The 144,179-nt window shown below is 42.5% G+C and overlaps 1 long non-coding RNA gene, 1 other non-coding gene and 1 pseudogene across 2 annotated transcripts; all 3 read left to right on the forward strand.

The window, feature by feature from the left end:
* Positions 1-20,158: 20,158 nt before the first annotated feature.
* LOC114699454 lies at positions 20,159-20,318 on the forward strand. Its single transcript, XR_003735534.1, has one exon. It is a non-coding gene; the product is annotated as a U1 spliceosomal RNA (small nuclear RNA).
* A 31,333-nt stretch (positions 20,319-51,651) lies between these two features.
* Positions 51,652-111,308, forward strand: LOC114699442 (annotated as a pseudogene).
* Positions 111,309-132,108: 20,800 nt separating this feature from the next.
* On the forward strand, positions 132,109-141,480 carry LOC114699430. The gene is made up of 6 exons (XR_005090663.1): positions 132,109-132,124; positions 133,260-133,316; positions 134,855-134,902; positions 135,319-135,351; positions 140,514-140,552; positions 141,445-141,480. It is a non-coding gene; the product is annotated as an uncharacterized LOC114699430 (long non-coding RNA).
* Positions 141,481-144,179: the final 2,699 nt, after the last annotated feature.

Consider the following 144,179-nt stretch of genomic DNA (forward strand, 5'->3'; position numbering starts at 1 on the left):
TTGCTCTGTCCATTGTATTTATCTTGAAATTAGTATTTGTGAATCCTCCCACTGCTATGTCTTCTGACATCTTCCAAGCTGAGCCTTCAAGATCTAGAAAAACAACTGCTTGCTGCAATGAGTCATGTTCCAGACTGTTGCTTTTGACAGAACCAACTTAAGTTAGCAAGTCTGTGGCAATGGTTGACAGAGGATCTTTTTTTATTTTTTTTCTTTTATGAAAAAATCAATATTTTTTTTTCCTCTGTACATTCTGACTATGGTTTCCCCTCCCTCTACTCCTCTCAGGTCCTCCTCACCTCCCTCCCATTCAGGTCCACCCCATTTCTGTGTCTCATTAGAAAACAAATGGCTTCTTAGAGATAATAAAAAATAAGATAAATCAAAAAACTAACACATCTGAATTGGACAAACAAAACAAAACAACAAACAAAGAGAAAGAAAAGAGCCAAGGAAAGGCACGAAACAGACACTGAGACCCACTCATTCTCACACTTGAATCTCATGAAAACACTGAACTGGAACCATACTACATACACAATGGACTTACGTTAAAAAGACAGAAGAAATATTTTTTAATGGTGCATGCCTTTAATTCCAGCACTCAGGAGGCAGAGGCAGGCAGATCTCTGTGAGTTCGAGACCATCGTGGTCTACAGAGCAAGTTCCAGACAGGCCCCAAAGCTACAAAGAGAAACCCTGTCTTGAAAAACAAAACAAAAACAAAAAAATGTGAGATAAAATAAAAATTTAAATTTTTTTTAAAAAGTCCCTGAGAAGACAATATGAGACAAGGACCCTCAAAGTGATGCTGAATTCCTTTTTTCTGCTGGCCATCTTCTTCTGAGCATGCAGCAGTTTGATTTCTCTTAAGAGACGCCCTGGGAGAAAACTAAGTTTTCATTTGTAAATGGTTGTTCAGATGGAGTAAGTGCCTGGATTAGGGGTGGGGCACATGTCCACTTCTTTCAGCGCTAGGATCCCATGTGTTGCAGACCTGTGCAGACCTGTGCATGCTGCTCAGTTCTGTGAGTTCACACATGCATGGATCTTGTTGATTTAGGGTGCCTTGGTGTCCTCCATTCCTCTGGCTCTTACACTTTCTGCCTTCTGTTCCCCAGGGTACCCTAAGACCTGAGAGAGGGATCAGACAGAGACATGCATTTAGGAATAAGTGCTCAAAGGTCTTTCCCTGTCTGCATATTGTCTGACTGTGGGTCTCTGCATGTGCTCCATCTGCTGCCAGAGGAAGCTTCTCTGTGATGGCTGAGCAAGACATGTTACATGTTACATGTCTACAGAAGGTTTCATTAGGAATCATTTATTGCTATGTTCTTTATTAGAACAGTAGTATTTGGTTTTCCCACAGGTCCCTGGGCTAACTAACTAGGCTCAGGTTTATGGTCACCCAATAGTGTCAGATATGAAGTCCATCTCATGAGTGGGCTTGATGAACTCCATCTCATGGAGTGGGCCTTGATGAGCTCCATCTCTGGAGTGGCTTTAAGTCAAATCAGACATTGGTTGGTCACTCCACAAGCTTTGTGCCACCATCGCACTAGCAAGTCTTTCAGTAAGGACGCATTAGAGATCAAAGGGTTGATGTTACATTTCTCCTTTGGTAGCATGCAGAGTATCTTCTATACGGAGACACTAGCTCTTGGGGTGAAGGCCCTAGGTAGGCACCAATTCAACTTCTTCATGTTCGTGGATTGTGGTGTTGTTGTCAGTTTATGGAGAACAACCTACAGCCTGGCAATAGCCTGGGTTGTTTGGGTGTCCATGGAACTCTTTTGCCAATGACTCAACTAGATGTTACTCAAATCCAGTATTAGAAGCTTCATTGGTGACAAGAAATAGCCAGTTGAGGCTCTGTCTCTCCAATTATTTGACAATTTTATATTGATAGCCTTTATATATAGCCTATATATGAAGCTTCTTCTGTATTAGGTTTCCATACTACCCCTCAAGTAGCCCTTAATTTTAGCTGTCTCTCCCATATTCCCTCCCTCAACCCTCTGTATCCTCCTCCTCCTACTTGATCCTCCATTCAAGCCCCTCCATCCATCATAACATCCATTGTATTTTTCTATCCTAGGGAGATCTGGCCTCTTCCTAGTCCCTTACTCTATACCTAACCTCTCTGGGTCCAAGATTGCAGCTTTGGTATCATTGACTTAACAGCTAATATCTACACATAAGTGAATACATTTCATATTTGTCTTTCTGGTCTGAGTTATTCACTGAGGATGACTTTTACTAGTTACAGCCATTTACCTGTAAATTTCATCATGTCATTTTCTAATAGTTGGGTAATATTCCATCATATAAATGTACCACATTTTCTTCATCCATTTATCTGTTGAGGATGTCTAGGTTATTTCTAATTTCTGGATATTATAAATAGAGCAGCAACAAACACTGGGTCAGCAAGTGTCTCTGTGGTAAGACGAAGCACACTTCAGACATATGCCAAGAGTGGTATAGCTAGATCTTGAGGTAGATCTATTCCAGCTTCCTGAGGAACCGCCACACATACATACTCACTATGCAAATTTGTACTCCCACCAAAATGGAGGAGTGTTCCTCTTACTCCACATCCTTGCCAGCATGACTGCCACTTGTTTTACTGATCTTAGACATTCTGACAGGTGTAAGATGAATAGTTTTGATTTCATTTTGCTGATGACTAAAGATGTTAAACATGTCTTTAAGTATTTCTCAACCATTTGAGTTTTCTATTGAGAATTTCTCTATTTAGATGTGTACTCCATTTATAAATAGGGTTACTTGTTTTCTTGATATCTAGTTTTTTGAGTTCTTTATATATTTTAGATATTAACCTCTATTGGATGTATATTTGGTAAAAAAAAATCTTTTCCATTCTGTAGGTGGTGAGACTTCTGAAATGCAGAAGCATACCTGCTTTCCTGGCCAGAGTGCCGTTTGCTTGTTTTTGAACATGCATTAAAGGGGTGGAGGTGACTGTGTAGGGAGGTGGAGTAAATCTGAAAGGATAGGGAGAGAAAACATGATCAAAATAATTGATATGAAAAAAGCTTTATATGGAACTCTCAGTAACACATCCTATAAAGCATTATCTGGAATAGGTCATAAATGTATGCCGCAATTAAATGAAATTTAAAAACAGACTAGAAACAGCAAGTTGGTTCAGTCATACAGATGGTGAATCAAGAGTCTGGAATCTGAGAATAGGTAGTGTCCAGCTCTCTGCTGTCACGGCACACACCTGATCGAATCAACTTAAAAGAGGAAGAGCATTCTGACCACAGTTAGAGGTACCAGCCAATGACCACTGCTCCTGTTGCTGTGGACTGGGGTGGCATAGAACATCATGGTGAGAGCGATAGCAGAATGCAGCTATTGGCTTCATAGTGCCTGGGAAATGAAAGAGAGGAAGGGAGACGTAGGATTCCTTTGAGGGCCCATATCCCATGACCTACAGACTTCCTGCTAGCCTAAGCTCCGGAGTGTCTGGGATTACAGGCACGGCTGTCTCAGTAGTCTGTTTAGGCCCTCTTCTCAATACAGCCACTCATTCAAAATTGACACAAACTTTGCTCATTCACAGCTGGATTCTTGCTCTATAGACAACCAAACACTGGCTCCCCAAGTGCTTTAAGTTCTTTCCTGCCGTCATTCCCAGTTCTTCCTCAAGGCAGTCTTCTCACAACTGAAGGAAGATGATGAATTCAGTTGGTGTAAGTAACAGTTTCCTGGAGGTCCTAGGGAATCAGTTGTCAACGACACATGACGTTCTACACCACGCACTGAAGATCCATCCCTTGTTGTGCAGGACCTGGTCCTGTGGTGTCGTGAGTCTTCCACACAGGAGCTTCCACTCTGAGGTGAACGCATCTCTGCTTACAGCCTGCTTGCTTTGCTGAGTTTACTTCAAGCCTTTATTTGTCTCCTATGACTAAGGAGTCTTCTCCATCTGACCAATCTTGAAAATTATTCCCAGATTTAGCACCTCCACTGTGTCTTCCACAGGAGGAAAGCTGGATCGAGGCAGGCCCAGGACTCATTCTTTAAATCGCTATAGCAGTTGGTAATTCACATCACACCAAGGAGGTTCTTTATTCAAACCTTCATTTAGGGAGCTGTTTAAAAACTCATTAGAACTTTTTGCCACCTTGTCCTTGAATTTCTGGGAAATGTTTGATTTTGCTTCCTCTGTGTGTGTACATCAGTTTGTGTGAGAGAGGGTATGCAAGTGTGAGTACACACATGGGTAAATTACAGAGGATCTTGCCTTCCTGTGGCTATTCTAACCCTGGCAGGCAGAAAGGCACTTAGATTTTTACATATTTTTTCTCTGATCTTATTATCATGTGAAAAATGTTGGCCCAGTATTTAGCTAAGCCAGGCTTTGTCTATAGCTTCCTATGATGTAAGTTTGAGGTTGGCTGGGTGACTCAGAGAGTCTGGCAACCAGAGTTTGATCCCAGCAGCCACACAGAGGTGGGTGGAAAGGCTGACTTCATGGGCTGTTTTGTGCTCTGGCTGCTGCACACGTGCCGTGGCATGCACATCCACACGGTCGCCATAAACACATCCACACAAGAATACAAAAATAAATAATAAATAAATTTTAAAGTTTGAAAATCATTCTATATTCGTTTTACATATCTGAACTGTTATTCTATATACAAATAATATAAGGTTGAAACATATGCTTTAGATTAATTATTGTGAGTGTTTGTTATATGACAAAATCACATGACCTCAGTGTGCTAACAAACTTATCAGTTCTAAATATTTAATTAGCTCTAAGTCCTTAGGACTAACAATTTGCTAAGCTTACTAATAAATGTTACACATAAATGTGAACTGTGTGTTCTGTCACTGGCCTCTGCACACTACTCTTTTAGTTGTTTTATTGAGAGTTTCATGCATATGTATGACATTTGTATAAAACATACCACCATTCCCTCTCCTTCAGTCTTCCCTTAACCCCACCCCCACATTTCCTTCTCAACTTCCTGTGTCCCTGCCACTGAGTCCCCTTTCTGTTGCCTGTGTTTGTGCAGGTGAGGGTCCACCTACTGCATTATGGGTACACTCACTACTTTGTCTTCACTTGCTCCAATGGTAATTCTCAGAGGTTAGGTAGAAGAGATTACCCTGGCAGATTGGTGGGGCGGCAATTCTGGCAAACATTTCAAAAACACACCCTTTAGGAAAAGTCTAATTGTTTCCATGAGGCATTGCTAGCATACTTTTTTAAGCTATGAGAAATTTGGAAATTACATCTGAGTACTTGTTGCAGTGTGTGTGTGTGTGTGTGTGTGTGTGTGTGTGTGTGTATCTGAATTCATTTATTTAGTTGGGTATAAAAGTACCATGGACTAGGTGGCTTAAACAACAGAAATTAATTTTCTTATGGTTTTGAAGGCTGGAAACCTAAGCAGGGCAAAGTGCTGAAGAGTGCAGAGCTTTGCTAGGCCTACACCTCCTTCCTGGTCTATAGATGCCCCTCATGCTGTATCATCATACATGGAAGGGACAAGGAGCTCTCTGCGATCTCTTTTTATAAGAACTGGAAGTCTATGATCTGCATCCTTGTGATCTAATCATTTTTCTACAGCTGCATTCTAATGCTATCACATGAGGGCAGTGATTTCAGCCCATGAATTTTTGGAGAACACAAACTCTCAATCAGCTAGTAACAACACCTGCCGCATCTCTCCGACAGTCCAGAGAAGGTTTAGCCGGCACATCGTGGGACCCAGTAAGGCCTTTAAAGTTACCTAATCCTGCAGGTATTTCGATGCAGCAGATTAAGACATGGAGGTGGGACCCCAAATCATGTGCCTGAGATTGCCAAACTCTTTAATTACACATTTAGCCCTAAAACTCACATCAGGACTGTACACTTTCCTGAATTCTCCTAGTTGAGGAATGGGAGGTTTTACTGTGCTATGAGGACAATGACATCTGGAGTCTGGTGAACACTGATTGGTTGAAAAGGATGCTTTTGAGGAAAGGAACTAAACCAGACTGAGTGCACTGTCAGTGATGATGTCACACAGAAGTAAGATTTGTTTAGGTGACTGTCACTTTGCTTTTATGTTTTAACATCTATAAACCAATGAAATAAAACAACAATGAAGGCTACTAATTATTAAGTCTTAATTGGATTTTTTTACTCCATTTTAAGTTCCTAGAAGAAATATCATCTGGATAACTTCATTAATATTGCTTACATTAAAATAGAAAAAATTCTAGCAAACTGCATAAAAGTGTTATTTCTGAGAATATATATTATTATTTTTAAGATGGCCATACATGAACATACACATTTCTTTTTGGCAGTTTGTCACATATTTATGCATATTATTTAATTTCAGAATAACTTATAAAACAATTTATGAGATATTAGCTTTGAAATCCTAACAATCACTTCTAGTACTAAATTCTTCTTTTTTGATGAAGAAACAGAATCAGAAGTTACAAGGGAATCAAGAATTACCAACAGATTAATTCTGGATTAATACAGATTAACTCTGCTGTATCTAGGCTATAACTGCTGCCTTTGTCGATTACATCTGAACTCCCCAAACAACTTGTGTTAACTCCACATGATGCTGTATGTGATCTGGTCTTAAACTAAACTATAATACAATAAAATAAAACTGCATGCCATGCCTATGAAGTGACATTGGATCCAGAAGAGGCTGACTCTCTCTGAAGTGTGTGTCAAACACTTGCTGGTGACATTGCCATGGAGAAGAGTCCCCTAGCTGGAGAAGACACAGGACTAGGAAAGTCAGGTCATGGGGACTCCCCAAAGGCATGAAACTTCTTACTGAAGATCCTCTGTTGCCCTCCTGCCATGGAAGCAGGTAGACTAACTGCAGATCTTCACTTCTCTCTCCTCTCCTAACTTCCAATCCCCCATTCTCATTCCAAGCTCTGTCAGACCACCTGCTTCAGCCTCCCCTTTTTCTCTGCCCCCATCTCCAGCAGATCATGTAGGACTTCTCCTTTAACCTTTTTTTCTCCCACTCATTGCTTTATCCTGGCCCCCAACTCCAGCAGGCATTCTCTTGGAACTCTCTGGCCATTCCAACCAAATCCAATGCCCAGTCCCTCCCTCAGCTCTGTAGCAGACCACATGCTGTGCCTACCCTCCTCCCTGCTCCAATTCCAGTGGATGCACAGATCTTACCCTCCAACATTTTTTCCCTGAACTCATTGATTTATCCAGCCCCAAATCCATGAGGTATTTACTAGGAACCCACAGACCACTCCAGTAAGGTAAGAAGGTAGCCTGACTAGGGATCTGTACCTCTCCATCCATTCCTCTAAGTCCACTACCCCTGTCTCATCCCCAGCTCTATATCAGACTTTCTGTTGTTGCCTTTCCTCACTTTCTGCCTCCATTCCCAGGGGACTATGCAGATCCTGGTGGAACATCTTGTTTCAAACTCCCTCCTGTGACCCCCATTCCCCATTCCTAGCCCATTCTCATTTCTACACTACCTGTCAGATCCCAATACCTAGAAACACATTTTACCTGAAACCCCAGTGGCCACACTATCAAGATCCCAGAAGAATTTCCTGCCAGACAACACACAGTCCCCATCTCCTTCTAAGAACCAGAGAAGGCAACATAAACCAAGGAGCAAAATACATACCCAATAAAGACAAGTCATATATCAGCACATAGAATTACAATCTTTATAAAACTAGATGCCTAGATGCCAATGTAAGAATATAATCAATAACATCCAGGACAATTCGTCTCTACTTTAGCCAGAAAACCCTACCACACTAAGCCTGGAATATTCCAACATAGCTGAATCACAAGAAAAAGACCTTAAAATGGACTTTATGGAATAATGTTAGAGAGAGAGATGGATATTAAGAGGAAATTAATATCTCCTTTAAAACCTATGAAAACACAAACAAATAGTACAAGGAAATGAATAAAAGTATTTAAGATCTGATGTGGAACTAGAATTAATAAAGAAATCCCAAACTGAGGGAAATCTGGAAACGAAAATTTTAAGTTCAGGAATAGGAACGACAGAGGAAGCCACAGAATACAAGAGATGAAGAGAGAATGTCAGCATTGAAGACACAATAGAAGAAGTGATTTCCTCATCAAAGAAAATGTGAAATATAAAAACTCCTGGCATAAAAACATCTAAGAAGTCTGAGACACTATGAAAAGACAAAATCTAAGAATAATAGAAATAGAAGAAGAAGAAACTCGGGTCAAAGGGACAGAAAATATTTTCAACAAAATCATAGAAGAAATATCTCTAATCTAAAGAGGAGATGCTTATAAGGCTATAAGAAACATACAAAATACCAGATAAGCTGGACTAGAAAAGAAAGCTCCTTCACCACATAATAATTAAAAGACTAAACATACAGAACAAAGGAAGAATATTAAAGCTGCAAGGAAAAAAGATCAAGTAACATATAAAGGCAGACTGGTTAGAATTACACCTGACTTCTCAATGGAGACTGTAAAAGCCAAAGGCTCTGGGCAGATGTTCTACAGACTCTAAGAGATCACAGGTTCCTTCCCACACTACAGTACCCAGCAAAATTTCAATCGCAAATAGATGGAGCAAATAACACCTTCCATGATTAAACCAAATTTAAGCAATATCTATTTACTTAATCCAGCTTACAAAATGCAGTGGAAGGAAAACTCCAACCTAAAGAGGTCAATCTCACTGAGAAAATGCAAGAATAAAATAATCCCAGGCCAGGAAGTCAAAAGAGGAGAAACACACACACCACACACCACCACCACCACCACCACAACAACAACAACAACAACAAGATAACAGAAATCAACAAACATTGCTCATTAATATTTATCAACATCAGTGGTCTCAATTCTGATAAAGACATACTAACAGAATGGTTATGTAAACAGGATCAGTCATTCTGCTAAGTCAAAGAAACACACCTTAACATCAAGATAGACATCACCTCAGGGTAAAAGGATGGAAAAAATATTACATGCAAATGGATCAAGTACAAGCTGTTGGAGCATTTTTAATATCTGACAAAATAAACTCCAAACCAAACTAATGAGAATAGATGGGGAAGGACATTACATATATCAAAGGAAAAATCAACAAGAGGACCCTGTAATTCTTAACATCTATGCACCAAACACAAGGGCACCTACGTTTATAAAAGAAACACTACTACAGTTTAAATCAACATATTTACCCTCACACACTGATAGTGGGAGACATCAATACCCTACTCTCATCAACACACAGATGATCTAGACAAAAAATAACAGAGAAATGCTGAAGCTAAAATGAAGTTATAAACCAAATGGACCTAACGTGTATTTACAGAACATTTCACCCAACACAAAAGAATATACCTTCTTCTCAACACCTTATGAAACTTTCTCCAAAACTGATCACATACTGGGACACCAAGCAAGTCTCAACAGATACAAGAAAATTGAAATAACATCCTGCATCCTATCAGACACCATGGATTAAAGCTGGATTTCAACAGCAGGAGAAACAACCAAACAACTCACTATTGAGTGAAAAATGGGGTAAGATAGGAATGAAGGACTTTCTAGAATTTAATTTAAAAACACAACGTATTCCAGACTTATGGGATATGACGAAGGTGGTTCTAAGAGGCAAGTTTCATAGCACTAAAAATAAATAGGAGAGATCTTATACTAGTAGCTTAAAATCACACCTGAAAGCTCTAAAACAAAAGGGAGAAATCATACCCAAAATGAGTAGACAGCAAGAAATAAACTCAAGACTAAAATAAATAAAATAGAAACAAAGTATTTACAAAGAATCAATGAAACAAAGAGTTGGGTCTTTTAAGACAACCAATAAGCTTGACAAGCCTGTATCCAAGTTAACTAAAAGAAAGACTCTCTAAATTAACAAAATTAGAAAGGAAAGGTGAGACATAACAACAGACACCAAGGAAACCTAGATAATCAGAAGGACATACTTTAAAAAACCTGTACCCCACCAAATTGGAAAAACAAAAGAAATGGATAATTTTCTTAATAGGTACACTTACCAAAGTTAAATCAGGATTGGATAAGCAATTTAAACAGACCTATAACCCCTAGTGAAATAGAAGCAGTCATTAAAAGTCTTCCAACCCCCCCCCCCAAAAAAATTCCAGGGCCAGATGATTTTAGTTTACAATTCTATCAGACTTTCCAAGAAGAATTAATGCCAATACCCCTTAAATTATTTCACAAAAGGAAACACAAGGGGCATTGCTCAATTAATCTTATGAGGAATAAACCACATAAGGACCCAACAAAGAAAGAGAATTACAGTCCAATCTCCCTTATAAGATAGATGCAAAAATACTCAATAAATACTTGCAAACCAAATCCAAAAACACATCAAAAGATCATCCACCATGATCTAGTAGGCTTCATTCCAAAGGTGCATAGATGGTTCAATATATAAAATAATCAGTTAATGTAATTCACCATACACACACACACACACACACACACACACACACATACACTGGAAGACAAAATCTACATGATGGTCTCCTTAGATGCAGAAAGGACCTTTAAAAAATCCAACACCCCATTCATAATAAAAGTCTGAAGAGATTAGAGATACAAAGGACATATTTCAAAATAATAAAGGCAGTTTACAGCAAACCCAAAGCCAACATCAACTCAAACAGAGAGAAAAATTGTCTACTCCCTCCATACCTCTTCAATACAGTACTTGAACTCTTCATCCTACCACAGGGTCATTTACTCAACAATGTTCATTGCTGTTTTATTCCATAACACCCAGAAATTGGAAACCTAGATGTCCCTCAACAGAAGAATAGATAAAGAAAATGTGGTACATGTACACAATGGAGCATTATTCAGCCATTAAAAAGAATGAAATCATGCCCCTAGAGGTTTCATTTCAAGGACGAATGAGAAACTACATATGTCGCAAAATAGCTGCAGTTAGCTGTTAGTGTCAAATATTAATATGAAAACCCAGTGAGAGTGCAGACAAGAAAAGTTAGAGTTGCTTCTCTTTTGATTCTGAGATTTCTGAATATGCATACTGTGAAAGTCATGATTGTTCAGTTTAAAAAATGCTTCTCCTATAGAATAAAAGCAGATGTCAGCTAATACACCACTGTCATCATTGCAGCAATAGCAATTAATTAAAAGATCTGCAGAGCTCAGCAGCAGGCACACCTTGCTCTTCCACCCAAGAAACAGGCCCATTCTACAGTCTGAAATAACACACAGCACAGCCAAGCCACTCGCCTCAAGCAGTCTGAATGCTCGTTGGCTAGAAGAGTGAGTAAACACCTTCTCCACCAACTGACATGGAAGTCCCTACAACCAATGGGGGACACATACACAGCTATGACGCTTATGATAGAAAAGCTATCTGAGCAGACATAGAGTGCCTACTGTGCAGAGCATGCTTGAAAGCTCTGTGCCTTCTAACTGCTGGTGCTCACTCAGCCCTAGAAGATGGCTTTTATGACTGCACCATTTATAGATAATAAATGAAGGTACTGTGGAGTGACTTGTCACACAGCTAAGTAGATCACAGAGTTTGTGCTTGGATAACTTCAGGAAGCTGATTCAGAGCTGGAGACAGCTCAGCCACCCTCCAGCCAGTGTGTCTCTGTGTTCTGCTGAGGAGGCTGATTTCCTGCCAGACTGTCCCATCCAACAAAAGACCAGGAAGAGGATGGCAGCCAGGTGGTTCTGTTTGTTCTGAATATAAGGCACCATGTTGAAGCAGAGACTTAAATACACAGTAAGGAGCCACAAAGATTTCAAATCAATGCCAGCAGAAAGAATAAGGGACAGGCACTGCCATAATTATACCTGACCATGCTTACTAAGCACCATATGCTCTGTTAAATATAGAGGGGCTGGCGTCAGGCTGGGAGGACAAGGCAAAAGCAAGTATTGGAAAGTTTCTTATCAGCAAGGTGGAAAAGCAAGGACAATACCAAGACTGTCCTCGGGCCTGCATGTGTGCACATGAGGGGTATGTACCCACACCCACATATGAACACACTCACATGAAAATTAAAGAAATAAATAAAAATAGAAAAAAGAAGTTTCCTATCAAGGGAGGTTTCAAAAGATGGAGAGAAACAAGAAGTATAATTTTGACCAAGTGGAGCTAAAAGTGCGAGTTGGGGTGAACAGAGGGGCCGTGCTGGCATGTGGGAAGGTCAGCAGGCTCTTAGCCAAAATCGAGGATTTGGTGGTTTCCTTGAAAAACACAAGGCTCATGTCCACAGCAAAATGAAAGGTATGTCTCAAGAGTTCCTAGAGTTGGTACAATTACTGCTGGAAAGAAGAAAAGCTCAGTGGTCAGAAGATTCGGTCCAAGAGCTTGTCAGCATAGGCTTCAGGGACTGATGTAATAGAGAGAGGAAATGTCATGTGTTGTTGCCTTGTTTGAGATGACTAGATAAAACTGTGAGCTACAAGCTGAGCTCCAGGCTGTTGGCAGCTAGACACCAGGCTTCAGAGCAGGAAGAAATCACCCTGTTCAGAGTGGGGAAGAGGAAATTTGGTACAGGAGTAGAATCAGAGGTAAGGGGGAACACAGAAGAAGCCCTCTGGGCAAGCTAGGAGGAGACATGTGAAAGCTGCAGTCTCTCCTGGGTAGGTGAACTGCTCCTGTACAGAATGCAGTGTCCCCTCCCCATTCCCCAGCTTCAGGAAGCATGTCAGGCTGACACCACCAAGCCTTTTTGGTGTTCCAGTCACAGGGATGTTTTGTGGAGAACATTCTGCAAGAACTCAGAAGTTCTTTCAGTCTTGGTCTTGCTGGAGGCTGCAGCAGCCCTTTCAGCCTGCATATCACCTGTAAGGGCAGGGAATTAATTCATGCCACCAGAGCTAGGAAGTGAATCTCCTGCCATGAGCAATTCCTAGAGGCACTCTGTAGTTTCATGCAAATCCTGCCAGGGCAGGGCTTGCTGCTTTTGGGGGCAGCCTGGATATAATTTATAAAGGTTATATGGCATACATGTAATTTACATATGGTTTTACTGAGACTCAGTGATATAATGACTGTGGGGAGCCTATGCATTAAAGAAACTAATATTTGCTCATATTAAAGGCATTAGGAATATTACCATGAAACCTAATTAGAAGTAGGAACCAACACTAAGGAGATTTTGGCAATGACGCTCTGTCCAACGTACCAGTTTCTATGTGGCATGGACAAATTCTAGCTGAAGCTAATTTTGGACTAGCAAATAGGGACACCTGCCCCAAGCAGCTGTGAAGCCTTATGTTACAGCTTGACTGTGAAAAATCCCCCACAGGCTCATGGACTAGGAGTTTAATTGCTAGTTCGAGGTCTATTGGGACATGGCTGCCTCCTGAGAGATCTGACCTCACCAATAGATCCATCCCCCTCAGATGAAAAGGTAATATTGTGACACTGCTTGGATAAGATGAAAGGTAGGTGATGAATCAGGTCGGAAGAAGTAGGTCACATGGATGGGGTACCATTAGGGACTAAGTCATTAGGGCTGCATTTGCCCATTCTTTATTCCCTTCTCTCAACTTCCTGTCTACCACCATGGAGAGAAGATTCTCTGGCACACAGCGTCACCACCATGATTTTCTGCCCAAACACATAAAGCCAATCCGTCATGGACTGAATCCTCAGCAGGGGTGAGTTAAAACAAATCTCCCTTTGGTTTGAATTGTTGTTCTGTGCGATGTTTGACCACAGCAGCAAAAGCCTAGTACCCTTGGAAATAGCGTAATCACTCTTGGAAGAGGAATGGTGGTGGTTTCTGGCACTTGTAACCATGTTAATGAGTTAACACATTGAAGCATCCTGGCATAAAGCCAGGGTCATGAGCTGTCAGGACCTATTAGTACTGGTGCTGCTCTTATTGTGGCTGCAACTCTGGTTTGGCAGCAAGAGAGTCTGCCTGTGCAATAAGGACTCAAGCTTCTGGATGGCTAATACCTCTCAGAAGCCAAACATCCAAAGGACCTTAAGCTTCCGTTAGCCTTTTTGGTCCCTTTCCTGTTAATGCACCTGTCTCCACTCACTAGCCACAATATGGAGCTGTGCTTTCTTTATTGCACAGATAGTTACTTATCACACAAATAGTATCTTCTTGCTTTTTATTTCCTCAATAAGTTTCAAGTCTTCTAGGTTTCTATGTCCATTCACATCCATTTTCCTCTTCCCTACTCTTCTCCCAGCACTGCCAAAGTCAGATAACTGAACTTCGCCTACAGAGCTTTTGATTGTGAATTGTCTGTGCTGGACCAACAACCTTCCAAACACTCTATTTTTGTCCCACTGAAACTTCTGCTTGTTTCCTCTGAGCTCCCTGCTATTACTAAGAGAACAATCTAATGGCGGATTTAAATTAACCTGCAGAAAAATTCAAAACAAGAAAATCTGACTGTTTCTCAAAACCAATGTCAACCTGGCATTTTCAGACTTGAAGAAGAAACAATATTACCAGTTATATACCTGCTAAGTCTCTAATTACAGAAAACACAGATATTCTAGAGAACATGGAGAGATTAAAACCATTGGTTCCAAGTCAGCATCTGCAACTCTCTACTCTGCAAAAATGGACACTCATGTTCCTTATCATCAGTTGACTTCTGTGTAAAGTGGAGATAACAGTGTAACTGACTATGTGCTTTTGAGAATGTCAAATGCACGCTACATAAGCTGGTCTTTTGAAACAGGAACAACTCATTTTAAGTTTGAATTGCAACTGTTATAAATATTTGAACTTCAGATAGTAACCACACCTTCCTACAAACCTTTGCTTCAGTAGCTATGTGTATAATACAAGGAATTTTGTTCTAAACTATCTTCTGTAATCTGTAGCCCTGGCTTGCCTCATGTGATCTATTTGATCATCATACATAATCAGGAAGATACTAAAGAAGTCCTCATCTTTCCTCTGCAACTCAATATGAACTGACAGACAGAAAACAGTAATTCCTGCATTCTGTGTCCAGTCAAGAATACTCCAGTTTTATCTCCTGACCTGTTCCCTACTATTTTATTGAATCTCTAAAGGAAGAAATGTACCCAATAATTTATCCTTTCTCCCCTCTTTTTTTTCACTCTCCAAATGAAATCAAAATTGTCAACTTTCATGTTTTCTTAAAAATACTGTATAAATCACATTTGGAAAGGGAGAGAAGAAAGGAAATAAGGAGGAAGTGTGAACAGAAGTTTCTGTCCCATCAGCAACTTCCAAATACCCAGCAGCCACTTCCCAAATCACCACACAGAGGCTTATATTAATTGTAAATGTTTCGCCAGAAGTTCAGGCTTATTACTAACTAGCTCTTACACTTAAACTAACCCATAATTCTTATTTATGTTTAGCCACATGGATTGGTATCTTTTCTCAGTATGGCATTCTCATCTTGCTTCCTCTGTGCCTGTCTAGTGACTCTTGACTCTGCCCTTCCTCTTCTCAGAATTCTTAGTTTGGTCACCCCACCTATATTTCCTACCTGGCTACTGGCCAATCAGTGTTTTATTAAACCAATTCAAGTGACAAATCTTTACAGTGTACAAGAGGATTATTCCACAGCAAGGGAGGAATGGAAGGGGAGGGGAGGGAAGGAAGATACCTGTCTCCAAGAAGTAGCTTGTAAGCAGGATACCCAGAGAGTCTGATGCAAGCACACACCTTCAGGAATGGTCATTACTTGCAGTTGATTCAAACTTTAGTGCAGTTAATCATGCTCTCAAAATTCATCCAATTACTGAAATATCAAGTGGTTTCTGAACTGGTCTGATGGAGAAGAAACTTGTAGAGTATTTCTCATGAAACACTTGGAAGTAGTGAGACAGGAGATATTTTCACTTAGGCAGTAAAGGAGGAGTCCACAGTGGATGTGAGCTAGTCACTAGCACATACGAGTCCCTCCCAAGAATGGAGGATTAACTATCTGGTTGGGCTAAAGGAGTCTGCGTAGTGTTACTCATTACTGTCTCAGACATGGAAACATTAAAAGATGACCAATTTCAATGAAGATTACCTTAGTATCTATCCAGTGCCCACCAGAAGTTCCACAAAAGTCAGTTGGGCTGAACAATCAGGTGGTATTCTTTCCTTGGAGTACCTCCCACTCTTGGTGTTCTTTCTCTTCCTTAATAATTCAGTTCACATCTGCTCCCTCCTTGTTCAAATTCCATGATAATTCTTGGAGGTGAAATAGAGAACTCAGAATCCACTGGCTCAGTAGTTTTAGTGGCAATTAATTGTCCAAGCCCCTAGTACTCCAAGTTAAGGTCACCAGGAGCCAGAAAAGCTCTGACACACTCCATTATATACTTACTTATATAGCTGGTGGGGAATAAACTAATATAATCATGATGGAAATAATTTTGGAGCTTCCTCAAAAAAATAAAGAATAGAATGACTAGGACACAGCTATTTCACTCCTGGACATACTCCCAGGGAACCACCTACCCTACCATAGGGACATTTGCACATTCATGTTTACTGCTACTCTACGTACTATAGCAAGGAGCTAGAATTAACAAGAAGTCCACCAACAGACAAATGTCTAAGAAAAATCTGGTACACATATACATCTTATTCAGTGTTACAGAAAAATTAAATCATGAAATTTGTTAGAAAATGGAAGGCCTTAGAATTTATATTAAGTGGTGTCACTTAATCTCAAAAAGAATAAAAAACCTTCTCCCTTATATGCGTATCTTATCTATAATGCTTACATGTAAATATGTAAAGAGCTGTAAGTTTGGGTACAGTATGATGTTGAGAAAGGAGGCCAAGAAATGGTCACATCGGGTGAGGAGGAAGGAAGGTGACCAGGCAAAGGCACAGGAGTCACAAGAGAGGATATAAAGCTAATAGTTTTTCTAGTTTCAACTCTGGTGTGTGTGTGTGTGTGTGTGTGTGTGTGTGTGTGTGTGTGTGTGTGTGTGTGTTTGGTGAGTAAGTTCATGAAACGTACGTTTTATAAAACAGGGGTCCCAAATCTGCCATGATCAGTGAGAGAGACCACCTTAAGGAGGAAACTAACCTGCCAACTGAGTGTTGGACAAGCAGGAAAGGGGGCAGTGGCTTCTCACCATAAGAGAGCTAAAACAGATGGAAGAACTATAGTCTGATGATTGGATGGAGCAAGGCAAAGGAGAGGCCAGGTTTTGAAGAATTGCAAAACCATAGTAAGTAGTCCAGATATTTCTGGAAGTTGATTCATGTGACTAGGCTTTTTCATTTCTTAACATCTAGAGACTACTATTTAGAAGGAGCTAGTTCCTTTTCCTTCCTCCCTCCCTCCCTTCCTTCATTTCTTCTTTCCATATTTTTAAGGTGGTCTTAGTTGCTGCTCTATTGTTATAAACAAACACCACGACCAAGGCAACTCTTATAAAATAAAGCAGTTGGGAGTGTCCTGCTTACAGTTTCAGCAGGTTAGTCAACAATTATCTTGGCAGGAAGCAGACAGCCATGGCACTGAAGCAGTAGCTGAGAGCTTTACATCCTGATCCTCAGGCAGAAAGCAGAGAAAGAGATAATAGGCCTGGCATTGGCTTTTGAAACCTCCAAGTCCACCCTCAAGGACACACTTCTTCCAACAAGGCAAAACCTACTTCAATAAGGTCACACTTACTAAATCTTCCCAAACAAACTGGGAACCAACATTTAAACCTATAAGCCTATGAGACCCATTCTCACTCAACCCACCACATTTTTCCCTGCCCCCATAGGCCTCTATAGCCATATCATAATGGAGATGGAAAATGCATTTAGTCCAATTTCAAAAGTTCCCATAGTCTTTCAGTCTCAAGACAGTTTAAAAGCCCCAAATTCCAAAGTCTCTTCTGAGACTCAAAAGCAACCCCTAAACTAAACCCCCTGTAAATCAAAACAAAAAAAGCAAAGCACATATTTCCAACATACAATGGCACAGAATATACATTACTATTTTAATAGGTAGGAAAGGGGAATAGTGAAGAAATACTAAACCAAAGCAAGATCAAAAAAACAGTTGAGCAAACTTCAGATCCTGTATCTTCACATCCAATGACAAAGGACTTAGATGGCTCTTCCCCTTCAATTTTGCTAATTGCAACATACTTCTTTCTTTGGGGATGGTTCCACACCCTTTACTCACTTCTGCTTGGCTGATATCTCACAACTCCAACACTTATACCATCTTGGGGTCTCCAAAACAGTCCAGGCTTCATTGTCACAGTTCCATGTAATGGCCTCTATGGCCTCCATGCAGGTACTCCCCTGTAACACACCTCACTGCAGCAAATTTCCTTAACCTCAATGGAAGTTCCACAACCCCTTTCCAGTATCTTTCTTGACTCTAAATCCAGAACCATGTGGCCAAAGCTGCCAGGTTCTTTTGCTTCCTGGGACTGGAACCTGAACCTTCCTTGAATCACATTTGCACCAGCTTTCCATTGTTGATGGCTTCCTCTGTGGCTTAGGTTTTCCTTTAATTCTTTTCACAAGTTGGAGGCTTAGCTAGGTTGGGTGTCACCCTGAGGGCACCACTCCTTTTATTCCATTTTGAATCAGGCCTTCTTCAAACTTTTTATCTCCTTCAGCACAAGAAGTGGTTCCAACACAACACTTAGTAGTTCTCTTTTTCTCCTCAAACATTTTGAATTTCTCTTTGCCCTGCTTACTGCTTTTCATTATAGGTCTACACAAGACTAATCACTAATAACCACATAACCCAGTCACCACTAGGCTTGTCTCTGGCAAATATTTATGACAAGGGCAAAAAGCAGCCACACCTTTTGTCAAAATATCACAAGAATGGTCTGTAGACCACTTACTCCACTGCTAATATTCTTCCCTTCTGAAATCCCCTGAGACAGGCCTCCATACTCCCAAATGCCCTTAACCCTACTGTCTTCCATGGTCCTGCTAGGATAACCCATTAAGTTCTTCTTAAAGCTTTCAACCACTTTTCTAGTCCAAATTCCCAAAGTCTTCCATATTCCTCCCAACAAAAGCATGGTCAGGCAGGTCACATCAATTCCCTAATCTTAGCACCAACTTCTGTCTTACTTACTGTTTTATTGATGTGAGAAGACACTATCACAATGGCAACTCTTATAAAAGAAACCATTTAATTGGGGCTTGCTTACAGTTTCAGAGGATTAGTCCATGATTATCATGGTGGGAAGCCAACAGGTATGGTGCTGGAGAAGTATCTGAGAGCTTTACATCCTGATATAAAGGCAGCAGGCAGAGGATGGGGTGAAAAGTGGGGGGAGATTTTGGGGCCTGGCATTGGCCTAGGTAGCACATTTCCTTCAACAAGGTCACACATCCTAATCCTTCCCAAACAGTTCCACTAACTGTGGAGCAAATATTCAAACACATGAGCCTATGGAGGCCATTCTTACTCAAACTAACCACAAGAGTGTTAGGGATTGAAGGTAGGGCCTTATACATGGTGAGAAAATACTCTACCACTGAGCCACATTCCCAGCCCTCTCTTTTCATTAAGAAATAAAGTTTCATTAAATTGCCTAGGCTGCCCTTGAACTCACTCTGTAGCTCCCACAGTCCTTAAACATGTGATCCTCCTGCTTCAGACACCAGACTAGCTGAGATTACAGTCCTGTACCCACCAAGCATATGTGAAATAGCTCTTTCTAGTAACATTCTATGGCAAGATACAGAATTGTGCAAGATTGTGATGGACCTGCTGTTGAATATGTGTATACACACACACACACACACACACACACACACACACACACACACACTCAGTACATTCAGTGCAACAGAATATAGTCAAGCTACATTTCAGAAGTCAGTGTTCAGGGGAAGAAATGGGAGTATTTGAGAAGCTGAATATCAAAAGATACTTTCAAAATCATTGAATATTCTAGAACTGATAGCCAAGGAGATTATATAAATTTGGACTTGAACAAAGAAAGTAAGAGAAGAAGACAAAAGAGAAACAAATTGTTTTTAAGTTATAGCCATAGCCACCTTATTTCAGAATCTGGTATTTGTTTTCTCAGTTGTCTATAAAACTTACCCCAGAAAAATCACACAATCACCTCCATAGATGCAGAAAAGGATTTCTGACAGAATCCAATATCATATAAAAGTGCAGAAGAAATGTACCAGAGGTGTACTTGCCTGGCAGGGAGAGACCATGATCATGAAGGTGGTTTTCCCAGGGTAAGGCTTATCAATTGCACTGCAGATGTGCTGACCCCTGCAATTTCCCCAAATGTGAGAAACTCGACTGCATAATTTGTGATGGGGGACTGCATTCATATTCTCCCCTTTTAAAAAAAAGGAAATCTGGAAAAGAAGGGGCGTATTTAAAGCTGGGGAGGTGGCTTAGTGGTAAGAATGCTCGAAGAGCCCCAGCACCCACGTAAATACCCAAGTATGACCGCTTGTGCACCTGGAACCCCAGCATTGGAGAGGCAGAGAAAAGTGGGTCACTGGGGCTTGCTGGTCACTGGCACGGCCCCCAAATGGTAAACTCTGGGCTCAGTGAGAGATCTTTTTTCAGGAAATAAGGCAGAAAGTGATAGAGGAATACATCTGACACCCTCCTTTGGCCTCCACACATGAACACACAAGCACATGCTTCTACACACACACACACACACACACACACACACACATGCATACACACATGCATACACACAGAGGCAGAGAGAAAGAGAGGCAGAGACAGACAGACAAACACACATATATACAAGCACGTGCATGTGCATGAGAGAGAGAGAGAGACAGAGAGGCAGAGGTGGAGGCAAAGACAGAGAGTAAAGAGGAAGGAACACATTTAAACTTATTAAGCTTGCATTCAAAAAACCTTATGCCATCTTTATAATAAATGGGAGAAAATGCTGAACATTTCCATTACAATCAGGAAGACGATAAGGTGTCCACCTTCTTCCCCACTCTTCTTCAGTGTATGATACAAGAAGTCTTGGCTAAAGTGATAGGATAAGACAAGAAAATAAAAGAGAAACAAACAGGAAAAGGAGAAGTCAAACTTCCTTATCTGTAGATGCTGTGGTTCTCTATATTAAGCCTTGAAGCCTCCAGTACAAAAACTTAGAGCTGATAAACACTGTCAGCAAAGTGGCAAGATATAAAATTAGCATACAATTATGCGGCTCATTCCTAAATGCTAGTTACAAGGCGGTTGAGGAAGAAACCAAAGAAAAATCTCATTTACAGTTGCCTCAATAAAACAAAATAAAAGATAAATCTAGCCAAGTCAGTAAACAACTTTTAGCATGAAAACATTAACTGAAGAAAGAAACGGAAGAAGACAACTACAGATGTAAAAACAACCAGTACCTAGAAATCAGAACAATCAATATTGTGAAAATGTCTCTTTGCCAAAAGCAATCTACAAATTCAATGTAATACCCATCAAAATTCTAATCCTATTCTTCACAGAAATAGAAAAACAATCTTCAAAATTCATTTAGAAGCACTAATGATCTCAGACAGCCAAAGCAATCCTGAGCAAAACGAGTAACGGCAGAGGTGTCAGCACACCTAATTTCGTGTGAGACTACAGAGTCATGTGTTTCATAGCTTGGTTCCTAGGGAGACATAGGCAAATGTCCCTCAGCCCAGACAGGGAACTAGTGAAAGACAGAGTAACAATACCACCAAATCCAAGTTGATGAAGTGCGGGGAGGGGGGGGAAGGGGCGGCTACCCACCACATTTCCCCAGAGTGCTCTTGAGTGGGAACAGCAGGATATATTAGATAGAAGGATTCAGAGTGTGGAGATAAACAGATAGAAAATATAGGATAGCCTGAGAGGGCCTCGAACCTATTCCAATGGGCCTGACAGTCTCTGCCCCAGGGTATTTATAGAAATGCTAAGGGGTGGAGCAAAAGACCTCCCCCCAGCACAGCTAAGTGCATACCATCTCAGATACCTGCACTCAGGCCCATGGTTTAATCATCCTCTCTATGCAGACCTGCTGGGTAAAGCCACTAGGAAACCTGAAAATGGGCTCCCACAATGAACTAGTGAGTTTACTGAAGCTACAGGCAATGCAAATGCAGATACATTACATGCTCTAGCATGAGGAACAGTTCATAAAAGCTGGAACCCTAGAGCTTACTGCTGAGCTTGAAGACAGCTCTCAGAGCAGATGGTCTCCTCTCTTCAGCAGCTTTTACTGTTTCTATAACCTTGCAGAGGGAGCCCTGTGAATCTGGCATGTTTCGGGAATTTCCTGAGGTTTGTGAGTTATTGACTTCCAGAGTCTTAAGGAGCATCCTGAAGGATGGAATGCTTCAACTCTGTAAGAACTTGCTATACAATACCATAGTAACAAACAGCAAGATACAAAAACAAACAATGGGTCATTGGAACAGACTAAAAGATAAAAATATAAACTTACACAGCTACAGCTGCCTGATGAGTGTTTTTACAAAGATGCCAAGAATGCACATCAGAAAAAAAATACAACCTCTTTTAACAAATGGTGCTGGAGAATATATCCTATATATTCCACCTGTAGAAGAAAGTAGGTCCTTATCTCTAACACCGTATAAAAACCCATTCCCAATATACCAAAGACATTACCATTTGAATGATAATGATTCAAATTGAATCTCTAAAGCTGTAAGAGGAAAAGTGGGGAAAACACTATAGATATAAGCACAGGCAAGGACTTTCTGAATGGATCTCCAGTTACTCAAGAAATAGGGTAATAACCAATAAATAAAATCTTATGAAATCAATAATCTTTTGTGCAATAAAGAAAACAGTGAAAAGGTAGCCTATGAAAAAAGACAATCTTTGCTACTTACACATCTAACAAAAGATTAACATCTAGAATTACAACAGGAACTCAAAATCTAAACAGAAAGAAACTTATAAACTGGCTAATAAAGTAAACAGACAATTCATACACAAAAAAATAAGATACACAAAACCAATAAATATATTTGAAAATGTTCAACCTCATCAGTCATGGGAGAAATGCAAGTCAAATCTCCACTGAGATTTGCACTTACTTCAGTGAAAATGTCAGTCATTAAGAAACAGTAACAACCAATGCTGGGAAGGTTGGAACCCAAAGAGAATCCTCATACACTGCTGGTGGGAATGTAAGTTGGCACAGGCTCTGTGGAAAAACTATGGAGCTTCCTCAAAAAACTAGAAATAGACCTCTTACATCAAACAGCTACACTACTTCTGGGCCTTTACCTGGGGGACTCCAAGTCAACATCTTAGGGATACTTGCTCATCAGTGTTTACTGTGACACCATTCACAGTAGCAAAGTAATGGAACCAACACGTGTCCAGCAAATGAAGAAGGGAGAAAAATGTGGCTTACATATTCATGCAAGGGGAAATTTCAGCCATAAAGAAGAATGAAGTTATGTCATTTACAGGAAAATGGGTGAAAAAAAAATCACATGAAGTAAATTAAGTCAATCTCAGAAAGATGAATATCATATGTCTACCCTTGTTTGTGGTTGTCTGTCTTTTTGTTTGTGATTGTCAATAGATTGTATAAAGTCAAATGAAAACATGTATGTCCACAGTGAATGAAAGAGAAAGTTGAAATATCTAGAAGAAAGTAGGGCTGATAGGAGGTGGGAAGAGAGGTGGAGGAAGCGGGGCAGGGGGAACGAGGCAGAGTGGATACACTCAACATTAATAAACACATGTGTATATAAATACTTCACAATTCAGATCCAGTATTTTTTTTTCCATTAAAGTACAGTATTAAGTTTACCACATGGTTGGCGCAGCTAATTCAGGCTGAGGAACTGCACATTTAAAGGTCCCTTTTCTTACATTTGTTTTGCTGCAGCCATCATCATAATAGTAACATTTTAGAAGACCAGTATGTGGTACTGAATCATTTCTTGACACTACAAAAATAGAACCCAGTACAGAGGCAAGAATAGCAGGCCTCCACACTTCATATAAAATGAGACCCTCCTTCTAAAATCTGAGTGGCTGATTTGCATTTCTTTGCTTCTTGAATAGTTGTTGAATTTTCAGATTTAGAACAGATTTTCAGAGCTGTCGCTGTGCCTTTAGCCTGCATATAGTTGTTTAAACTATCCACATTCATTCCTTTCCATTTTAAATAGTACTGTTCCATTTTCCCTTTAATTCAAGAGTTAGAAATAATTATACTCCTAAACAAATTCTTCCTTAAAAACATTGTGTCTGTCCCTGAATCATTTGGGACTCTTTGCTGCAAATGAAGAAAGCCAGCTCATATAGTTTAAGTGAAGAAGGGGGTTGCATTGGCCTCCATATGCATGCACACGCATGGACAAGCGTGCATGAAACTTCCTTTAATAAACTACGGCCTCTGATATCAATTTGTAGTGTTTGAATCTTCTGCTGAAAAGCAAAATAACTAAAGCTAATCACATTGTGTCTGGGACTGTAGAACTAGTGCTCAGCATTTATACCCAGAATGCAGCCAGTGACTAGGGGTGTTAGTTGAACTGAGAAGATGTCTTAGTTAGGGTTTCTGTTGATGCAAAGTCAGCAAGTGGCTGACTTACAGTTTCAGAGTTTTAGTCCATTATCACCATGGTGGGACATGGAGACATCCAAGCAGACATGATGCTGGAAGGTAGCTGAAAGTTCTACATCTTGTTCAGGCAACAGGAAGTAACCTGTCACTGGGCGTGGCTTGAGCATATATGAGACCTCAAAGCCCCCTCCACAGGACACGCTTCCTCCAACAAGAACACACCTACTCCAACAAGGCCACATCTCCTAATAGTGCCACTCCCTCTGGGGGCCATTTTCTTTCAAACCACCACAACAGATATACAGACTTAAAAAGGATTTGCACACAGCAAGAGAAGCATAAGTACCACTATCCTGTCCACAGCCACACCAGACACCTCCCAAACACTCATTTTGGCTCTTTCACTAAGACTGAGCATTTGTTTTGACTAAAGAATAAGGGGTAGTGTAGAAAAAGTTCTGACGATCCAACAGAGCTATGTATTTCTCATCCCTCTTCCTGGATATAAGACAAGGCCTCTAGTCTCAAACCTCTTTGGTTTGAAGTGTAGCCACGTGGCTACGCTCGTACAGATTAAATGCTTGTTGTTTGTACATAGGCTTTGGCCCATGCTCTTGATATTTCCCCTTTCTGTGTACTGGGACCCAGACTAAGCAACCCGCCACTGTGCCAGGAGTGGCAACAGGTTAGGAAAGTGTGAGTTGTGACATGAGGAAGCCTGTGTCACCAGGAAAGGAAGGGATTATTTGGCTGATATATCCGGTTTACAGTCTATCACTGAGGGAAGCAGAGGCAGGAACTGAAGCAGGGCAGGAACCTGGAGGCAGAAACTGAGGCAGAGAGCATAGAGGGACACTGCTTACTTGAATCACTCCTCAAGGTTTGCTTGATCTGCTTTCTCGTACAACTCAAGACCACCTGCCTACGGGTAATCCCTTCCTTTCCAAGTTGCTTTTGGTGTTTATCACAGCAGCAAAAAGCTACGTAGGTGGCTAGATAATTTAACTCTTGGTCTGAATATTCCTACTCCCCACAATCACAGCTCTGGTCGGTCAGTCTGCAACATCTGTGCCACAGGTGTGGTCTCCCAGGGGATTTCAGTTCACAAAGCCGGCTTCTGTAACAGAAAGAGCCTAAGCTAAGGCCTAATTTCATAATTAATTAGAAGTCTCCATGTCATTATTTGGTAACTGGTGGCACAAAGAAATTCCAACTATAGGACACAGCTCTTTCAGAACTAGTTCCTAAAACATAAATTAACCTGTTTGTATTAATCAATGTTCTGCCTCATGGCTCATTACCTCTCCTGCATACTGTATGTCCAACTCTCCTCACCCCTCATGTCTGGCTGCCATATCCTACCTCTCTTCTTCCCAGAGTTCCTGTCTCTTCCCGAAGTTCCACCTGTCCTCTCTTGCCTAGCTATTGACAATTCAGCTCTTTATTGAACCAATCAGAAGGTGCTGAGACAGGCAAAATAAAACAGTGACACATTTTCACCCAGTGTGATCAAACATCCAGCAACAGTATCCTCACAGTATTAGTCATTAATCAAGAAAATGCCCCATAAACCTGCCTTGAGGCCAAGATGATGGAGGCATTTTTTCCCTGAGGTTCCCTCTTGTTGAATGACTCCAGTGTGTGCTAAGGTAACAAAAAAGCTAAGCAGCACATCTGAACTATCTTTCTCCTTTTTGCGTTCTGTTTTCTATATTTGTTTTTTGTATGTGCATATGTGTAGGTCAGAACCTGCATCTGGTCCATTTAATAGCCGCATCTCTATCGTAGCATCCCTTTGACTATCTGGTAAAACTTTTGGTATGTATTAACTTAGCAGACCACTAGCTTCCATCAAATGAAAAACTAAGAGTGTCATCAGATAATATCTGAGACCCTCAGCAGAGACACTGCCCCCCTCCCCATTTTGGCAATATCCTGCCTATCTGATGTCTTCAGCACTGTTTTGGCATATGCCTTGATTTATGACTGTCTTTTGTGCTGTGGATATCACTCTATATAAATAAAACACTGATGGCCAGTGACCAGGCAGGAAGTATAGGCGGGACAAAGAGAGAGGAGAATTGGGGAAACAGGAAGAAGGAAGGAGAGAGACACTGCAGCCACTGCCAGGATAAGCAGCATGTGAAGACACTGGTAAGCCACAAGCGACATGGCAAGGTATAGATTTATAGAAATGGATTAATTTAAGATATAAGAACAGTTAGCAAGAAGCCTGCCACGGCCATACAGTTTATAAGTGATATAAGCGTCTGAGTGATTATTTTATAAGTGGATTGTGGGACTGCGGGGCTTGGGGAACCTGGAGAGAAGTCCTCCAGCAACAAATGGCGCCCAACGGCTTGAGTTTCCACCTTAAACCTGAGAATATTTAATAACCAATTCTAAACAGAGCCAAAACCAGGTTCTTGCTTCTTGTCTCATACAGGCAGCTAGACGCCACAAAACGCAGGTTTGAACACTGGCAGGTTCCTGGTGTGTGCGTTTGACCGGCAGTATGGTAGGAATGAGGCGTCTGCCAGTGGCACATTAAGCTGTGTGGTAGATTTAGTCTTTACTAGTATTTAAAAAAAAAAAAAAAAAAAAAAAAAAAAAAAAGAGGTTTCTGGGCTACAGGCTGCTTTGATAAAAGCTTAGACCCACTATTTCTGAGACTTGATGACTCCCAGAGCTGGCGGAAAATGTACCACCGCCATGTTGGGAAGCTGAAGTGGGCGGAGCCAGCAGCACAGCGCCGTTTCAGGCTTAAAAGGCTACAGTTTAAAGCAATAACTTCGCAATAAGACTGATTCAGATAAAATAGTTTATAATGCATGTAAAAATGTACGTAGGCTTAAATATATATATATATATATATACCGTTATATAAACAAATAGTATCTAAAAATAGAGTGTTTAAAAAAACAGTGACGGTAATAAGCCACGTAAAGATGGCTATCACACATAAAATCTGGATTATGTTGTCTTTGATATTTGTAACTAAAGAAGAACATTTGATTGTAAAAGCTGTTCACTTAAGCCAAAATGTAAATTTTAAAGGTATCTTGACTTCAAAATTTGGATATAAGGATATGTTACTTTGGAAAAGAGGTTCTGCTTTTGTTTCCACAGAAAGCCAGAGGCTATGGATTTGTTCCAGATTAAGATACATCAGGTTTCACCTGCCCAGACCCCCTGAAAGGTCTTCGATGACACCATGGCCCAGATGATCTAACATCCAGAGCGGTTTCAAGGCAACTGGTTCACACAATACAGCCTCACGGACTACCCCATAGGCCTAAAATTTTCTTTGCGTCCCCATAAGATACAGCGCCCCCCTCCAGCAGGAAGTAGTAAGAGATGCTACGCCCAAATTTCCAAATATACCAAGCTGGCTTTAGAGGTGGAATTGGCTCACTCCTCCTCTAAACCCAGACATATTGCTTTAAAAAAATGGTTAAGAGATTCTTGTGTCCCAAATCAGAAGAGCCCTCTGATGTGGGACAGAGAAAAACCAATATTTTTACTTAAAACAGGTTGATTATAAATGTGATCTCTTTCTAAAAAAGAAAAGGGGATATGATATAGATATATAGGAGGATATAGAGATGATAAGATAAAAGGGTAGATTAATGAACCTACTTTTAAAGAACAACTTGTTTAAAATGTTTAACATTGGTATAGATTTTAGTTTATGTTCAAAATGTTTTACATTGGTACAAATTTTAGTTTATTGATACAAACTTGAAGTTAATTTTGTTATACTGTATATATATATATATTTCTATTCTTGTTTGAGGTATTATGTTTATGTAACTCATTTAAAATTGTAATGATAATTAAAAATAGATTAATAATTAGTCATCTATGATAATCATATTTGTAGTCATGTTAGTTAAGTCTTCTAAGTATACATAGATATATTTCAGATAGATAGGTAATCTCCAAACACTTCATAAACCTAGAGAATATGGCATTTAAATAACTTAGAATTCTGTTGACATGAGACACAATTGCTCCTGGCTGCACCAATTTGATCCCGAGAGAATGTTGGGCTTCTAAGACATTTCCATTTGGAAGTTTGTCTTCTTGGCACAAAATGGCCTACTGGGCAAAGAACTGCCCTTGCCTTGATGGCTGACAGTACAAATGCAATGCTGTCCTTTCTGGACAAGTGGGACACAAGGAAAGCGACCACTGTACTCTGCCAACACAGGGTAAGATGGTCTCTCAAAATTCCTGCTTCTAAAAATGGTCTGTCAGATACTCTAGGCCTGTAGCCAATTTAAATGCACCAACAATGCTGAGAAACATTAGGTGACTGTCCAGGCTGCCAGCTGTCTTGGTCTACTTTTGCAAGATTCCCGAAAGTTGCTTGCATCCATCTACCATTTCTCAGGTACCATTATGTTCCTTCTCAGGTCTTTGATGTGGTTGAAAACTAGATAGTTGTAATTTCCTCAGTTATGATAAAAGATAAGTTAGATATAAAACCTTAAACTCACAAATATAAGATAGATAGGACATCTTCTTTAATATTGTAACTATAATTCTTGCTCGGTAATTGTTTTGTTATATGTAATTTTACCATGTTAAAGTTAAAACTTTCCTTTTTAAAAAAAAAGAAAAAAAAGGGGAAGTGCTGTGGATATCACTCTATATAAATAAAACACTGATGGCCAGTGACCAGGCAGGAAGTATAGGCAGGAAAAAGAGAGAGGAGAATTGGGGAAACAGGAAGAAGGAAGGAGAGAGACACTGCAGCCATCGCCAGGATAAGCAGCATGTGAAGACGCTGGTAAGCCACCAGCCACGTGGCAAGGTATAGATTTATAGAAATGGGTTAATTTAAGATATAAGAACAGTTAGCAAGAAGCCTGGGATGTCCTTCAGCTTCAGGAGGCTACATTTCCGAAGGTTAGAGTTGTCTGGAAGACTACATATTGTGCCTAGAGATGTTGATGAATAAAAAAGGCACAGCTGGCCATCAAGATGGCTTAGTAGGTAAAGGCACCCACTACAGAGGCTTAACGACCTGTGGTAGATCCCAGAAACCCACGGTAATGGAAACCCAGCTCCTGGAAGTTGTCCTTGGACCTCCACACACTGGTCATGACATGCACATACCTGCACTCACACACATCATACGTACAAATATACTAATAATAAATGATACTAAAGATCGTAAAGAAGGCATAGCTGCTTCCGTCAGTGCAGCACATCCAGATGGGCCATCGGCTCTTGGGCTCCTACCAGGTAGCTCGGCTGGGTCAGCCCTGAGCCCTCTCCCGACCCAGCTTGCCTTCAACTCCTCTCTCACAGATAGGCTCTCTACTACATACATCTTGCTCCCCAGTTGCTATCCTGACATCTTCTTCAATACACCAAACTACAACGCAACATGACCTCAGAAAGCTGGCATTGTCTTGGTTTGGTGACATTGTGGATCACAGGCTTTATCTACCTTGGTAAAAGGAAGTGAAGCACCATGGCACTGTGTTCAAGAGTCCACAAACAGAGCCCAGAGTGTGGCTTTACTGCCAACAGCAATGCGGAGGCAGAAAAGGTGACGGTCCTAAAGATGCAGGCTGTCCTCCAGGCCTTCCTCTTGGTCACTCCGTGCAGAAATCCACCAACTTTTGCTCTGTTCTTCAAAGAAGCCCCTTTTAGGTTTTGATGCTTGCTGTTGAACCACTGAAGATAACTTACTCTCCATCTTATTAATTCACGCTGTCGTTTTCTTCTGTCCTTTCTCTTGCCTTTGAGTTTATTCTGTTGTTTATGAACTCTTCAAATGTATTACATTTATTTGTTGGTCTCTCTGTGCCACCACAGTGTGTGTGGCATCTGCACATCATTCATGTTGGGGTCAGAGGGCAACTTGGAGTAGCTGGTTCTTTCAGGGTTCCACCGTGTAGGTTCTAGAGGCGGAACTCAGCTCGTCAGCCTTGGGGGCAGAAGCTCTTGCTCACTGGGCTGTCTCACCAGCCCTATTCAACATGGCTACTGGACTTGTTAATTTTGAGGGAACTTCTCTAAAAAAGTATTTAAAACTATGGTTTCTTTCAAAGTGTGAAAGTACAGCATTGTAATTTGCACTTCTCTAAGTGTGAGCTGTGCCAAGTGACTGCCTTTGTCAGAGTACACCATGGAAAAACTGGGGGTGGGCAGTGACTTTACAGGGTAAATGTACTATTCCGGCCAGATGGTTAGATCAACAGTCACAGAGATTTAGACATCACTTTGCCTCTGTGGTCTTCATCCCCCAAAGCCACAAGTCAAATTTAGTCAAGAGAAAATATCAGATAAATTCCAATAATTTGGGCATTCTAAAAACACATGACTAGTAGCCTTCAATATTATCAAATGTCACTATAATCAAAGGAAGTCTGAGAAACTGTCAGAAAGACATGATGATGATATAATATGGTGTTCTGGATGGGATCCTGTAAAAAAAAGATATTAGAGTAAAACATAAGATATTCTGAATAAAGCATGAAAATTAGTTAACAATACGATTTTAATCCATGCTATATGTGGAGTTAAGCATTGGCTGTGACAATGATGTAGCATGCTTGTGTAAGATGTGAGAAGGGAAACTAATGTGGACTGAATTAGGACTCTTTGGACTGCCTTCCCCTGTCTGTCAGGGTAAGCTGATTTAAATGCATAGATGCTTATGAATTTGACTCGAGTATTTTTAGCTCCTTTTGAGACAGGATTTTGCTTTGTAGTCCTAGCTGGCCTTGGCTCATAGCCCTCATCCATGCAACTGTTAGCTCTACCTCTCCAGGTGAGCACCACCAGTGCAGCTGTCAAAGTGCTACCTTTCCAGGTGTGCACCACCAGTGCAGCTGTCAAAGTCCTACCTCTCCAGGTGTTCACCACCAGTGCAGCCTCCAAAGTCCTACCTCTCCAGGTGTGCACCACCAGTGCAGCCTCCAAAGTGCTACCTCTCCAGGTGTGCACCACCAGTGCACCTGTCAAAGTGCTACCTCTCCAAGTGTGCACCACCAGTGCAGCCTCCAAAGTGCTACCTCTGGAGGTGTGCACCACCAGTGCAGCCTCCAAAGTGTGCACATCAACAGGCCATCATGGTTTCAGATATTTTCAGATTCATTGTGATTGCCTCTTTAACTTATGGCTTATTCAGCAGTATAATTTTTTTTCAAGGCAGGGTTTCTCTGTGTAGCCCTGGCTGTCCTGGAACTCACTTTGTAGACTGGGCTGGCCTTGAACTCACAGAGATCTGCCTGTCTTTGACTCCTGAGTATTGGAATTAAAGGTGTGTGCCACCACCACCTGGCCTGCAGTAAAATTTTTTAAAGTTTCAAATATCCGAGAACTTTTATTTATGGTTTTTGCCAATTTTCTCCTGATTTGCACTGTAAACAAGGATCATAGTCATCAGAATATGTTTATACTAGCATTTTTAGGATTTTTTGGTGGCCACATTATTAGTTTTCCACATGGTTCATGTTTACTGGAGAAATGTGCACATCTTACAGCTGTTAGATGGTTGAAAACTCACCAGGTCACATTATTGTTTTTGCAGTTAGGTCTACATTCACTGTTCTGGCTAACTTTATGTCAACTTGACACAAGCTAGAGTCATCTGAAAGGAGGGAAAATCTAGCTGCAGGGCATTTTCATAGTTAGTGGTTGATGGGGGAGGGCCAAACCCATTGTGGGTGGTGCCATCCCTGGGCTGGTTGTCCTGGGTTCTATAAGAAAGCAGGCTGAGCAAGCATGAGGAGCAAGCCAGAAAGCAGCAACCCTCCATGGCCTCTGCATCAGCTCCTGCCTCCAGGTTCCTGCCCTATTTGGTTCCTGTCCTGGCTTCCTTTAATTGTGGATTACAGTGTGTAATCCAAGTAAACTCTTTCCTCCTCAGTTTGCTTTATGGTCATGATGGTTTGTTGCAGCAATAGAAACCTTAACTAGGTCATTTATGCAATTTTTGGCTGCTTCAATAGTGATGAGAATTGGAACCTCCCATTATGATGGCAAATTTCTCAGTGCTACTTTGTCTCTTTTTCTCCCACATATTTTAAAGGTTTTATTTCGTGCTTAGTGATTTGAAACTTTTATTATTATGCAGCTAAGGTAACCATCACTTTGTCTGTTAGAAGCACACCAGCTGTCTGTAGGTTGGTAACTTTTGCCATGTTATTAAGATCCTTTTATTTTTGACCTTCGTATCCCATATGTTTAGGTGTGTCTTTTGTAAATAGCACACTTCTGTCAATATTTGCTTTTCAACAGGCATATTTAGTACTTTCATTTTACTCTGACTGATCAATGCTTCTATTTCCACTGTCTATAATGTGCCATTCCAGTTTGTTTTCCCATTTCCTATGCACTATTTTCAGCACCAAACAGCAAGATTTTACTGTGCACACTCATGCCTGGTCTTTTTCTTTCCCCCAATACCCATCACATTGAGCACTGTAGTCTCTGCCTATGCATCAGCACACAGCATCACCACTGTCCCCCATCACTGGCCAAAGCCAGTACTGAGCATCCACACTTACGCTGTTCTCCTCAATGAGAGGGCTTCTTGGGGTTTCATGGTCTGCAATTTCTGTCTAGTGTCAAAGGGGGGACTGGAACTGGAGCCCTCTCTCTACTTAGCACACTTGAGCACCATCTAACATTTCCTTGGTGGCTGGCAGCTGCTGGTTGAAGAAGACAGGATGCATAGGGAAAGCCCTTAGCAGGGGCTCTGAGGGAGAAGAAGGTTCTCTGTAGTTCTAAGAGCAAACTTCATGTTGCTGTTTAAGCAATGTGTTGAGAACAAGCCTTTGAAAGGATCCGTGTTTGCTCAGTAGAACATTCAAGCTTATCATTGTGCTACACATTTAACTTGTGAGGTGTGCCCTCATATTTCATAAGCAAACTTCACAATCCTTTTAAATACAGATGTTCAGAAAGGCATTTGGCACTACAGCATTGCAACTTTAGGTGCACTTGGTGGTCACCAGGCTAGGTGCAGTAATGGAAGCCATGGAAGACAATGACATAGAGAGAAACTCCAGAGGTTGAGAAGCATCTGTAGGGACAGAAAGAGAAGTGGAAGCAGATTGCTCCAGATCACTGGAGAAGCAAGGCCATCTTTCATGAGCAAAGACTTTCCACAAATGTCTAATACCCTAGTCAGGTCAAGTCCAAACAGGGATGAAACACTCTTAACTTTAGGAACACAATTCAGAGCATGGACTAGACGGCGAAACTGAGGTAGTCATGACAGTTCTGAGGGGAAGTAGCAATGAAGGAGGCAATGAGTGTAGACAGCTGTTCCTGAGAGAATTGCTTAGAGAGTGGAGGAGGTAGGGAGCGGAAAGGGTCCTTGCACACTGAAGAGCAGTGTACATTCAGATGGTGAGTCCACACTGCTTAGCCCTGGCCACAAAGCAGTGCTCTTGGCTTAAATAAGAAATACACATCGCTGAACTCTGATTTAATTGATGCTCTTCTGGGAGCTCCCTGGAGGACTCTAAAACAAACCCTGATTTAGAACTGCTGGTCAGGAGGAAGGACTAGGAGAAAGGGAGCCAAAGGAACACAGAGGGGTGATATTTGTTGGAGTAAAGGTGCTTGTGAGGGGCCAGAGGACAGGGTCTTGACAGGAGAGGCATTTCTTCTCTAGGGCAAGAGGGCAGGGTGGAACCCAGGGGTTCAGAAGAGAGTGGGTTTATGCTGGGATATGGAAGGAAATGAAGGAGTTGGACAACACTGTCCCACTGTGAAGAAGTGACATCTGCCGAGGGCATGTGGAGAAGCCAGAGGGATTAAGGAGGGCAGACTTTGCAATGGTATGCACATCGAGAAGAGATTCTGCCTTTGCTGGGGACCCTGTGAGGCTGGTCAGGACCTGTTTTGTAACATGAGAGCCAGGTCTGAGCAGAATGTCCTTGTTGACTGAGGCAGACATGCTGGCTCAGGATGGGGAGACGAGATGTGGAAAATGACAGTCTGAGTAATTATAGTTGTGGACTTTGCAATTGACAGAGCAGCCCAAACCATTTCCCTAATCATTATCACCGTCTTAACCACCTGAATCTTTTAGGATGACTCAGAAAGTTCAATTAAATCATTGATCCAACTAAGCATCATCGCTCTATAAAAATCATCTTCGTTATCATCTGCACGTAAATTGCCCAGTGAAGAGTGGGAATTTCCCAGGTAACAATCACACTCTACTAGCTACAGTGGGATTCTTTCACACAGTAATCACACCATGCCAAATACATCAGGAACACAATAGCACAAAGCAGGAGAAGGCAGAGCAGAAGCAAGGGGTGTTCTGGAGACAATTCCCCCAGGGCTTCGCCTCTCCAGGGGCACCCGTCATAGCTTTGCTATCTAGTGGCTGTATTCCATGGGTCCACTGCTGACTGCAGCCCCTTGGACATGGCTGTCGGCACCCCTGGTGGTTTTGTTCGAGGTGTTTATCACAGCAACAGAAAGCGAACTAGAACAGGCTGGAGTTTAACTCTTTACACAGCATTGAGTGCTCAGAGGTGAGTAATGGATGATCGGGTCCAGATAAAACCAAGTTTATTCATGGATGATGAGTCAAGGAATAAGAAAAACAGAAAATAAACACCAGAATGTCTGTCTCCTCAAATATTTTAAGTAAGTTTTACTAATATATAGAATTACTAAATCATATATAATGTACATGATATGTATACGAAGAATGCATACAAGTAATGTACAGTTGGATTTGCCTAGTCTTTCCAGCATGATTTTGTAAACATAAAAGGAAGGAAAGAAGAAAAACTCCATATTTTGTATATATGAATAAATAGGTTCAGATGAGAATAAACCAAAATGTTAACAGTGAGGTCATTGAAGGGTTCACAACACGCCCCCACGGTCACATATACCAGGCGGACACTTCCGCCTAGCCAATTCCAGGTCAGGATAGGCATTTCCGGGTCAGGGCGTCTCTCGTAACCAGGATACCTGGCGGACCCGGACACCTCCGCCTAGCAAGTTCCGGGTCAAGGCGTGTCACGTAACCAGGATCCGTGACGTTACATGGTCACGTAAGCGCACAACGTGACCATGTGATCTGTGCACACGCTTGGAGTAGTGACGTGACCTGGCCACGCCCCCAGCCGGTTTTAAAGTGGAGCGCCATGATTCCCAGTTCTTCTTCTCCACGCACGTGTCTCTCCCACAGGCCTGCGCACTCTGTCCCTTTAACTCTAATAAACTCTATAAGCGGATTCTGTCGTGTTTCGTGACATTTCCTTGTAGGGTAAGAACACAACGCAGCTAAATAACTAACAGTCATGGCCAATTTTCCCTTTCCTAACTGGATAAAGATCACACGGTGTGTCTCGAATCATAAGAGGCACTGACTGCAACTGACACATGAAAAGAAAACGGCTTAGCAAAGTGAGCTTTGCTCTTTTAGGATACCTGAGCCTTCGAGGAAGTAATATTCTGAACTACAGAACATATTGCGATGTACTAGTACAGAGTGCTTAATGCAAACATTCATTTTCTTTCTGGCTTATGAGACATCAATCAGGCCTCATTATTTAGAACTTATAAATATTTATTCTCAAGACAGGTTCCTGATGTTGGTGGTCTTGACTTCCTGTATCAAGTTGACACTGATGTACTGCCAGACTTCCTCTCCTTAGGACCATGTATTGCAATGAGTTGACTTCACAGACCAAGAGCAAACAGGCAAGGGAAGCCTGACCCCGCAATTGCAGCCGGCTACTTGTCAAATGAACACATTTACATAGACATTTCCATTCCTCCTTTCAATCTTCTTTGCTCCATAATGTTTTTGAGTGTATTACCTATATATACCACCAGTAGACACGGATTTTTAAAAAATAAATGTGTATGTAACTATTCATGTATCTTTGGTGTATGAATCAGAAATTCTGATTTTCTGGTCTTTGGCATGATGTTGTTACTTTTCAAAGCACCGATGTGATTCTTGTGGAAGTTAATTTTCAATAAAATATAATCAGTTAATTTGAATACAATCATGGCAGCCCTAGGACCAGCCTGGCATCCTCTGGGCTGCTAATAACCCTGTGCTTTGATGTCCAGCCACCTTGAGTTGATGGTCCCTCGGTCTGCAGTTTATCACCAAGTAATAAAACCTTCAGGGCCGGTCCTCAGGGTGTGTCTCTCTCTTCTTTGAGACATGTAACTGACAAACCAGCTAAAACTGAGGAGCACAAAGCCCCAGGTTCCCACCTAAGAGAATTAGATGCTGCGTAGTGATAAGTTTTAGGCCTCCTTAAGGCCTCTCCTCTGTCGAAACAAACTGAATCAGACCAAATTGGAAAGTGCTCCCAGGCCCTGTAAAAGGAGACAGATCAGAAGAACCAAGAGTTTCCTGGGATGCCGCTTATATATCCCCTGTGGGAATGGTCGTGAGCCTCTCTGGGAGAGGAGCTGTGTTTGGCGGGCTTTGAAGGGGCAGGTTTAGGGAACGAGATAGGGGAGAAAGGAATTGAGGTAGATCTTCCACCAGACTCCTTCCAAACATCCCGACTCTTTGGGTGTAGGGATGCCAGGGTGCCAGAGGTTGAGGTGGAACTCCCATACAAACAGGCAGATCGGATCGCTAAGGTTCTTAGAAGGCCGAATGAAGGAAGCAGTTCAGTGAAAATCGATGCTTGTGATAGCTCACAGGGCACTGTTCACAATGCTCAACATGGCCTTGGGGCCACAGCTGGCAGGGGCTTCACAGGGCCTCCTCCAGGGAGTTCCTCCAGGACAGGGAGGCAGCAACCGCAGGGCCTTCGAAAGATGTAATCAACTCAGACCACAGAAGCCTCGCTTTGACATTTCTTTGCCAGCCAACGTTATAGCTTTTCATGATGGATTACATTCCCTAGAACTGTGAACCAAGGCTCAAGTCTTCCTACTTGAGGTGATTTGTCAGCTATTGTCTCAGTGAGACACAAAGCTAATGACTTAAGTACTAGTCGGGTTTTAGGTGACTTTGATTTTGTGTTTTGTTTTGTTTTCGAGACAGGGTTTCTCTGTGTACCTTTGGAGCCTGTCCTGGAACTCACTCTGTAGACCATGCTGGCCTCAAACTCACAGAGATCCCCTGCCCCTGCCTCCAGAGTGCTGGGATTAAAGACATGCACCACCACTGCCCTGCTTTAGGTGACTTTGAAACACTCTTTGATAAATCACTCTTTCTCTCATATGTAAAATGAGAAGGTTGAGCGACATGCTCCTCAAGATTCATTTACCGCTGTGGATTTCTTTGACTCATATGGTGAGTGTGGAACTGTGATGACTGAACCTCTCTGCCCTAGTTCACACCACATTTGTTGGCTTTTGCCAAGGAGGCAGCATGCTGAGCTGTATGTTCATCCTTCTCTCTTCAAAACAACAGGAACTCCTTAAGAACAAAGAACAGTGCTTAGAAGAAGTAGACATATCATTACTGTTTACTGAGCAGACCACAAACTATACTTATCCATTAAAGTTCACAACATTGCCAAGGTAAGACCATTTGGACAGCAGTTTTATAACATAACTTGTGTATTGTGGAATTAAATGACTCCTTACCATGTGCAGTAACTCACAGGGCAGTGTCTAAAACATCAAGGGGTCAAGATTTGTTATAGGTATAATTTGAATATATGGGCATGTTACCATTTAAAATTTAGACAGAAACACTTCCTTGCATTTGGAAAGTGCTTTGATTTTTGGTAGACTTCATCATTCATTTTCTCATTGTTTCATATTGTGTAAAAAGCAGTTCAAATGAGTAGTTTGATCCTGTGCTGGGTCATACTATATTTGTATTTTATGCAATGATTTTAAAGATTGCCTTCACACACTAGTTAGCACTCAAAGTTGCCTTGAATACAAGGAAACTCATTTACCACTTATACTAGTCTGTTTTCCTTTGCAATAATAAGATGCCTTGGGCTGAATATCTGCAGATTGGTAGTGCAAAGAGCATGGTGCAGACTCTAGTGAAGGTCCACTTCCTGACCCCACTGCATCACAGCATGGTAAAGGGCATCATGTGGGTGTGTATAGAAGAGCAGGAGGTACATGCTGAACAGGAAACCAGAACCATCAGAGCAGCTAGTCTGATTCTTTCCTGACAACCCAAGGGCACTGCTGGGGTCCAACAGAACGACTTTAACCCCCTTGAGCAGCAGTGTCCTCAATGACCTACTTACATTACACTGAACTTCACATCTTACAAGTTTCACTATGTCACTGATATGTCTCCCGATATCACCATTGTGGTTTGAATGTCAAATGTCCTTCCTTAGACTCATGTATTTGGATACTTGGCCCCCAACTGGTAGTGATATTTGGGAAAAATATGGAACACTTAGGGGGTGGCACCTCTCTGAAGGAAGTGTGGGCTTTGAGGCTTTATAGCTGGGGCCTATTCAGTCTCTGCTTCCAAATGGTGACCAAAATGTGACTGGCCAGCCTCCTGTGCCTGCCTCCATGCTTTCCTTTCCTGTTGCCTTGTCTTTCCTTCCATGATGTGTCTGTCTTAGCTACTTTTCTTTTGCTGTAAAGACATAGCATTACAGAGAAAACTTGTAGAAGAAAGCATTTATCTGGGGCTCGTGGTTCCAGAGGTAGTAGAGTCTGTGACCATCATGGACAGGAACATGAGAGCAGGGGCAGGCATGACATTGGAACAGTAGTGAGAATTTACATCTCAACCACAGACAAGAGGCAGAGAGAAAGAGAGGGGGAGAGAGAAGGGAGATGGAGAGGGGGGGAGAGAGGGAGAGGGAGAGAGGGGAGGGAGACGGGGAGAAGAAAAGTGAGAAAGGGGAGGAGAGAGGGGGAGGGAGGGAGGGAGGGAGAGAGAGAGAGGGAGAGGGAGAGAGCTGGCAGCACAGTGTGGGGATTTGAAACCTCAAAGCCCCCTCCTCCAGTGACACAGCTCTTCCAACAAGGCTATATCTCCAAATCATTCCCAAATAGTTCACCAGCTAGAAACCAGTTGTCTTAGTTAGGGGTTTGTTACTGTGAAGAGACACCATGACCACAACAGCTCTTACAAAGGAAAACATTTAATGGGGGCTAGTTTACAGTTTCAGAGGTTTAGTTCATTATTGTCATGGCCAGAAGCATAGTAGAATGCAGTCAGACACAGTGCTGGAGAAGGAGCTGAGAGTTCTACATCTTTATCCACAGGCAGCAGAAGGAGACTCTAAGCCACATTGGGTAGAGATTGAGTATATGAGTCCTCAACGCCTGCCTCCACAGTGACACACTTCCTCCAACAAGGCCACACCTAGTCCAACAAGGTCACACCTCCTAATGGTGCCACTCCTTATGGTCTATGAGGGTCATTTTCTTCCAAGCCATCATACCAATCATATATATGAGCCTATTGCCTCCATTATCATTTAAACTATCATAGTATCTCTTTGTAACTATAATCCAAGATAAAACCTTTTTTTTTTTAATCACAGCAATGGAAAAAGACCATTGTGAAGATCAAGTTCATGAAGCCTCAGGAGACATACTCAAATCATACCCAACTATAGATATCAACCCTCAGCCAACCTGGGAACAGATTCAGGAAATTCAAGACACTGTCTCCAGTAACAGAACATCTTAAATGCAAGGAGTAGAAAGGACTTCATGTTTTTGGTGTAAATATTCTTAACCCTGGATACATGAGTCTCTACAATCATCCATGAATAGATAATATCGTGGCTGATAAGATCCTTTCTTGTTACCAGTCTACAGCATATGGAAGGAAGGAGAGGGCTGGAGATATCTTTCTGTGTGCTGTGAATGTGTTGCTCTGATTGATTGAATAAATAAAACACTGATTGGCCAGTAGCCAGGCAGGAAGTATAGTATAGGCAGGATAACCAGAGAGGAAAATTCTGGGAAGTGGAAGGCTCAGAAAGAGACGATGCCATCCACCACCATGAGAAAACAAGATGTAAAGTACCGGTAAGCCACAAGCCATGTGGCAACTTATAGATTAATAGAAACAGGTTAATTTAAGATATAAGAGCTAGATAGCAAGATGCTGCCATGACATACAGTTTATAAGTAATATAAGTCTCTATGTGTTTATTTGGTCTGAGTGACTGCGGGCCAGGCAGGACTGGAGAAAACTCTGGTTACAGGAAGCAACAAAGAAAGAAGGAAGAACAAAAGAACGAAAAACAGAGAAGTAATGCCTGGACAAAACATTATGAGACAAAGAACCTCTTCAAATGCCATTGAGTTCATTTTGTATTGGCCATCTACTGCCAGCCACAGGGCCTACACGTAAGAGTGATTTGTACCCAGTAAGAGTTTTCCTTTGCCAGAGGTTATCAATTGGAGATAGCTTCTGGGTTCAGGGCCGGGGACTTGTGTCTACTCTCCTCTCAGTGCTGGAACTCCATCTGAGCGAAGGATTGTTTTTTCAAACTAAGCAGGGAATAGCTCCATCCATGTGTAAAGTTAAAATATGAGAAAGGATGCCTCATATGCCTTTTTCATATGCCTCCCAAACTTCTCCTGAGGAGGGTGTTAAACTGGGTGAGTTAGCATGGCTTTAATTATTCAATTTCACCCAAAGCACAGCAGATGAGTCATTTCACACAGAGAAAATTGAATAGAGCTGGTAATGGTACATGATTATAGATTAATATGCATATTCCATTTCCTGGTAAATGGTTAGACACAAGATCTTATTTAAGAGTAAAGAAATTGAGGGAAAATTTCATTTGTGACTCAGAACAGCCTTAACCCATATTTTACAGAAGCAGTGGTAAGATTATGAAAAAGCTGATCAATAATTCCGTAAAAACCATTTACACTCTTCTTTCTAGCTCCTTCTCTGCTCAACATCTTTAGAAACAGATCCTCAATATTTCTCCACATAAACATCAGACATGGTAGTGTGCACTGATAATCCCAGCACTGGGAGGGGGAGACAGGCAGATCTCTGGCTTAGTCAGCTTGTTGAGTTCCAAGTCAGAGAGGGGCCCGGTCCCCCTCAGAAATAAAAGTGGATGATGATACTTAAGGACAACACAAGTTGTTCTCTGGTCCTCAATGGACATGTACACACCCATGAGCAAACCTCTTCCTCCAACATGTAGTTCTTATCACACACAAATACAATGAAAAGGAAAAAAAAACCTTCGTTGTACTGGGGTGGAAGGTACTAATGTGAGGACACTGGGGATGGGAGAGAAGAGGGGAAAGGAACATTAGTAGAAACAAATTATGTTGGAAAATGCCTATAATGACTTTAATGCCTTGTGAATTGGTCTAAAGAAGATAAAAAACAGGAAATATGTGCTTACACAGAAAAGCAATATGAGTAGAGCAATTTCATATAAAGAACTATTATAATGTATATACATAATATAATATGATATATAATTCACATATATACAAAATAAAATAACAACTAGCTCTTAAAAGAAAAAGATCATTATACCAAAAGTTAAAACCCTGACAATATCACATTTACCTGGTTGGTAACTATTGCCCAAAATGTCATAAATAACAAGAACATGCAGAAACACACACACACAACACACACACACACACACACACAACACACACAAACACACACACATACTTCTTTGTCAAGTGCCTATTTTTTTACATTAACAATTTAGACCTGAGTAAAAGAGGCTCCAACTTGACCATGTAAACAAAAGCAGTGAAACACATGCTCTGTGGTTTCTAGCAACCACTGAAGCCCTCTAAGTGATGGAGGAAGACCTCTCCCTTCTTCCAAAGTCTCCCAGTGCAGAGAAAAGATGGAGGAGAGAGAGACTTGAGGGTCTGTGATATGAGGAGGTAGAGCTGAGTGAAGTACCATGACCCTGTGGTTCCTGCTTTAAAGGAAGAGTCTGCAGTGTCAGTCACCCAAAGGATCCATAGAGTAAGGCACGAACTTCTGCAACCTTCTCATTAGTTCTTTGAACTACCTTTAGGGTCTCTGTGGGATGAGTTGGCCATTAGGAAGTAAGAGCATGAGAAGAAGGCTAGGAAGTGTCTGAAACGGTGTTGGGCAACTGACCCTTGGTCATAATCACCAGACAGATACCACAGAAGTGTGGGAAATGGCTCTTCCCTTTTTTGATTATTGTCCAGCACCCAGAATATAATGAGTGGGTGTTCAGTGTTCACAGCAGCCGCAGAATGATAGCCTTCAGCCTGAGCAGCACGAGAAGAGACAGCACAAAGGCTTGTTCTTTAGCCCACACTGAACCAAAGACCCACCTATGAAGTGGAGAGGCTGGAGGGAAGATAAAACTGAACTCTCTCCTTAACCACTTAAATCTGCTTACTGCCAGGAAATGTGGTAACTGCCAGAAAAGTGTCTATGCTCCTGCTAGAAAAATAGAGAAGAGGGATGCTCAGGACAGAGGGAGGATTTCCAAGGTGGTTGTTGAGTTTGCACTGTGGAACGCGTGGATGGGTGGTTTGGATGTGCTTGGCCTCATGATCTCATAGACAGTGGCACGATTAGGAGGTGTGGCTTTGTTAGAGTGGGTGTGGCTTTGTTGGAGAAGCGTGTCACTGTGGCACGGGCTTTGAGGTTTCCTATACCAGGATACTGCTGAGTGTCTCAGTTCACTTCCTGTTGCTTGTAAGATGTAGGACTCTCAGCTACTACTTCCAGCACTACATCTGTCTGCACACTGCCATGCTCCCACCATGATGCTAATTGACTGAACTCTGAAATTGTAAGCAAGTCACCCCAATTAAATGTTTTCTTTGTAAGAGTTACTGTGGTCATGGTGTCTCTCCACAGCAACAGAAAACCTAACTGAGACAAATGGGTTTTGGAGTGATGGGAATACAACAAGCCTGCTTGCCTCGAAGGTCTTGCTCTACTACTTATCAGCAAGCTCTTTCCACCGCGGCCTCCCAGGTGTCATTTTTTTTGGCCTGTACCTCTGGCGTGGCCTTACTTACTGCAGAGCCGTTAGTATGTAGGAACTGGAAAATTTTCATGCTCAGCCTCTGTCCTTCCACCCAGCAACTTTGCTCTTTGATTGGTGTAGGATGAAAGAGGGCTTCCTGTTAGCCAGAAGAGTTTTCCCCAAGTTACAGTGCTTCTAACCTGCCTCCCAGATCAACCAGAAAAGCACTGTTAGCTCATAAGGCACTGAGAGCAGGGCAGGAAGAAAAGGGTTAAGGGATGAGGTGGCCAGGAGGTGGCTGTCTTCTGAGTCCTTTTTCTTTGTGCTCCCTAACTAGACTGAAAAATACAGGTTACCTTCAGGAGCTAGGGAGGAGAAATCATTAGAAAGTAGCAGGTGAGCGTGCAGGGTTACCCTTGCATCTGTCCTGGAGGCTTTGTGGCAAAGATGATGGAAGTCTGAGCGCCAGCACTTGGTGATGGGCCTGATGAGTCACGTGACTCCTGTGCTGTGAGGCCTCTTACACAGGACCCGAGGAACCGTAATTCACTGACTATTGTAGCTGATAGTATATACGCCTTCTGAGTAGCATTTTTTTTCTGAGATCTGACTAGTCCTGAAGATAAAGTCCAATGTTTTAATACTTGAAGCAACCCTTTTCCCTGGAATTTTTCTTGGGAATGGCATTTTCCATTCATATAAACTGCTAGTACACAATAACTTATTGACATTTGCTAAGATCTTAATGCAAATACATATGCCCAACCAACTATAAATAATATTGAAAAATAATAATAATATTGAGCACAATACTGGTATTAGACTCATCTTCTAACTTGAAGTGGTTAACAAATAAACAGCAATAACAAAACACCAACCAGGCAAACACCTAACCCGTGGATATGTCTTTTACTCCCTGCTCTCATTTGAAGTTTATGCCACTCATGGATTATCTTCTCTGCTCCCAGCTAGTCTGATTGGGAAGTAACACATCGCTATGAGGCACTCACTCTACTTGTGAAGAATTGGCATTTTAAAGCGGGTCAGAGCTCCTGTTTTAAATATGAATTCATTGAATGCAGCTCCTCTAGTCCCCAAGTGGTTACTGCACAGACTCACACAATGGTTTCATTCTCCTATGCTTGCTTTTTAATTTCTCACCACAGCTTATTCGTGGCTGCCCACAGTTTGGGAATGGAATAAATGATCAGTGGGCTATGCCAACAGTGTTTATGTAAATAATACCTTTCAAGTTGAGGGCTGTTTGCAAAGACCGTTTTTTCCACATGATAACTTTATTCTCCTGGAAAACTGTCAACTATTATTTCTCACATGCAGCTGCCCAGTGTTTTGTGTACAACCATTTCAACCTTTATCTAGAGTGCTCACCATGGATATTACAGCTTGAGGGGTCCTGTGCAGCTTGAGCTAAATACCTGAAGTGATGTGCGGATGTGGGCGCTGCCTGGGGAAAGTCCTCCCCAGCAGAAAGAGGGTAAGTGCAGAGAGCTCAGGAGGGAGCCCTTCCATCATCCCTGCTTCTCTGCTGGACACTGTCTTACCCACCAAGTTTACACATCTCAGCAGACATGGCAACGAGCCTCCCCCGAGGCTGGGGCTGCAATAGAGTGTCCTAATTACTGTTTATAACTGAGATTGTTTTTAGTTAGCCCTGAGCACTGTATCAAGCTATTTGTTTTTGTTTTTTTTTTTAATTTCATTTTTCTCAAATTTTGGGAGGAAAATGGCATTTAAACAATCTCCTAGACACATCTACATAGGGATTTTACACAACTGCTTCTGTATGTATACGTTTTGGTAACTGTGTTCCTCTTTTGTTTATAGCTAGAAAAATTAAGTGCGGTGTGGATACTTAAAGAACCAGAGGGAAAAAAACCTTACATAATTTGTGAGACACCAGTTCAGAGACAATTTCTACTACATTGGCACTAGATAATATACATTCTGGTGCCAGGATAAGAATCTTCAGGGATCGTCTACAATATTGGTGACTGTGTCTAGTTAAAAAAAAAAAAATCTGCCAAGAGAGAAATCTAGGATATTGGTGACTGTCTCTAACTCACAAAAATCTGCCAAGAGAGAAATGAATAGGGAGTATTGGAGTAATTCCACGAAGTACTGAAAAAATATTCAGGATTTTTACTGCACACTTACAATATGAAACTTTGAATGCTGTCCTCCCTAAGGTAAGGAAATATTGCAGTGTTTCATATGGATTAGTAGATATCTTTAGAGTAATGGAGTCTCCTTATGCTACAGGCGGTCGATATCCCTGTTAATTTCATGCTGCCAGGACCTTTGGCAAAGTTCCTTAGGATTTTGTTTTGGTACAAGCTCAATAAACGTTTGTCATGTGCTTATGAAATTGCAGAATAGATTCCAGTCAGGAGGACACCATTGCAAAATACAAGGGTGTAGCATGAATCTTAAAAGTTCTTATTAATAAAATCAAACCCAGAGCCAGGTATTGGGGTGAACTGGAAGATCAGAGAACAAGCCACAGCTCACCTTCAACCTCTCAGCTGTCTTGTTTCCTCAGACTGGAAGCTTCTGTGTCCTCATCGCAGTGGCTCTCAGCTGAACTGCTGCTCGAAAGCCTGAAGCTTAACCAGCCAAATGCTTAACCAGCCAAATGCTTAACCAGCCAAATGCTTAACCAGCCAAATGCCTCTAGCTTCTGGTCCTCACACCTTATATACCTTTCTGCTTTCTACCATCACTCCCTAGGATTAAAGGCTTGCTTCCTGGGAAGCGTGAGTCACCATGCCTGGCTGTTTCCAATGTGGCCTTGAACTCACAGAGATCCCAGATGGATTTCTGTCTCTGGAATGCAAGGATTAAAGGCGTGTGCTATCACTGCCTAACTAGTGGCTTTTCTGTTCTCTGACCCCAGATAAGTTTATTAAGGTACACAATATTTTGGGGAACACAATACCACCACACAAGGGGTGGTTAAGTTAATACGAATGTCATGTAATTATGCATACTTTCCCATGAACTACAAGGATTAAGTCGACTGCAACAACTGTCTTCATTGTAAGGAAAAATCAACTACTTTAAATAGTTAGACTTTATGAACCTGGAAGATCCTTAATGCTCATTTCAGGATACTTCCCTCTGGATCTACCTGTTTCTTAGAGAATGGTGGTTTCATGAAAGACACACACATACTCATGGGGGGTGGGGCTTAGTAGATCCTCAACAACAAAACTGTATTTTTTTAGTAACGTTACCTGGCAAGTTGAATTCTTCAATTTCTCCACATTATTTTCTACATCTCAGTTACTTTTTTAAAACTCCATCTAAATAGGAGAATACTTCTTTTTATACATCTCATATTGCTATGATTAAAATTAACTGTTATTTCCCAACACTTGGATTTTCCCCCATGTGTTAGACTCTATCCAGCTTTAAGTTTAAGACTTAAGAGTAGTATGTTATTCTATCAATTTCCTAGCAATAATAAGTACTTAAATGTTTTCATGAGGAAGTGACTTAGAAGGTTATCTTGTCCGTAGTAACAAGAGTCAAGTTTTTGTTGCAAATGACACTTCACTAACTTGTTGAACTATAACTAATAGGGGAGAAATTGTTTGGGAAGGCTCTGAGTAGAGAAAGCTTTAAAAGTGCTCCTGTGTAGACCCGTATTTAATGCAGCTCACACATCACAGAAGTCTGTGTGGTTAGGACAGAACCAACTGTCAAAGTGCAGAAAAACGAGTATCTATCTGGTGCTCAGCCACACATGAGTATCTATCTCACCCCTCACGGCCAAAGATCAACACAGAAGATGAAGAGGCAGAAGGTTGGGACAATCAAAGGACTTGAGGACTGGAGCAAAAATGACACCTTCTGGACGTAAGACCTCTGCATTCATGAACTCATGGTAGCTATGGTTGCCACACAAGACCTGCACAGGACCAGGATAGTCAACATTCCAGCACAGAAAAGGGGGGCTTATGAGCCCCCAACACTAACTGGGGATAGCCTCATGAGGCCTTTTTGGGGGGAAAAGAGAGTCAATCTTTTAGGCTCCTAGTAAGGTCACGCATATGCTCCATGGAGATCACCTCAACCATGTGGAGATGACCTCACACTCGTGAGCACATGGGTAGCAAATGGACTCAGTGGGCTATGAATGAAACAAAGTAGAATTCATGGAGTTGGGATAAGGTGGGTTTGTAGGGGGTGGATCTGGAAGGAGCCAGGGGAGCAAGAGGTTTGAATATAATCAAAACACATTTTATACATTATAAATCCTCAAGGATTAGTAAAACATTATAGACATTTAAAATAATACTTGTCTTTATGATTATGGCTCAGAGTAACTAACACCTTCCATACCATGATATGAAAATATACAAATGCGTGATGAGCAGTTGAAATTCATTCCCTCATTATAGATCAATTTGCTATATTAAAGAAGATGAAGAATGCTGTGGATATCGTTCTGTATAAATAAAATGCTGATTGGCCAGTAGCCAGGCAGGAAGTATAGGCGGGACAAGCAGAAAGAGAATCCTGGGAAGTGAAGGTTGAGTCAGGGACAGTGCCGGCTGCCGCTATGACCAGCAACATGTAAAGATACTGGTAAGCCACAAGCCATGTGGCAACTTATAGACTAATAGAAATGGGTTAATTTAAGATAGAAGAACTAGATAACAAGAAACCTGCCATGGCCATACAGTTTTTATAAGCAATATAAGTCTCTGTGTGTTTACTCAGATGGATCTGAGTGGCTGCAGGACTAGCAGGTGAGAGAGATTTGTCCTGACTGTGGACCAAGCAGGACCAGGAAAACTCTAGCTACAAAAGAATACTCACCTAGGTTTGTAATAATCATGTTTCCATTAGGCATACTGCACACAAACAAGGGGCATTGTTACTTATGAAAACTGTTTTACCCTTGCCTGCCTAATGCACTTGGGTGGTTTTAATAAAGAGCTTATTGGTCAATAGCTAGGCATGAGAAAGGATAGGCGGGGCTGCCAGGCAGTGAGATAAATTGTAGGTGGAAGTTTCTGTCCTACCAGCAACTCCCAAATATCCAGCAGATGCTCCCCAAATTACCACACAGAAGCTTAATATTACTTATAAATTCTTGGCCAGTAGTTAAGGCTCATTACTAACGAGCTCTACTTTAAACTGCTGCTTAGGAAATGCCCTTGTTTGTGTGCAGTATGCCTAATGGAATCGCAACATAAATACAAGTAACACACCTTTACAGTTAGAGTAATATTCTGCAGCATAAACAAATGTAACACATCTTTGCCTGTTTTAAATAATATTCTACAACATCCTAGCACTGCCCTCTCCTAGACCTAGATGATGCCCCTCATAAATGCACTGTAAAACTTTGTTATTAAGAGAAATTCTTTAGCTTTTAATCCTGTTACAAATTACAGTCTTTGGCCAATGTTAAAAAGAAAGGGAGTGGTTTCTTAGCAACCTCTAGATGTAACTTGAGAGCTACACAAATCTCATATTGAATGAAAAAAGAATAGAAAGGAAAGGATATGATTGACCCTAGGTATGGTGGAGGAGAAGGTTTATTATAGATATGTGGGAGAGCACAGCCAGAGGCAGGGACATCTGGGAGAGCCCAGAGTGGACATGTCTCTGAGCCATGTGAGGAGATGGAGCAAGGGGAAAGGGAAAGAGGGGAACCAGGTACGGAAGCCAGGAGGCCCAAATAGAGTAGACAAAAGGCAGGTAACCAAAATGGCTGGATTTTATAGGGACGGGCAGCTGGGGGGAGGGCAGTCAGTCCTTGGGCTGGAGAAGTTTAGAGTAGGGGGCGGGTATGCCAGCCAGGAAGGCTCTGTAAGAGGTAGCGACTGAGGGATGCCGGAGAACCTGGCTGCCAAGCGTCTGCTTTGGGATATTTAATAGGCACCTCAGCAGTTTGTCCCATTGGAAACCTAATTCATAGACACCATTGTAAAGAAAACAAATTTCATCTGTCTTTTAGAGTGTGGACTTTTCTTATTGGGTGTGCTTTATTTCTCTCTCTCTGTAGCATCTTTCTTTCTAATAAGCCTTCTGCTTAAGATCTACATTAAAACTTTCTTTTAATAAAATCTCTAACTTTGTTCTTATTGGCTCATCCTGAAATTACTTTCTGTAGTGAAGTCAGGAATCCTAGTATGCTTGAATGGAGATCTCTAAAGGAAAGGGGCCCTCCTGGCTCCCGAGGGAAATGGAGTGGAGATGTGACTATGTCCTTATTGCTAGAGACAACACCAGCTTTAGTTTCTGGGAATGTGGGGACAAAGCCTCCCTTTCCGGCCTCTTGGAGACAGCTGCTACAGAAATCTGATTTCCCCAAACTGTGACCTTTGATAAGGGCCCACACTCAGGTTCCAATCTGTCTTTTCAGGGAGGGTGTAGATGATCCCAGAAGCCTTTGCTCCAGGAAGTGGGGAGTCAGGTGAAGTATTCTCTACTGAATGCTGGGCTTGTGTAGGAAGAGTAATTTGAAGGTATTTCTGCATGCAGGAATACCTCTCCATCACCAGCTCTGTAACTTTATTGGATCCGTAACTTTTGCATTGCTGTGAATACCCAAAGGAAATAAACCGAGGGAGAAAAAGGTGACTTTGGCTCACAGTTCCAGAGAAACTTTATTATGGTGAGGGAAGTCATAACAGTAGAAGCAGTGGGAGCCTATGACAGCAGAAGAGCAGAGCCTGGACTAATAAAACGACCTTCTAAGGTCTGCTCCTAGTGACCTATTTGAGCAGGCCCACTCCTGAAGACTCCCCAGTTTCCGCAATCAGCATCATCAGGGGGGAATAAGGGTTTAAAACATTTGTGGGTGATATTTTAGATCTCCCAAAACATAAGTTCTGTAATACTGTTGTGAGAATTAAGAGTTTTATCTTGGGAAACAAGTCTTATTTTTCTACTGTAGTTTAGATTTCAGTATCTTACATTAAGAGATATGAATCAGATTTGTCTCTCAGCTTCTCCCCATCATTATTTCCTGCTGAAATAATGTCCTCTGCGGGCAGTGAGGGGCGCCCAAGAGAGAAGAAAGGAGGCAGAGGGAGGCTGAGAGATAAAGAGATGCAGTGAAGACGGACTGCTGCCCCATCTCATAGCTATATGAAAAGGAGGCCTCCTTTCTGCTGTTCCGCCATGCTGGCCTTGATGGGTTCCACACTTTACTTGGGCAGTCCCCAGCCATTCACAGATGACAAGGCAGAGTTCAGGGACCCAAAACAGTTGGTGGTGGTGGCTGAGGAAACTACAAGCTGCAAAAGGGAAATAAAACTGGGCGTCCCAAAGCTGTGGCTTCTCTGGCTCTACTGCAAGCGGGGTACAAGGTGGTCCAGAACTCGGGGAGTATCTCTGGAAGTTGACAGCGATATATCAGATCACCACATATTCCACAGACACAACGTGAGCAATTGGTGAAACAAAAAATGATGATGGTCCTTAGCTGGTTTGCCTAAATGCTGCCATTAAAAAAAAAAAAAAATTAAAATACCCAGTTCTCCATCTGCAGGTAGCACAGGAGGCGATCCATGGCTGGGCACTTCCAGTAACTCCAGGTATTAGTCTGGCGGGGGTAGATTTCGGGGCAGATATCAGTGTCCTGCCTGGTAAGAAAATGGGGTTTTTGAGTCATATTAACATTTTTTATGTCTTAACTAAGGCTTTCCAAAAACACTCTTGCACAAATGGCATAGACCCTGTTTTGACACCGAAAGGATCAACGACCATGGTGTACTTATGGTACCGTGGCGTCTCCTTTTTGAGGAAAACGCTTGAACTCCTGGTGCGTGCTTAGGCACCGGAACCAAATTCCTAGGAAGAAACCAAGAGGTGGTGCGCTGCTCTCGGGCACCGCCCCCCCCCGCCCCATCCCGTTGGAGCTGGAGCGGCAACGCTCGCGAGAGCCCTGCCGGCTTCCACGTTTGCCACGTTCCAGAGGACCAAAGCAGACTAAAAAGCCACATGCTGCTCCGGCTTTGCAGCCGCTGCGCAGCGCCTGACTTGCTTCGACCTGCGGATGGCTGGGGAGCGTAGGCGGCCCCGCCCCCGGTCAGTGGTTCTCGCGATTGGCTCATATTGCTATCCTTCAGATCTGGTGGGTGGGCCGAGGCTGGCGGGGGCGGGGCCGAGGCCGGGGTAGTTGTGCGCTCTTGTCCACCGAGGGAGTCGCAAGCTGGGCGCACGCGATTTTCGCCGTGCAGCCACACGCTGGTGCAAGTCTTCGAGGCGCGGCGAGCGCGGTGAAGGCGGAGGCGTTGCTGCAGGAGTCGCGGATCTCCGGTGTCCCTAGTGCACTCAGCAAGGCCCCCGTCCTCTGCAGTCCTCTCGAGAAGCTCGCGATGGCCCCGCGCAAGAACGCCAAGGGCGGCGGCGGCCACAGCAGTAGCAGCAGCAGCGGCAGCGGCTCGGGCAGCGGTAGCCGAGCACGGGTAGCAGCGGGAGCAGCAGCAGCTCCGGGGCTCGGAGAGGTCAGAGTCCCCTCAGCAGGGGGCGGGGAGGGAGCAGGGTTGGCGCTGTAGGTCTGGTCTGGTTGCGGGTCCGCCGAGCCTCTCCATCCTCTGCGTTGCTCCGGTGCGCGGGGCGAGGCCGCGCTCACCAGGCGGGGAGGTGGAGAAGTGGGGCTCGGCCAGAGGGGACCCCAGCACCGCCATCGGGTCTCAAGCTGCCCGAGGTCATTGCGCGGTCCTCCTTGTCTTTCCCAGTGGAAGCTGGGCGTGGAGGACCGTTTATCTTCTCCTTGCAGATTTCGGGGCGCTTGACCCTGAGCCAAAGTCAGGGAAAGTAAGTTCCTGCCCCCTCAGCAGCGTTGAGCAGCTTGGAGGAGTGTATTCGGGGGCGGGGGTGGGAGTGGATACATCGTTCTTGAAAATTATGGAGTTTTGTTTAGTTTTCTTAACATGTCTTGTGTTTGCCTTTTTAAATATGAAGGGGTGTCATAAAGTACTATACGGTTTGTGAGTGTGTGTGTCTTCTCCTTTTCTAAAAAAAAAAAAAAAAAAAGACTGGGTATTCACCTTTATTCTCCATGTGCTTAGCTGGCAGTGGAGAACAGATGTTTTAAATCTGTTTCGTGTCATATTTCATCGGTTCTCGGTTTCTTTTATATTTCCTTTGACTCATATTTAGAATATTGGAACTGGAATACACATGTGAGCTCTCAGTTTCACTAGAAATGATTTAGATTCTGCGCCACGGTCTACGTGCAGGCCATTATATGTCGGAAAATACATCGGATGGTTATATTGTATGTCAGGAAAATAGATGAGGTAACTGGGTTTTCTTTATAGCACTTACGTCTTAATTATCTAAATGCATGCAGCGCTCCTGTTCATAATAGTTCTGTTCCATAATAGGTGCTCAATAAATATTTGATGAGGAAAGTGAATGAACAATGTTAATGGGGAAGGCAGTGCAGTTAAATCCTTTGTACACATTAACGTTCTGAGAACTAATTTTGTGTTCTTAATGGAAAGAACTCTGTGTACACAGTTCGAAGTTCAAGGCCATTGTAGTGATTAATTCACCTTTAGTACAGGTAAAAATGATGCTCTGGTTCCCTAGCCCCAAAGTCAGCTGATCTCCTGCAGGCGCCTCCACCACTGCTTCTGATGGCTGTGATTATAGACATGAACTATAGGAATGAGAAGATCCTACTGCATGTTTAGGTACCAAAGAGAAAGCTAATGAGCAAGATTTTAATGTTGAGTTTCCTTAGCTGTTTACTAGTGAAATGTGTCTTCTTTGCTGCTGTCCTGCGAGCTTTTTGACTGCTTGGGAAGCGCTCTAACCACTGAGTAACACCCCCAGTCCTTCCTATAATTTTATCTTTACAAAACCCTTGAGTAGAAAACTGATTGTATCCAAGGAAGTCATTTGTGAGGCCTGTCATTGGTATGAATCAGTACAGAGAGTGTTTTATTTTCCTACCCTTACAATAAATGAACTCTTGTAACAGTCAGCTGATAGGTTTAGAAAATGCTAGACTGTATAGTAACTTATTATGTCATATTGCTCACATTTTAGAGTAAACACAAGCATCTTCAGTTGTCAATATTTTAATACACTGATTCCATACTATAATGGAACACAATCTGTGAGTGAAATAGCTGCATTCTAACCCCTGCCCCCAAATCCCAGCCTTCATTAGGTAGAGTGGATTACTCTTCCCAGGCCATTATTTTAAGTAAATACTGAGTTCTGACTGGGTGAGGGGGAAGGCACCAGTGGTAGAAATAAGATTGTTCCATTGTGCCACACAGTTACCTCACAGTGAGAAGTGTGGTTCTGTTTGCTGCTTTCTCATGGCAGGGTACAGCTGAAAGACAAACAGCATACTGAAAGAAAAGTTAACTTTATGTGGTCACCGAGGTAGGGACATTGTGACATGCAAACCAGCTGTGACTACTGGGGAGTTAGTTCGTAGGTGCAGATCACAATGACATTGCTGAGACATTAGTGCCTTCTAGTTATATAAGGTGAGAAGATTAATGCTTACAGGTTATCTTGTTCAGCCTTTGGAAATGCAGGTAGGAGGGAAGAACACAGTCTAGAATCTAGGTTTTCTGTTGCTCATCATTACACCTCACTGCTTGAATCTTGGCTCCTAAATAGATTACGCGGTATCCTATAGGGGTTGGGAATTGAACTGGTTTATCAAGTTTTCTTCCAGCGTTGACCATGCGCATATAGTACAGATCATTGCAGAAACCTGTGCTTCTGTCCTTAACTGATTGGCTAAAATATGCTTCAAATAGCACATTAGTAAATTTTACTTTGAAAAGTGTACGCAGTAAGTTTTTTACATTGAGAATCTGATGTCAGCGGTAACATTGGTCACATGACTCTAGTTCTTAGATTTTAATGTAAAAGTATGGTGGGGATTGGGAGATAGGATTCAGTACTGTAAGCACACCTTTTGGAAACAAATATTTTAAAGTAGACTTCTGCTTTTAATTTTCTTCAGCTCAATTGAGAAATGAGACAGTAGAGTCATTTTATATTTTTCAGTTTTATTCCCTAGAATACAAGAGAAAGGAGTAATTGGGTATCTTACCTTTAACTTGCATTTAAAATGTTATTTGTGTGGCAGTTAGGGCCAGAAAAACCCTTTTTCACATTTACTGATTGGGAAAGCTTTTGAGGAAGAGGGCTTATGGTTGTCTTTGGGCTCACGATGTAGTTCAGAAGGGCTGTCTTGACCTTTTGTTAAGTGTCCGCCACCTTGGCCTGCTTTGCCTGGGACTTGCTTCCGACTTACCACTTACCAGGAGGTGTCGCTGTAGAACATGTTCCCCTTCCCGATTTGAACCTTCAAATTATATAAGGGCAATTAGGTTTTAAAATTATTTAATCAGTGTGTACCTTCCCAGAAATTCTTATCTATTGGTGTTTAATTCTCTCAAGAGATCTAACAGATTTTGAAATTTAGTCATAAGAGTTTGTGTGGAACAACTTTCTTGAGACTTATTGAGAATGAAATATACCCATATATATTTGGCATTTTGGTCATTTAGAAATGTACTTCTGAATTTATTCTCTCCCACCTCCACATGCTTCTTGTCTCTTAGGTTACTAATGTATACAGTGTGCTGCTGAGTGTAGCCTGGCATCCTTGAAAGAAGGGGTCCCTGGAGCAGTTCTTTTTACTTAGCCAGGGGCATCACTTAGGGCCAGTGGCTTAATCCTCTGCCAGCCATTTAAGGATGGAAAAAATAGAAAGTCCGCTGTTTGCTCACTACAAGAACAATTGTATGTTTTCATTGTTCTGGTAGCAGCATTTTCCTACCTTGGCCAGATCACATGAAAACAGGTTCTATAAAGGGTATTCTTTACAACCATATCATGGGCTTGGAAGTAAAGATCCATATTTCAGTCTTGTACTAAGATCATCTGTCTCAGAGAGATTATTAGAAAATAAGTAGATAAGACTTAATTTTCAGCTAATTAATAACAGTAACTTGGATAAAAGCTTATGTGAGAGCTAGCTTCTTTATTTCTTGTTTGTATTAGATATTTTATTCATGTGCTGGCTGATCCAAAAGGGAACAACAAAAGCCATTTTTCTCATGAAAGGCAGTACAGATTAGAACAAAGAATCTGATAGCTCAGGCCCTATATTTAGTTAAGCAACACGTGGCAAGTCTCTCAGACCTCTCTAATCTTAAATCTATTTACTCTGTTTTGCTTCCTGGTTCTGATGGCCTAAGACAGTTTGATATGCCTTGATGCATGGTACACATGTCCCATGCACATGGGAAGAGACAGTGCAAAACCTGAGAGAATATAAGATACACGTCTTGCTTGAAAGTCTATATTACTTTAATCTGTAATATTTGTTTCAAATTAAAGATGCTTTTTAGTAATTGTACTGTAACTTTCTGAAGTACTTGATACATTTTTGTAAGTATCTCATTTATTCCATGGCCTTCCTTCAAGTTGCTATTTGCCAGCTAATCTCTTAAGAGTTTTGTAACTTTCTGTATCTTACTGGAGCTCAGATACAATTTGGTCTTTTGACGCTCTTCCAGCTAGGGATGTAATGTCCTGGGAAGTATTTGCTCTGCATCTTGAGTATGCTACTTCTAAACCCCCAGCAAGTACAAAGTACAAAAGACTGTTAAATCCCTTAGTAAAACTGTATTCATAGCTAGGAAGACGAAGGCATTCTGGTGTGGTTTTGGATAGTAGGGCGCTTAGAGATGATAGTTATATATAGTGCATTTCGAAGTAAGTAGTTTCAAATTTTCACCATAAAAAAGATAATATTTGAAGACATGTTTTACCTGATTTACGTATTATACATACTGAAACATTGTAAGGTACTCCATTAGTATGTACAGTTTTTCTCTATCAGTTAAAATTTACTTAAATCAAAAACTGTATGTCAATAGGAGCCATTTACAGTTTTCTAGGCTAATTTGAGGAAAGCCTGAGCTCTCTGTCCCCGGACTGGTGGTGCCCGGCTAATTCCCTGTCTGCTGCCAGTGTCTAGCTGTTGAGCACTGTGCTCATGGGTGGAATATGCTATTCTGAGTGAACTTAGACTGCTCCATTCTGCAGAATCACCGTTTCTATTAGAACGCTAGAGATGAGATGTTCACCCCCGTGTCCCAGTCTAGTGGTGCATTCCAGAACTCAGTGCATGAACTCCCCCTTTTTTTGGTTCTGGTACTAATGGTTCACCCCTGTGTCCCAGTCTAGTGGTGCATTCCAGAACTCAGTGCATGAACTCCCCTTTTTTTTTGGTTCTGGTACTAATGGGAGCCAGCATGGTATTTTGTCAGTCATTATAATTACTTTTATTTTTGCATTCATCTGGTGTTTGGGTGTCCAGGCATTTGTTCTGCAGTTGAGGTTTGTTTTTCAGGGATGTGATTTGGTTCCTCTTGGCTGCTGTTCTTATCTTTTCATGGCAAGCCATTGACTACAACTTCATTCTGATCAGATCCATGATGGCTGAAGACAAGTATAACCTAGTAGACTGAAAGGAGGTTTAAGCTCCCTGGTCACCTGAGCTTTTAAAAGGAAGAGTTCCAGAGGTGCTGCAGGCAGGCTGCAGGGTGTCCTTTGGCCTGGCTGTGGGTAGTTTCTGCGCTGCAGAGCAGAGATTAGTGTGAAGGAGAAGAGGAGGTTGTCCACTTACAGAGGACAGCCTCAGCAGTAGACTGAGCTCTTGCTGAATTTGGAGAAATGTTGACTCTTCTGTGTGTGTGTGCCCACAGCTCTAACCCAGTGACTCATTGACTATGGAAGGCAGCCAGGGTTGCCTTAATTGTAAAGTGGAAGAATATTGTTTGATAACATAATTTTACTCTGCAAGCATCTTTGCTGTAATTGCTTTTGCTTCCGTGTTCCACGGGCTTGACAGCATTTCTGCCCTGCCAAGGCCGCCCTGGTCGTTGTGCTGTGCCTATTGTATTTCCCGTGCCACCTCCGCTCATGGGCGGGTGTTAGTCCCGGTGTTGGCTCTAATTCCAGTTACTCTAAAATGGAGTACTGGAAAGCCTCTTCAGTCTTAGGTTTATTATTTAGGAGTAATTTCTTTTACATGAACAAAAGTTACTGTTAGAAATGTTTATTGAAATGATATCTAGCATTGAACTTTACCTTCCCATTCTTTGAATCAAATGCATTTTAATAAGATTCTTCTGGCTTAATTTTAAAAATGGTGTCCAGCACTTGCTTTTTGAAAGTAGCACCTTTCCTTTTGCAAATAAAACATGTCTAGCCGGGTGGTGGTGGCGCACTCCTTTAATCCCAGCACTCGGGAGGCAGAGCCAGGCGGATCTCTGTGAGTTCGTGGCCAGCCTGGGCTACCAAGTGAGTTCCAGGAAAGGCGCAAAGCTACACAGAGAAACCCTGTCTCAAAAAACCAAAAAACCAAAAAAAAAAAAAAAAATATGTCTGTGCTGCTTTTAGATCTGTATCTATTGAAATGTTACTTTAAGAGTATCTACTATACATGTAACGAATATGTGGATTTTCTTCTGTGCTATCACTTCTTAGCCATTCTTACACATTTATTGATAATCATTCACATACATGCTTTTATAATCTATATTATGCAAACTATAAGATGTTATATTGAACATTACATGCTAAATGCCCATGTATAACATTTATGTACATGCATTTATTAAAATATACTTGCTATTAAAGATACTTTTATATTGATTTAAAATTACAAAAAAATTATTTTGTGTGTATGGGTGTTTTGCTCGAATGTATGTCTGTGCACCATATTCATGCTGGTGCTTGTGGAGGCCAAAAATGGACATCAAATCTCTTGGAACTCGAGTTGCAGACAGTTGTGTCTGCTATGTGGGTGTGGAGAGTTGATCCTGGGCCTTTAAACCAGTGCTCTTAACCACTGAGCCATCCATCTGTTCAGCACAAGTCTCTCTCTCTCTCTCTCTCTCTCTCTCTCTCTCTCTCTCTCTCTCTCTCTTCTCTCTCGAGTGCATGCCCTCAGAGGGCATCCGCTCTCTTGTTTACAGATTTACAGGAGTTTGTGGGTAGCCTGGCATTGTGTTGAGAACCAAACTCCAGTCCTGTGGAAGAGCAGGAAGAACTCTTAAACTGCAGAGCCATCTCTGGCACAAATGTGAAACATTTTATTGCTAACATTCCGTACAGAAACTGCTGGAGAAGCTTGTCTGTATCCTTGCATATAGAAGTATGCATGTCCTTGTTTAACGTGTAGTAATAGTGTTGTGACTGGGCTCTCATTGGTGTACCTAGCAGTTGTGAATTCCAGGTCTCCATGGCCGAGTGAGGAACTCGTGGCCACAGTTCCTCACTGTATGCATGTACCTCTTTCTGTTAGTCCTGTGGAGACCGCTGCTCCTTTGCACGCTACCTTCCAGACTGCTGCCCTCAACTCGTTTGCGCCTTTCTACGTGTGTCTGAATATTTTTCTGTGGCTTGAAATTGTTGGGTCAGAGCATATTAAAACATGAATTAACCTTTTTTTTGGTATTGCCATTTTATTAAACCCATAGTGGTTGTTTGTATTCACATCCTACCTATAATGAATTACAATAGTTACCTTTATTGTTGCCGCCCTTGGTAAAGTTTAATGTTTCTAAGTTTGGTGTGCTTCAAGTGTTCTTACATGGCTAACATTTGCATTTTCCTGGCTACTAGTCAGACATGACATTTTTGTTCCTTTTGTGACTTTTTTTTTCATAAATATTGCCTATTCCCTGGTGTTTTCAATTTGTCTGTGTGTTTGTATTGATTTGTAGAGTGTTTCACAACCCAAGCCTCGTGCTCGCTTGAGTGGCAGGTCAAGGACTTCTCTATTCCATCATTGATTGTTTACATTGCCATTTCCTGTGCTATATTTTATTCAACAGAATTTTATAATTTTAATGTAGCACTAATAGAATTTTTCTATTTTCTATTTGGGCTTTTGTGTTTTAATGACACTGTAACAGAGAGATGATGACATTCCCTTTAAGTGAGATCATAAAATATCTGAAAGTTTGCTCTTGCATTTGGATCTCTACAGCACTGTGTTGATTTTTATTGTGTATGTACTGTTCAAGTGGGGGATCTATTTTCAATATTTTTTACAGTGTAGCTGAGGAAGTGTTCTGTAGTTAGTGTTCATGTAGACTGTGTCGAGGCAGTTCGTACTGTTTCTAAGCCTGACACTGTTCCGGGAGGGGATCCATGTCGCTGAGTACTCCTTAGCTGTGTAGGAAGGCTCTCTGTCTAAAGGGGTCACACTTCCTTTCACTGTTGTTACTGCCATGGGGGCCTTTTAAAACATGATTCATTTAGAACATGATTCTCAGGTTTCAGGAAAGTTTTTTTTTTTTTTTTAGAATTTTGGGTAGAATATGTTTGGATTTATAGAATAAATTAGAACAAATTATATCTTTATAATATTGAGTCTTACCTGAGGATAATATAAATGTAATTTTTAATTATTATTATAGTTTTTAATTTTATCCAAAAGTCACACACATCTTTTTTTAGAGGTAGTTTTTGTGTGTGTGTGTGTGTGTGTGTGTGTGTGTGTGTGTGTGTACACGAGTGCACAGTTGGTTTGATTTATTTGTTGCTTTGGTTTCTTGAGACAGGGTTTGTCTGTTTAGCCCTGGTTGTCTCGGAACTTTCTTTGTAGACTAGGCTGGCCAATCCACCTGCCTCTGCCTCCTGAGTGTTGGGATTAAAGGCGTGCACCACTACTTTCCTGTCTGGTTTGATTTTGACTTTTTTTTTTTTGGAGACACGTCTCATGGCTCAGCTGACCTGAAACTTGCTTGACATGTAGCCCCTTTAAATTTGTGGTCATCCTGCCTTTGTCTCCAGAATTCTCAAAATTATAGGCATGGACCACCATTTCTGGTGATCTCTTATAATTTAAAGTATTTTAAAAATTGTATTTAGATTTATTTTATGTATATGAATGTTTTGCCCGCATGTATATATGTCCACTGGATGTATGCCTGGTGTCCTCAGAGTTAAGAAGAGGGTATTGGATCCCCTGGAATTGGAATTAAGGATGGTTGTGAGTCATCATATTGGTGCTGAGGCTGAACTTGGACCTTCTTCAAGAGCAACAAGTGCTCTTAATGTTGAGCCATCTGTCTAGTGCCATTGGTAGTGTTCTTTTTCTTTTTTCTCTTGTCTTCCTTCTTCCTTCCTTCCTTCCTTCCTTCCTTCTTTCTTTCTTTCTTTCTTTTTTTTTTGAGACAGGGTTTTCTCTGTGTAACAACCCTAGCTGTCCTGGAACTTACTCTGTAGACAATGCTGGCCTCAAACTCACAGAGATCAGCCTTCCTCTGCCTCCCAAGTGCTGGGATTAAAGGCGTGCACCACCACTGCCCAGCATCTAACTTGAGACTCCACTATGTCGTTCTGCAGTGGTATTTAACATATTTGCTTCATGTCACGCCCTTATCAAATAGACAGCAGTCTACCACTCTCTTCTAGACATCCGTGCTTCCTTGTCGTTAGCGAGAACTTAGCCTGTATTTATGGTTTTATTTTCCTTTGTGGTAAAATTAAAATTTTCATACAGTGAATTGCACAAATTTTAGTGTGCAACTTAAGGAGTTTTGATAAATATATTATCTGCCTATGTAATTTGCCAACCTATTCAACCACTCTAGAAAGTTCTCTTCAGTCTGTGTCTTACTGCTACCTCCCCACCATCCGGTGAAGCTACAGTACTATATTAGTCTTGTCTGTTTTAGAATTCATTTTTGTAAACACTGTGTGTGAAGTGGCTTCTTTTACTTCCCGTGATTAGTGTTGGGATTCGCCCACCTAGCTGCACAGAGCAGCACCTTGTTCCTTTTCTTCTTTTAGTCCTTTTCTGCGAGTGTCTTGTGTGTGAGTAGTACAACAGTTGGTTGGTCTGATGCCCGAGCTATTTCTGGTTGTGCACACTGTTTCAGAGAACAGTACATGACACATAAGACCTTTAAGAAATATCTTCATGTTTTTGGGCAAATACAGAGGAGTTGCTGTGCTATAGGACAGATGAGCTTTTAATTTTTAATAAACACTGCTAAACTGTCTAGTAGAGCGGTTGTAAAATATATTTCTCATTCCTACTGACACCAGGATGAGGGATTCTAGTTGTTTATTTATATATTGTCTTAGTGTTCTATTGCTGTGAAGAGACACCATGACCACAGCAACTCTTATAGAGGACAGTGGACCAGGCTTTTCTTTTGGGCCACGAACCTGCTCCAAATCGTGACACTGAGACTTAATATTAGTTTTGAATGCTTGGCCTAGGTTAGGCTTGTTTCTGGCTAGCTCTTTTAACTTAACCTGTTTCTCTTTATCTACCTGTTGCCTTGGGGCTTTTCACCCTTTTTTCTTTCTGTATGTCTTACTTTGACTGCTTCTCGTGTCTGCCTGGCTAAAGGCAGCTTCTTGCCAGGAGTGTGTCTCCCTCTTTCTTGTTCTCATCGCCTTCTTCCTCTTCTCCCTGCACCTAGATTTCTCCTATTTATTCTCTCTGCCTCCAGCCCTGCCTATCCTTTCTCTGCCCTTTACACAGTTTTACACTTTTACACAGTTAAATATTCTGTAGCATAAACAAATATAACACATCTTTACATAGTTAAAATAATATTCCACAACAGAAAAGTGTTTAACTGGGGCTTGCTTACAGTTTCAGAGGTTTAGTCCACTGTAATCATGGCAGGGAGCATGGCAGAGTGCAGGCACACATGGTGCTGGAGAAGAGGTTGAGAATTCTCCATCTGGATTTGCAGGCAGCAGGAAGAGAGTGAGACAGCCACTGGACCTGGCTCGGGCCTCTGAAATTTCAAAGCCCACCCTCAGCGACACACTTCCTCCATCAAGGCCACACTTCCTAATCCTTAGAAGTAGTGCCCCTCCCTGGTGACTAAGCATTCAAATACTTGAGGCTGTGGGCGGTTCTTATTCAAACCACCGCGTGCACCAGCATTTGATGTTGTCGTCTTTTCTCCTTTGGCTTACAGTTGCCCTTCTCTGTTCACTATTGATGAGAACACTTCTTGTCTTGTGATTTGTTGGCCATACACATTCTTCCCTCAGTTTTCTATTTAGCTTTCCTATCATACTGCCTTTGTATTATTGAGATAGAATTACATATTCCAAACAAAAGTTTTTAAAAGGACTTGTCCAAATCAATAACAACTTTTCATTTCCTTCCTTCCTTTCCTCCTTCCTTCCTTTTTTCTTTGTTTGGTTTGGTGTGTTTCTTGGAGGCAGCAGATCTAAGATAGATCCTGTTTTCTAACCCAGGCTGCTAGTCTGTGTCTCTTTCCTGGGGAATCAGGACATTAATGTTGTTAGTTGTTGTTGAAGAATATGTATTTCGTTTTGTTGTTTTGTGGTGTTTTCACAGACCTCTTTTTATTAACTGTTTGAGATTTTGTATTTATTCCTTGTGCCTTCTTGGGCGTGTTTATTCCTCTCTTCATACCTAAGCATCTCTTCTAATGTCTCTGTAGAGATGGCTTAGTATGCAGAAATTCCTTTAACCTGTTGTTATTATGGAAAGTTTTTCTTTCTTCGATTGCAGTTGATAGTTGTTTGGGTATATGTAGTAGGTAGGCATTCCAGCTTGGATCTGAAAGTTCCAACCCCCATTGAGACTCTGGCAACTGTCACCTACGAGGTGGGGCCAGGGAAGGCGCCTGGAGACCCGAGATCTGATGGGGGCTGGAGAGATGGCTCAGAGGTTAAGAACACTGACTGTTCTTCCAGAGGTCCTGAGTTCAATTCCCAGCAACCACATGGTGACTCACAAACATCTGTAATGAGATATGGTGCGGGGCCAGCATGCAGGGAGCAGGCCAGGGAGCAGGGGAGTGCTTCTTTTGCTGGTCTCGTGGCTAAGCTAGGGAACTGAGACCGGACTAGCTGCTCCTTTTTCGGGAATGGAACTGTATAGGCGTTCCCTGGTTATATGAAACTTTGCAGGCGGGTTTAGGTACCCGGTACCCGCCAGCCAGGGAGGAGAGGGCGGGAGCCACCCAGGCCTTTGGAATTTGCCCCACGTTGGGTGCCAGATATTGGTGAAATTATTAAGGCCACTCCCCTTAGTTAAAAGGAAGATTTATTTAGTGGGTAACTTACAAAAAGGGAAAGGTAGGTCGCAGGGTCTGGGGAAGGTATATCACTGTCCAGCGGTGTTCTCTAGAGCTCGGTCCACCTCCACCGGTCCACCTCCACCGTTCAGGGTCCTGGGCCAGAGAGAGCGCTGGCCCATCCAGCTCTTGGGTCTCCCCTGGCCCTGCCTCGTAGGCCTGACAGTTGCCAGAGTCTCAATGAGGGTTGGAACTTCCAGATCCACGCTGGAATGGCTACCCACTACAAGTATACTAGTCCAGGCTGGCATCTTTGGCCTCTCATAAATTGTAGAATATAGGTCCAATCCCTTCTGGCTGTTAAAGTCACTATTGAAAATTAGTTTTAATTTTCGGTCTGCCTTTATATTTCACATGGTATTTCTCAAAATATGTTCTTTGTTTTGTACAGTTAGTGTGTTAATTTATTGTGTGACATAGTGAGTTTCTTTTCTGATTCTATTTGGTGTTCTGTATACTTCTTGTACCTTGGTAGGTATTTCTTTCCTTAAATTTGGTAAAATTATCTTAGGATTTTGCTGAAAATATTTTCTGAAATTTGGCCCACGTTTCTTCTCTTTGTATACTTGTGATTTGTAGGCTTGGTCTTTCTGCAGTGTAACAGAGTTTCTGCATTTTTTATCCTGGACTTTTTAGATGTAATGTTTTCTTTGACCAAGTGATTCAATTTGTCCACCTTATCAAGGCCTGGTGCTCTCACTTCTACTTGGTGCATTCTGTCTGAGGCTTTCCATTGACCTTGGTTGACTTATTGAATTGTTCACATTTTTAGTTTGACTTTTTTTCAGAAATTCTGTCTTTACAAAATTCTATTTCCATATCTTGAATTATTTGCTTTATTTCATTCAAACATCTGTGTTTTTTGCAGTCTGTATTTTATCAATCATTTGTATCCTCTTTGAGTTGCTTGAACGTATTTCTTTATTTTTTAAAAATGAATTTATTCATTTATTTTACATCTCAGGGCAGTTTCTCCTCCTCCTCTCCTCTCAGACCCCCTCCCATCCTCACTCTGTTCCCACTCCCAATCCACTTCCTCTGTTTCTGTTTAGGCCAAGTCAGGTCTCTCATGAGTATCAACAAAACATGGCATATCAAGTTGCAGTAAGACTAAGCACCTCTCCATGTGTTAAGGCTGGGCAAGGCAACCCAGTATGACGAGTAGGGTCCAGAAGCCAGGGAAAGTGTCAGAAATAGTCCCTGTTCCCACTGTTTGGAGTACCACAAGAGGACCAAGCTACACAACTGTAGCACATAAACAGAGAGCCTAGGTCAGTCCCATGCAGGCTCCCTGGTTGTCGGTTCAGTCTCTGTGAGCACCTGTGAGCCCAGGTTAGTTGATTCTGTGAGTTTTCTTGTGTCCTTGACCCCTCTGGCTCCTACAACCCTTTCTGCTCCTCTTCTGCAGGATTCCCTGAACTCTGCCTAATGCTTATCTCTGGGTCTGCCTCTGTTTCTGTCAGTTGCTGGATGAGGCCTCTCTGATGACAATTGAACTAGGCACCAGTCTACTCACAGGAGATGGCCAGGCTATGGATCTGCCGTGGCTAAAGAGTCTAAGCTGGGCAGCTTAGATTCCTGGGAGATTCCCTTCTGCCAAGTTTTTACATGACCCTGAAATACCCGCTCCCCCTGCCATTCCCCTCCCAACCTGATCGCTCATGTTCCCTTCCCCATTCATCCCCAGTCCACTCATGAAGTCTCTTCCATTTTCACTTCCAGGAATCCTCCTTGATACCTAGTCTCTCTAGGTATCCACTTATGAGTGAGTGCATACCATGTTTGTCTTCTCGGTCTGGGTTACCTCACTCGGGATAATTTTTTTTCTTGTTCCATCCATTTGCCTTCAAATTTACTGGTGTCCTTGAGTAATACTCCATTGTGTCCTTGAGTAATATTCCATTGTGTCCTTGAGTAATACTCCATTGTGTCCTTGAATAGTACTCCATCATGTCCTTGAGTAATATTCCATTGTGCCCTTGAGTAATATTCCATTGTGTCCTTGAGTAATTTCATGATAATACTCCATTGTGTCTTTGATTATTATTCCATTGTGTCTTTGAGTAATAATTGTGTCCTTGAGTAATATTCATTGTGTCCTTGAGTAATATTCCATTGTGTCCTTGAATAATATTCCATTGTGTCCTTGAGTAATACTCCATTGTGTAAATGTACCACATTTTTTTTTTTTATCCATTCTTTAGTTGAGGGACATCTAGGTTATTTCCAGTTCTGGCTATTACAAATAAAGCTGCTATGAATATAGTTGGCTTGAACATATTTATAATTGCTATTTGAATTCATTGTATTATATGTCCTCTAAGTTGCTTTTCTCAGGGAACATTACTGTTGGAGTATTAAGTTTTGGAGGAGAGACACATTGCCCTGGGTGTTCATGTTTTCTTATATTTTTACAATGGTACCTAGGCATCTGGAATTAGGTTGTTGGTTGTGCTTCTTGGTATGGCTGTCTGTCCCACCTTTGTTGAATGGATCTGTGCTGTTACCCTGATTAGTTGAGCTATGGACCGGTTGACTGGTGCTTGGGGTTCAATAGTGGTACAACACAGTGTTGATGTATGAACGTGGTATCACCAGTGGACTCAGTTCAGCCAGGCCTAGGTGCAGCTTCTGAGCACAGGCACAAACCTGTACAGTTAGATGATTCTTAAGAGTGTGTGGAAAGCTCACTGGGATCTGCATGTAGTTTATAGGTGGCATGGTCCTCGGGCAGGTGGGGAGGAGTCTCTGCAGGGTTGGGGTTCATTCCTACCTGAGGTTGACATACAGGGTGCAGGGTTCTCAGGAAATGCGGGTGAAGAACAAATATTTTTCATGTTAATAGTTACTTTTACATTTCTGACTTTACTTTCTCTAGCCTAAGAAACATCCTGTTCTCAAGTCACAAAGCTAATCTCTGTTTTCTTTTAGAAATTTCAGAGTTTTAGATTTTATGTTTAAGTTTATAATCTTGCTCAAATTAGTTTAGAGTAGCTTTATTTTGTTTGTTAATGGCTGTAATGGTACAGTTTATTGAAAGCACTTTGCTTTTACATGAGGTTATTTTTGTTGCTTTTGTTAAAAAGTAAGTGGGAGTATGATTATTAAGTCTATTTTTGTGCCCCTTACTCTGTACTTTAAAAAATTTTCTATTTGTGCTACAGTCCTGATTACTCCTAATACATAGTAATTAGTGAAAGTAGGCAGTAAATGGCACATTTGTCATCCTTTTAGAGATGGTTCTGAATGGCTAGTTCTTCTGTGTGCCCAAGTGTGATTTCCAGCGAATGTCTCAGGTTCTGAAGAGAAGTACCCTCCGTCTACACTCAGATTTGCATTGACTCTTTACATCAGTGTGGAAGAATCAAGGTCTCACCAGTACCAAGTCTTCCACCCCATAACAGTGGTATATCTTTATTTTTCTTGGTCTTTAATTTCTTTCTGCCTTATTCTGTAGTTTGGGGTATGGCACTCATATATTTTTGTCAAGTGCTTTTTCTAGATATTTTATGCATTTTGATAGCTTTATAATTCATATTAAAAATCATTTTGTGGTTACTGTAGTGGTACATTCTTTATGTTCCAAGCACTGAGGAGGTAGAAGTGGGCAAGGGCAATATAGTAAGACTTTTTTTAAAAATAATAAAACAAAACAACAAAACACCCCAAACAAGGACTGAGTATATGACTCGTTGATAGAGTGTCTGCCTACTGTGTGTGTTATGGCCCTGGTTTGATCCTCTAGCGCTGCAAGAGAATAGAAGGACTGCATTGTGTGCTTTTAGTGTGTAGACATAGAATCGACACACATTATCTTAGGTCATATGGCCTTGCTAAATTCACTTTTCAATTTCAGTAGTATATGTATACATATATATATATATATATGTATATACACACACGTAATATAGTCTATGGGATTTTTTTTATGTAAAATCTCATTACTCAATAGACAGATAGTTCTTTTCAGTCTTAGAGGAACTCTTATTGGCTTGAAGTGAGAAATGCGGACATTCTGCCTTTTTCTAGCAAGTCAAGTACTAACTGTAGGTGTTATGTAGATATCCGTATCTGATTGTGGGAATTTATGTATTTCTAGTTTAAGAGTTTCGGCAGATCCTCCTTTTCTCTTCAAGCCCTGTTTGATCGTGTTGAGCTATCCTTTACACATGGCTTTATTTCACAATATGGTACACATGGTTTGATTGCTAATCTTGTGCACACGGCTTTATTACCAGTGCTGCACACATGGCTTTATTGCTGCTATTGCCCACGCGTCTTTATTTGCCAATCTGTGCATTCAGCTTTTTTTTAATACTTTGCTGTTGCTTTTGCATCTGCCCGTGATGAATGCAGGTCTGTATTTTTTTCTTTCATGCTGACACCCTTCCCCATATCTCCTTTCCTTCTTCTTTGCCTTACTAATAGTTATAATTAGTATTTAATTATTTTCTCTGCATTTATTCATTACATAAATGATTACTTTTAGTCAGCAAATTATAGTAACTATGTTCTGATTTAAAACTACCTTTACATTTCTAGGGAAAATCCAGCTTAGTAATTTTTTATGTTAATTACTGAGTATTAAGATTCTTTAAATGTATTGCTATTTTCAAATCCTAGGAACACTTTATTGAGTTTATTATGCGAACTTTTTTCTTTGTAAGATTCTGATCATCTGCAGCCACCCGGGAGGAGCTAGGCTGTTGACTGCTGGAAATGCGCATCAGTTGTCTCCCTGTGCTCGCCTGTTCCTCACTGTTCTTACAGTGATGACTTGAAGTAGGTACACGGTTCAAATTGAGCTTATTTCTTCATGCGTGAAACGTAGTGTTTATTTTCTTGAAGCTGTGAGATTTGTTTTGGCTTTGGCTGATTTGTCTATTTGTAGCCAGTACACACAGGCCTAGAGTCCCTGGCACAGAACTAAAACACAACTGTTAACAGTTTCTGTTGCCGCTGTGGAGGTCTCAGTAGATGTTTGTGGCAGATGTAGTGCAGTGTTAGCAATTATGTCTCCAAGATTTGGAGATTTGAAAAGGCTAGTGGAGAAGCAAACATCAGTAAGCATAGACTAAGAGCATACAGAAAGGGACTGCCAGGCGGCCTGGGAGGAGGAGTTCCTGGGAGGCGGCCTGGGAAGGAGGAGTTCCTGGGAGCTCTTTCTGGGTCTTACTCTGTTCGCACTCAGCTACCTCAAATGTCTCACCACTTACAAAAGAATTCTAAAAATTAGTCTGTGTCTTTATTAGCACAAATGCTACACTGCTAGGTAAAATCAATACAATAAATGCAAGTAGCTCAAGAGCAAGAACTTTGGTACATATTCATTTCATCTTTAGAATGATCTACATATAATCTGCATTCAGCGATTCTTCGGTTCTTTGAGCTACTACCTTGTCCACTGCCCTTCATTTTTGTTAGCTCACTCCTCTACTCCTGTCATGCTGTAAAAGCTTCCACGTCTGTTGTTGGTGAGTGGTGGTTGGTCCTGGAGTTGATTATTGGGAGCCAACTGGCAAGAGGCTTGCTATTCCTCTATTTACGCCCTTTGATGTTGCAAAAGCAGTTCATTTGAGAATCTTGGAAAGAGAGTGTGCTCTCATATGGACATGAAAATCCTTGGGCTTATGTGGATCATCTTTAATGCATAGTTCAATAAAGCCCCTTCCTTCAGCTGCAGGGAAGCCTGGAGTGAAGTGTCTGAATAGACAGTCAGCACCAGTACCACAGTTATCCTTAAAATCTTGGAATTCACAACTGTTGGTCTTTGGTCCCAGCCCACCTAAGAGCAAAGAAAGCAAAGGGTGAGGTGAGTGAACCAGAGCACCGTCCACGGCACCCCCACGGCAGCCCTCAGTGAATTGGGGCACCATCCACAGCAGCTCCACCGCAGCCCTCAGTGAACCAGAGCACCATCCATGGCAGCCCTCAGTGAACCAGGGCACCGTCCACGGCAGTCCCCATTCCTGGACTCATCATTTTCTTTAGAACTTGTGATATGAACTTTTCAACAGATGCCAAGTTCAATCAACAAAATTGTCTACAGCTGAACCGAACCCACATAGAAACTCAGGCTCTTCTATTTGCTAATTTGGGTAAATCACTATACCTTTCCAAATGTTTCCCAAATTTTCTCCATCTTCATATGAAGACGATGGTACTTTCATCATAGTATTGAAGAGTGATTTCAAAGTGACTCAATAGTAGTTTCACAAATACAGTTACCGTATTTGGTGATGATGAGGGTTGATGTATGGAATCTCTGTCCTACTTGATTGTGAGGGCACCCACCATTAGGAACAGAGACCAGATGGAATTGATTTCATCTAAAAGCAAAGCAGAGGCGGAGCTGGTTCCGGATTGTAGTGATTATTGGCTCAGATTGTCTCCTAGGAGCCTTTTCCTTCTGCTTCTTGGCTCTTTGTGGGGAACCCGGGAAGGAAGCAGCCAGCGGCAGTGAGGAGGAAAGCGAACAGGGCTTCCCCTTGCGTTTTCCTCAGAGCTAGACGGACTGCTTCTCCCCTTGACTAGGTCCTTGTGTGATCTCGGCTGCAGAGTACCCACTGGGACGGATTAGATCGGCAGTCTGACCATGCAGTCACTGTTAAAGCCTCTCAGCTCTGCTGCTGTAGCCTGGAAGCAGCCGTGGCCAGTAGAGCCAGGAGGTGTACCAATAAAACCTGATTATGGGCACTGCAGTTGAGTTTCCAATAAACTTCACATTATGAAATTTTTCTCTGACTTCCTTTTAACTGTTCTAAAAGTAAAACCATGCTTACTGTCTGGCTCATACCAAACCCCAAACTTGGAAACTTGGTCATAGTCTAGTTTTGTTTATATTGCAGAGGCCAGGGGTTGCTGTACTGTGGATAACCTGTTTCTTTTGTCTTGCATCTGGTGTTAAAGCAGCTGCCTGGGCAGGCTGTGTCCTCTGTACTCAATGGTGTGTCAGTATTGAGCATGAAGGCAGGTGCTTAGTTCACAGAAAGGTAGACGACATTGGAATGAACACATACAGATGAGCATTTCTCTGTCATCAGTCCAAAAGGACACTGAAGAGGTAGCTGTGCTGTTTTCTGTTTTGCTTTTGATGTCATAAGTTCTCAAAAATGACTTGTTAGGATTTTTTAGGTTTATGCTATAGGCAAGAATATAGAAATCCTATTGATAAGTGTCAGAGATAAACAGAATCCTAAGAACATGTGTACTTCATAGATATAGGAAATGTTTAGATAGATAGGTCAAGTCCATTCGGTGTTAGATATGGTTTAGATAGCATGCTACAGGTTCCTCATCATCTTCTTGGGTTATACCCACAGGAAGCTATTCAGTAGTAATAGAGAGGTATTCCTGGAAATCTTTTATCCATACTTAATTGGATGATTCTGTTTGGGATGAAAGTTGGGCCAAAGCCGACAGTTCATTTGTTCTGGTGTGTGTGTGTGTGTGTGTGTGTGTGTGTGTGTGTGTGGTGTGTGTGTGTGTTTAGAGAAGCTTCACTTATTTGCAAGGTTTCAATTTCCCTTTTATTTTTAAACATGACTCAAAAGAATGGGCTAAAATTATTTGTGTAAATACTGAAGTATGGAGTCATCTGCTGAATTTTTCTTCCCCTTTTTCGGTTTCATATTTTTAAGTTCCTTTGTAAGAATTATGACTATTTCCTCTTTGAAAATAAGATTTGCCAATTTTCATTAAACGATACCAGATTGAGAAGTGGACATTTTTAATATTTATAAAGAGCGGTTTGCAGCAGTCAGCACCCGAGAATGCTGTACATTTGAAATTCAGCAGCATAATTCCCCCAAATGACTGTACCCTGTTATCTTGTCGACCTTTTATGTGGGGAGTGTGAGTTCTAGTTCCTCTTCCTTGGGTTATAAGTTAAGTTGCACAGGACAGAGATTTAGAGTATTTGCTGAATAAATGAATGAATTGATAACGTGGAAAAAAAAATCTATGGATACCATTTAAAAGTTGCCATCCAAAGAGTTAGGTTTACATCCTACAATCCTGACAACTTACAGAGCTGATCTGTTTTGCCATCTGAATTTGATGGTGACCCAACTCTTTCCACGGAAAGCATTATTTTTAGCCAGTGTTGTCATGGATACTTAAGCACCAGGATTCTGACTGAGCTTTAGCATGTGTGGGTCTTGTATAAAGCCTAAAGAATTGCACTCTGCAGCTGGTCAGATCTTTTGGGGTTACTCTCTCCACAGTGAGGGTTAGAGCAATACAAGTCAGTGAGATCAGGATTACAGGACATCTTTACCTGGTGGTGGTGTGGGTCATCACTTTGGTGTGCGATTGGGGTGCATTGGGAAGGGAGCACACACAGATGTACATGTGGGATAAACAGAGTCAAAACTGTGCTTTGTTTTTTCAGATACTCTACATTGCTTTGTCATTGGATTGGGACAAAAGTACTTTGTATTCTAATAAGGTGTGAACTGTGCAGTGAGGTTTAAGGGACCAGACCAACATGGACTAAACCTTAGTGGGGCTCAACCTGTGGGTTGCAACCCCTTTGGGGTCAAATATCAGATATCCTCCACATCAGAATCATATTTACATTATGATTCACAGCAGTAACAAAATTAAAGTTATGAAATGGCAATGAAATAATTTGGTGCTTGTGGGGTCACCACAACACTAGGAACCATATTAAAGGGTCACAGCATTAGGAATGTTGAGAACCAAAGGCTTTTCTACAGTTTCAGAACTGTGACTGCAACCAGCAGTTCCTGAGTGATTTCACTGAGAATCGCAAAGTCAGAAGGTGCAGGAAGCTAAAGGGACAGATTACTCATTTTTTAAAGATTTATTTATTTTGTGTGTATGAGTGCAATCTGCATGTACAACTTTATGCTAGAAGTAATCCTAAGTAACTTCTGTCAGTAAAAAGTATTCTACAGTGCATTTTTTAAAGATTTATTTATTTTGTGTATATGAGTGCTCTATCTGTATGTACAGCTTTATGCCAGAAGTAATCCTAGGTAACTTCTGTCAGTAAAAAGTATTCTACAGTGCCTAGAAAGGCATCTGTAAACTTCTAGAGACACTGTGTGTTTATGAAGTGCAGGCTGCTGAAGAATAATTCTGTTATGTATTTGGTACGCATTGCACATTGGTCAGGACTCAATCTTGACATTTCCCAGCCTTGCTGAGGTTAGCAGAATTTTGGGAATGCCCTGGGGTCAAAGGTGATCACATCAATCACATGTGCAGTGTGAAAAGCAGGTGATTGTGGACCTGGGCATGAACTTCAAGAGAAGCCTGTCCAGGTAATGCTTATTAAAGTCAGGTTATGACATAACACTGTATGCTAGATCTGATTCCAGGATCAGAAGCGTATGCAATCAATGGCCAGGGCTATGAGTGGAATATGGCTTGAACAGGTATAAGACCGTTTGCAAATCAAGATCATTGTCAAGCATAAACTATTAACTAGAAGGATTTGAAGTAGATTGCTCTTTTTTTCTGTTTTGTTTTGGTTTTGATGAATTTTAGTCTCTGGAAGTGGCTGGGATGGTATGGCTAACTAAAAAAGCCCCCTTAGCAGGGAGTAATGTGTCAGACACTAGAATGAAAGGGGGAGAAAGTGGAAACCCCACCCTACATTGTGAGGCTGCATCTGGAATTGGATTTTGGGTTCAGGAGTTGTGTGTTAGTTATGGCCCCAGAGGTGGCAGATGGGCACCATTCATTACTATGAGGACCTTGGAAAAAGTGTGCCAGCCCTACTGAAAGGCAGGGTGAAAACTTCACCCTGTGGCTTCCCCTTCCTCGTGTTACCACCACCTCTAGGTGTACGGTTTCCCTGTGTGTGACAGATGACTTAAGAATTGTTCTCCTGTTTGAATCTGAGGCCCAGTTCAGGTACCTTGTTGAGAGTGTCATAGGTGTGTGGGGGCACCAAACACAGGAGCATGGTGGCAGATGAGTGGAGACAGGTCTCTTTGGTTTCTACTCTTTGCAGATAGGCAGAATTGGTAGCATTTCAGAGATGGCTCAAAAAGCTGACCTTTAACTTCTTTTATCTTTTTATTTTTAGAACCAAGTTCAGTTTTTATTTTGTAGATGTTTTTCACATTTGGTTTTGAAAACTGTAAACCTCTAACAACAGAACGATCATGCCCGTGCAGAGCTCTCCCTTCCCTGGGGTGCAGAGACTCTCCTTCCTGGGTGCAGAGACTCTCCTTCCCTGGGTGCAGAGACTCTCCCTTCCCTGGGGTTTGCCAGCCCAGCACTTTGCTATCTTGCTTCCCCCACTTCCAATGCCCACCACTGCTGCATCTTTGGCTTTCTTCTCTGTGACAGTGAGTTGTGTTCATTACGTCATCCTGTTAGATAAACTCACATAAGTTCTTGTCATGTGTCTCCTAAGACTCAAAACATTCTGTGTGGCCCTAGTGGCACTCGGCTTCATGCTATGTGCCACCTCATGGCTTCATGCTCAGAATCCCCTCGCTATCTCTAGAAGCATCCTAAAAACTGTACTGTTTTTATTTTTTTATTTTTCCAGAACCCAGTTGTGAATGAACCTGGGAAGCTTTTGTTCTTTCAGTTCTCCAATTTTTTTTTTTTTGAAGTGTATTGACCCTTCTAGCCTGGAAATGTATGTATTTTCTATCATAATAATTTAAAATTTTCAAAGCTGCAAGACACTTTTAAGTGCAATGAATATCCCACTTGCATAAGTTTTTCAGTTATTACCACGAGGTATATGTGCGTTCTGCCTCTCTTGGTTCCTTTAGTTTTCCTGAAAGTTAATTCATTACTGCGCCCTTAATTTCTTCAGCATGCTTTCTTTAGAAACAACTGCTGCTGCTGCTGCTGCTGCTGCTACTGCTGCTGCTACTACTTCCTTCTTGTTTTATTATGCTTCTCACTGCAGGCCAGAAGAGGGCGCCAGATTCATTATAGATGGTTGTGAGCACATGTGTTGCTTTGAACTCAAGATGGAAGAGCGGCTGGTGCTTTAACTCTGAGCAAGGTATATGCTGCTGTAGAGTGGTTATCACAAACTCGTTCACCGTGGAAGTCAATACTCAGTATTCCCTTTTGTCCTATAATATCCTCCAACAGCCTTTTTTTCCTCCCAAATCATCTTGGGTGTGTGCACCGCCATGCCCTGCTTGCCCTTGAAATTTTGATATCTCTTCTATATAGATTTTTTAAAAGTGTTTTTATTATTAAAATAATAGAGCACAGGTAAGGCAGTTCTTGTAAGAAGTTAGAGGACCAGAGTGTCGCTGGCTGCTGGAGCCTGAAATTTCAGTAGTTGAATCTGAAGTTGCATGTTACAAGAACTTGATGCTTCTAACTAGTTCTTTACTTTCACTCTGGGAGCCACAAGAAGAAGATGCTCTTAACTCTGAGCCATCTCTCCAGCCAATAAGAGTGACTCGTCAAAAGTCAGTATTTCCCATTTTGATCCTCCAACACCCATCTGTGCACCGCCATGCCCTGCTTGCCCTGGTATCTCAGCCATCCAGTTCCCAGATGGAATCAGAACTTCAGTAGTTGAATCTGGTAGGATAGCAACCAAAGTTTTTATAACTTAGTCTGTAGTTCTTTACTTTCACTCTTTAAGAGCCACAAAGAGATGTTCGTTAATAGAGCACCGGCCCTAGCCAAGATTCCACTAATAGAGATGCAGGCAAGTCCTGAAATAGATGCCACGTCTCACTGAGAAGCAAGGAATCCTGCTAAGCTATACCCCTGATGTGTTGGTGATGTCTCTAGAATATACCTGAAACTGATGTGGTCTGCATTATCAGAGTTAACACTCCCGGCCGAAGACGTCATTGAGAAGATGAGCAGAGACCAGGGAGAAAGAATTTCAACAAGTAGAGAATGGTAATGGACAAGTGTCAGGGAAATGCAAAGAACTCTTACAATTCCTTTTTAAAAAGTGTAAAAGACGTGAGCAAAATAATGCACAAACTGAGTGAAATAAATGTTTGACATGATTTTAAAAGTGTGCTCAGCATAATTAATTCTCAGGACAGCATATGTGAAACACACTGTGAGACTTGTGATAATACCCACCAGAAATGGCTAAACCTAGAGAGACCAAATCATGACAGAGTGGTCAGTGGCTCTTAATAAGTACATTAAATGGTGGAGTTCGTTTGGGAACGGCTTTTTATAATACTTGGGCTCCAGCAGTTCTGCATATTTACCTAAGCAGTAATATGAGGAGAAGATTGGTTCTAAAGATCCTCCTTGTCACACAGAAACTCGAGCCCGGAGTGTAAACCAGTGTTGTATTTGCATGTAAAACCACCCATACCCTCCCTTTGCTTCAGATCATCTCTAGATTACCTCTAACACTGTCCTAGTTAGGGTTAGGATGGCTGGGATGAAACATCATGGCCAAAGCAACATGGAGAGGAAAGGGTTGATTGGGCTCACATTTCCACATCACTGTTCTTCACTGAGGGAATCAGGACAGGAACTCAAACAGGACAGGAAGCTGGAGGCAGGAGCTGATGCAGAGGCCATGAGGGCTGCTGCTTACTGCTTGCTCCTTATGGCTTGCTCAGCCTGCTTTCTTATAGAACCCAGGACCACCAGCCTAGGGATGGCTCCATCTACCATGGGCTAGGCCTTCTCCCACTGATCTACAGAAGAAAATGCCTTACAGGCTTGCCTACAGCTCATCTTACGGAGGCATTTTCTCAATTGAGGTTCCCTCCTCTCAGACTCTCAGATGACTTTAGCTTGTGTCAGATTGACATGAAACTATCCAGCACTAGTATCTAATTCAGTGTAAGTGCTATGCAAGTAGTTATACAGCATTGTTCAGGGGGATAATGACAAGGGAAGAATGTTTGTCCACGTTAAGTACAAATGTAAGCGTCATAGGCTTAAATCCATTTTCCAGTTGCTGTTGATTGAATCTGTTGATGTAGAAACTGTGAGTATGGAGACCTGGCTGTATTTGCAGTAATCTTGTGTAAGAGTTTTTCCAGGGGTCGTGCTCATAGTAATGCAGTATGGGAAACTCCTCATTTTCTATTAGTAACAAAATGGATACTTGTCACTCATATATACTCTTGTATGCAGACAGTGAAACTCTACCCCTTAGTTAACTAGTATGATGGGAAAATAGAGCAAACACGTGAAAGATGCATTATGTGGTGCTACTTTTATAAGACTCTAAGAATAGGCAAAACTAATCTACAGTAAGAAAATAAAAACAGAAATGCCTATAACAGAGCAGGGTAGGGTGAAAGCAGAATGAGAAGAATGATCATGAGGGAAGAACCTTAAGTGGGGTCCTTGTTCTAGGTCTCCATAGGATTTGGCCACACCAGCATACACATTTGTTAAAACTCAGGGAATAGTCACTTAAGATCAATGCCCTCAATTTTATGTGAATTTTACACTAAAACCTGTAAAGAAATGTTGAACTATGACATACAAACTGGTGTATGTCAATGTGTACTGGTGTTTACAATTTACTTTGAACTATTTTATTCAAATAATACTGATTAAAAGGTGAACAGAGAATGATGAGTGGTTCTAACATAAGCCATGCAATAACCTCTTCACAAATAGAATCTAAGTGATAATTGTACAGTTATTCATTATAAAAATTATTGCAGATTTAATTGCAATATTTGGAAATTTAATAAAACGTTGGGGACATACATTTAAGTTGTGTCCAAGTCATTTTACTGGCTATTTCTTATGTTGAGCCTAAAATATCTAAAAGTATGTTGTGTCGACATTTATTTTACGTGTCTCTGTCTGCCAGAGTACTACTGGAAAGTCCTTGCTCTTCCTCTAGTCATCGTGGTTGGGCAGGATTGATCCTTCATTTCTCCTGGGGAGCACAGGCTCTTTCCCACCTGGGACATATTTCTCAGCATCCCAGTCACCTTCCGTGTTTGAGGCTGGCTGGTTTAGCCTGGTCTCATTTGCATGGCAAGTGCGTCTCCCCTCACTGGCACTCTCCTCACGGCCTCTTCAAGGCTTCTGCTTCTCAGGAGTTCCCAGGTAGGGAGGAGACTGCAAGGCCCCTGTCCTCACAGGCTCCTGGCCACGTTGCCACGTCTCCTGTGCCAGTTGGTAAGATTGGCTGGCAGGGTGTACACAAGAGACGTGTGCCAAGTGCTGCCTCAGTTCTTTGGAAGGCCAGGGAGGACCTCTACCATGACACATAGTTTCTTCCCGCTGCCTCAGACCCGCTCTCGCCAGGATGGCCTGGAGTCACTTGTGTGGGCAGTCAGCCCTTCTGGGTAGAACTGCAAGGGGGTCCATACTTGCTGCTTCCTTGCTGCCCACACTCATCCATGGGAAGCTGGGTCTTTCCAGGACCGCAGGCTGCGTGGTGTGTGTGACCCCTTCCCAGCAGCCTTTGCTCCCCGTTTCTCCCAGCTCTGCTGTTCAGGAGCAGAGTGGGCTGTTGCTTGAGTGTGTCCCCTTGGTGACTGATAGTCTCTTCAGGCACCTTCATCCTGGGCCTGGAATTCTCCCGGGCCCTCGCTCTCATTTGGCATTCAGTGGGGGATTTGGGAGTTCATATATGTTGTTAAGTTCTTTGCCATATTTATTGTAATGTGGTAAGAGTTTTTGAAAACCCATTTTACTGTTCTATAGAAGTGTGCTTTCCTTTGGCACAGCTGTTACATTTCTCTCAAAGATAGGTCTGTAAGAAAGCTTGCAACTCATGGAGTTTGAGAGAAGGGCTCTGGGAGTTTGGCAAACCGTGGAGCATGAGAGGACATCTCTGCAAGACTCACTTCAGACACTAGCCACGGCTAGTGCCTCCGAGGGCACTGTGAGTTCAGACTAGCTGACCTCAAGTTTCTCAGCCCCTGCAGCCACCCTTGGGTCCAGTAACTCACTAGAATGAAGGACAGAACTCAGGAAAGTGCTCTACTTACCAGTACTGTTTTTTAACAGTGAATAGCAGGCACACATGAAGCAGTGTGGGGGTTCCCAAATGTGGGGCACATTACCCTCCAGATATGTGCCCTTCTGCATTCCTCTTTCGCAGTACGTGTCGTATGCCAGCTGTGGGATCTTGTCCAGCCTTTGGCATTCAGGGTTTGTCACTCACATTGCATCTAGTTTTGTTCCTCCAGAGATCGGAACTGATGCTGTGTGGCCCATAGCTCCCCTCATAACTTACGGTGGGGGCTGCCCAATGCCCAGAGCCCTTAGACCAGTGGGTCTCAACCTTCCTAACGCTGTGACCCTTTAAGACAGTTCCTCACGTTGTGGTGACCCCAACCATAAAATTATTTCGTTGCTACTCCATAACTGTAATTTTGCTACTGTTATGATTTGTAATGTAAATATCTGATTTGTGACTCGCAAACGGCTTTGCAACCCACAGGTTGAGAACTGTTGCCTTAGACTATCAAGCAGGGCATCCCACAAAGAGGCAGTTTCTCACTGTGTAATTTTTATATTTGTTTTGGGCGTGTTTTCATGTGGCTGCAGTCTGTGTGTCGGTCCCTGTGCCCATGGAGGCCAGAAGTCAGTCTTGGGTGTGACGTCTCAGGGGACATCTACCTTGTGGTTGTAGATTGGCCTGGAGTTGGCCAGTGAGCCCTCCGTCTTGTCTTCTGCTCGTCCCTGTGGAGGTTATAGCCAGGCCCAGCCTCTCACGTGGATGCCAGGGTTAACTCCGGTCCTCATGCTGGCCTGGCAGGGCGGTGACTTTGCTGACAGAACTGTCTCCCTGGCCGTCGTGCTGGATAAGTTTTGGGTCCAGCCATCCTTGCCTAGTGTTCACTGTTACCTGCGTTCTTACTGGTTTAGATGGTAGTGTTGCTGGCTCTGTCTGTCCAAGTGTCTGGATCATAACTGCATCTAGTGGGGTTTTTTAACTTTCGTTTTATAGTGTTTTGATTCTAAGACATGATATGCTCTGTAACTTCACACGGTTTTTATGCTTTTATGTACTCCTTTTTTCCCATTCATGTAAATGTAAGTGTTGCCCATTTATTTTAATTTTTTTTCCCTGGAAAATGGTAAGGGAGGAGGGCTTTGTGGATCGCTTTTTGCCTTCTGAATGAATTAAAGTCAAGAAACCTTCTGAAGATGTCCATCTGTATCGGCTTCATGACCTCTGGATGAAGAATTCAGTGAATAGCCATGCTTTCATTTTTCTTCTTCCTTCCTTCCTTCCTTCCTTCCTTCCTTCCTTCCTTCCTTCCTTCCTTCCTTCTTTCCTTCCTTCCTTCCTTCCTTCCTTCCTTCCTCCCTCCCTCCCCCTCCCTCCTTCTGTCCATCTGTTCATCTCTCACTCCTCAAAACTTTTCCTGTCGTGGGCCAGCAAGAAACTTGCCTCATTTAAGATGTCCTATCAATACCTGTTCCATGAGTAATTGGCCTAGGGGAGCAGTTATTCCTCAGAGATGTGCTCTTCTCTATTGATCACTCTGTGGGGAGAACTAATTAACTTTTAAAAACTGATCTATTAAGCATGGCTTGAAATTAACCAAGTTTCCCAGTGTAGTTTTGGTAGTAAAAGATTCCTAAAAGTGGTGTGTGGTGGTGGTGGTGGTGTGGTGTGCGTGTGCGTGTGTATCTGTACTCTGATCCCTTTAGTTCCTTCCGTGGGTGAATCAGCATTGCTACAAACACAGATGAATGCTAGGTAGAAGTTTTTACCTGAGGATTACAAAGGATAATTAGTTTTCAGAATGGAAGGATGGATGGAGACGGAAGGGAGTGGGGGCGGAAGGAGGCAGCCTGGGCATTGCTGATACCTCATTTTAACTTAGTCTGATGGAAGTGCAAACTGTTTACTTGTTTTTTTTTTTTTTTTTTTTTCTGGATTGTAACACAGGGCAGTCCCTTGTCACCCTTCCAATCATTGTGCCTTTCTACAGAGCCTTAGTCAGGAGAGCACAGTTTGGTTCTGGCTGCTGTGATCCATGGAGGGGGCCGCACAGCTCCTTCCTGTCCAGCTTGGGTAGCAACTCCAGTTTACCTGAGCCGGAGCTTTGGAAACTTGGGAGTGGGTGGATGGAATCCCAACGTGTGCTCAGCAGCCACTGGCTTCAGTCTTCTGTCTTAATGGTTTGCAAAACCTTTTCTCCTGTGAGGAGGGAATTTGAACTGTGCAGTTGTTCGAATATACTTCCCTCCCAATTTAGATATGTGAAACACTTGAGTGTGGAATTACATTTTTAAAGTTTTTGGTACTAGAAAGTGGGCAGTGGTAAGGAGGCAGGCTATGTGTCTTTTGCTCCTGAATGAATTAAGTTCAAGAAGTCTTCAAGAACATGGCTGGTCCTTCTTTTAAGTTTGACCAGAGAAAGGTCTGATTAACCCTGTACTATCCAGCATGTGAGAAGGAAGTCATTTAGTATTTTCCAAAGTGTTGATTTCCTTTTACATGCAAAGGAGTTCAAAGGAACTCCTATGAGACCTATTCTTCTGTACCTGGCTTCACGAAACATCAGAAGACGATTGTCTTAAGCTGTCTTTCTTAATTCCCAGTGACATGCTGACTGCTGTCAGAACATTTCCTGAAAGATGGGAAGGCTTCCTTGAGGAGGGGGTGTGTTGGTAGAGTGAACAGGACATAGTGAGTCAGGGGACTGAGCAGTGACTGATGTGTGGTGGCCCCATTGGACATTCCAGGAACAGGCTGCACCGAGAGCATGAGGCCAAATACAGAGTAGAAAGCTGCTGTTTTTGGTTGGTTTGTGGCTAGACTCTAAGCAGCTCAGAGGAAACGAAACAAAGCTGAGGTTAGAGCAGCCGTCTGGAGTCAGCGCAGCTGATGCCCCAGGCCAGCCTGAAGATCTTCTGTTTTATCTTGAGAGTAGGGTGAACATGATTATTTTTTTTTAAAAAACTCACTCATTGTGTAATCAGATGAAAACACTTCTGTTGCTGTGCAAAGCAGTGAAGTCACAGTAAGGTGGACAGAGCAGTGAGAGAGAGTTTGGGTTTGGATGATATGTTGTACTCAAAAGGCAGAAAGGGTGGAAACATTTTCTCACCCTTTCCTGCCAGAGCATACACAAAGCTTAAGAAAGCTCAGAGGCTGAAGTGCTTGCAAATGAGCAGAAACCCTACAGAGGTGGAAGGAAAGCGGATTCTCTAAGCTCAGGTCTTCACAGGCACACTGGGGCACGACAGTTTTAAAAACTGACGAGGATGCCCAGGTGCTGAGGGAGCCCACATGCTTGTATAACTGTGGCCAGGTGGGAAAACAGCCTGAGTGGAACCTTCAGGAAGAGGGTGGATGGTAAGCAACTGGCTTATTCCAAGTGATTTGTGACTCTGACCTTGAGAGGAAAGGGAAGGATGCCAGAGGTGTGCTGAATTGCCCCTTAGTCATCCACATAGGACATTTAGGGGTGGTCACCTGGATTTGGGGCCAAAGGAGAGAAATAGGTTAATCCTTCCCATAGTAGCTGGGGTGAGCTGGAGTGGGCAGAGGACCAGGCTCAGGAGCGGAGGACTACACTTAGGAATTTTTCACACTTCAAAGTCACGTGGAGGAGAATGACCCAGCAGGGGAGAGTGGAAGTAAGAAAGTCCAGGGAGGTGATGGAATGACAGGAGAGTCCGAAGGCAGGGAGGGAAGAAATTGTGAAAGGGAGAGAATTCTACTAAGGGGGTCAGTAAGATGGAGCCAGAACACTTTCCATCTGATTTAATGACATGGGCATCGCTAGTGAGACATTGGAGAATCTGCTGGGGTGTGCTGAAGCCACAGGGCATGTATAGTTTATAAGTTGTGAGTGGAAAGTGAAGACTTCTGCTAAGAATTGTACCTGTGTGTGTGGGGGGGGGGGGGCGGGTAGGGACCAGGGAGGTGGGGGGTCAGCAAGTAGAGCACTCACTGCTCTTCCAGAGGACCCAGGTTCAATTCCTGCCACCCACAAGGCAGCTCAGAACTGTCTGTAAACTCTAGTCCCAGGTGATGCAATGCCCTCCTGGTCTCTTCAAGCAGTAGGCACATATGTGGTGCATAGACATGCATGAAGGCAAAACACTAATATGTATATATTTAATACACACACACACACACACACACACACACACACACACACAGACACACGGAAGTGTGACAGGAGTAGGCAGAAAGCTAGAGTGCAGGTGGGTGTGCTGTGGTGGGTTCTCAGGACAGGTCCCACTCTTCTGTGGTGGCTCTCAGGACAGGTCCCGCTGTGCTGTGCTGTGGTGGCTCTCAGGACAGGTCGCTCTTCTGTGGTGGCTCTCAGGACAGGTCCCGCTGTGGTTTTAGGTTCCTAGTGTAGTAAGGCTAAGTAAGAGGACCTTGAATCTGGTAGGATGGATTTAAGGGCAGAGAAGTCTGAGGCAGTTTTTGTGGCCACGGGGAAGCTGTAATGAACCAACCATGGCACGGCTGTGGCTGCTCTTGCTGTCAGGGAGGGCAGACAGCCAAGGAGGCCATCATGCAGGACCAGGGCTGTGAAAAGACTGAGTAGCAGATGTGGCCAGGAGAGGCTAAACTGAGGAACTGGGTTTGGAGGGATGGGAGGTAGGTGGTGAGTGTGTTAATCCACCATGTGACTGTAATGAAACATGAACTAATTCACCTTATAAAGAGGTGAAGTTTGTTCTAATGGTTCAGAAAGTCCATCACAAGGATGGCTCTTTCCGTCACTCCGAGCCCAGGAAGAGCAGCCAACCGTGGAGGCACAAGGTGGAGCGAGCAGTGGGCGAGCAGCACCTTCGAGAATACACTCCAATAACTGAGGACTGCTTGTGAGACTACTTTCTGAAGGCCCCACCTCCTCTCAGCATTACACTGGAGGAATGGATCCGCTGGGAGCCATCCTCCACACTAAAAACAGCACGTCGGGAGTAGAAACGAGAGTTAGAGTCTGAAGAGACCGGTGACTAGACAAGCTGGAATAGGTCATACACTCTCAATCCTCTGCTGCAGAGGTGCCTCTTCCAAAGCTGGGGGAGGAGTCAGCATGGTCTCCCGGGGAGGAGTCAGCGTGGTTCTCTGGGGAGGAGTCATGGCCTCTGGGGGAGGAGTCAGCGTGGTCCTCTGGGGAGGAGTCAGCGTGTTCTCTGGGGGAGGAGTCAGCGTGATCCTCTGGGGGAGGAGTCAGCGTGGTCCTCTGGGGGAGGAGTCAGCATGGTTCTCTGGGGAGGAGTCAGCATGGTTCTCGTGTTCTCTGGGGGAGGAGTCAGCATGGCCTCTGGGGAGGAGTCAGCGTGGTTCTCTGGGAGGAGTCAGCATGGTCCTCCGGGGGAGGAGTCAGTCCTCCAGCGTGGTTCTCTGGGGGAGGAGTCAGCATGGCCCTCTGGGAGGAGTCAGCGTGGTTCTCTGGGGGAGGAGTCAGCATGGCCCTCTGGGGAGGAGTCAGCATGGTTCTCTGGGGGAGGAGTCAGCATGGGGGAGGGTCAGCGTGGTTCTCTGGGGGAGGAGTCAGCAGTCCTCTGTCGCCTCTGGGGGAGGGTCAGCGTGGTTATGTTGTACTTGGTGTCTGCAGCATTGCCCTAGTTTGGTGTAATCTTGGCTACTTATATTAGGTTTAGAATGATAGTGCTTGCTCATATTTGTTGAGGCACTATAACGCTAGCTCCTTTTTTGGGGATGTGTTGGTTAAAATAACACACTTTACTTATTCTGGGGTACACTGCTGGCACCGTGGTGGAGTTAAACAAGGAGAACACGTTCAACAGGATTTTAGATTCCTTGCCTGCCTGCCTGCAGGCTGCAGAAATATTTCAGCAAGAAGGCAGATGTGCCTAGGGAGGTGAATTAGGTTGCGGTCACAGCAAGACACATTGTGAGAGGGGGTGTTGGATACAGACAGCATACAGGAGCAAGGCTGCTGGGAGTGAGAGGGGGACCCCGGGCTGGGCATTGGAGCCATTTGGTTACAGCTAAGATTGAGGTCCTGGGGAGGCCACCAGTGATGGCGCTGGAGCTGGGGTGTGTGTGATTACCTGCAGAGGGCTCTGGAGGAGCGGGATTGTTGTTGCTTGGCTTTTTTTTTTAAATGGGGCAAGGCATTCTTAAACTTGCAGTTGGTAAAACAGAGCTGCTTTCCCCTCTTTGAGACTGAGAATATGAGGGCTTATATGTCATTCTTTTTGCTTATTTGTTCGTTTACATACATCATCATGCGTAGTCATGGGTTTCTCTGCGGTATTTCACTACTTAAACACAGTGTGCACTGATTCAATCTGACTTTCAAATTGCCCCTTCCTGACTGCTGATTAATCATTCTCTACATTCAGGCTCTCTGCAGTGGCTCCAGTCACTGGGGACGTAGGCATGTTCATGGGACCTACAGAAATTCAAGCTGGGGAGGAAGAGATTAAGAAGTACCTGGTTCTCTAACAGGGTAGGGCTGCTGTTGCAGATAAGGAGCGGCTGGGGGCCGAGGACGAGGCCAGCGCTGGCTGAGAGGCCTCGGGACTTCACCTGGCAGGTGTTTGTGACAGGTGCAGCTGTGGCTCCGTGGACATGGGCCGTGGCTCTCGTGGTCTCAGGTCCCATCAGCCTGGTATTAATAGTCTCTGAGTTCCCATTACAGGTTTGTCTGCTGCTTGTGGCCGGGGTGGCTCTCAGTCCCGGCAGCTGCTCCTTTGATAGCGACTGCAGCTTACTTGTGTGCTGTGCTGTGAATTTGCCGTGGACAAGTCCGTTTATTTTTAATAACTTTAGAAGTGTTTCTCCTTCACCAAAAATGTTATTCTCATTACAGGCATTTTTCTTGCAATTCCGAGTTTTCTTTCCCTGCAGTAAATTTGTAAATGATTTAAAGTGATAACAGCGCAGTTTTCCTCACTTACCTCACTGCACAGTTGTTGTTACCTTTGTGAAACTAGGGAAGAAAGACATTTTTAACAATGCTTATTTAACTGTTGAAGAATATAGAAGGAGGAGGAGGTTAACTGCCTTAGTTAGGGTTCCTGTTGCTGTGATGAAACACCACCACCCAAAAGCAATTGGAGAGGAAAGGGTTTACTTGGCTTCCACACTGTAGTCCATCACTGAAGGAAGCCAGGACAGGAACTCAAAATAGGGCAGGATCATGACGGCAGGAGCTGATGCAGAGGCCATGGGGAGCTGCTTACTGGCTTGCTTCCCCTGGCTTGCTCAGCCTGCTTTTTTATAGAACACTGGACACCAGCCCAGGGATGACACCACCTGCAGTGGGCTGGGCCCTCCCCCATCAATCACAACTTAGGAGAATGCCCTACAGGCTTGCCTACAGCTTGGTCTTATGGAGGTATTTTCTTTTTTTTTTTTTTTTTTTCCCCTTCCTTCTTCTTATTCTCTGTGTCTTTCACATCAATGCATCTCCATCTCAGTCATTTCCCTTCCCTTTGTTTTCACTCTTTAAAATAAAATTAAATTAGAGAAAGAAAAAAAAAGAGAAGGAAAAAAATCAGTCTCATCATGGAAGCTATAGTGTGGCATAGTGAGTCACACAGTAAACCCTTTTGTCCATATATCTTTCTTACAACTGTTCATTTCGAGAGTCATTGGTCTGGTTCGAGGCCTCTGGTTTCTGCTGCACTATTGATGCTGGGCCCTCACTGGGACTCCTCTTCTTATCCTGCTGTTGCCCTGTGTTGTGGAGATCCTGCAGCTTTGGGTGTGCAGGACTGGTCCCTTCATGTGCTCCTGCAGATCACAGATGGGGTGGATATTGGGGTGGGTCAACACATAACCCTGGTTCTGGGCCTGGGTAGTTGCAGGTTTGGTCAGCCTGCCAGCTCTCCTTGTCCTCATCACCAGGGTGAGCTCTCCAGCATTGCCCTGGCTAGTTCACACCTTGCAGCTGTGAACAAGAGGCAGGTCCGGTTCTCCTGCTTTCATGTCCTCAGGGTTGGATTCCCACACCTATACCTTCAAGGCCAGCTCTACTGTGTTGCCCAGGTGTGGCACTGGGTCCACTCTCCTGACTGCTGCAGCTGGTGATGAGCAGGGCCAGCTCTCCCACTCTAATGACCTCAGGGTCAGCTCTCCCACCTGCCTCAGGCATTGATTGGGGGATGGGGTGGAGAGAGCATGTCTCCCCTGCCCATGCCGCCACATAAATGGGAACAGCTCTCCCATGCTCACCACTATGGGTCTGGCTCACCCACACCTCCACCAGCAGAACTGGCTCTATTGTGCTGCCCAGTTGAGGTGCAGGGCCTGCTCTCCCGAGTGTTTCAGCAGGTCGGGGACGGGGGCAGCTCTCCTGCCATTGTGACCTCAGGGCCACCTCTTCCCTGTTCAGGCTGCCAAATACAGATGCGTAATGGGGACAGCTCTCCCATGCTCACAGCTTTGGGGCTGGCTCACCCACACTTCCACCAATGGGGTTAGCTCTATTTTGCTGCCCAGGAGAGGGGTAGTGCCTGTGGAGACATTTTCTTAATTGAGGTTCCCTTCTCTCAGATACCTCTAGTTTGTGTTGAGTTGACATAAAACTATCCAGTACATTAACCATAGGGTACATAGTCATGGTTAAGATTATTCTGCAAGGAATGACCAGACCTGTATTGTTTAGGCTGGTCCTGATTTAATGGCTGTGATTCTTCCATCAATTAATTGGCTACTGCCTTGTGATTTCTAATGTGGCTGGCCTTGCATAGCCCGCTCATGAGCACCTCGGCACTGGGTATGCTGGAGATAGCCAGGAGTGAATGAGAAGGTTTCTGCACGGATTCTGATGGTCCCAGAAAATGTGTGGCATGGATGTTAAAGCAAACGTGTGTGTGCCTTGTGTATGTCAAGACATATTTCATAAGCAGGAAACTGATACCCAGAGGTGTGCTGACTCTCCAGGATGACAGAAATTGGGAAGCACATCCCCATCTCAAAACTGTACCAGGCCAGAGTCTCATAAGTGTGGCCTTGTGTGTCAGTTGTGGCATGGTCTTGTGGTCCCATGGAGTGTTCCTTATCCTTCTCATACCTGCCAAACAAAGAAGCTTCCAGAACAGTTACCTGTAATATTATATAATATTGTATGATAATGTAGTATTATATTGATAGTATTATAACAATTACCTGAAGGTCCTTTTTAACTCCATCCTAGGAAACCAGGACACAAGCTGACCTGGTGTCTTCTTCGAGTTGTCTTGTATCTAGACCATCAGACTTTGAGTCACTGACCCCTCTTCAGAATGGCTTAAATGTTTTATTTGCTTATGAAGACTTAAGATGGAGTGAAAAAAATTAAAGATGGAGAAGCCACTTTGAAAGGTTGCTGCTTGCTCTAGATTCTACTTGCTCTAAATTAATTTCATTTATTAATTAGCTCCAATGATGCCTATAAACTGCTAATCTTAGAACAGTAAAAAAAAAAAAAATGGCATTCAAATTGGAGCCATTTTCATTTCCCAGAAGGGAGCACCGAATGTGGGATTCGTGGTCTGTCTCCCCCTCTGAGGCGCTGCTCCCCTCCTCCACCCTTCCCACCCCCTTCTCAGTTGCTTTCCTTCAGCGTCCCTCAGCCCTCTCCTGTCTTCCTGCAAAAACAGTTTGTACTTGGCTTTATTTTTGCTGCTGGAAGGACAATTCTGGATGATAGTTTGACTCAGGATTCTGGAGTTCATTAATTTCTTGTCATTTAACATTAGTCTTTCTTCAAGCAGTCTGGCTAAATAGTCTCACAGGCTTCTGATTAAAATCTTTTTTTTTTTAAATGTATTCTTTTCTTTATTAAGAAATACCAACCACAGATCCCCCTCTCCTCCCTCCTCCGCTCCCCTCCAGCTTCCCTCCCAACCCACTCTCCTCCCCTCCAAAAAGGTAAGGCCTCCCATGGGGAGTCAGAAAAGCCTGTACATTCAGTGAGCAGCAGGTCCTCCCCTCCAGCTCAGTTGCACAGGCTAGCAGATGTTCCACCATAGGTAGTGGGCTCCAAAAAGCCAGCTCATGCACCAGGGATAGATCCTGATCCCACTGCCAGGGGCCCCTTACTAAGACCAAGTTACACAACTGTTTCACTTATGCAGAGGGCCTAGTCCAGTCTCATGCAGGTTCAGCAGCTGTTAGTCTAAAGTTCATGAGTGGGAACTAGTTTGGTTTGGTTGTCTCAGTAGATTTCCGCATCCTGCTCTTGATGCCCCTTGCTCATATAATCCCTCTTCCCTCTATTTGACTGGACTCCTGGAGCTCAGCCTGGTCTTGGCTGTGGATCTCTGCATCTGCTTCCATCAGTTACTAGAAGAGGCTCTATGATGACAAGTAGGGTATTCACCAATCTGATTTCCCGGAGTAGGCCAGACAGTGACATTGTGAATTTGCAGACGAATGGATGGAACTGGAAAATATCATCCTGAGTGAGGTAACCCAGACACAGAAAGACAAATATGGCTTGTACTCACTCATAAGTGAATACTAGATATAAAGCAAAGGATAACCTGACTACAACCCACAGCTCCAGAGAAGCCAGCTAACACGGAGGACCCTAAGGGATGCATAGATTCCCTGGGAAGGGGAAATAGATGAGATCTCCTGAGTAAACTGGGGGTGGGGGGAGCAATAGAGGGTAGGGATGGGGAAGAGAACGTAAGGGAATGTGATGGTCGAGCTGGAACAGGGACAGAGTGGGAGAGCAGTGAAAGAGACATCTTGATAGAGGGAGACATCATGGGGATAGGGAGAAACCTGGTGCTAGGAAGTTCCCAGGAATCCACAAAGATGAAATTAAAATTCTGAAGGGCCATGATGATGCTGGCTCTGGGCTTGGGCCACGCGTGGGCTCCTTTAATTACTTGACTGATTTGGTGTTAAAGCTGAGGCCTCGCAGCCTGTTCCGAAGAAAACCACACTGGTGGTACAGTTTGTTTCCGTGCTCTTCCAGCTGCTTCATCCTTCAGAGCTTGGAGTTACAGGAGATAGGAACCAGCTCAGCAGGGGATCCATCCCCAGTGGGAAGGGCTGTCGGCTTGTCAGAGAGTGCAGTCTGCCTGAGTGATTAAGCAGCATGTGGCTGTGAGGAAGTGGCCTCTAAAAATAGCTGGTGAGCAGTCCACAGACAGGTCCAGTTCTAACTCTGGAGCCCCTGGCCAGGAGGACTAGTAGTCACGGTTCTCTAGCAGGAAAGGGCATGCTGGGTGCCCTCTACCTCTGGGAGCGCCTTAGGTCTTTTCCCTTCAGTGTATTTTATGCATGGATTGAAGAAATCAGAATGGCTGAGGACAAAGGTATATGTATATATATGTGTCTGTTGTTTGGATTAAACAGGGGCTTAGGCCCGCTGACAACTTTCTTGCCTTATTTTTAGCTCTGCTCTGTTCAGATTTGTTGGCGAAGTGCTTTTAACATTTTTTCCTGAATTTCTGGAGAGGTCGACTTTTCACGTGGCTGCTTTTTCATGGAATAATCTTTTCTCATAAGAATAGATTTGCTGTCCTAACTGAGTCTGCCTCAATATATTCTGCTACCACAAATCACATTTTTATAAACTATAGTCTGATGTGTCTGTTACAACGAACCTAAGGAATTGTGTGTTCAGATTCCTTATAAAAATGTGGGAACTTAAGGGTTATGTAAATCTAGTCTTTAATTAGTGAGCATGCTTGGGTCGAGCAGGTTTACCTTATATGGAAATTGACCTACTTCATGTGAAGCAGAGGGTAAAAAAAAACAAAATAGACACTAGAATTTTTTTTCTTAAATTGATGCTTTCATATCCTTAGTGTGTTGATTTCCTTTTTTATATGTATCTTTTTTTTTTATAAGCAAAGATTGTCTTTTGTTAGTTAAAACATAGGTATCCACTAGGTATGTTGAAACTCTGTATAATGAACTGTTGTTTTGGAAACTTTAAATGCTTTGTTTAGCATCAGTGTGAATGCCCAGCACAGTGCCTTCTAACCCTCACCTACGAGACTGGTCTGTAGTTTACTTGCTGGCAAGGGAGTCCCAGCCTGCGGTGGCCTTTTGTCCCAGTTCACTTTGGAGAGTCTTTTTCTTCTGACTGCTGGGACCGATGCCCGAATGGCAATGTTCTGTTCAGTACGTGTGAGAACATTTTCTTATGTGGACATCATTTTGATGAGGCAGCATGGAAGAGAGTGAACCCCGTTTAATTTTCATTTTGGAAAATGAGTTTGCCATATTCTTAACTCTAGGAAACCCCCTTGGTGACTGCATTTTTGGATATGGGGCCAGAAAACCAGATGAAGATTGACTTAGATTTATTTTGATCTAAAAAGATGGCAGCAAATGCTAGATGTCCTTCCAGAATATTTTTGTGATAACGTCCTGGTTTTGAATTTGTTTGTGGAGTCTGAAACCCTTGGGAAGGGTTTGCTTGACCACACTTCCTTCACTTGAGTAAGGAATAGGATCTGCCCCTGGGGACCGGGCACAGCACATTTACAAGGGGGACAGGCCAAGCATGTGTGGTGTGCTCCAGAAAGGGGCTGGGTCCTTAGCTCCTGCGCAGTGTCCTTCAGGAGCATGCTCAAAGGAAAGGCTGTGAAGGCCAGCAGGGTCTGTGAAGGCCAGCTCTCCTATGGCTCGATGTTTTTATCTTTATGGAACTAACAAGTATTTAATAGTAATAAGGTTAAGATGCCAGAGTAACACACTGTTTGACATTGTAAGGGATAAGGTATTTTTAACAATTTGCTATTTTAGTTAATGAGGAGCAATGGAAAGATGGTATCTGTGGCAACGTCCAAGAGCAGATACAAGAACCCAGTTTACTCTAGTTTTATCTTCATTTTAAATGACAGCTTAAATTGGAGGCGTATTTCACTTTTTAATAAGATTTACTTTTGTTTTTTACTTATGGGTATAGCCACATCAGTTCACATTCACGTAGAGGCCAGTGACGTTGGATTCCTCTGGTGCTGGAGTTACAGACAGTTGTAAGCCTGATATGGGTGCTGGGTACTGAATACAAGAACAATATATACTCTTGAACACTGAGCTGTCTATCCAGTATGTATGTATTTGCACATTATAGAAAAGTAGGAAAGATTTTCCCCCGTATATATAGCTTAGGGGAAGATGTCTTCATGCTTATAAAAGTGTAGTCAACTAAACCCAAATACTGCCACTGAGTCTGTGGTCCCCTCCTGTCCCACAGGACTTAGCCATCTTTCCCCTTATTTTGAAAAATTGCAGCGACAGCTTATTTTGTATTGTTTTGATGATTTATGTGATTCCTTATGACATATAAAAATACTGGAAACCGTGTTTCCCCAACAATAAAATGTCCTCTTCCAGAGGATGTGGGTTTGGTTTCAGCACCCACATGGTGGCTCACAGCCAGCCACAGCTCTAGTTCCAGAGGATCTGATACCCTCTTCTAACCTTCAAAAGGACCAAGCACTCAGATGATGCATGGATGTACATGCAGACAAAAATACTTGTACACATAAAATAAAATAAGTCTAAAGAAAGAATAGCCTTTTAGCATGTACAATTTCAATTTTCGTTTCTCTCCGAGCGATGCATTGGAAGTATTTGGTTGCCTGAAGCCACTAGTGTTCTTCTCTTAGAAGTCTGTGTAGAGGCAGGTTCTGGGTAATCTGATGGAGGTGGAAGTCGTGAGGGTTCCCCCTGACATGCAGTGCTGATGTGGATGAACGCCTTCATCTTTCCCCTGGAACAGATGAAAGATTCCTGTCCCCAAGAATTCAGTGGTTTGCAGGCAGGCAGTGCCCGTGTAAGGGATAGTGGAGATATTTAGGGGAATAATCCTGGGACCTGCCTTGGGCTGACTGGGCATGACAGATGACTTACCATATGAGGAACAGCCACACGGAATGAACATTGTCCTGCTTAAGCTTCTAGAAACACCTGCAGAAGTGTGGGAAAGTTGCCATGGGGGTGACATGTAGCAGTCCTTGTGACAGCTGTGGAAGAACCCGCCATGCCAGGTACTGTCCTGCTGTGTTGGTAGGATGGAGAAAGGTTTCCTTTTGTACATGGCATTTGGGATATGTGGTAGTTAAGGATATTTACTTAGACTTGTGGAATATAGCACTCCTTTTTAAGAGGAATTTGCACGTGATGGTAGCTTTTTGAACAGTATTGACTTTTTATAGCTACCATCGACTTTGGTGGATTCTGTTTGTTTTGACCATAGAAGACTATTCCTAGGAGGATATAAGGCACACCAAGCATAGAAATGCATGATGAATTGCCCTCGGTGAGCGGCAGTTTACAGAGCGGTTTCCTGCATGAGCGCCTGTTGGCAGGCCTGTTTTCCTGCTCCCCACGCCCTGTTGGACCTCCTGAGGAGGGGGTGGAATTGTGCTCCATTTCATCTTTTGTCTGTGATTTATGTTTCTCTGCCTCCTCCCCTCACTCACCTTCCTCAATATTGAATGATTTTAGAGGAATTTACTTTCTTTCTGTGGCAGTTACCATGGTTTAGGGTGATATACTGTATAAATAGGCTAAGAAATAAGATCCATCTGCATTTCAGTTCATTAAGTAAGTTGACATGTACTGGACTTCACAGGCTATTGGCTGGGATTTTGAGAGTGTGCTGCTGTGGGTTGGCAAGAGACATTGCTCCATAAAAAATATCCACCTACCAGCACCAGGAAAAGACAGCATCCAGTGAAGGAGCTGGCAGAGTTGGGGTACCATGAAGATGAGCATAACTAAAGGGATTAGCCATGCAGTAAAGAAAGCCACAGAAGTGGAAGAGAAAACAAAATGTCTGTCCCAGTGTCTGTGACATTTGCTAAAGATTTGGGTTATTGGATCATAATGAGAGAATAATAGCTTTGACTAGTTGGAAAGTTAAAGTTTCGGACCATGCAAGATGACAGTGACAAATATCAAACTGGGGCCAGTCTTTTCCTTGATACGGGAAGGAAAGAACATGACATTTTAGTCGTGTTTATGACGTACGTGTCTGCTACTTAGCACAGGAGGCAGGGCACATGTGGCCATGGGACACAAAAGTGTTCTTATGAAGACGGTTTTTATGAAGGGCTTGGAAGGAAGTATGTGCTCTGCCATCGTATTTAAAAAAAAAAAAAAACAGCCCACCAGGGATTTGTTTCTGCTCAGAATTAAGATTATTTAAATATCGTAATTAAGTTTAATTACAAACTTCTTTGTGTTCAAAGTGATTGTTTTGTGTAATGCACTTTGAGAATTTAAGAAAAACCTGTTTCTAAAGTGATCTTTAGTCAAATCACTGTCAAAAGAAATGAGTGGGAAAGGTGGCATTCAGCCGATGGTTTCTTCTTCTGTGGTGACACTTTGCATTTTTTTTTTCTCCAAACAGAAGCAAAGCATGGAGGACACAAGAATGGGCGGAGAGGAGGGATTTCCGGAGGCTCCTTCTTCACATGGTTCATGGTCATCGCGTTGCTGGGTGTCTGGACGTCTGTGGCCATCGTGTGGTTTGACCTGGTGGATTATGAGGAAGTTCTAGGTGAGAGTTAGGCTATGATCTCTCTAGTGGATTTGTGAGAAGGAAAGTGGTAGTCCGTGGTAATTGCCACGGCTTGTTAATACCTCTCTGGTATTATTACTGACTGTAGCTTTCCATTGATTCTTGATAAAGTAAAAAGAAAAGGGTGCATTACTAGGGCTGCCTGGGAGTAGTGGCCTTGATTTTTGACAGTTTTTCTTTGCAGGTTCTCTATTTATTGTGGTATGTGGAAGTTCCTATCTAAACAAATGTTGTTAAATTCATTTTCACTATTTTCTGTACTTTCTATTTTCTATTTAATTTTGTTATGAGTTTTGAAAATTTAGATCATGAACTGCTTCCTTTAGTGGGCTTAGACTTGAGATCTCAGTCTGTAGCCAGGCTGGGCCCTATAGTGTTCTTCTGCCATGGCTTCCAGGGTTCACAAGGAGCACCTGCCATGGCTGTTGAGACAGGAGTGTGTGTGCACACAGATGTGTGAGTGCTAAGGTGACTGCTGCTGACTGCACGGGCAGGTGTGTGTCTCCATGCTCTTGTAGGAAGTTCCTGGGGGTATTTCTAGTAGCATCTCACTTTTTTCCCTTTCTCTTCATATAATCACTAAAGTTAAAATTTTTATCTAGGTCCCTATGTGGGTGTCTGCCATGTGTGGGTACCCACAGAGGTCAGAATTGGGCAGTGGATCCCTTGGAGTTGGAGTTACAGGTTCATGAACCACCTGATATGGATGCTCAGAACTGAACTTGGGTTTTCGAGAAGAGCAGAAAGCACTTTTAGACACCTAGCCATCTCTCCAGTCACACTGAAGTTTTTAAAAATGATTTGTTTTATATTGACCACTTTTCATTTCCATCTGTTTTACAAATGGAGAGAAATAACATAAGTTAAATATTGTAAACACCGGAAAATCTACAATTCATTGGTTTTTAATATATTCATCATTTTGCACGATCATCATCATCCAATTTTAGAACGTGTCTGTTATCCATTCTTCCCCAGACATTCCCTCCTCCCTCAACATTTTGACTTTCTGGGGTGATTTTGTGGGTTCTGAGCATAGCATAGACATGCGTGTGGCCTTGTGAGGTGCCTGCTATGCTCAGCATCATTATATGTGTGAGGTTCAGAGTAACACTCCATCCATCATACGGATATACCACACTCTGTTTATCTAGTAGCCATCGATGACGATCATTTGGTTTCACTTTTTGGCAGTTATGAACTATGGCTTCCCTCTTTAATAATCCTTAAGTGGATTATTAAAGACTGGTTGGTGAGAAAGTACACATGTGTTAATGTTGTGTTGAAGACCCACCCACTTCCCCTAGCCCTCCTGTGCCGTCATAGATTGTTGCCCTTTCTTAGGGGAGAGGAGAAAAAAAAATAACACAGTCTGTCTACGTATGATCTGTCACTCACTGATGTTTGTCTCCCTTACTACCTTAAGGAAAGTGTCTTCAAACAGATGAATAAATTAAACGAACTTTAGCTTGGCATAAGCAAAAATATGATTTTCATTAACTTACAGTACTATGTTGCTAGGTAATATGTGTACCTTTAATGATAAATAATAATCTTCATGTTTTTTGCATGCATGCAGCCAAAAAAAGGACTTCCGTTATAACTTATCAGAGGTACTTCAAGGTAGGCAACTGGAGATGCATTTTAAGTGTACTGCATCTGTCTCTAAGACCTCATCCTTACTCTACTGACTTAGGCATCTTCATCAAGAACGTAAGTGGCAGGACCAGCTTCCCCTTAGAAGGCTGTCAGGAAGGGTGCAGCCTTTCAAATGGTATTAAGTACTACGCTATTGATAGTCTTGACTTACAGGCTATTCCTTTCATTTTCTTAAGAGGAAGGATAATGTCTTCATCGCTGCATCTTACTGGATGCATTCATGCTGGTTTTCTTGTGTGTGTGTACTAAGCAGACTTTCGTATAGCAAAACTGGAGCCAGTGAGTTGGGGAATTTTGTTCTGTACCAAAATTCCTGCCTGCCCTTAGGCAATCTTGAATGTACTTTGAATTAAAGAACTGGAAACAGTATTTACTGCCAAATGTTTTTCATAAGAATGCTATGTTTTTGCTTTAAAGTATTGCTGTGTACTATGTTTTTCCCCCATAGTTTTGTCCAATGATGAATTATAAACCATGTTGATTTTGGAATATTTTTTAGGGTATGGTCTATTAGACTCATTTGAAATGCTAAACCTGTAGACAGCACCCTGAAAGTGTTGGCAGAGCACAGCCAGTGTTGAGGAGGCTGAGTGAACTTGGCTTCTCACCATTTCTCTTTTAAGCCTTCCCCTTTTTTCCTTAATTAATGGGTGTCCAGTGTCTGGGACATATTTAAATGGGTGACCATAAATTTTTCCATTGTCATTTCAAGAAGCCTCCAGTTTTACATACTTCCAGAACAGCCCCCCACTTAAGCTGATGCATGCTTTTTTGTTGTTGTTTGTAATTTATTATTAAGTATCAAACAATTCATCCTTGACTCCATAAGGTTCTTATGCTCTCTGTTGACTTATTTATATTTTATCTTTATTTGAAGCTTAGCTTGCATTCATTGTTGATAGTTAAATGAAACATCAAATTTTATGCATTTGTTCAGCTGTTAGAAATGGGTTGATTTTTTTTATATGTACCTATTTTTATGTAAAATATTTTGAATCGAATAGTAAGATTATTGTGAAGTGATAGGATCAGGATATTCCCAAATCTTTAGGGGAAATACCCTCTCACTTGTATGTTAGGATTTGTTAGCTACAAACTTCTTGAATCTGTAGGTGACCCCGCTGTGAGTTTTTTGGTAATTATTCTTACAGTTCTGATTTGCAGAGTAAAAAGAGAGGAAATAAGTAACATTTATGATGTCTAAAAACTACAGTGAGAAGTGGTTCATTATTAAATTTGTTTTCTCTTTTCCTGTGTGTATCATTTCTCTCCTGTTGTAGGAAAACTAGGAGTCTATGATGCAGATGGTGATGGAGACTTTGATGTGGATGATGCAAAAGTTTTATTAGGCAAGTACATTCTTTCCTTCTTTTGTTAGAATGAGTTAAGATACTGAAGTCAAAAAATATTTTTAATATTCTTTAATGTTAGATGTATTATATATAATAAAGTACATATAATGAAGTATAATAATAAAATGATTATTACTTTAATAATTATCCACAGAAACTGTAAATCTTTTATGGAAGTTATTTTCAACGTAATATTTTGTTTTTGTTGATATACTAAATGGCCACTTTTTCATTTTGACTTTTCAAATCTCTTTTGTAAGTGAGCATGTAGTTCTTGCATATTAACTTTTAACAATTAGAACTTCATTTGTGTTTTCAGATTTAAACATTTCATAGTATGAACTTAATGTTCAGAGATATAGATAATGTCCTCATGTGTTTTCAAATGAGGAACAGATTTTTTTAAAAAGCATCATTTGACATAATTTATTCTGAATTTCTGATGTCAGTTTCTCCATTGAGATACTTATCAGGGCCAGCTTGGCTTAACTTCCATAGTGAGACCAGATGGGGCAGCATGCTCAGCAGAATATGACCATAGATGAAAAAATACATTTTCGTCTGGCATAAGCTAATTTTGAAATAAAACCATGGCAATAAATATCTTTAATGTCCTATTCATGTTTAAAATTTTACATTAAAATATGAACTAGTGGTCTTTAATCACGGTTTCCTTTCTTTGGCAGTCTTGGGCTTCTCTTCTGTCTTTGTAATCACATTACCAGCTAGGTGTTTCTTAAAATAAAGATTGGTATTTCCTCATTGTTTTAAAACACTGTCTTACTAGAAAGGATAGTGCTGATTTGAAATATGCATATTTTTGTGTAATATAGCCTGTTATTTCTGGTTTTAAGCAGCTCATTTCTTTTTCTTAGTATGAAACAATATGTACTAAAGCTTCATATCAAATTATTTAGCAAACAGTAGCTATGGCCTGATATTATATGTGTACTAAGTTTAATAGCCTGCCAGCTAAACTGTTGAGTATATTTCTGATCTTGAAGACCTGGGGAGGCGTGGAGCAGTTCAGCAGCTTTCAGAGTTTAGATATCACCTCCTTTTACAACAGTTCTAAATGTGAAAGTTTTAGTTGTGGTCAGCTGTAAGCCAGCTTGTGCCTCAGCTCTGCTGCTGTTTCCTTCTCCATGCGTAGTGGGAGGTAGTGTTTGCTGTGTACAGTGGCAAGTGCACTGTACAATTTTCAGGATAGCTCTTGATTTCATCTCAATGGCATCATTTATATTTAAATCAGAGTTTCAGTACATACATTAAATTCTCAGGTGACCATAGTTTTAGGCATGTGAAATAAAATCATGTACAATGTAATATGTGAGGGTGATTGAATTTTTTTGCTATGAGTGGTTTTATTGTTCTAAGATACTACTTTAAATGGATTCTGAATAGTGAAGCTTTTAAAAGCTAATTTCATAGGAATCCTGTTGTATTTTTTAAATATTAATAACTTGAGTGTGTTTTGGATTAATATAAAAATTGCATATAAACACACACACACTTACACATGCACACTGAAATTATAGACCCAAAGTGTATACTGCCTCAGTGGACTTCTGTACAGTTAGGAAAGTCATTTGGAATGGAAACTGTGTGGCTTCACATGGGATTTTACACTTTCACTAATGGCTATATATTTGTGTACTAAATCACCACCCAAAATGAAAAATCCATGACAGAGTTATAACTAGACAATCAACTTGTTTTGGATTCTAAGAGGTATTCTAAGCTGGGGGTTTTAACCACTTTTAAGATGTTAATTAACTTTAACGCTGGGGATTGCCAGTTGTAGGTAGACAGAAACGGTGTGAGCAGCTGTTTCCTCCTAGGCGAGCGTGCCAGGAGGTGGAGCCCAGTGTGGGAGACCTCCTACTGAAGCTGTGCTCTGTACGGGTCTCAGCTCTTACTTGGCTTATGAATATAAAGATGACTCCCAGGCCCATTGCCACTGTCACCATGCACTGCCAGGTGTTTCTTCTCTGCACCAGTACAGCTTTTAGCTCTGCTTGACTTGGGCGACTCCGGTTCTTTTCTCACTCGAGGGAACTAAAGCTCAGCGTGCTGCAGTTCCTTGCAGGTGTCTACAAAGACAGAACCTGGTCCAGTGTTGAGATGCCCTGTGTGATGGGGGAGCGGTTACAGAGCACGCATTGCTAAGAGGCCAAGCCTGCTTTCCTTCCTATTGGGATAGTTAAGATTAACGCAGGAAGCCAAGGCGAGGGAGGGAGGGAGGAGGGCTGACGTTGCAAAGAGGCACAGAAATGTATGTGTTAAATTTCCGCAGACTTGGCATTTATTTCCTACATTCCCTCTCCCCTGCCCCTGCCATTTGAAGTCTAAATCTAAATCATACCAATTTGTGGAAATATACATGTTGCTTTCTTTTAACATTTTAAGCAACACCTCCCCCCAACCTTGAATTGCAAGTACAGAAGTATGAGTAAATCAAGACCAATAGCTGTTACTGAGTTTACTAATTCTCGGTCTCCTGATATACCTTGAAAATGTACAAATCCTGCCTTTGGAAACAGGAAATTATAATTTCCTACTGTTGGGACCAAATTGTTTAAAATGCAAATGATTTTGGTTTCAGTTTCTTAGTGAAACTTTTACATACACACATATATGCAACAACAATTAAAAAGGGGCAGTGAGGGCGACTGGAGAGATGGCTCAGAGGTTAAGAGCACTGACTGCTCTTCCAGAGGTCCTGAGTTCAATTCCCAGCAACCACATGGTGGCTCACAACCACCTGTAATGAGATCTGGTGCCCTCTTCTGGCCTGCAGTCACATATGCTGCATACATAAAAAATAAATATATCTTTAAAGAAAAAAAGAGGCAGTGAATTTGAAAGACAGCAAGAGGGTGGGGCAGCAGTGGGAGGGCTTGGAGGGAAGACAGGGAAGGGAAAAATGATGTTAATTGTTTTCTTAATCTCCAAAAAAAAAAAAAAGTATTTCCACGTACTGTCAGTAGTAAATGGTCCCAGGACTCAGTGTGGAGGGGAACTTCCTACAGCACCCTCACTTGAGGATGCACGCCTGCCCCTTGTCCTGCAGCCAGCATCTAGTGGACCCATGGCAGATGTGGTGCAGCGCCACGGGCAGCAGTCCCTTGTGCATGTGCCAAGTGTAGACTGGAAAGAGATGTGAGGCCATAGTGGGGAGCATGGAACTCACCAGCATTTAATGCACTCACCCTACTGTTGGTTTGGGGTGACTCTTAGGTTCAAAAAAAGGCCTTCCCAGAATAGTTTTTCTCTTCAGATTGGTGTATTCCTCTTCTGAGAACTATAGATGCAGAGCTTTGAGATGGATTAGTTGGTGAACCTCATGCACAAACATGAGGAGGACCTGAGTTTGGATCCTACAGGTGCAGAAGCTCATTCCTCATCAGGAGGTGGAAACAGGAAAGTCCCTCAGGGTTTGCTGTCCAGCTCTTCTAGCCTAGTCAGTGGTCTCCTTGTTTCATGAGAAACCCTGTGCTGGGTCCCTCTGAACCTGCCTGGACTCTCACATCCAGTGCAAAATCACTGAACCTCAAGGCATCCCAGGCTCAGTACCAAGTCATGAAGAAGATGCTTGACATCCTCTTCAGACTACCCCATGTGCGCACAAGCATAATACATACACATACACACCCACACAACTACAAGCTGCTTGGGTCACTGTCCAAATATCTGTTGCTCAGTTCCACCTGCCATACTGAAGCCCAGAAGTTTCCTATTTTATATGTAGTAATGTGAAGCACTTAGAGCACATTGGAAAACAAAATAAAACAGTGTTTTCTCTAAATATACAGTGGTAGTATTACAGTTGGGGAGAAGAATCTTTCTCACAGTTCTTGGTGGAAAACAAAGGTCTTTGTTTATAGCATTTGGAGGCTTAAGTTCCCTGAAAAACACCCGGAGCTTGTCAAACATAATTAACTACCAGCTGCAAATTTGTGGTCCCCCCCCCAAAAAAAAAAAAAAAAAACCAAAAAACTGATAGGGTCTAGTTCTTCTGTTGACAAATGCAGAGATGTTCATTGTAATCTTTCTGACTTCAGCTAGCAAGCGTTCTGTTATCTCTTGTGTGTCAGTCTGTCTGGGCTACATGGAGAAAATTGTGTGTTGTAGAGCCTGGAATGACCAGGCTTTGGTTACAAAGCTCCAAGGTTCTGAGGTTCATACTCTTCCTGTTGGAACTGCCATTTGCTTTTCTTCCTCAAATTGCTGGGCTGTTCAGTGTGCAGTGCACTGATTTGATATTTTCAGAGTCTTTCCCTTCCCCTGGCCATTTCCCTGCTGGAGAAAAACATGACGATTTACACATTGATTTCTTCTATTCGGGGCCCTGTTTTGCCGCAGTGCTTAGAAAACAGCAGACATGCCGGGCGGTGGTGGCGGCCTTTAATCCCAGCACTCGGGAGGCAGAGCCAGGAGGATCTCTGTGAGTTCGAGGCCAGCCTGGGCTACCAAGTGAGTTCCAGGAAAGGCGCAAAGCTACACAGAGAAACCCTGTCTCGAAAAACAAAAACAAAACAAAACAAAACAAGAAAACAGCAGACACCAGGAGTCTTTGCAGTAAGAGCTCCACCTCTCATGTCTGAGGGGAAGAGCAGTTAGGGATGTCCCCCTGCGGCTGACTGCCAGAGCCTTCCGCAGAGGTTAGAGGCAGGCAGGCAGAGAGGATGATTAGCCGCTGGTTTTAACTATTGAGCAGACTTGGAGGGCCGTGAGTCAGTGGTACGAGTGCTATTCCACTAACCGGTTTTAGGAGCTTGATGTGCATTACATATTTGCGTGTCTGGATGCCCCCCTGAGATGCTGCAGACTCGAATCCTGGTGGCTTGCTTGCTCAGAGCACCCACGGTTTACTCCAGCGTGGATCAGCTCTGGTTCATCACTGAGCAGTTTGGAGGTTTGTTCTCTGGTATTTCTGTTCACTCTTCCTATCACTGTGTACAGAGTTTGGTGACACATTTTACCCGTTTTGACACCCGAGGCTCCAGTGGGAAAGAGGTAAAACTGCGGAGCTGGGAGGAGCGTGAGGTCGGTGGGGTGGATGGAGACTCGAAGTGTGCTTCTTAGCTGATTTCTTTACTTTCTACATTACCTTTCCGTAAGCCTGTGACCACGATGCACCTCCCTTTTAAGATCGCGCTGCCTAAGCTTAACCTTTTCCACCTAACTGGTCTTCTCGTTTTCTCTTTCTCTCTTCCTTTATTCTTATGTAGGCCTGACCAAAGATGGCAGTAATGAAAATATTGATTCTCTTGAGGAAGTCCTTAATATTTTAGCCGAGGAAAGTTCAGATTGGTTTTTGGTTTCCTCTCATTTCTCTATGATATAATGACTCCTTTTGAAATGCTAGAAGAAGAAGAAGAGGAAAGCGACGCTACAGATGGTGTTGATGGTACGTCGCAGAATGAAGGGGTTCAGGGAAAGACCTGTGTCATTTTTGGATTTGCATAATCAGTAACTTCAGGGAATGAAGGCACTGGTTGTCGAATGGAGCAGCCTCCTCCTCCTCTATCTTTGCTTATGCAGGGCTCAACATGTGGGGCAGTTGTGACTTCATGATAAATGTCAACCATGTGATCCTGCCCAGTCCAGCCACTTAGCTAAGCCTCGCTTGGCTCCTTCCGTGCCCAGGAAGGAGGTGGCTCCCCTCATGCCTGTAGCTGTTCACGGAGTGCACCGGAAGTGATGTTCTTAGCATAATTGGTTTCTGTATCGTTTGATTTCCACTTCTGTATTCACTAAACTGAACTGGGAATTGTGTTGTAGTTAACCCTTGACGCCTGTCTTCCTAACACTCCGATGGTAATTCTAAGGGGAGTGATTCTCAAACTATTCCTGGCATGACTAACAACGTTAAATGCTTCTCTGTTGATCTCTAACTTGCCTGCTGTATGGTGATGGCTCTTTAAGAAGCTGGTACATTTTAATCTGTAATTTGTTTAAGTTCATTGACTTGTGATATAAGTTCCTACAAACTTATTAAAGTTCTGTATTAATGGTGCTTTTGATATAATTTGAGAATAATCCCATGTTTTTGCCTGAGGGTAGTGAAGTTTCTGAATTTAGATACTAAACAGGTCTGAATATGTCTATTTCTGAAATCAGAATTTATTTTAAATTTCATTTTCAAATATACATACAGAGAAGGTATTTGTATTTTTTTTTTTAAGGTAGGCCTATTATAAGAAGGGGAAGTGAATGTGCGTCTTACATTATGTTATACATATTAAAACTATCTATCCTGAATTAGTCTTTTCCATTTTTTCCTTTCATTAACTTATTAGCTGTTGATTTCAGGGTTAGGTATAATATAATGCTTAGATTTATAAATTAAATTTATTGAAGTGGTCATTCATTTTCAAGAGAAATATTTTTCCCACTAAGAACGTAGCAATAACATTGACTTAGCTTTTGAAAACTGTTTGCTTCATTAATACAGAAAGCAGTTATTTAGTTGCATATGGATCCACTGCTGGAAACGACTTCCTTAGTTTCCCAGTGACCTCCCTTATGACTGGAATAGAGTGTCACCTGAGGTATTCACTCTTGCTGCTTTTTGGAGGGACAATTAGGATGTTTAGCTCCCTCTGGGAATCTCTTAAAATTTGGCTCAGCGTTGGGTACTCATGCATTTTTAAACTAGAATACACTGGTGTTTTAGACAATTTGATTTAAGTATCATTTTCAAATATTCTTTGTTTTTATATATTTACTTTCAAGTAAGTAGCTCACCCATTTGTTCTGGGGATAATGTGGCTCCTTTTATTTCATGGTTATGAAATACTGTCTAAAGTTAGTTCCTGGAATCAGAACACAGGGATTCACTCTCTCCTAACCATATCTACTTTTATATGTGGTTACATGTGCCATTCATGGATCGTGATTTCTCAAAGCTTAAATGGTTGTTAAGACTAGTTTTTCTCATTCTTGTGTTCAAGCAGTACGTTTTACTGTGTTAGTGTGGCCTTGGTCAAAAGCATTTGATATGCAAGTATACAAGCACTTCAGTTAACCTTCAGTGAAGCAGTAAAAGGAGTATTCTTTGATAAATCTTTCTCAAGACCACATCTTGATCCACTTTGCATTTGAACATTGTGAAATAATCAAAGGTTATTAGTTTTAAATTCACAATTTTAGGTCCTACACTTAATAAAAGTCACTGATTCATATTGCTGAGAATTGTTTTTCAAAGCAATTTTGTTCTTGTGTAATGACTACTAACTATGTTATGTGTTTTTAGTCAGAAGTGAATAATTAAGTTTCTGTGTTAAAAGTGTTTGTAATTAATTTCTCATTAGGTTTGTATTGCCATGATACTAATGCACATTTTATGTACAGAAATTAATTATGCCCAATTTCTCAATTGTAAACAAGTGTGTGACATGGTAACTTCTTGACAATTTAATACCACCTTTAATCATTCCGTTTGAGAAGCTTTCAGTGATGATAAAAATCCAGGTAGCTGATGAACCCCTTACTTCTGTGACTTCCTTCAACTTGTGTCTAGGGCTCTTGAGTGTGTGTATGATAAAGAATAAAATTATTGGCAAAATGTGGTGTAAAGAAAACAACTTCTCAAAGTGTTATTGATGACATGTATCTTAAGTTGTGATTGTCTAAGGCTTTACTTTTATAATTTTGTTTCATGAGATATATTGTCTTAGTCCATATCTTAAACTTACGGGCTTACTTCGAAAGGCACCTTTGTATTTCTGTATATTTGAGTGTTTATTTAGTTACAGAGTTGTAAATTACTATTCACTCTGCTTTTTCAGTTTTGATCATCTAAAAAAACTGGCTTGTGCTGTGCAGTCCATGTAGCATGGGCTCCAGAGTGCTTGTTCCTGGGGGGTGGGGGGGAGCGGGGGCTGGAGATTCCCTTGTGGTCCTTTGGCTGCTTTCGGCAGGGCTCTTCTCTCCCTTGGAGTGGGAGTGCGGGGAGGAAGCCCCTGCAGGAGTGTTTTCGAGGAGCTGACTGTACTAACTCAGAAGCCTGGCTATCAGTGTGCTGCTGCTGTGTGTGACCCTGCTGCAGAAGCCACGTGGATGGAGTGCTAGCTTGAGTTTTCTCTCTACAAATGGCCCCCTTGCACTTGCACAGCCCCATCCAGACATGTAAGATAAACTTTTCTGTGTTTGGACCCTGATTGGCTTGTATTTATCCTTAGTTGTTCTGACTATACTGTTTCCTCAGCCCTTTTCATATTGGCAACTTTGAAGAACCGCAGAAGCAGATAGAGGCACAGCCCTGCTCTTGACCTCATTGCTGAGCAGTGCCTCATGGGGGTTGATATTCACAGCCTCTATAAAATGTAAAACAAGCTGTTTGTGGAGAGAGCTGTGGAATTTCCTTTTGTCATGATGTATATTGGAACACTGAACAAGGAATTCAGTGACTATGTTCATGGCATTGGGTGGTAGGACCAGCATGCCATATTTTTCTTATATTTGCTGAAGTAAACTTGTCATACCCTGGGGTATTTACCAGCTAGATTGAGGACTACTTGGACCTAGCAGGGTGGTCTTTGGCTCTATTTGACACTTCATTGCTGAGTCCAACATGTGGCATCCATTATTTCAAATCACATCACTTACTGATGTTAGTCCCATGACTAATGTGGAGGAGCCTCGGGTGTTTCCATTGTGTGCTAAAAACACCGAAGTTTCTTCTTTTCAAAATAGAAATAATAATGAAAATTTTTTTACCCCCCCCCCCCCCCCCCCCCCAGATAAATGGCATTTTGAACTTTTCTCAGTGACTTGGCAATGCTAACAACACAGGTCCTCAGGTGGTCTCCTCACTCGCTCACCAGTGTGCTTGAGTCCACTTTCGTTGCCTCTGTCTGCCTTTTCACCCATCTTACTGAGCTGGTGAGGTCACTGCTGTCTTCACTGGCAGATTTCTTGAGTAGTGTCATTCCAGGTCTTAAGAAGGAAACAGGTGCAGAGTCTGCACTCATTTCTCCAAGACAGAAGTTGGCCAGTCCTATCTACAGATCCATAGAGATCCCTCAGAACTCTGGTTTGCGTTATCCAAATTGGGAAGTGTTCTCTGTAGGAAGGGGAAGGTGAGAATCTGAGACGCACACTGATCAGTCTCTTCAGGGACAGTGGGAATGATCAGGTGACCTCGGTGGGAAGGACAGGTACCTGTAGTCTGAAGGAGCTACTTGGATGTCTTAATAGAGCCAGCCTTCTAAAGTCCTGTTTTCTGCATGTGGTAAAATCATGCATCCAACTGTTGGCTTAATCGTTGCCACATTTTAATGTCATAGCAGACATTACATTTTGAGAATGTCTTTGTAGTAATGCCTCTGTGGCAGTTGCCAAAAGAGGGTAAATTGGGCAGGTTCTAAGTGAAGAACGTAAGCCTTTTTTTTTTTTTTTTCTTTCAAATTTCTGTTCAAGAATTCCCAATTATTAGTTGGGTTAATGACAGTCACCTTAAACAACAGACACAGACTAATGACTGGGGTGGGAGGTGGGGGGGGGATGTGGACCACTTTTTGTTTTGTTTTGTTTTACATTCTCTTAATGTTTCCATTTGACTTCCTTAAATGACATAAAGATGACTAAGAGTAGCAAGAGGTTTTCTTTCCTGCTCTGATAGAATTTTCTCAACAGTGCTTGGAAAGTGTTTACACTGTAGTAAATGGCATTGTTGTCAAAGCTTTTTTATTGTTTCATAGAATTCTCTTTGTCCCTGGGGCACTGACCTTGGTAGTAAAAAGAGAAAAGCCTGTGTGTTTGTTGATGTTCACACTGAGCCCACAGCAGCCTGAGGCAGTACACGCCAGAGTCCTGGAACTGCTGATCTGCGCCTTGTTGCTTACCTCTACTTCCTATACTAGTGTGTAAGCATCATTCACGCCCCTCCTGCCTTCTCTAGGCTCAAGCCCTTCATAGTTAAGTCCTCCCCAGCCAGAGTCTCTCCCCGTCATTCTCCCCATAGCTCAGCTCCCTACAATACCTCCCCATCTTCCTCCAAACACTTCAAACTAGAACTTTTCTTTTCCTTTCTAGCCATCTTGCCATTCTTTCTTCCTCAGGAACCAACATCTTTGCTGTGATAGTTGTCCTAATCTTTTCATCTAAAAAAAATCCCTCGAAGTCACCTTGTGTGTGTGTGTGTGTGTGTTCTCATTTAAATGGATGCCCTTGGATGTTCTTTTTTTGAGGCCTTTACCAGATCTAAAGTTTGAAGTGTAGTGCTTAAGTTAACTCTGGATTTACTCTGGCATTTCATCAGCTCATTTGGGCTCGGGGGTAGATTGTCTTGTCGTCTCCCCTGCCCCCTTACATTTTAGTGGGAGCCTGTGCTGCCATGGAAACAGTATGCAGCATTGGAAGAGGGCATCTACAGTCCTAGACTACAGATGCTATCGTCCTTTTATACATTAGAAAGTGTTCACGTACTTAAAGGTTAGTGTTACAGAAGTAGGTTTAGTATTTATTCTGAATTAACTAAACTTGTTAAGAAGTGCTCCTTGGCAGTATTTGTTGTAGTGGTACACTGTTATTTATATGTTTAAAAGAATCTAGTTCTGCCTTTGGAAAGTAACTGTTCTCTGCTGCTGCTATCAGTCAGGTCTCCAGTGTGTGACAGCCACAGCCACAGACAGCAGTTAGCTAATCACCCTCCCTCCTCCCTCCTCCCTCCCTCCCTCCCTCCCTCCCTCCCTCCTCCCTCCCTCCCTCCCCCATTCCTCTCTCCCTCCCTCCATTCATCCTTTTTCTCCTGATTGAAGCCAATGGCATGGTATCCTCAGATCTCCCCTCTCCAGAACAATGACCATTCTCAGCTGGACTATCTTATTTGATGGACACAGCTGACTACAAGCAGAGAAAGGGGAGGAAGTTAAGAATGGAGGGAGTGAACAACAAAACCAACATAAGAACGCCTCATTCCATACACGGAGTGGTTGGAGTTTGGGGAAACAGGATGGATACTGTAGTGTTTAGTATGGGTAAACCGCATGGTTTAGGGGCTTCTGCTTGATACTTCCTGACTTAGCTGTTGGGTAATCAGTTGTAAAACCCCCCCCTCCCATGGTAAGAACTGTGTCTCCTACTTGATACACCACTTTAGAAAGCTTGCCAACATGTGTATATAAAATAACATTTTTGTGAGTGGGAAATAGAAAAGGAAAATCAATTGAGATGTAAGTACATTCCTGTTGGAAGAGAGTATGCTGAAAGCATATAGTATTGATGTTTGTTACAGGGTGAAAAGGAAACCCATTATCATAACTGGTTTCCCAAGAGTGAAAGTAAAAAATGGTTGGGAAGATTTTAGAGTAACAAGTTAATAGGACTCACATAATAATGTATTGTTTGCTTATGTAACTTTAAAACATTAAATTTGAAATGATAGAGAAAAACAATGCTTGTTCAATAAAATTGTACCAGAATAGCTGTTGTGGATAGCAGTGGTGATGCCATGGGGAATGGATCATCTGTGCCTTGAGAAGTCTTCTGCCTGCAGAGAGAGCCATGGCATTGGCAAAGCAAAGAGTCTCAACCTGTGCAGTTAGGATGCTATCTGGTCCATAGGTTAGTTATAATTCCTTCTCTTAAGACTGTTTTTATGGCTGATGTTTGTTTACTGTCCTCTGAATGGTAGATGTAAGTACTTTAATTTGTATCATAGAAACATCAGTTTAAAACTAATTTATAGGTACTGATTTTTTAATTTCCTCAACATTTTGTCTTCCTAACCTCTTTCTATCTTGTAAATACCAACAGAAAGAACCTGGTGGTTAGCCAAGAGGAAAACTAAGGCTAAAGTATTATTTTCTGTTTTTTTTCAACCAGCCGCTAGTGAATCAACTTCATGCTTGATGGAAATGCAGCACAGTTAATAATACCGCTTTTTGATTTGGGCATTCTGTGTTTATGACAGCTTTTTGAAGACTAAATTGAAGACTTTGTCTTTTATCTAGCTAGCCAGCAATTGTAATTAATTTCCTTTTCATGTATCAGATCTTTCTAATAGCTGTAGATTAAGAGTTTATCAAAAATAGCTGACTACATTTGTTGGAATGCGCCTATTAAATTTATATATGCACATTTTACCTTGCTTCCTAAATCTTTCATGGTCTGAATTTTTGAAATTAATGTACAATGATGAATCCATCAGCGATTGATTTAATTTCTTCTTAGGCTATGAGGATACTGTCCTAAAACACAATAAAAGATAGTGTGATCTAATACTAAAAGTTAGGTTTATAACATAGAGCACTGAGTTACTGGTGTAGAATTTGCTGTGTTTGGTATTCTAATGCATTAAAATTGCTATCTTTGTGTACTATTGTAATGTAGACTAACACTGCATCATTACTGCCTGTATATCCTCACTTGTAAACCCTGATGTTCTTTAAGAAGAAAGGGCATGGAAGACATGCATGGTTTTTTGTTTTTTGTTTTTTTAATATTTGGACAGTTTCTGCGTGCAATGCTTGGCATACTTGTAAACTTTTGGCGTGTTTAAGTCATTGATATATAAGACTTTTGCTATGGGATATGCAGGATTTTAAATTTACGTTTTCAAATGAGGATGAGGATGAGAAATTTTAGCTTTGAGCCCATATCTCACCAAAATAACTCCCAAGAAGAAAATAATTTTTATCATTTTATTCTCATGTAAGCAATGTTAAACTAAATTGCCAGTAAATTATAATTTTACCTCTCCTGATCTCTCAAGACAATTTAAGCATTAAAGGTTTAATTTTTAAAAAATGCAGTACAGAGTAAGGCCTGATAGCAGTGTGCGGGCCTTTTCTTTTGGCTGTGAAGTGAGATGCAGACGGCCAGGTGGTTCTGTATGAATTTCAAGCTGTATTTTTACAGAGTCAATGAAATTTTGTTAATGGAAACTCCAGATAGACTTGTCTTTTGTGTGCACCACACATCCAGAGTTCACCTTGAATGCCTTTTGTATTATATGAATTTTAGATAAATTTGTTAGGGCAGATATCTTTCACATTTTAATATTTAGATCTTTCATTTTATTTGTGACTGCTTAAATGCTGCGTATATAGCAAGAACCTTGTATAATTTCCTGATGAAAGCAGCATTGAAATGTGAGCTTTGGTAACTGCTCAGTTAAACTTTAAAAAGTATTGTGAAAGCAGTATTTTTTTTTTTTTTTTTTTTGATTTTTCGAGACAGGGTTTCTCTGTGTAGCTTTGAGGCCTTTCTGAGATTCACTTGGTAGCCAGGCTGGCTCGAACTCACAGAGATCCGCCTGGCTCTGCCTCCCAGAGTGCGGGGATTAAAGGCGTGCACCACCACCACTCTGCTGTGAAAAGCAGGATTTAATGTGAGATTTGGAAGTCCTGTACTTCCTGTTTTACTTCACTTTCCCCATAAGTGCTGGAGGACATGTACATTGGCTTGTAGGTCTTCCGTATATTAACAGGAAGATGTACTTAAAGGAATACTGATTACGTGAAGTTGACTGTAAACATAAAAATATTCAGTTTCCAGTATAAATGTTACAGATAACAAATTTGAAAATGTATACATGTTGATTTTTTTTTTTTTGCTGCAAGAATCAAATGATATTTAATTTATTTGTGCACCTTTTTTTCCCTTCAAGGCCCATAAACTTAACTGTTAAGGACATAACACTTTGTTTCAAGCTGAAAATTGTAATTATCTTTGTATAAAAACAAGTTTCTCAGCACTTTGTCCCTTTACTTGTGACAGTCTAGTTAGGAGTTTCTCTCCACTGCCCTTACGGATGGTTCCCTTTGTTCATATTGCATGCCAGCCTGTGTTGACACAAGTCAAACTAGATTTTAGACTGGAAAGATAAGATGAGATATTCCCAGGATTTCTTTCATAGCTACTATTTTATAGAGGTTTATGTACCTTTTTAGACAATGTTTGAGCTAGTAAACTAACTTCTGAATGAGAGCTTTCCAGTGAGTCGGGACAAGACAGTACTTTACCTCTAAGGTGCCCTTGGAGGATTTCGGTGGTATCAGTAAACATTTTTTCCTTTGATTGGGAAACCTGAAAGCTAAAGAATCCAGCAAAGAAGAGCTTAAGAAGGAGAGAGAGAAGGCTGTGCCTGGCAAGAGTGAAGAGAGGAACAGGGGGAGGAAGAAGGAGGATGAACGGAAGGGGAAGAAGGGTGACCAGATACATCCCGGAAAGCATCTCCTAGAGGTAAGAAAGACAGAGAAAAGGAGAAAAGCCAGCCCAGACAGAAGTGCTAAATCCAAGAAAACTGGAAAAAAGCAACAGAGACAGAGACGAAGGCAGTTCCTAGTAAAGTGTCTTCCAGAGACAAAGGCGACCGGAAGGGAAGAAGCCTTCCGGCTTGCTCATAGTGGCAAAGGAAAGTAACCAGAAGAGAAAGAACTGAAAGAAAGAATGCATCCCCACCCAAACAGTGGTGATGGTCTTGACTCGGGTTTGCTGCTACAGGGCAGAGAAGATTTGGGATTTCTCTGATTGGGGAGGACGATACATATTAGTTTTATGTGTTTATTGGTGCTCAATAAGTAACTTCTGTGAAACAAATATTCTTTGTCATGCGTCTAAGTTAAAAAAGAAATGAAAATTTGCGAATGTTATAAAATGTAAGAACTTCTGTTTTTATTGCTATATTGACCATGTATTCAGATTAAATATGTGTATAATGTGAATTGTAATGGTTTTATTAATATATTAAGAACTCCCATTGGAGTGAGTAAGACTCGGAAGGTTTGAGCAGGGTTTCTGTGCAGGAGGTCCTGAGTTAGGTAGGGCTTCCTGCCCTACCCCTTCTGCCTGCCGGAAGCTCTTTCCGACTCCAGCTTCCCGTGGCAGCCCAGGCTGGTTGCCTCCGGAACCCCTCCTCCCTCTCCTCCTCGTTCACCCTCAGGCTCCTTTCAAGTTCCCTCTCTCTTCTACCTCCATCTCTTGCACTTTCTGTCCAGGTTCAGCTGTCCCCACCTTAGAACCCTCTTGTGACTTCCTGTCCCCTAGACCTCCTCAGTCACCCTCCCAGCCTCCCTGTCTTCCCGCTGTTTTCACCCCTTCTTTCCATTACATGAAACCAAACCAGAAAAACTTGTTCACTCCCCACCGGACACACCCTTCTGAGTCCTGCGTGTTGTCAAGAACTCAAGTCTTATCAAGGAGAGCATTTCTAACTGAATCTGTTTATGTCAGCCTCATCGACTCTGAGTCATCAGAAGTTCACTTCATTGTGGTATTTGTACGGTACACTGTTTTTCAGTTGTTGTGATTGGATGGCATATATTTTTCATGGGTGTATCATGATTATTTACCATTTCCAAAGAACCACAAGTTTGAGGTCAGAGTTTAGCCCAACATAAGCAACCAATAAAGTAAATCTTAATGAGAGAGATGTTTCTACATGGTGTGTGCTGGTCTGTGCATGATGCTTAAATCTATCATTAGATTACGTGTTGATTAAAAAGTCTGAGCCGGGCGTGGTGCCTCATGCTGTAATCCCAACACTTTGAAGTGGAGGCACAAGGACCAGGAATTTGAGGTCATCCTTGGCTACATAGGCTAGCTGGGCTATGTTAAGACCCTGTCTCAAACAAACAAAAAATAATAGTAAATAAAACTAACTTGATGACAGAATAAAAAATACTATCAAGAAGATTTTAATTTTTAAAATTAATTTACTTTTTTCTATGAAGAGCTTAGAAATAAGACACTTTTTGGCTAGTTCAAAGGTACTAAAACTGAATATGAGTAAACGTAAATGTTTTTCTGAACAAACATTTCTTTTCTTTCTTAAAGCCAGCAGCTTTTGCTACTTTTGAACACCTAAACATTAAGCTGTGAGAAATCACAGCTCACACAAGTGAATCACAAACAAAGGAGACTTTCTAGACACACACCGAGATCTCTATTATATTCTTGGGCTAAACACTAGGCCCAAAGAATTTCAGAGTGTGATGACTTGATTCTCTGTGTTGGTAGTCAGGATCTTGTGTTTTTGTTTTTTGTTTGTTTTCATCAAATAGCAAAGCACATACACACAAAACCAGGGAGTCTGTGGCCCTTTTGACTGTAGCTTCAGGTCGATGGATTCCACAGTTCAGATCTGTGGTAAGAGAGTCTTCCTACTTCTGTTTCAAAATCTTGGCCCTGCAGATTTGGCCTATTTTATTTCTTGTAAAATACAAGCACATGGCAGATAAGGAGACTTCAACAGTCCTGAGAGACATTGTCTTAGTTTTCTGTGGGTTCTGGAGGAACAGACTCCTTAGGAGAATCTGCTAAACATTTTTTGTGAACTACTTCATTAAATATGAATTTGGGGTGGGGCATGATTGAGTGACAGAAAGCTTTTTAACATATTCCCTCATGAAGTGGCCTCTGGGACACCTGAGAACTTGCCAGGATAAGTGAAATAGGAAACCTACTCATGCGTTACAGTTACAGGGCTTCAAAGCATAACCTGATGCTAGATCTTTCTGTTGAGATAGGTAATTTAATTAAAGAAATTACTTCCAAGCAATTAAATGATGTTTTCCCTACAAGTGATTCCTCCACTCTTGCTGGAGAAGGGCAAATCATTTAATGGAGGCATTTTTATTAATTTTACTTTGGTTTTGAAGTTCAGTGGTAAGGGGGTATAAAGTATGGAAATAATAAGTTCTAGGCAATGAGGAGTTTTGGAAACATGACCAGCATAAGCAGGTGAGCATTGCTTGTACTTGGGGGTGTGGTGTGTGTGTGTGCTGTGAGCTGTTTCCGATCTAGATTTAGAAATACTTCTTCCTCTGGACAGCAGCACTCAAGAATTGAAGGAGCTCACAGCAGTGGAGGTCACAGGACAAGCGATTATAGCACCCTGTAGAAAGACTGAAGCGTTACGCAACGCTTTCCTTTTGGGGGATGTTTGGGAGTTGGGACTTGGTTCATCCTCCTTTCTCTGCTCTCCTCTGCCAGTCTTTCCTTTCCCTCCAGGATGCACACGGTTACACTGAATTTCCTTGCCATGCCGTCTGATCCAGTGTATTAGCACCCAGAGTTCAGCTGAGAAGCACAGGTCAGCCAAAACCCACGCTAAGCCTTGGTGGTGAGAGCGACCTTCAGTTCTGTTCCCCTCTCAGGCTCACTCTGCTGCTGTTCACCTGGTCATTGCTTTTCATCATATCGCTGTCTGAGTATAATTAAAATCCTCAGGCTACCCTCGAAAGAAGTCAGCAAAAACTAACCTATGATTCTACAAAGCTGGCAGCCATAAGAGTTTTGGGGAAACACTTGAAAAATCAAAACTAAATGTCTACGTTTTTGTCACATCCCTAACATTTTACATTTTCTGAGATAATGCTATAAAATTAAAGGAGAGGACATTATTTCATTAACTTTATCTTAACCTTGGGGATCACTTACATTTGAGGAACAGATATCCTTAAAGATTGCTTTATAGAAATGATTTCAGGCATGTCAGTTTCTCAGAATCTTTTCCCCCTTATCTAACATCCAGATGACATTTTCCCCAAGCATTGCAGCATTGACACTTGGCCTGCCGGTGGTGTCCTCGTGAATTTCATTAGGTCTAAAGTCACTGTAATCATTTTTTTTTTTCATTTTACTTTGTGGTTATTTTCCGTTGTCTAATCAAACACACAACCAGTAAGCATAATGCTTGTATTACTCTGCAGAGCTGAGTGAATTCTAGAAGTTCACAGAGAACCTGCTTTGTTAGGATCTCCTTTCTCGTAGATTTTTACCCTCAGCTGACTGATGGCTGTGAGCATAAGAATCCCTTTAGGTGTTTCCACTCAACAAGAGAAAGGCAATACACAAGAATGATTTTATTATTAAGTTAACTGTAGTCACTTTCCATATGCTGGGTGGGTCTTCTTATCTATTTGGTCATCTGTTAATATTCTCAGAGTTGGTGCCGTGGATTAAATTTACCATAATCTGCATGTTGACCGTGGTCGTTTTTCTTACTTGTTGGTTGGTTGTGGCCCCAGTGTCAGGGTGGCTGTGAGACCCCCTGGAGGCTGCACATGTGTGAGCAGTGTCAGGGTGGCTGTGAGACCCACTGGAGGCTGCACATGCGTGAGCAGCCGACGCTCTCGGCTCCTCAGGTATTTCTCGGCAGAGCACTGATGATTGGTGGACCCCGGAATCCAGTGAGGGCTCAAGTGAGAGGCGTGGGAGCAATGGCTGCCATTCTGCCTTCTGTCAACAGACTGAGAGACAAGTGCCTCATCAAGAGTTCAGCTGGATCCATATTTTCTCCTGAGCTCAAGAGGGGAAGAGAAAATACTAATGAATGCCACATGTGTAAGGCCTGAGAATGTTCAGCTCTCTACATGCTGTAACTGCAGTAAGGAAACAGGTTTTGAAAGAAGAATAGTCAAGTGAAGTAAATTATCCAGTTGTATGGTACCAGTGGAGACCTCCGGTCAGCCGTGTAGAAAAGAATCTAAGTTTTTGTACCAGAACATTTTTTCCACCACGCAACGTTATACACATTAGGGTTGTCAATGAAAACAGAGTCAATCACTGACGCCTGGTTAGGCATGGGTCAGTTACTGTGTTACCATGAAAAGGCTATTCGTTACTGTTCTTTCAGGATTGGGAGCCATATTTGGGCGTTTGCTGTTACTTAGAAAAGTTCTCCTGGATTCTCTTGGTGATGTGGTAAGTCCATTCCAGGTAGCTTACATAGACGGAAAGCTTTCATGTCTCATACACTGTGAGGTCAACGAGTATGAGCTTGGGTGGATGTTCTAGATCTAGCTCCTAAAACCTTGGGCCTCTGTGCCCATCTCTGGCCCCTTCCTGATTATTGTTTTCCTTCTCAGACAGGATCATGTTGTACTTCAGTCAGGTGAATTATTATGGATGGGGGCTAGGATTGTCGCAGTTGATGAGACCTGTCCTGTGTACGGTGCCCACTGTTATAGCGTGGGTGAAGGGACACTAGTTCCTGGGAAGGAAATTCCTCGAAGGGAAGCAGGCGAGGCTCTCGGCAGGCCATGATCCCACACCGCCCTTCCAGGGCGGACAAGCGGCAGGCTCTGGTTGGTTTCCAGTCCTTGCCTCCTTCCTTCTTTGCCTCTGCCTCAATACAGAGAGTTGAGCAGCACTGGCCAGAGTGGACATTTTTACTGTAAGAAGCCATCGGACAGAGGATCCCGTCTTCACCTTGACTTGCAGCACTTTAGACAGTGGAAGACTATAAGAGAATGTCAGTGCATGAAAGTACAACAAGTTGTGTGTTTCAATTTTCCCCTGCTCTAGTCAAAGGGAACATTTTTATTCTTAGGAAACTGAAGGGTGAGTATTATATGGCAGACATATTTTCACAAACATTTCTTTCTTTGTTTTTCAAGGTATGGGGGATTGAATGCAGGGCCTTACACGTGCTTGACAAAGGCTAGTCCTTAGTTCTTTCTGTTCTTATTTGGGACAGAATCTCACTAAGTTACCTTGTTGGCCGTCACTTCACTGTGCCTCAGGCTGGCCTTGATTTTGCAGCCTTCTGATCTAACCTAACCTGAGATGATGGCGTGTGCCGCTACCCCAGCCATCATGGAAAACCAGAGAGAAGATCCTCAGTACACTGCAGTCACATATCTCACCCTTTCATTTTGTCCAAGGACATAACACATGCACTTGAGTTTTAATTTTGATTTAGTTCATTTTTTTTTCATAGATACACTTTCTGCAAAAGCTTTACATTTGTGAGCTCTATTTAAATAAAGTTTTGTTTTTGTGGTAGTGGTATTCTCTAACCACCCACTGAAGGACAGCTGCGGCAGCACTTCCGGCTCAGCTCACTGACTCACTCATCACACACTCCAGGAATCTGCAGTGTGCGGAGCCTGGAGCCTTGGGTGGGTGGAGTCCGCATAGTGAAATGCTGTGCAGTCAGGAAGGGCTGGGATAGACAGCTACGGCTCTGCTCCTGTGGCTCCTGTTCCCTCTGCTGAGAAGGCCCCTGTGGGACCCGGGGCAGCGTGCCACAGCCACATGTCCAGCACCTGCTTCCTCCTTGCTCTCAGACTGATTCACACAGCACCTGGCCAGTAACCAGCAGCCTCTAGCCAGGGTTTGCTTGCTGAATAAGGGAATATACACAGAAGGGGAGCTGAAAATTGTTAGGTATTTTAACATCATTGGAGACTTCGAGAAAAGTGTTAGTTTTTAAAAAAGGAAAACCAAGCAAATTCTCCAGTAACTGCATTTTTTAGTTGTTCCTATTATTGTGTGCAAAGGGTAGGGTAGATTTCTTTTTGAATAAGTGAAAAAGTAAATTGGTGCAAAAAGCACAATTTTACTGGGTTTAAGTGATCTGTCTTTACAAATCTTAAGGGATGCTATTTTTCCGTTTTCTTGTGTGTCTGGGACAGTTGCTAGAGGTGAGATCCAAGTGCACCCCCACTTAATTCAGGCATCAGAGCTCCTCCACACTGGGTGGTTGCCTCTCTTTAGTTCCATGATGCTTTCCTTGATGTTAAGAGAGTCCCTCTGTCCAAGCTTGTGGAGTCTCTTTCTGGTCCTGAATTCATGCTGTTAGGAACCTTTTTGTGACATGCATTTCCTCTTTCTGAATTTTGTCTATCCCGGGTCTAGTAAAGATCCCTTGAATAAGAGATCCCCTATTTTTTTTTTTTTTTTTTTTAAATCAGGAATAGCTTTGGTTCTGGTGGCCTGAGAATCTTCCTTAGTTCTGAAACCATTGGTGTACTGACTAAAATGCATGTTTACTGATTATACAAGGCAGAAACAAGGAGAAAATCTAGCATGGTTGATTAGTATGTGTGCTGTTTTGGAGTATTGAGTTCTCAGAATATCTGTCAGGTATGGTGCTGGTCAGCCTTGTTCTTGGGATGTATTGATTTATACTGTTAGGACATCGGCATGTGGGGCAGCCGCTGTCTGTGCACCGACTCTTCACAAGTCACCTTAGCTGGAGGGACCTGGAGGGTAAGATCAGAATTTCCATCAGCTTCTATGCATAGTGTTAGTAAACTGAAGACTGAATATACTTTTTAAATGTATGTAGTATCTCTGTTGTGTTAAGGTGTGGTTAGCGATAACCAGAGGTGACGGGAAGTGTGCAGGAGGAAGTGTCCCATTTCATAAGGGACTTGAGCGTCTGTGGCTTTTGGTATCGTAGAGGTCCTAGGTCTAATTCTTCTCGATCCTGAGGGGCAGTGTGATTCTTAGGGAAGGTGATTCCTTCGACTTGGACCCAAGAGACATAGTGTCTTAGGGCATTTGCTGTGTTTAAACCCTGCCTTCCTTCCCTGTCCCATGACTCAAGCTTCTAAGCTTGCTCTTCTGTTGCCTGAGGATTGCAGTGTAGCTCCTGGCCTGACCTCTGACCTTTGGAAGTCCATTGAGATCTGGTCGCTGAGCTTCCCCTGACATTGCCCTCTTACCCACATCTGCTCACCCCTAACCTCAACAGTTTCTGTTTCCTGTGTTTCCACTTGTCCTTCTCCTGGAGGACTTGCACTGCACACACACACACACACACACACACACTCCGGAGGGCTTGCACTGCACACACTCTCCAGAGGGCTTGCACTGCACACACTCTCCCAGAGGGCTTGTACTACACACACTCTCCCGGAGGGCTTGCACTACAACCACACTCTCCGGAGGGCTTGCACTGCACACACACACACACACACACACACACACACACACACTCTACTGGAGGCTTACACTGCACACACACACACACACACACACACACACACACAAAAACACTCTCCGGAGGGCTTGCACTACACACATCTCCTGGAGGGCTTGCACTACACACACACACACACACACACACACACACACACACACACACACACACTCTACTGGAGGGCTTACACTGCACACACACACACACACACACACACACACACACACACACACACACTCTCCGGAGGGCTTGTATTTCGAACATTCACTTTCTATGGAAGAGTTCTGCACATTAACAACTGATAGATATTTGTTTAATGAATCTACATATGCCATTTGGTAAGTATGAAACTGTTACATGTTTATGGAGATAAATATATTATTTTGTCTCATTCTGGTTAGATATGGTTGGGCAACAAAGAATAAAGTAGAGTAGGTAAATAATGGCCCTGGAAAATTGTGTCCAGTCGTCAGGATGCTATGAATGGTTTAAATGATGGCTTCATTTACTTTTGATGGCTTCTTGCTTTTTTTAATTAAAATGAGAGAAACAGTTATTAATAAACATAAATTTCAAAGTTTCCTAACTTGTCTAGTGAGTCTACAGAAAACAGTCAAGGTGTTGTGAGGAAACTCTTCAATCCTGTCTGACCATTGTTACAGCCTGCACATTCAAACCTGGACAGTGATGGCGCGCAGCTGCAGTGGGGTCCATGTCTGCGGGAGAGTTCTCAGGACTCACAGCAGGGCGGGCGGTCGTTTGCTTCTAGATAGCTTGTCTGGAAGAGGCTGGCAGCGGGGAGCGCGCTTGCTGTGGAGGCTAAGGTGGGGGCGAGAGCGAGCCTGCTTCTGCCGACTTGTTAAGTGAGAGGCAAATCTTCCCCAAGGCAGTGCGGACTATGGTTTTGTTGTCTGCAGCCATGCAGATAAACAACAGACTTTAAACGTTCATTTGCCATTCCAACCTAACCTTCGTCATTAGTACTCCTCAGTAAATGAACCAGCTTTAACAGAAACAGACGAACAAGAACCTATCCTTTGACGCTGAGTTGGTCACGTGTTGTTTTCTGGTTTTGTGAAGCAGAAGATGGAGTCACAGTGCACAGGGCCAGTGCTTCTCCCTGGGTTTTAAAGCCATTTCCGTGGGGCTTGTGTTGTTAAATGTTGAAGGTTATAGGGGCCCAGTGAAGGAGATGTGTATGGTCTTTCACTGCCTCGAAGTTTATAATAAAGCTTATTGTGCTAATGTCACTTCTGGATATAGCGCTGACCAGCTACAGTAGGTATGGCATTTGATTGGTATTTGGGTAGAAGTGAGCAGTAGTTTTCCTGCTGGATCCTTTTCACTGTCTCTTGTTATATTTTCTGTTTTCATCCTTTGGATTATAAAGACAAATGACACCTAGTTATGTTACAGAAACTTGGCTCTTTCTTGAACGTGTACTGGTAACTTTCAAACCTTTGCAGCGTTTCTCTTTTTCAAATGAAATGGACTTTTCCGAATTTGGTAAGACTGGGCTTTCAGGCAGTTGTATCTGCCATTTGATGGGACGATTTCATTGCTCAGTGCACAAATGAAGGCCACTTTGAAAGCTAGTGGAGTGTATGTTAGTGAAGAATGAGGAGGTAACCTTTCATCACTCTGAGACACTTCTGAGAATGTAACTGTCCAAGGACAACCCGCACACACCGGTACTGCCCCAGGAGACTACCTATAATACAGAAACGGTGGGCACTGCAGAAGTGGGGACAGCAGGATGGACACACTCCTCCTTCCTCCCCCCCATCCTGTGCCACCTCCGGCCCTGCCCCGAGCCTCTGCATTAGCCGGCTAGTCGGGCGGGACCCACTGCATGCTCTAGCCCTTCAGCAGGCATTGCTGGAGCAACTGCTGGGCCAACTGAGTGCAAAGAAAAATTCCTGGAGTCTACGGACTAAAGTTATTCGTCACTGATTGAGCACAACTTACGGTTCCTGAATAGGCTGTCAGGTGAGAATTGAAAGGGCAGGTTATTTAAATCAGAAAGCAGGATAGTTTCCACCCTATATTTCAAGTGGATGCGAGCTGTTGTAAGGTCTTCATCCTATCCACACTCTTGGAAAAGTGAACTGGTGTGAAATCCGACTTGTAGGGTGTGGTGGTGGTGCGTGGTCTTGTCTGCTGCCTTTGCAGCGTCTGTAAGGTTTCACAAGTGTCGTCAGGCAGTAGAAACAAGAATGGGAGAACAGGCAGAATAAAGATGTAAAATTCCGTGAGCTGAGATAAGGGAAACATGGACGTTAGCTGTCAGTGGTGCTTAGGATTCCCAGAATGCGGAGCGCTGGCTTGACCTTTCACCGAGGACCACTGTGCACACACCTTCCAGAAGCCACACTCCTTCAGTCCTCAGTGAGGGCAGAGGAGCTCGGGGCTCAGCAAACAGAATTGGACCCCTGCTCACACCTTTGCTTCCTAAACAGCTGCACTTAAAGTTTTATCTAATGTTCCACGTGTAAAACATCAAAGCACTAACTTAGTAAGTATGCGGCTTTAAAATCAGTTTTCATGTTAACTTGCTCCTCTGTTCTTTTTTTCCTTGCTTTTTAAACAAGGGACTTTTGGATACATGTGAGCTCCAGAAAACAAAAACAAAACCAGTATGGTTACTTATAGGTGGTTCTTCAAGAAAATTGTAAATAGTGAGTTCCATGTGATTTATTTAAAACTCTAGTATTCCCAGAGGGATCAAACATTACAGGGAAATTCAAGTCTGGAATGTGCTCAGATTCAGATTCAGATTCAGGCTGAGATTCAGGCGTGTTTTAACGCTTCCTTAGGAAGTACTTATCCTCTTATGTGGAGAGGGGCTTGGACTCAAACGGAATGGAACTTCTTTTGGCAGGTTCAGATGTGGTTATACGTTATTCATGAATGCCCTTTAAAAAGTCAAATAACTGAAGTCCCTTGTGAGTTTTAAACACAGTATGGGAAAGTGTGAATTCCTTGTGCCACTAGTCAAATGTTTGAGAGTTAACTTTCCTGATTTCATATGTAAAAATGAAATTTTTAAAGAAGCATCAGTTAATACTGTGAATAAAAAAATGCAGGACTTAAAGAAAGATCCCCCTTCAGAGAAGACATTCCACCGGAGGAGGCCAAGCCACCGGCTGAGCTGGAGGAGCAGGCTCCCGAGGGGGCAGGTAAGTGTCACTGAAGACTCCAAGCTCGCCTAGCCGGCAGGTATCCACAGCTAAGCCACCATGTCTCACCCAGTTGTTCACATTGTTTATAAAATGAGGCTACAATTTCTTCTTCTGAAATTATAGTAATTTTGTAATGAAAACGTATGCATGGTTGTTTTAATTTTTGTAATCCAGATTCCAAGGGGTCAACGGTTGTGCATTGCCCAAGACCATACAGTTAGGTACAGCAGAAGCCAAGTGTGTCTTGACTCTAGTTCCCCACTCTTCCACACTACATTCAAAGTAAAAACTGACACAGACTGTACACAACCTAGTCATCATCGGCCGCAAGAATGGACCCAGCAGGGATACTGAGCTCCATCCTTTTTACATCAGGGTCCTGTCTACACCGAAAGCCTCCCTAGACTTTGTCGTGCTGATTGCCTCCCTGTGGCATCATAGATCAGGTCGTTGTTTCATAAAGGGACTTCGACTCATAGTTTGGAAATGTTGCGGTATTTTAATAAATTGGTGCATAAAATTTTAATCTATTACCACCATTTTCTGCTTGTGGTATGATAATTGTAGATTGCAGTTAGCTTCAGTACTTGTCTTTCTTTGCAGTGCTTAGAAAATTCATGGTTTCATTGCGCCCTCTATTGGAAGTGCTAGATATGACGTTTATTGGAAATCATTTACAGCCCAAATTGTGCTGATCTATTTGATTTCCTTTGCTTCATTCCTTCAAGGAACAGTATATTAGTCTAAGTTTTATTATTTGTTCATTTCAGAACCCTAGGAGAATTTATTGTTTCCTTTTCACACCTGTGGAATTGGTATATGGCTCCAGAATCCATACTGCTTTTTTGTAAAGGTTTTTAAATTAAATATTTGAATTTGACACTTAATATTTTACTTTGGTACTAAATATTATTTGTAATTTTAAAAAAATCTGGTTTTTAAGTGAGTACTGGATCTGAGATATATGCCATGTGCTTCCCATTCTTTGTTGTTAATATGATTCTTTGCAAATTTTTGAGTTACCAGACCCACTGGTTTATTGCTAGCCGTCATTCTCCTCAGTCTTTGGGAGTGTTTTCAGATTGCATTCTGCTCTCCCAGTCCTTCTCTTGTTGAGACTTTAGTTCTTTTTTCCTTCTCTGGCTCCTTCCATCTGTTTGGCAAGTATAGAACTTCTCTCTCAGTAAAATAAAGCTTTGACTCCCGTCAGCCCCAGCCCTCTGTTCATGGTAGTAACCACACTTTTGAAAGAACACACTTCGTAGAATCACCCCTTTGCTTTACTTTTTGTTCATGCTTTAACCCGTTGTAGTCTAGCTTCTGCCTCTTCACCATCTCCACGAAGAAGAAAAGACATGTATAGAAGCAGAGATGAAGAGGCAGAGAGTACTGACTGAATTCGGAGCTTGGGCTGGTAACACATGAGTTTGGGAAAGTGTGGGACCTGCTTTGTAGTTCTCAGTCTGTGCCGCTCCGGCTTTCCTGTCTAGGAAGTCAGTGAAGAGCACACCCTACCTCACACTAGAGCTCTTCGTGTGATCCCATTGGATGCTGTTCTCAGCATGCGTGGAATGGGCCCCAGTGAGGAGACTGTCACAAACCCTGGGAGGCAGTGGAAGAAGGGGAGAGGCTAGCGCCTTGTATAATATATCAGGATAGCTATGTGGATCCCCAGAGACACAGAAATAAAAACATCTTTATGCTTTAGAAATGTTTCATTAAGCAATTAGCGTAACACGAGTTAAACATTTTCCCTGCCTGAATTTATTCTGTCACCGAGGATCTGTACTTTGATGTAGCTCCTGTTCTCGGCATTTCTAACACGCAGCATGATGATCCCAAGATGAGTCTAGGTTATGTCAAACCCTCCCAGTGCCCTTGTAGCAACAGCTTCTTTGTTGTGTGACGTTGGGGTACATCTATGTTACAGTCTGATAAGGACAACGGGTTGTGGAATGTCATCATTAACGTCCACTTTTGTAAGTCCTACTTATCTGAGCCTGGGGGTCTGACTTTCAGACACATGTTTCTGAAGCTGACAGGGTGGGTGTTCCTTATCACTCACGCTTCAGATTGTGGGTCGGCCATCTCTCCTCACTCTGGTCCTTACTCCACCAACGGTGTCTTCGCCTGACTTGTCAGGAGTGCAGGTGCTTATCACCTTGTTTAGTCTGTGTGGAATTCGGTCTTTTCCAGTACCCCTTTTTCATGAAACCTTAGTCCTTGCCTTCTTCTAACGTGAATGGCATTTTATGGAAACTGAAAGCATTTGCTCTTAGACCATTTTTTTTTTTTTAAAAAGGAAAAACAGTCTATGGTTGAATTAGTTTCTTCTTTAAAAGTCCCTTTGAAAGTATTTACATCTGCTGAGCAATTAAGGCCAATTTTAAGTATCTCCTTGTTTGCCGAAGTAGGGGAGCAAATGGCATATGGAAATGGAAAAAATACACAGCTCTTAGCCAAGTGCGTTCATCTTGCTATGTGTGCAAATGCCATATCTAACTTGGAATTTCCCATTAATACTTGAGTGTTATTTTGTTATGTTTTGTAATTATTTTAGAAGTCCAGAATGCTGAAGATGAAGTAAAAGAACAAATTCAGTCTCTTCTCCAGGAATCAGTACACACAGAATATGGTATGATTTTAATTCTGTTTCGCACAAGTTACTAAATAGTTCAGTTTCTATAACTCCATTCAGAGTAATTATAGATCAACTACTATTTGGGGGGGGACACACTGGACATGCTTTTCAAAATCCCACCTCACTGTGGAGGAGTTTTATGAACATATTTACTTTTAAAATCATAGGAATAAGTGAACATAAATAATTCAAAGCTGCTGTTCCATCAGGAATAAATAGGAGAGTAGAGTGGAGAGACCCACACAGGCCAGTGAGCCTGGGGGTCAGAACAGGACCAACACAGGCCAGTGAGCCTTGGGGGTCAGAACAGGGACCCACACAGGCAGTGAGCCTGGGGGGTCAGAACAGCGACCCACACAGGCCAGTGAGCCTGGGGGGTCAGAACAGACCCACACAGGCCAGTGAGCTGGGGGTCAGAACAGGACCCACACAGGCCAGTGAGCCTGGGGGTCAGAACAGCGACCCACAACAGGCCAGTGAGCCCAGAACAGGACCCACACAGGACAGAACAGGGACCCACAGGCCAGTGAGCCTGGGGGGTCAGAACAGGGACCCACACAGGCCAGTGAGCCTGGGGGGTCTGCTTGCCTGGCTGTCACGGTCCTCTGCCTTCATGAGCCGTCCTCCATCCTGAGGAGGGGTGCTTCACCCTCAGGAAGTGTCTTAACCTTCAAGAGTAACCTTCTACCTTTAGCTCTTCAGCCGTCAGGAATGGTCCTGACCCACCGGAACGATCTTTCTTTCTCACAGTTTTCTTCATGTTTGATGGTTACCCAAGCAAAACATGAGGAACAGTTTTACAGGTCATGCTGTCAAAGAGACCAGAAAGTAACCTCCCAGCGCTTGGCTCTGGTTTCTTGTGGTGCGTTCTGTGTAGAGAATATTGAATGATAATCGAGCCTTTGGCGTGCCAGAATTTCATAGGGATACTCCTAGAAAGACCTCCTGATAAAAGCGCGCAGCATGACCCCAGAATGTAACTTGTGTCAGGGGTGGGGAAGGGGCAGGACATTGGTACCCTGGCATCCTGTTGTCTTAGTGAGATCTGAGGAAGCCTAAAGGGAAGAAGCATTACCTCATGAAAATAACACAGTTTTGACTGGACGCTGCTGGTGGCTGCTGGGAATGTAGGAAGGGTTGCCCCTATAAATTCTTGGCAGGCTACGTCACTTGGAATTCGTTTCTCCCCATAGCACACACAGGCTGCAGGTCTCCCTGCCCACCCCTGTAACCCACACAGGCTGCAGGTCTCCCTGCCCCACCCCTGTAACCCACACAGGCTGCAGGTCTCCCCCCACCCCTGTAACCCACACAGGCTGCAGGTCTCCCTCCTCACCCCTGTAACCCACACAGGCTGCAGGTCTCCCTGCCCCCCCCTGTAACCCACACAGGCTGCAGGTCTCCCTCCTCACCCCTGTAACCCACACAGGCTGCTCCCTCCTCACCCCTGTAACCCACACAGGCTGCACTCACCCTGTAACCCACACAGGCTGCAGGTCTCCTCACCCCTGTAACCCACACAGGCTGCAGGCTCCTCCCTGCCCCACCCTGTAACCAGCACAAGCACAGGGAAGATGAAATCTAAGTACTGAATTTGATGTGATAAGCTGAGGACTGCCCTGGTGACTCCAGGATACTCAGTGAGGCTTGCCAGGCCGAGGACGCAGAAGCTCGCTGGAAAGAATGCATCGCCTCTTAGAGCAGACCGTGCTTCGCCGGCCATGGTTGTAATTAGAGGCCCAGGGACAACAAGAATGTGAAGATAGTCAGAATGGCTGGCACCTAAGATGCATGGGTAGAGAATGAGGATAGAAAAGGACACTTGATTTGAAGAGGAGTTGAAGCTGCTGGGAGGTGTGTATAGAGTCCAGTTGGTCCTGCCTACAGTCTGAAGAATAGGCAGGGGCATGCCTGTGTACAGCAGAGAGACCAAATTTGAAGTCAAGATGGCGGGCTTGCAGCGGCGAGGGGAGGTGCGGCAGCTGTTTGTCAGCGCCCGGTGGCTGTGGTGAACAGCTAACCAGAAGAGGCAAGAGTCCTGGAGCTAAGCTCCCTGCTGCACCGTCCTGCTGCTGTTTTATCTTCTTAAAGAGGCTTTCTCCATAGACAGTTACGTGGCTGGTCCATGGCTTCAGACATCATTTGTTGTTGCCATTCTGCTCCTGCACATGTCACCAGTGACTTACCTAAGTCTTACTGTAGCCAGTTGCACACAGCACAGCTCCATTTGGGTATGCCGTGGGTGACTCCGGCTGCCGCTGTGCCAGGCACTGCAGGCTTTCTTCGCCATTGCAGAGGCTCGCAGCTCCCATTCGCCCTTCCCCATGCCAATTGCTCTTCCTTGAGCTTTTTGTACTTCGTTAATAATTTTTCTGTGGTGAGGAAAAGAGAGCACATCCTGGGGGCTCCCTACACTGGGCACTGCCAACTCTGTGCTGTCGCACTTTCCCTGTGTGGCTGATGCCAACTCTGAAATGCGAGGGACATTTCTCAAACACACAGCTAATCATGGCAGATGCAGGTTAGCAAAGGAGTTGTAGGCCCGGGAGGTCATGCGCAGTCAGTCTGATGAGATGTGCAGATGGGGTAGGAATGAGAAACACACACAAGCAGATGATACAGCAAATGCAAAGGCCCTGTGACACGTGAGCTGGATTTGTTTCAGGAGATGGCGACAGCAAGCCGAGTGAGAGGCAGAGACTGAGACTGAAAAGGCAGAACTGATAAGGCCACACCCAACACGGAGTAGAGTAGAGAGAACAGAAACAGACCTAGTGAATGCCGCTGCAGGGCCGTAAGGGGAGGCGGCAGAGGAAGCTAAAGCACAAGAGTCAACGTGTGTGGAGAGCAACTTGGACAGGCTTGCTGCCGGAAACAATGGCGCATCTACTGAACAGCAGTACTGACTGCTAGTGGTGCAAATCCCAGAACTTCTCTAGAGGGGATGAGGGAAAGAGGGCTGTCCCTCACTCAGCAGACAGTCATAGTTCCCGGGAGCAGTTGAATTTGGTGGTGGTTTTGTGCATGGCAGGTCTGAAAGGAGGAGAAACTCTAGCGCAGATGATGATGTAAAGATGGGAAGCAGATCCTGTGCCCCCTATAGCTCTCTGAGAATCAGTCGTTGGGATCTGTGAAAGCAAAACAGTACTGACCTCCACCCCTCACTTTATCACATACCATGGCTGTAATGTTTGCTCTTTGAGGTGCAGTGGCAAAATTAGCACATTTTTTTTTTCTCAGTGTGAAGGTTTTGTAGCTACCTCAATGTCATTTTCTTTCTTTAAAAAAAAATCAATTATAAAAAAAGTATGAGTATTATTCCTTGGCATGGCCGACATCACTATTCTTGTGCTTTGGAGCCATTTTTACATTAAATAAGGGTTCCTGTATCAAATAACTGTGCCACTAAATCTTATGATGCTTGGCTGGTAGGGGACTAATGGGCAGGTTGAGTATACAGTGTTGATGAGCTAGACCAAAGGGTAATTCATATTGCAGAGGGGATGGAGAGAGATGAAGAGGGATTTCATTACTAGGAAGTGAAAATATTTAAAGATATATATGAACTGTTTATTCCTGGTCATTTAAGGTTTCACATTGTGGTTGGCCCCAGAGAAATAAAACTTCAGAAAGCAAAACTGCAGATCATGGCACCTTCTGTAAAGTATCTGCACACGTGGGTCTGTGTGACTCAGTGGAGCTGAGCCTCACTGTGCCACAGTGCGCAGTCTCTTAAGAAGGGCTCCTTGTGGTCGTGGGGCAGTTTAATAGCAGCAGAGAGAATCTTGTTGTTTCTATAGTAATTGTAATGGTAATGACCACACTAGAGACTTATGATGGGCCAGGAATATTCCTAAGTATTTTCATCCTCCTGCTAATACTCTGAATAGATAATTAGTATTCCATTTTTATGGAAGGGGATCTCAGGCATGGAGTATGTAGTTTGTCTACACTCAGATGTAAAGAGCCTGTATCCAGAGCTTGCCTCCTGAGACTCTACACTCTCACCACAGCTTAGTCCAGCTCACTCAGGTTCTCCACATGGGAGTGTTGTTTACAAAAAGTCACCTGCTAGGAACCATACAAGCCACTGTGGGGTAACCTGAAGGCAAGGTCACAGTCTAAACTATATTGAAATGGTATAATGTAGCATGTTCACTCAGTATACCCTAAACAATTCAGTGGAGAACTTTATACCTCTACTAACAAAATAGCTAAGGCTAGGTCAGTTTAGATGCACGTGGGAGGTATATCTGGGTTCAGCAATACGGCTTAGCAGGCCCCGAGCTGCTCTCCACACTAAAACACTTAAGTTGTTGATTATAGTTGCTGCATGGAATTTGACAGTTCTCAATGAAATGTCTTGGTGTGACCTTTTTTCTGACTCAGGGATCATAAAAGAGATGTATGTATTATTAATTATAAAGTCATTTATTAATTTCATCAAGTATTTGGGAGGACCTCCATTGACTACTTATGGTCCTGCCTGATTAGTATGCAGTGTGAGCAACATGATGAGGTGACTGTCCTCCGTGAGTTCACATTGGTAAGAATTGACTCTCAGACTGGCACTGGCCAGATGGAGACAAATGGCTTTAGAAGGGTCAGTGGCTGAGGTTCCTGGGGTGGCTGCAGATGGGCCTGTCTAGGTTGGCTGCTGCTGTGGACTCTAATGTTTCCCTTGCTCACTGTTTCTCCTTGTTGAAGACCACAGCTGGAAGCAGAGGGCAGCAGGAGAACCACAGCCAGAGGTTGAGGACTTCCTCACAGTGACTGACGGAGATGACAGATTTGAGGCCTGGAACTGGGGCAGTTCATGAAGGTAGAGCACGTTTGTTTTAAAAATAGTTGATAGGAGGGCTGGAGAGATGGCTCAGTGCTTCAGAGCACTGGCTGTTTTTCAGAGGATCCAGGTTTAATTCCCAGCACCCACATGGCAGCTCACGACTCTCTGTAACTCTAGTTCAGAGGATCTGACATCCTCACACAGACATGCATGCGGGCAAAACACCAATGACATAAAAATCAATAAATAAAATAATTTGATAGTTTATAGTGTAATTACTAAAACGTTCTAAAATTCCTTTAAGAGCAATATTTAATTTTATCTACATATTTTGAGGATTTAGCTTAATGCTGCAAAGTGAATGAACTTTTCTCTAAAATAAAATAATACCTGATTTCTTTCAAAGTCTGAAGGGAACCATAAATAAGAGGATTTCTGATCATGGTGAGTACGGTGCTTTAGCAAACCTCTCCCGTGTGGCACCACCTAGGTGCCAATGCTTTAGCAAACCTCTCCTGTGTGGCACCACCTAGGTGCCATGTGACATATGAAATTCAAGTCACAGAACACTGCACTTGCTGTCTGCCCCTGGGTCTTGTTCTGACAGCAGTGTCTCCCTGTCCTGGCCAGAGCGGAGTGTGTAGCTTCCAAAGTACATGTCTCCAGACATTTTTTGTAAGTAGCAAGTGTTTTTAGCCAGTGGAAAATTCAGTCGATGCTAGGACTCTCAGCTGCTCTTGTAGCACAAAGACAATAGTCAACTATAATTAATTAGGTAAAAATGTCTGTGCTAACCAGCTAACAAATGGTTGCAAAAACTGCAAGTGACAAAACAGCAAAGCATACACACTTCTGGCATAATATGCTATGAAATTTCTCTAGTGGTAGGTGGTTCTAATTTATGAAGATTTTCTAGGAATTTTCATCTAAGCCTGCTTAGAGCAAGAGAGACATTCTTTGTAGAAAAAGTGATAGCGTTGGTGGGCAGCATCCATGCCAATGATCAGAAGTGTATATAGTATGTATTTTATGTGTGTGTCAAAAGGCAGCCTAAAGTGCTTTGAACATACATCTGTTTTCAGCTGCATTACACAGAAGACAGGTGTTGATGGACAAGGTTACAGCGTTCACACTCATCATTCATGTCCTGATTCCATAGGAACAGGTTTCTAATTTCTGAGTAAAGATGCTCAGCAACGAGGTCCCCATTTTCATGGTGTCATGCTTGGCTCTCTTGTCTTTGGCTAAGATGGCTCAGAGTGCTTTACAGGGGCTCAGAATTTTTATTGAGGTGCTGCTAATTGCAGTTCACATGGATTTGATATTTGAAGCAGGAAGTATAGATGTAACCAACCGTCTTATTAAATAAGAAACACAGAAACAATGTAAAAGAGAAAGCCGAGAGGTCAGAGCTCAGAGCTAAAATCTCACCCTTCCTCCTGCTGTCCCAGCTTCTCGAAAAGAGACCTACTTCCTGTCGGTTCATTTTTTTTATAGTATGTTGTTCTGCCTTCTCATTGGTTGTAAAAACCAAACACATGACTGCCTCGTCACTGTCTGAATGTACAGCCCCTAGGTCTTAAAGGCATATGTCTCCAATGCTGGCTGTATCCCTGAACACACAGAGATCTTATGGGATTAAAGGCGTGTGCCACCACCGCCACACTCTTGCTATGGCTCTAATATCTCTGACCCCCGGATAACTTTATTTATTAACATACAATCAAAATAATATTTCAGTACAATTAGATTACACCACAAGGAAGGGTTAATATTAGCAAGGTTAAGAGGTCAGCTCTGGACTGGAAGAGCTACTTCTAAGAAGCCTGTAAGTTAAAGAAACCTTATTTTCTATCATAATCTTTGATAAAAAGCAGATTACATTTGAACCAAAAAGTTTTTATCATTGAGAGTCTTTAGAGATTAAAAATATTTGCACCTTCTGATCTGTCAAATAAAATATACAAAGATTGAATCATAAAAAAAGCAGATAAGGGAGCATGGAGTGGCCTTGTTGGAAAGAAGGGCCCTGTAGAGAGTGCAGAGGATGAAGAGAAGGTGATGGAGGATGAATGTGATCCGAACACATTCTGTACATGGACACGATTGTCAAAGGATGTCTAAAGTATGCAAAGGTTATAGTGGTGAGGATCGAAGGGTGGCATTTTTACTCTCGGTGGAAGGGAGCTCAGTGACCAGGGCATTTCCTATGCAGGCGTGGTGGTACATGTCTACAGTCCATTCATTAGTCGGAAGCCAGGCTGAATGGTGAGACCTTGTTTCATAAATAAACAGAAACCCAGTTGTGGTGGTACACGCATTTAATTCCAGCATTCAGGAGGCAGAGGCAGGTGGATCTCTGTGAGTTCTAGGCCAGCCTGGTCTCTGGAGAGTTCTACACCAGCCATAGGCACCAAGTGAGACCTTGTCTGAAAACAAACCAACCAACCACCAACCAATTCAAAACCAGACCAAACCAGGAAGACATACTCTTTAGCTTTGCATACATACCAAGTCTCCTCTATTCTTGTTTTCAACTGCATTTCCACTTTAGAAAGAGTGGGGCAAAGCTAGTAACCAGAATGCCACAGTGGAGTGTGGACTGACAGTTCGCACCTTTCCGGCATCCAGCCCTGTGGTCACTGCGTGAATTGCCTTTCTTCTTTTCTCCAGGTTGTGGTGTGTGTCAACTCTGGTGGGTAAAGTAAGAATTCATGAGATGTGTGGTGTAAAGTAGTGATTAAATGATAGAGACTTAATTGATATTTCCTTGCTTTATTTTGATAGTTTTATAATAAAATCATTGATAAGCATTCAAGACAGACATATAGACATATAGCAGATACATATACCATATATGAGAGAGTAGTAATATCAATCTAATGCTTTTTTTTTTCTTTCAGAAACTGAGGATAGTTACATATGGAAGAGACGGGTAGATTTTTATTAGTCTTTATTAATTAGAGTGAATCTTCTCTAACAGCATCATGAGTTACATAAAATACTATTTATTAATATTTTTAAATGATTCAGTGTATCATATGACATATAGCTAGCTAATAATGTTATTTGTGTTTTGTTCATATTCATTTTCTGATATAAATCCAAATAGTGGAATTGCTCTGCCAAAATATGCAAAGGAATTGCATTTCATTTTGATGGTATATACCTGTAATTTCAGACTCAGAAAGTGGAAGTGGGAAGGTTGTTAGTTCAAAACTCCCTGGGTTATATAGTGCAACCTTGTCAAAACAAACACACACAGACACACACACACACCACCACACCACCACCATACCACCACTACACACCACCTCACACCACACCACACCACCACCAGGAACAGTAAACAACAACAACAACAACCGTGGTGCCTCACATCTATAATGCTAGAATCTGGCAGGCTGAGACAAGACGATTGCCATGAGGCCAGCCTGGGATATAAAGTAAGACCTGTCTCAAACAAAACAAAAGAAAGAGGAAGAAAAATAAACAATCACAAAATGCATGCATGCTTTATAGCTTTTAAATTGTGAAGTTGGCGAAAGATCTATATCATGTTTTCCTGCTGTCATGAGACCCTAGAAAGCATGTCCATGCTCAAGCTGGATTTATTGTATTTTCAGGGAGCCTATTCTGACTAGTTTTCCTTCTAGTATCAGAGCAAATGACTCTTGGTGTTATTGAGTGGTCTTTAGGACCGATTCCCTTCAGTGCTATAGATCTGTAAACACTGACTGTTACAGTTGGAGCCAGTCTGGTAAGACTCTCTGTACAGTGCTCCTTTGTGGCAGAGGACTGACCTGCACTGTCCTCATATGTTGTGAACGGCTGACTAGCTGAATTTGGACATGCCACATGAGACTATAGCTCTGGTGCTTTATGCATGGATTAGAAATTCATTGCTATTGGAAACTGCCTTATCTTTTTATTTGGCATTAAGTATAGTTCATGTAAGTTTGTTCTCTGAGTGAACATAGTAGATCACAGGATTTGTGGCTTTCTGGTTTTAGGTTATCACATATAAACCTTATTTGAGACATTTTTAACTTCCCTTTCCTAATTTATAGCATCCCAGGACCATCCAAACGATGTAGAAGAGATGATGCATGAGCAAGAACGCTCAGGTCTGTAAATATTAAAATTACCAATGTATTATTCTGTTGGAGGTTGTGACTTAGGACGGCTCAAGGCAGTGAAATGGTTTTACTCTGATTTCCCACAGAGGTGATTCACAATTCTTGCAGTTGCTCATATTCCCTAGATGACAGGGTTTTCTGCATATCATGTAACAGTACAAGGTAAATGGAGAGAAAAGGATGCCTTTCTTCACACACTGGGGCTCCTTTAAAGGGGCCTGGAATGGAAGAGAGCGCGATGTCAGAGGCAGGAGGCTGCACACCTTATCTGCTCTTTAGCCATCTTGGGCAACTAGACAGCAGCTTGTGGGACTCTGTGTGTGTTAAACTTTATTAAAGAGAGTAGTAGTACATGTGTCAGTTCTTACTGCTGAGACACAATAGCAGAGAGGTAATTTTCAAGGATGAAACCATTTTTCAGTTTCATTAACATACTGGCTTTCATTATGATATTTTCATCCATTTGTACTGTGTACATTAATATATTTATACACACTCCTACCGTCCACCCTTCTCTGGCTTTCCCATCATTCTCCTTTCTCCATTTTTCCAAATAGTCTTCCTCCTGCTCTCAAATTTTGTCTTTTCCTTTCTTTCCCTCTCTCTCCCCTTCCTTTCCTCCCTTAAAGTTTTCACAGGAGAGCAAACGCATTGGTCTCTCAGATTCTGACTTCCTTTACTTAACTTGACATCTTCAGTTCAATCCACTGACTTCAAATGACAAAGTTGTGTTCTTTATGGTGAAACGAAACATCACTCTTGATATATACCTCATTGTCTATATCTAATCATTGGACACTTAGGCTGACTCCATGAGTTAGCTATTGTAGATAGGGTCACAGCAAATGTAGACGTGCAGGTGTCTGTTGTATATAGACGTAGACTCCCTAAGTATATATCCTGGTGTGGATAGCAGGATCAAACCATGCTCTGCCTCATAGAATCAGATTTTCATTATTATTCTTGTTATTTTTAGTGGTGATGCTGGGGTTTGAACCCAGGGCCACCTAAGTACTAGGCAAGCACTCTACCACTGCACTACTTCCTAGCCCAGAATCCTGTGTTTTAGGTTGGGTTTATGAGCTCCATTGCTTTGGGCCTGAGGCAAAGCAGAATGTTATGCAGCAGGAGCAGATGGCAGAGTGAGGCTACTCCCATCATGATACCTGGCAGCAAAAGCTTGTGAAGGGAGGGCAAGCTATATTCAACGACCCCGAGTGACACAATGACCTATATCCTCTATTAAGGCCCCATTTCCTAACAGCCCATTCAGCTATAAATTCATTGATGGATTAATCCATTGATGAGGTTAACACCTTATGATCAATCACCTCTCCGTAGTGCCACTGACTGGGACCCTAGCCTCCAACACAGGAGCTTTGGGGACATTTTATATCCAAGGCACAACAGTATCTACCTTATAAAGGTTTTTCCAGGTTAGAATTAATGTATATACTCTTCTAGAATGGTGTCTGTGATATGTGTGCTGTTTGCTATAGGCAAAAATCTTTCTTTTCTTTTTTTAGATCCTAGCAAAGCAGCAAGAGAGGTTGATGAGCCACAGCAGGGTGCAGGTATTGATGGCATTGCCATTCGCATTTCAATCATGAAAGGGTCTTCAGTGCTACTGTGTTTATTTGGTGGCTTTTTCTGTCAAGACTAAAGATGCAGTTTCAGTAGAACTTTTTTGTCCTGTATCAAAGGTAGTTTATTAAAGGAATATCGTGTGCTTGTCTCCTCCTACTGACAGTCCACTGTGACAAAGTGAGCCACAAACTCCTAGTGCTAAGTTTTTATAGGTTATTAGCAGGAATTTTTATGAGAATAATTTTCCTTCTTTTACATTCATTCCCTTTGGAGAGAGGCACATGTTTGTAACTGCAACATCAATTAGATATTTTGTGTTTAAGATAAGGTTTTTTAGTATTTTTTTTTCATTTTTCTTTAGTTACACAGCTTATTTTGTCTTAAATCTCCATTTTTTTTCCAGAGGAAGCAACACACCAAGACTATGCTGAACCAGGTTTGTAAATATTTCTTAACCCTAGCCATTTATTTGTTTAAAATTTATTCATTATTGGTGAAATTATTAAGGCCACTCCACGTAGTTTAAAAGGAAGATTTATTTAGTGGGTAACTTACAAAAAGGATAGGTAGGTCGTGGGGTCTGGGAATGTGTATTGCAGTCCAACGGATGTTCTCTGGAGCTCTGCTCGGTCAACCTCACTGTCAAGGGTCCAGGAGCCGAGAGAGCGCTGGCCCATCCAGATCTTCGGGTCTCCAGGTGCCTCCCTTGGCCCTGCCTTGTAGGCGTGACAGTTGCCAAAGCCTCAATGGGGGTTCGAAACTTCCAGATCAAAGCTGGAATGGCTACCCACTACACCTCCCCCTTTTTGTGTAAATAAGAAGGTTCTAAACTAATACAAACTATATACAAAGGAATGGTTATCAAATATTGTCCAGAAATAATGAGGGATAATGACCTAGATAAGATGGAACTACAACCAATGCGAACAATATCAAGCAAGAAACACATACTAAAGTCCAGAGAAGTATAGAGCATAGGTAAATGGCATGTTTATAAAGATCATTCCAAAAGGTGTCCTATCCTAAAGAACCTGAATCTAATAACTTATATGTTCTATCTAAGATATTACAACACACACACACACACACACACACACACACACACACACACACACACACAGAAGTTGTAACTATAACTGCTAGTCTTCAGTCCCATCAAAGACTGAGAAGGAACATAATGGTCCCTAAGAAATGTAGATGGATGCAAGCAACTTTTGGGAATCTTGCAAGAGTAGACGAGACAGCTGGCTGTAGATGTAACCAACCGTCTTATTAAATAAGAAACATAGAACCAGTGCAAAGAAGAAAGCCAAGAGGTCAGAGCTCAGAGCTAAAATCTTACCCTTCCTCCTGTGGTGGTCCTACCTCTCCGAAAAAGATCTTCTTCCTGTGTGTTTGTCTTTATATAGTCTTTCTGTTCTGCCTTCTCATTGGTTGTAAACCTAAACACCTGACTCTCTCGTCACCGTCTGTATGTACAGCCCTCCAGGTCTTTTATGGTATTGAGATTAAAGGCGTGTGTCTCTCAATGCTGGTTATATCCTTGACATACAGAGATCTACCTAGCTCTGTCTACAAAGTGCTTGGGATTAAAGGTGTGTGCCACCACCGCCACGCTCTTGCTATGGCTCTAATAGCTCTGACCCCCGGGCAACTTTATTTATTAACATACAATTAAAATCACATTTCAGTACAAATAAAATACACCATAGCTGGCAGCCTGGACAGTCACCTAATGTTTCTTAGCATTGTTGGTGCATTCAAATTGGCTGCAGACCTAGAATATCTGACAGCCATTTTCAGAAGCAGGAATCTGAAAGACCATCTTACCTTGTCTTGGCAGAGTACAGTGGTCGCTTTCCTTGTGTCCCACTTATCCAGAAAGGACAGCATTGCATTTGTACTGTCAGCAGTCGAGGCAAGGGCAGTTCTTTGCCCAGTAGGCCATTTTGTGCCAAGAAGACAAACTTCCAAATGGAAATGTCTCAGAAGCCCAATACTACACTTCTTGCCAGAATTTCAGACAATCTTACCATTACTCTAAGACTTGCTCCAGAACCTACAGTTAGTCTAAGTGAGATTTAACTATCTGAGCTTTCTCACAGTAGCCCAACAGAGATACCATCACCCCCTAAACAGCAGGAAGCAATTCTAAGAAAACAACGCCCCTTCTCCTAAGTTTCATATTTCTCAGGGTTATGGATGATGGTTATAGGGTTGGGGGTGGAAGAAAATATTAGACTCAGTATTCTCTTAAAAAAAAAGGAAAAGAAGAAATGAATGGATAGGTATAAGATATTATGGTAGATTACTGTATGTACTAGTAAACAAATTTAGTAAAATAGCAGCCTTAGATAATTTGCACTGTTATGGATTCTTATCTGTTGATACAAATGTTAACTATTTTTATATTCCTGTTTAAGATATATATTCAGATCTGTGAGCTCTGAGGTTATGGGAGCCCTACTTGAAGGAATTACAACTTTTTGAGAGCTGGCAAAGTGCACAGAGAAAAGAAAATAACAGTCTGTGTGTAGGTGTGACATGCTATTTGTTATGTATATGTTTAAGATTTGAGAAAGTATCAAGATCACTATCTATAATGGCTGTTTCCATTGGGATATAAATGATAAGCTTAGGTTGTCTTTGCATACAGTTTTTTAAAAAATTAAAAAACTTGGCCATTGAGATAGCATTAAATTTTCAGTCTTGAATTTGAAGGAGAAATGGAATTTAGACATTAAAGATTATTTCTAGAGATAAGATATGGATATTTTTCTGCATTCTTCCAATCATTGTCATGGTTTTAAAAAAACGTGATTGGTCTACAGTGTTCAGACTAGCTCAGATTTAGAGGAATCTAAATCAAATGGAACAAGACTTAGGTTGGATATCACACTCAATGGCAATTTTTTTGTTTGTTTGTTTTGTTTTTGAGACAGGGTTTCTCTGTGTTGTTTTGGTGCCTGTCCTGGAACTTGCTCTCTAGACCAGGCTGGCTCGAACTCACAGAGATCCACCTGCCTCTGCCTCCCAAGTGCTGGGTTAAAGGCACGCACCACCACCGCCCAGCATAGTAAGTGTTATTTTAAAATGTTAACAGGAGTTAATGACTATGACCTTACCTAAATGGACACCAGGATTTGGTAGGATGCTTTGCATTGCCTTGCTATATATAAAGTGAAACTTCATCAGTAGAAATAGTGGAAGAACTTCATGTCCATTCTCCCTCAAACTCTGCAGAACCTCTGCAAACTCTGCATGTAAACACATGCCTTTCCACCTCACAGATGTCCCTGCAAGCATCAAGCCTACAGTGCACAGCCTAGGAAGTGATGTCACAGCCTTGCTAGCCACTGAGTTACTTATTTACATGTTATCTATCAGTAGCACTGGCGCTGGAGCAGCTGTTGGAAAGGACACATGTGTTTGGTGTTCTTACAGACATTATAGTGTGGCAGGAGGAAGGAATTAGCCCGTGATTCTAGTGCAGCCTTCTGTTAGCTGACAGGTACTTGTGGAGCCAGTTCATTGCGGGCAGTCTCTAATAAAAGACAGGCTGGCTTGTGGATTAGGTCCATGGAGATGGGTGTGGTTGGTGATGTCTGTTTATGGATTGTGTGGGGTGAGAGAGGGATGGAGCTAAAATGACTCTGTGATCCATGTCCAGAGGAGATGTGTAGACAAGTCAAGAACAACTTCGTCTCTTGGGGTGGCACGCAGGGGCACTGCAACGTCAGATCTGCATCCTGAATACGCTGATGCGTCTGCAGATAATGAGCTGGAGATAGACAAGGGGCCGCAGTGGAGAGATGGTTAGGTGATGGTCGTGATTGAAGTCTGACCTGGCCTCTAAGTCATATTTAGGTCAGTTGAGGACCCACAGGAGATAAAAGTTCCAGAAAGGGATGTTTGGTGGGCCTGGTGCTTCTAGGAGCCACGTTCGAGCTGTGTGCTGCTCTGCTACTGTTCAGTGGACAGATTGGATGGCAGTGATGGCGGTTAATGCCAGGAAAGCGGGGTGGTGGCAGTAAAGGTGGAGGGCGGTGGTCATAGCTGAGCAGTGTCTAGAGGGTAAAACTGTTAGGGCTTGCAGCATGTAGTAGATGGGAAGTCGGGAAACAAGGAGCCAGGAACGGTGACTCCTCTGCCGGCTTGATGAATGGTGGGCTTTTTTCTAAGAAAAGAGAAACTGGGAGACAAAGAATTCTTGAGCCCAGTTTCATGCAAACTGATAGTGAGGGTGTTTGAGCTCCCCAAGAGGTGAGACCAGAGAAAACCATTTGATGGTGTTCACCTTGCAGTGGAGTCCAGTGCTCGGGGATTCCTGTGATTGGAGCCAGGCTGTGAATCCTCTAATAAGAGGACAATGGGATCAAGGGTAGGTCCTGTGTTGGGGAGCAGGGTTCTACTGCCTGGAATAAAAAAGGACTGCGTGATTACGAGGACAGTGGGGTCAAGGGTAGATCCTGTGTCTAGGAGCACACCTCTACTACCTGGTAGTACTACCTTTTCTTAAAAGGACTGGGTGATGGAGAAGATCAAGAATGAGAAAGGAGAGAGCCCTGCAAGCCCAGGGTGGATGTTGGAGCAAGGCCTATTGCTAAGAGATCCTTTAGGGTGGGGCTTAGAAGTATCCTGAGTTTAATGCTGTCGCTGTGCTCATGGGGGTCGTTTCAGGCACTCATGGGAGTGGGTTGAGTAGAGAGGTCCCTGTCAGTCACTGAAGAAATCTGACTGAGGTAGAAGGGCAGGGCAAAAGTCACCTGGCCCAGGAAAGATCTGGCTTCACTCCCGGAGTCTGTAGAGGTTTGTTTGTGCCTGTTTAAGTGCTAACTGCCAGGTGGCATGGTTGTCCTCCAGTAGTGTCTAAAACATAGTCAATACTCAAAAGCAGTTCTTCCTTTATGTATAAATGGATAGATTTATTACCACTGAGGCAGACTAGGAGGTTTGTTTTTGGTGTACCAGACATTGGAAGCATTTTAGAAGGTCAGTTGACAGGAAATTGCTTGCTGCTGGGTGTGGGGGAGGGCCATGGGGACACACTGTTTGCATCAAAGCACAGAAACTCCAGGCCCTGTGGCAACAGATGGCAGCAGGGACAGGCACTGGGCCCTGGTTACCATGGTAAATCAAAGGCCCCATCAGCCAGTTCCTGCTAAGAGGGTAGCAGCAGGGATGCATGTCCCCAGGTTACCATCTGAGGACCAATCCCTATGCAAACTAGAGACTGCCTGGTAAGAACTGAGATCCAGGATAATTAGCAGGCTAGAGCTCACACAGACAGGAAGCAAACAGAAAGAAGAATCCGCATCAACCAGCTAATCTTGCTGACTAGGGGAGGAGCTTGTACTTGCCTCTGTGCAAGAAGGAACATATGAAGTTACCATCTCCCGTGGCTGCCCAGTGGCTAAACTTTGAGCCCAGACTGTTTGCTTTACATCATTCAGCCCCATTCCTCCCATCCTGCCTCTGTAATACACATTGTTAGAGAGGGAGCCTGGGAGTTAAAACATTTATGAATGAAAGAAGGACATTGTTGGTTGTCACTGTTACTTGGTGCTACCTGATTGTTTTTTCTGTTTACTTCCATAGTATATGAACATTCAGAAAACGAAGGGATAGAGATTTCAGGTGAGTTTTTCCAATGTTAACTGTGTATTTTTACCTGCATAGCTGTGGAGCAAAAAGAGATAGAAGATTTTTCAAGCCACTAAGAAGTCACTAGGAATTGTCAAACATGGTGTCTACAGTGAGATTGGTGTTAGGATGGCCCACAGATTCCAAACCCGAAAATACTCCAGGCCCTGTCTAAAAAGCAAGGCCTCTGCAGCCTGTAACCTGTGTGTGTTTTCCCAAGCACGTTGAACCACCCCTGCATCACCCCCCTGGAATGCCATTGGAATGCTATGTCTGTAGGTCAGTTCCTTCTACCGGGAAGGAACTAATGACAAGAGAGCAGGGTCTGTACAGGTTCACTTTTCCTTTTTCCCTGGGTGTTTCTGATCCTTGGCTGGTGAATGTGAGGATGTAGAACACATAGGCACAGAAGAATTTTTATTTTACATCAGAAGACTAAGATTAGTCTCTTTGATTAAACTTTTGAATACAATTAAGAATTAAAGTTGATTTTGTGGTGAAATACTCAGGAGTCTCCCATAAGGAAATATAACCTAGACAAAGCTTTCTGAGTGGATTTTAGCCACTTTAGGGATCTAAGTCAGTGGTTCTCAACCTGTGGGTCACAACCCATTTGGGGGTCAAAGACCCTTTGACAGGGGCTACCTGTCAAAATACCTGTGGAAAACACAGGTATTTACCTTATGATTCATAACAGTAGCAAAATTGCAGTTATGAAGTGGCAACAAAATAATTTTATGGTTGGAGGGAGGGGGGGCCGGGGGGCTGTTACCACAACATGAGAAACTGTATTAAAGGGTTGCAGCATCAGGAAGGTTGAGAACCACTAATCTAAGTGAAGGTGAGTTAATATGTTTGGTTTATTATTATTATTATTATTTTTTAGATAATGCCATAGAAGATTCCAGTATAATTTCAGAAGGTAGGTTATTTTTATAAAGATGATCCTATACTCTGTATCAAAGTAGATCATTTTATTGAAAACACATGCTGAGCTGTGTGTTTACCCAGGGCTCAGGGGCTCGCAGTGCCGGGGTGGATGAAGCAGTAGAGTTCTTTTCCATGAGGCTGCCATTCTACTGGCCATCCATAATAAAAGAAGAGTGCAGAGACAGTGACCGAAGACAGTGACAGGCTGCTGTGAGAAAAATAGACGTGTGGGAAGGGGTGCCCTTGTTTACCAGTAAGTGACCACTTCAGAAAAGGCGCGCTGGTGATAAAGGGTTATTCTGCGTGGAGATGGGCTGGATGTTTCATGATTCATGATGTCATTTAGATGCAAAGGAGGGAAAACATAGTTATTGCTTGTTTGGTTGATAGGGTTTCTTGGAAATGAAAGGATGTTTCCTGAAAAGTAAAGTAGTTGCTTATACTCAGTTAAGTAGCAGTATTTCAGTACAGCAGATTCAATGATTCTTAGTTCACAGCAAGTTCCACATGGATTGTCTTTACTGGTCCTTATGGTAGACACCGAGGAGGAGATGGGGCAAAAATTTTTGTGTTTTTTGTTTGGTTTGTTTTTTTATACAAATGTGCTGAAATTGGAACAAGGCCTAGTGAGACCTGGGTGATCCTGGTTCATCCTAGTTCCTCAGGCACAGTGGCTGAGTGTCCCTTCCCTGGAGTCCTGAAGTTGACTGTGAGCATGCATGCTTTCTCAGCAGAAGGCTACCGTATGAAGTAAGGAGAGGTTTCCTTGAAAATTCCTCTTAGAGTTTTTAATTTACATTTTTGTCAGGCTGGAATTACAGCCCCTGCCATGGATAAACACCCCACTGAGATACGGTGCAGCTAAGGGTTAGTGTCTTTGAGCTTGGTTTGGCAGACTGCATTGAAGTGTAATCTGAGGAAATGTGTGTGAAGGATTGGTGACTAGATTTACCTTCCTGTGCACATGCAATGGGGAGATGCCTGCACAGGTATAACCTCTGCATTCAGGTAGGAGTCAGGTACCAGTGACAGAAAACCAAAACCCTTGAGGAGAGTTTAATAGAACCTTCTTGGCTTGAAAATAATAAACACCAGGGTTCTGTAGAGGAACTTAACCTACATGATGAGCATATATTCCAAAAGGCTGTCTGTTAGATTGGCTTATCTGGTGTGAGCTGGGTGGCCCAACAATGACTGGCTGCACACTGGGGGGACCGAGACCCTAGTAATGGTGTCAGTACACAGCTGGATGCCTCAGCAGTCCAGGGTGGTGATGACCTGGGGACCCGAGAGCTGCTGGTCTTCTGTGCAGTTGGAAGGCCGATGGAGCTGAGTTCTGATGGCAGTGGATGACGAGGCTGTGGGACGGCTGTGCTCACTGGCAGGAGACAACACTGCTCTTGTGCAGCCTCTCTGCATGTCTGGGTTGCTGCTGAGGATTCTGTCTCTTTGTGAGCACCTCTCACCTCTCAGTTAATCCTGCCGGGGTCTGCCCAGAGCTGTGTCTCTTCGTTGATTTCATGTTCAGTCCAGTTGACAGTCAAGACTGACCACCACAGTCACCATATGTAATTTAACCACACAAAGCGATTCTCCTGCCTTTGCCTTCCCAGTGCTGGGATCAAAGATGTGCACCACACCTGGCTGAATCGTGATCCTAATTAGTCTTATTAAATAAAAACCCAGAGTCAGATGTTTTTCTTTTTAGAACAAGATCCCTGATTCTAATCTCCTTTGTTTAGCTTTTCTCCTGACCATTAAAACTTGTAACCAACCACCCTAAACAATGACAAATTTCCATAACCCACTGAATGACCAAAAACCATCCATCCCACCTCTTGGGAATGTGGGCTTAATATTCTTAAAATTACTTCTTGCTGTCTGGGGGCAATGGCATCTTCAGAGGACCCTGAAAAAGAAAATAGGTTAATTGTCAAGTCCTGAGAGAGCTAGTCCTATATCATTTGTTATCCAGTCTCTGTATAATGGGAAAGTGCTGGCCTGTGTCGTCTTGGCTAGAGTAGTCTGTGAGGCTGGATAATCTCAGCCAGCCACCTTGAATTGAATTGTCCTGAGCAGTTTATAGTCCAAAGTGGATCTTTAGGTGGTGTTTTTCAGATTAGTGGAGTTACCATAGTTCAGGTGGAATCATCGTTGTGGGATCCTATCATCTCTTTGGAGACTTCAGAGATCGCATTAGTTTAGATTACTCCTTTTCTTGGAAATTTTTTTCTGAGTAGTTCTCCCTTCTTCTTTGCATGCTTATTTGTCCAAAGGTCTTTAAATTCCTCAAGATGGTTGATTTTATTTTCCTGGAAAGACAAAAACAAAACACTCCCAACTTAACTTTGGGGAGTTTCCTTTTTGGCAAGTTATATCTGATCAAATGAAAAGCATTTGTTAGTTTTATAAGTTAGTTTAGATTGGATGGTCATGCTGTTTGATAAACTATCCCCTCTTCTAATCAAGAAGCCTCTCTTGTTCAAATCTAGTCTTATCAATTTTGATTTATGGTTTCTCCTGAAAAAAAAAAATTGTTTCTTCGACATAGGGTTTCTCTGTGTAGTGTTAGTGCCTGTCCTGGATCTCACTCTGTAGACCAGCCTGGCCTTGAACTCACAGAGATCTGCCTGGCTCTGCCTCCCTCCCGAGTGCTGGGATTAAAGACATGTGCCACTGCTACCCAGCTGA

The sequence above is a fragment of the Peromyscus leucopus genome, unplaced genomic scaffold (assembly GCF_004664715.2).
Source record: "Peromyscus leucopus breed LL Stock unplaced genomic scaffold, UCI_PerLeu_2.1 scaffold_440, whole genome shotgun sequence".
Lineage (NCBI taxonomy): Eukaryota > Metazoa > Chordata > Mammalia > Rodentia > Cricetidae > Peromyscus > Peromyscus leucopus.